This window comes from Homo sapiens, chromosome 18 (genome assembly GCF_000001405.40).
Source record: "Homo sapiens chromosome 18, GRCh38.p14 Primary Assembly".
NCBI lineage: Eukaryota > Metazoa > Chordata > Mammalia > Primates > Hominidae > Homo > Homo sapiens.
The window spans coordinates 40,469,611-40,613,789 of NC_000018.10; the positions used below are offsets into that span (position 1 = coordinate 40,469,611).

Genomic DNA, 144,179 nt, shown 5'->3' on the forward strand with positions numbered 1-144,179 from the left:
TATTTGGTTGCATTTTTTTCTCATTTTGTCAAACATCAAGGACACACACCAGAAGTCATTTCTCTCCATATTTATTAGATTCTTGCTTTGCTGAATAGAGAAAAATAACATTTAGCTCAGATTATTTATACACTATAAAAAACTATAGATTTATTACTTCTATTAATAGTACTAATTACAAGACTTTATGTAGTGTTTCACTGTACACAAATTAATGAAATATTGTATGAAATAGCTATTATTAGACCTATTTTACTGGTGAGGAAACTGAGACCAGATGAGTTTCAGTAATTTGCTCAGAAATTCCCAAGCTAGTAAACAAAGCTGGATTAGAACCCAATTCTGTTGCCTTTATTCCCTGTCCTCTTCCTATTACTTCATGGCCTGTCCTCAATTGGCAAAGCAAGGCCCATTTTTGGCCGTGAAATGAAGATAGCCTATAATTGCTGCCAAGGAGGCATATTGAGTAGGATGAACTGAATCTTTCGGTCGCATCAGGTTCTGCTGTGCATGTACGAATTCTGCCAGAATCAGCTTCTATCATCAAGATGTTCATTTTCTAGAGATGAAATTTAATGGAATGAAATTTCCTATAGCCCATGGTTAGTGGATAGGAAATAAAATAAAAATATTCTGTGTTGGATAACCTCCACCAAAAGATTGAGAAAATTCTCATAGTCACTACAGGAAAACTTCAATTTGGCTGAACTCAATTCTGAAACACAAAATCTTAATTAATGGGAAAAATTAGGGAGAATAGGAGTATGACAGAAAAATAAATGAGCAGTGGTGTGTGTGTTTTGTGTGTGTGTGTGTGTGTGTTTGTGTCTAACTTATATTCTAAACCTTTCTTTAAGTATTTGCCTCTTTCAAAAAGTTTCCCACTGATCTTAGATATATCATATCCTAGTTGGCTAGATCAATTGAACATTATGGAAGCATTTAGGAAAGAGTAGGAAGTACTTAATAATGATTTTCAAGTTTTCTGGCTTGGGACTGTAGGAGAATGGTGGAGGCATTCATTAGCTTTTTTTTTTTTCTTTAATTTAATTGGTATGACAGGTGTTCATAGTGCAATTTTACAGGAAATAGAGGAGGGAAGGCAGTTATAGGAACCATTATAAATGAGCAAAAAGCTCAATTCACACATAGGATTGAAAATGAGAAATTCTGGGATATCTTTCTCGATCTTTCATTTTGCAAACTCAGGCACTCTCTTGTCACACAGTAGGAAAGATGGAGCTGGCACTCTGTCATATTTCCTTTTTTAATTCTTGTGATAAAAATCTCTTCTAGCTTCCTATTTGCCTGTCTTCAGCTGTCCAAGCCTACTCGAACAGGCTTTATACACTTCCCGGCTTCTGTAATTTAATTATGAGATGTTTGGTGGCTGCCATTCCTTTAAAGAACAAATCCTGCAGCATATCCAACTGGTGAATTAAAGCTCATATCATAGGCTGCTGACAACAGCAAACTTAGCAACACAAAGATTCTTAGATCTTCTGGTTACCAACCTTATCAAAAGTCATGCTTGTGTAGGCCTTGACTTCATTATTCCATGAGGGAAAGGAAGAAAAGTCAGATAGATGACATTTTTTTTGTTTCTTTTCTGCCTCCATGAAGTCTTCCTAGATATATTAAGAAGATACTGATACATTTCTGTGTCTCTGGCTTTTCTCCTTGCTATTCCCCTATGTCCCCATTCTAAAAATGTGCTTTCCCTGAATATGTTTTTCATATATAATCCTCATTTATTTGTGTAGTATCAAAACTCATTTGTGCATATGGGTTTATCAGCAGCAAAAATGTAATGCTAAGCTGGGTCTGCCCCTGGGGTCACTTGATGTTTACTTATCTAATGCAAACTAATTTCATTGTTTGTCCAAGAAAAACATGTCTAAAAAGGAAAATCTGTAATTAAAACATTCTCACAGGCATTCCAAAGTTGAATGGGAACTAAGAGCATACAATATATTGGTTTAGATGATCAGAACCATTTCCCCTTTCTATCAAGACAACTAATATAGCACTATGTTTATTTTTCTTTAGGATGTTTCAACTACCCCCAAAACTGCCAAAACCCAAAATTTATCCTGGAGTACAACAAATATTTCCACAATGTCTTCTACATCCTACTATTGTGACTGGTAATATATAAATGTAGCATACTATATATATTAGGTCATGCCCCTTTAATATGCATAATAAATAGAAAATGAGAACTTTAAAAACAAATTTTCTTTTTTGTTATTTTCTTTATTCCGGGTGTCCTGCATTTTTATGTGCCCAGTATGGCAATTCTCTTTATTTATTTTATTTATTTATTTTTTATAGAGATGTGGGTCTCCCTGTGTTGCCCAGTCTGGTCTCGAACACCTGGGCTCAAGGGATTCTCCCACCTCAGCCTCTCAAAGTGTTGGGATTACAGGCATGAACCATCATGCCCAGCTTAACCAAATTTTCAATTCACTGATTCTTTAACACTCAAAGCAACTAAAACATCAATTTATTATTATTATTATTATAAAAGTTCTTATTCCTATTTAAAGAAATACATGTTTCAGGCTGGGCACGGTGGCTTACACCTGTAGTCCCAGCAATCTGGGAGGCCAAAGAGGGCAGATCACCTGAGGTCAGGAGTTCGAGGCCAGCCTGGCCAGCATAGTGAAACCCTGTCTCTACTAAAAATACAAAATTTAGCTGGGTGTAGTGGCCCATGCCTGTAATCCCAGCTTCTAGGGAGGCTGAGGCAGGAGAATTGCTTTAGCCTGGGAGGTGGAGGTTGCAGTGAGGCGAGATCGCGTCACTGCACTCCAGCCTGGGTGACAGAGCAAGATTCTTTCTCAAAAAAACAAACAAAACAAAAACAAAGAAAGAAATACATGGTTTCTCCTGCTCTCCATGCTCCATTCTGTCCACTTGGCTGTAATTTGGAGAACAATACTAAGTAGTGGAGATAGGGGAAGAGAGAAAAGGAACAGAGGGAAGGAGACCCAGAGGAGAGAGAGCTGAAGCCGAAGTCTTTGGAGGATTTTTCAACCTGTGCCACAAAACTGCATTTGAATTTCGATGTCACTTAACCCTCAGAGTCTCAAGAAGGTAGATAACGACCAAAATCTCTATACTATGTGACTAAAACCATAGAAACGATCATTATTGCTACATTCGTGTTGTGAGCGAAGTATAAATAAGCTTAAAAACTAGCAATGCCAGTGTTACAGCTTTTTTACGATTTATCTAGCAAGTTTTCCAGTCTTTATCAGAAACCACCTCCCAATCCCCCTCAAAACAAACAAACAAATAAACAAACAACAACAACAACAGCAAAAAACTAGCAATGCCAGCTGTTCCATGAAGTCTGAAGTATGGTTTTCCTGGGTAAATGTTAAGGAATGCTGGCTCTCATTGTTTGGGATGGATGTTCACATGGGCTTTTTAGAAATCAGCTGACTGCATCATTATATGGATATACAGCTATCTTAATATCTATAAACTATGTTTGGAAAATAAATAAGTTCTTTAGTACTTATCAGAAAACAGATAACTAGAGGGACTCAGAAGACAATCTCTCTTCTGAAAGTAAATAATATTGTAGAAACACCTTCTAAAATCACCAGTTACAAGTAAAATACATTTAAATTTTGGGAGACTACTTTATTTGCTTTCCCAGTTTCTGGGCTATCAATGCTGCACTCATTATATTTAGAGCTCTTTGAGGAATCTTAAGCATGAAACATTCTCCATAAAACTAAATTCTATTCTAGCTCATTCAACCTCAAAGGTCATAGTGTGGCTTCCTTCCCTGTAATCATTGCTGTAGAGTAACACACCTGCTGCGTGGTACTGCAAGGCACAGTCTGGTAGAAAAAAAAAAAACCTGAATAACAATTCTGGGATTCATAAATGCATCCTCATGATGTTACCCTGCCACCAGAGGCACAGACAACAGAGATAACCCAGCTGGTGTGACTTACTTTCCAAGGCCATAACCCTAATGCATCCCAGTGGGGGGAAATGAAAAGAGATTTATTATTAGTTCTGAGCTAATGCTGATCAATGAGCAAAATGCCATGAAGCTGTAAGCCAAGGCAATATATGTTGTCCAAGAAAAAAATAAAGGAAAGGATGAGGGGAAAAAAAGCCTGCAATATGCAAGAGAAATACAGGGGAGAATAAAATCTCTTTTGTTATGAAACCATCCCTCATGACCACGAGTGGCGCTACACCATCTGTTCACGATACTGCGGTTCACAGTGCAAATGCCTGTCATGTACAATAAGCAGTCGAAGCATTAGGAAAAACGGACATTTCCAAGGTAATTTTGCCAATATAAAGCAAGTTTATCAGCAATCTGCAGACCTCTCTTTTACTTCACATTCACAAGCCTTCGATCTATAAGGGCAAACTCCCTATGGAGCCACATCCTGTTGCTGAGGGTGTAAAGGACAGAAATTACAGGCCTGAGGGAAGGGGTGAGACAGACATAGAGTGGCAAAAGAGAGATACAGGGAAAGTGGGTATGACCACTAGAGCCCTGTGGAAATGTATTTAATATATGGCATTCCTATTCACCTTGCTGTGAGATCAGGTTTGCATCTTAATTACCAGCTGGCATTCCCAAAATATTCTTCCACCCATGGGGGAACTGTTGTGGAAGATTTTGAGCAGTGGCAATGCTAATGACAAGAGTAAATGTCTTGGAGAGTACGAAATGTGACTGTCATGTGCAAGTGCATACAGCAGCAAGTTGAATGGCCAGGAGAAAGGTTACAACAAAGTAAAAAGTGAAGTGTTCACGGAAACAAAGAATAGGGCTGTAGGAATGCTGAGTCTGAGAAGATGAAGAAGAACAGGGAGGATGCTAGAAGCAGATCTCGACAAACGGTCTGTTCTTAGTAGAAACCCCGGGTTGCAGGGTAAACAATTTTCCACGAAGCAAGAACCAGGAAATGCACTAGATCAGAGGAAGAAGAGAAGGTATGCAAGGACATGGTCACTAACGGAGACCTTGGTAGCTAATGTGGTTCTGTTCCCTCTCACCTCCCCTTATTTTTCTTTTTCCCTGTTGAGAGGTTGCCCTAAGCAAAATAAGCTAGGAGGCTGACAGCTGATGTCAATTCACAACAGCTGGCCCGATAGCAACTATGGGTACAGGGGACAAAGAGAGAGAAATCACAGAAGGTGATCCCCTACAAAGGCACTCATACGGTGTAGTATGTTAAAACATAAACGTTGCTAGCTAATTCCAGGGTTTACTACACACATCACAAACTTGCCTAGAGGTTAAACTTATGCACTAAGATGAACAGGAGTTTGAATCCTAACTCCATCTCTCGAGAAAACTGTGGCCTTGGGCAAATTACTGAACCTGAAATATCTATACTATAAAGATAACAATAAACACCTTACAGAGATATTTTAAAAATTAAATTAAATGATCTATATAAAATTCTTACCAGAGTATGTTCATTTAGACAAATGTTTTTTCTACTAGGTCCACTGTGGGATAAACACTGCCCTAAGCACCAAGGATTTGAGACTGGACAAGAAAATCCCTGTCTTCACATTCTGATGCGGACATAAAGTTATCAGTACATAAATATTAGCTTTTATTATTATTTAATGTATCATATAAATGAGTATAATTGTTATTTTTATTATTCATTTTTTCCACAGCTATGATGAGAAGCAATGTGCTCAGTTCTATCCAAAGAAATAAAGAGGTGACTCAAACAATAAAGACAACTAAATGTTGATGTAAAAGAAAGGCAGCACAGAGGAAAGGTGGAAGGAAGGAAGGAAGGGAGGGAGGGAGAGAGGGAGGGAGGGGAGGCAGGGAGGGGAGGGGAGGAGAGGGGAGGGGAGGAAATGTGGAACTATTAGAAAAACCTTGGTGAAGAATGTGATTCTGGAGAATGTGATTCTGGAGAATGTGATTCTGGAGACTTTGAGTTCTGGGAAATAGCCTCTTGGAAGGTTGGTGAAATAAAACATGGAACATACTTGGTTGGGAGCTAAAACATGGAAACTAGATATTAGTAGTAGTGAATCTACCCCACATCAGGAATTTCCTAACTGTAGGTGAGCTTGTTAACATCTCAATTCTCTGATCTATCAAAATCAGTATGATTTGCAGTCAGTCCATTAGTTATGTGTTGATCCATTGAAACAATAGATGTAAAATGATGGTCAACATGGAAAAACTTATGTTCTAGGTAAACATAAAGTACCAATAATATTCTGGAATAGTTTTGGGTCATAGAATATTTTAATGGCACAAAATGATTTGGGAAGCTCTGGGGAAACAACTTTATTGTGGTATTATTGTCAGACCACACTGTTCTGTGAAGTGATTCTTTCTTAATCTTGGGGTAAGATTTGAGGCAGGCCCAAATTTCTATGCTCTGAAATAATCATGCATTATTGCATTTATGAGAATTTTTTTAAATACTAAGCAAACATCATAATTATGTCTTTTTTATTGCTTTTGCAAAACTATCTTTTTTTCTTTACATAAACACTATGTAATGCAGCTGGGCTGTTATTTGTATGTCATTAAATTGTATTTTCTATTAAATTATTGTTTGTTTATATCTGTTTTCCAAATTGAGATTGGTCCATTGTTTTTGGTTTGAGGCAAATGTTGTCAAGTTATAGAATCTGCCTTGTTTGCTTTTGAGAATTAATTTAAACCTCTTCATTATTTAATGTGATGAATAGTCTATATACTGTATGTAGTACCTGATTACTGGAAGTTTAGCATAATTTATCAGTAAAATCATTGGAATTTCTTAGAAGTTTTGATTAGAATAGTTCTTTAAAATTTAATTTCTTTCTCAGTCATTTTCATTTTATAATGAGAAATACATATTAATTAGTATATAATCACACATAGCATTTGCTTCATTTATCAGTTGTGCTCACTCCTAATTGCATAAAATTTTAAATAAATTGCTATAGATTATTTTATTTTGTCTTTTAAAAACTAACATTTAGATAAATTTAATTTTATTCCTGTTCTGAACTCTAACTTTTTTTTTTTTGACAGGTTCTTGCTCTGTCATCCAGGCTGGAGTACAGTGTTGCAATCACGGCTCACTGCAGCCTCAACCTCCCCAGGCTCAAGCGATCCTCCCACCTCAGCCTCCTGTAGCTGGAACTATGGCCTGTGCCACCACACTCAGCGAACTTTTGTATTTTTAGTGGAGATGGGGTTTCACAATGTTGCCCAGGTTGGTCTCAAACTCCTGGGCTCAAGCGATTCACCCACCTCTGGCTCCCAAATTGCTGGGATTACAGGTGTGAACCAATGCACCCTAATTATTTATTTTTTTAAAGTAATTTTCATTTTAAAATATATTTTATTTATTAAATAAAATAATCTATAATAATTACTTGTTTTTTATTTTAATAATGAAAATATTTAAAAGCCTTTCCTTCCATGAACAGCTTTGGCTATTGTAAATCTTTTTATATTGATTTAATTTTTATTGTTGTGACTTATAATGTAGAATTTTATCATTGTATTTCTATAACTTTTGTTGTGTATTTATTTTCAGTTTTATTTTTTGTTTGTGTATTTAAATATCGTCATCTGTTTTTAATTTCAAGCATCATGATGATTGTCTTATTTCTGCTTTTTAAACAAATAGGGCCTCACAGCTTGTGAGACAGGTCAGGATTTGGGCAATTGAAATTGGGTGTAGGAATTGAGCCACATTTGCCTGCAGGTTTCATATACTCAAAGATTTAAACAAACATACAGAACTGAAGGTAGATTCAAGATTTAGGTTCAGATAAACTGTCAAATTTTGCTGCTTTTTAATGAGAACATAGCTGTGTTTTCTAAATATCCTTATATATAAGAAAATATACAGCTTAATAAAAATATATCTGCTATTAATGTCCAATTCTATTTCACTAAAGAACTGGCTATTACCTTTAATCAGTATGGCAAAGGAAAGAAAACCTGTTGTTTTCCAGATCTTCCTGATGTCATCTTAACTTGGAATTGGTTACTCAGTTTGTATGGGAGCTGTTTTTGCATTGTTTCAAGAACTGTATTTCTGTGCTTTCCTTTTTAGAAATTTATGTGTGTTTTCAAAGTATTCTCTGCTAAGTAATGGAGCTTTTAAGTTCCACGCTCGTTTTTTTTTTTTTTTTTTTTGAGACAGAGTCTCGCTCTGTTGCCCAGGCTGGAGTACAGTGGCGCGATCTCAGCTCACTGCAAGCTCCGCCTCCCACACTCGTCTTTATTTCCACTTGTCTTCTGAACTTGAAATGGCTCTCCCTATCCTGCCTCCATTAGTAATATTTTTATTACTAAAACTTCTCTTCCAGTTTTTTATTGTTTTTTTCCTTACTGTCCAGAACTATAATGCTCATGGAAGTGTCTTCCAGCTTTATCTTCCAGGTCTCTTGCTTTTTCTCCACGATTTTTATGATTTTCATATTTCTTCACCTATTTGCTTTGCTCTTGATGTGGTTTGGCTGTTTCCACACCCAAATCTCATCTTGAATTGCATTCCTCATAATCCCGGGTGTCATAGGAGGGGCATGGTAGGAAATGATTGGATCATGGAAGCTGTTACCTCCATGCTGTTATCGTGATAGATCTCATGAGATCTTAGGATTTTATAAGGTGCTCTTACCCCTTCACTCAGCACTTCTCTTTTCTGCTGCTTTGTGAAGAAGGTGCATTGCTTCCCTTTCACCTTCCACCATGATTGTAAGTTTCTGAGGCCTCCCAAGGCTTCTTGTTAAACTGTGAGTCAATTAAACCTCTTTCCTTTATAAATTACTTAGTTGGGGGAAGTTCTTTATAGCAGTATGAAACAGACTAATACAGGGATATTTCTACTACTTGTTTTTGCACAGATCTAACTACATCTCAACAGTAATTATCCTCCCCATGCTTCAGCCACTAAATATTTTACGTGGAAAACCAAGTTTTATATTTCTCACAGAATTTTGTGCCTTGCAGAAAGATTTCTTAATTGTTCCATATAATACATATGTTCAAGTCGTTATCTCACCTATTGGTGACTGTTTTACTAGAGACCATATCTTTTGGATATACGTTAGTTCTTTTCTCTTTACACTTGGAAAATTTTTTTTAATCTGTGTTTTATTTATTTATGTATTTTCTTTACTTACCCAGTGTGGCTTAGGTGCAACTTTTGAGCCTGTAGCAAGTTCCTGAGTGGTAAATGGTAAGGTGGGTCTGCCCAAGTGGGTTATATAGTGCAAGAGCAAGACAGTCAACAGCCTATCTTTTCACCCGGTTGATGCCTTCCTCTTTCCTAGTCTTCTCTGCCTAAAGGATGGCAAATGCTGGTATGCTGCCTGCTTCAATGGCAGGAAGGACTCTTCACACATCTTTACCTAACTCACAGCTCCTAAAGAAAGAGGAACATAGATAGCTCAAATAACACTTGCTGAGCAGAAGCAGCCTCTCCTCTCCTTGCTCCACATATCTCCAGAGGCCATCTCTTCAAATTTTGAATGTTCTTCCTGAGCCTCCTTTCTGCAAATATACATAACTACTGAAATAAGCCATTAAGTTAACTAATTAAAAGAGAAAATCCTGATAGATGCTGAAAAGGCAAATAAAAAAATCAATACCATTCTAATAAAATATAGAAAGCTATAGAATTTGAATAAAATAAAATTGCTTAAAAACAATAAAATCAAAAAAACAAAAATTCACAGTAAATATTATCCTAAAGAGTGAAACAGTGATCTATTAAAATCAAGAATAAGATTGGTCTGACTTGTGTACAATGTTATTAAATGTTGACTTGGGGGAGTCTAGTAAATGTAATAAGATAAGGAAATGAAATAATTGATATAAGCATTCAAGAGGAGCATATATTTCTTTATTTTCATAATATATTTGCATTTTAAAAATACTAATATTAAGAGATGAATTTGGGAAGATTGATGAATACAAAATCAATAATTTTCCAATTATATAAATATAGATGAGTACAAATGAAGGGAATGTTTTTGTAGATAATTTGAAAAAATATGTATATTCAAGCTTAGGAAAAAAGATGGAGGGTCTAAACTGTATGATTTTTGATGGGTTAAAAATAAGATCTAAACAAATGGGAACTTAATGTTCTTTAATAAATTAACAAAATATCAAAAGAGTAAATGTTTCCGAACTTAATGCATACATATTTTATTTTATTTTGCAAATGAAAAAATGTTATTGCAATTCCTCAGAATAACCAAGAAGAGTAGAAATAATAGAACATCTGTGGAGGAATGGCCTTATCTGATATCAGAGCACACTGTAAAGCCATTGTGATCTAATCAACATGATATTGTCGTAGGTTTGGTGAATATAATCTTAGGGTTGGCATACTATGGTCATGGTCCACTTCCTGCTTTTTGCCTGTTTTTGTATGGGTTTCACATTTTTCATTGATTGAAAAACAAGTATCAGAAGAGAAATATAGCATGAAAAATAAAAATTGTATGACATTAGTATTTCAGTATTCATCAATAAAGTTTTATTGGAACACATTGTGCTCATTTATTTGTATATATCCTATGGCTCCTTTCATAATACAACATCAGAATTGAGTCTTTGTGATAAAGGCCATCTAGCACATAAAGTTTTTACTATCAGGTCCTTTACAGAAAAATATATGAGAACTGTTGGCTTAACATATAATATTCTACATATAAATATGTACATAAATATGTATATATGATATATTATTATATGAAAAAGGTAGTATAAATTATGCTGGCACAAATGATTAATCCTGAAAACAGAACAAGATGAAAATAATATGAAAATAAAACAGGTTATCCATCTCATGTCATACAGTAAACACAATTTAATGATTGGATGGATAACTGTAAAATGTAAAACAATAAAATTGTTCCAATAAGATCTGATAAAATGAGATGTAAGTAATTTTCTTAAAAAAAAAACTGCAAACCCAGAAACTAACAAAGAAAGCATATATAATATTTAACTGTGAAAATTTAAATATTATTATAAAAAGTTTAAAAGCCTGAATAGATTTCCACTTTAGGGAGATAATTCCAATGTAAGGTTTAGACAAAGTATTAGGATCTATAATATAGCTTCACTCTCAGCTATAGAATAAGAATAACATCAAGTAATATCAAGATAAAATTCATAAAGGAGCAAATCCAAATGGCAAAACAAAACAAAACAAAAGCTCAAACTCAGTGGTAGTTGGGGAAATGCAAATATAAATGTGTTATTACTTTACAACCATCAGACTGGGAAAAATTTCAAAAGAGCAATAACACTTATTGCAGGTGGGGAAAATGGCTTGTGGATATTTAAATTGAAACAGCCTTTTTGGAATGCAATCAGATAAGTATACTAAACATTTGAAAAGAATATGTTCATCAATCCTACCCCTAAGACTGTTAGAAATAATAAAAATACATCAAAAATATGTTTTAAGTTTTTAGTTGCAAAATTGTACACAGAAGAAAAAATAAGTAAAAGAAACAATCATCAATAGGTTCATGACTGGGTAAATTATGATACATATCTACTATGGAATATCACGCAACCATTAAAGAAAACAATGTTTAATATGAATAGTTTGTTTTCAGCATGCAGAATAAGGTGAATAAGGTGAATGGATATATACAGGGTTAATATGAGAAGAAAAGGGAAGGGGAAATAAAATGTTTGAAAAGGAAAACATCAACTGAAAAGATTGCCTGATATAGCTGTAATTACGCTGATGTAATTATGAATATGTGTAGGTATGAATTGAATTCAAGAAATATTATTTGATACAATTTTGTTTCTGTTTAGCTTCACATTTTTAAATGGCCTTTACCTTGTACATTATCAAATGTTTTTGATTCATGTAGGTTAAGTAAATTTATATCTGTGTCATGTGTTTCTTTTGCATTATGAAATTGTCCTTATAATATTTATATTTCTATTTTTGCTTACTCTTTTATTACATTTAATATTTACTTATTTGTTTATCTTCATGTAGCCCCATTACTTAATTTAGTGTTTGTTGTGATTAAATCTTAACTGATGCCTCTCATTTTTGTGAATTAAGTTTTCTTCACTTTCCCACTATAGTGATCACACTTGCCCTCATTTTGCTCTTACATTGAGGATAATTCTCTATGTTTAATACATTTAAGTATAAACAATGTTTGGTAAGCACATAATTATTTTATTTTTATTAGTAGTGACTCTTCCTTCCCCTTTTTTTCCTCCTCCTCATCCTCCTCTTTCTCCTCCTCCTCAATCTTTTCTTCTGGAGACCAAAATCATTATGGACTGTGCTCCATGATCTAGTGATCCATATTCCATGTCTATCCCCTTTTTTTATCTTGTTGTTCGTTTCCTCTTCTTTTTGTTTGTTTCTCTTAAAGCCTATCCTCAGTATCGCTGATTGTATTTGCTGTAATTGTAAGTCTTTCATTTATATCTGCCACTAAAAATTAGCTTCAGATACTATGTTATTCATTTTTCTGCACCACATATTTTTTTGGCCAATTATCGTGTGACAGAAGCAAGGTCTGTCAGTATATTCAAAATATATGTTATATTTTAATCTTGTTTTCTGTTTTATGAAGATTATTTTAATGTTAAATATTCCTTGGACATTTTTAGCATTTTCTTATTCTTATAATTCAAATTCTTGTAGGCCTATGCTGATATAAGTTTTCCTTTTTCATAAACAAAGAGATCTCTGGCCAGGTCCGTGTTGCATTGTAGTCCCTGGCAGTGATCATTTTCAGTCTTGAAAGCCTGTGTAGCAACAGATGCAAGAGAAATCAAAGCTCTGAACCTGGAGGCTAGAAAGGTATGCCAAGCACACTTCTCGGTAAACAGAAGATTTCTATCCAAGGTACCAGTAATATTTACTTTTAGGTAGAAATTATCAGTTTAATTTTTCCAGCTTATCCTGGTATGAGCCTGGATGAGAAAAATCTATTATGAATAAAATGCTGGTTTCTGTTGATAGAGGAGAGTTAAGACCCAAATACAACAAACCGTCTTAATAAAACTGATGCTGCCAGACATGGTGGTGGAGATACTTTTGCCTCTTTCTTCAGTGTAAAATACAGATATGACTAGAGACAAATCATACTGATTGGGCAGTTAAAGTACCTGAGCAGTGCCATTAATTTCTGGGGACCATGTCTTGTTTCGTAGTTACAAAATGGAAGTGAAGAAACAAGTTCCCTCAAGTATCTAGTTCTAAAGCCGAACCCATTAGTAAGACGTTTTTTTGAAAATCCTTAACATAAAACACACTTGTTAATTATTATTCTTAGTAGATGCAGTTGTTGCATAAAATGAGTGTTTTTCAGTGGACACAGCAAAGCCTTGTTGTTTCCAAAGTCGTATTAAACTCTCTTATTTTGTTATTCTCCTTAATTTTCTCCTCTCCTCTGATATCGTCTCCATTCACTTTGCTCTTCCCCTTGCAATTCTCTTCTCATTAGTTGCAATTAAAATGTCTCTTCATAAACAACCACAAGATGGTAGGATTTGAGTAAATTAATGGAGCAATCTGATTGGATTGCCCTACAGTATGGAGAGGAAAAAATGGGAAGAAATTGTTCACATAATTGCCCTATAGTACAGAAAGGAAAAATTTAGGGCCTCCTAAAACATCTAGATAAATGGAAATGAATGGTAGTAGTTAAAGATGGACTTCTAAGGGTGTATTTTTACGTGTTACTCTTTTAAAATTATCTTACTTTTTATTACAAAACTGATGTGAGTTATTTTACTCAATTTGGAGCATAAAGGAGGCATATAGACAATGGAAAAAAAATTCACTTGTTAGCTCACCACCTTAAAATAACCATTGTGGAAATATGCATGTATTATCTAAAATATATTTTCTTTTTCACTCTGTGTGTTTTTAAAAAGAAATTGGGGCCCCAGCAATTTGGGAGGCCAAGGTGAGTGAATCACTTGAGGTCAGGAGTTTGAGTCCAGCCTGGCCAACATGGTGAATCCCTGTATCTACTAAAAATACAAAAATTAGCCTGGCATGATGGCGGACGCCTGTAATCCCAGCTACTTGGTAGGCTGAACCGGGAGAATTGCTTCAACTCAGGAGGCAGAAATTGCAACCAGCTGAGATTGTGCCACTGCACTCCAGCCTGGGTGACTCTCTGTCTCAAAAAATAAAAAATAAAAATAAAAATAAAAGAAAAGAAATTTGGGCCAATCTTAATACACATATGGGTAACCTCTTTTCCCACGCTTAGCAATATACCAAATACTTTTTTATTTAGTTTTACATTCTGAAAAAATACTTTCAGTGCCATAATGTGAATGCAAATTTAAAACCAATCTGCTCTTATCATGTTTTTATGTTCTGTCAATTTTTATTATTAGAAATAACTCTGTGATACATTTTTGTATATAAATATTTTTTTCTAAGTATGGATTATATCCTTAGGTTAAAAATGAACTGTAGTCTTTTAACAACAACTGCCTTCAAGAATTTAGTTTTTCCTTTAAAATAGAATATGTGTGAATGTACCTCAGAGTCCTAATGTACATAAGAGTACTAATTTTCCAAAGTTAAGTCAAACATATTAACTGTTCCTATTTTTTCTATTTTCTTTAAAATTAGATACCTAAAGGAGCATAAATCAACCACTGTTAAAAATTAAGAACTTCTTGATATCTAACTTCATTTTTTGTATAATACATAAGTAATTAATTCTGTGTCTGGTGGGATCCTGCCAATAATTGCATCCAGAATATTCTGGACCAGTTAGACCTTCCTGTGTCCACAGAAAAAGACTCATTTTATGCAACAACTGTATCTAATAAAAATAATAATTAATAAAAGCATTTAATATTATATTAAAGATTTTGAAAATCCTTCTTACCAATGGGTTGGGCTTTAGAATTAGATGTTTTAGGGAACTTGTTCCTTCACTTTCATTTTGTAGGTAGAGAATATATATGGCCATTTTTTTCACCTGGTTTATGGTGCTTACAATATTATGTAATTTATCCATGTTTTCCATTATGAATGTTAAAATACCTTACTCTCATTTTCCTTAGCAAACTTGTACTCAAAAATACTCGTGGATGCAATCTTTTTAACAAGTCTAATGCAAATGGAATATTATATTTTCTGGACTTACAGCAGTGCTCATAATTTTATGAGAAAGAACAAGAAAAAGGATTATATTGTTCATCTTTGCTGTACAAAGAATGCATTTGCTTCCCAAAGCAAGGGCGTGAGACAGCATTAGAAAGAATCTCCAGTTTAATTGATCATTGAAAGTAAATATTTTTATGAGCTAAAGCTTATCTAAGTTTTCCCATGAGAAAGCCATACTAAATGTAACCTCTGACTTCCCTGAAAAGTATGCATTTAGAAAGAGACTGTATGTTTCTAGCCATGGTGTTTAATCCTGATAAAAAATAAATCCATATGTAGCCTAGAATTGACCTATCAAAATTCAATACCCTGGGAGGGTTTGAAATTGGATACTTTGTACAAGTTAAAGAACAGTGAAATTAAGGTGAAAAGCACTAGATTCAACCTAGGATTCCTGGAAGGAAGAAAAAATACAGAGCAGAAAGGAGAAAGTGAAGGAACTGAGGATGAGGGATTGGGTTGAATTGTCATTTGCTTGTACATGAAGTAATATTGCCATTATCTTTTTTACTTCTTCACCTTATTAGGTGTTTCTGCTCCCACCTCCATCCCTACCCCCATATCATGCAGGCTCTGAGATAGAGAATGGGAAGAAGGTAGTTCCTGGACCCAGGATAATCCAAGATGTAACATTTTATCTTTCTGTTATCTTCCAAAGCTATCACTTAATAATAACTTCTGTCCCTCACCACATGATTCATGCATGCCATGGTCAGCATGAATAACTAGAGAACTATCTTGCAGTAATGGTCCAAGTGTCTGGAGCTAATCAGACAGAACTCTACAAAGAGAAGTTTCAGGAAATTTCTCAAGGCATTTCAGTACATTGATGACCAACTACTAAAGAGAATTCACTGAGAGAGAAAACATCAATACTCTTCCATAGACTTTGTAATTTCCCATCAGTTTGTGTCTCTATAGATCACATTCTTTCCAGCACACTTCTGTGCTTACAAATAGACTTATTCTCATGTGTTTATTTAATGACATAAATGGATCCTTAGTAAAAGAGATGAAGAAAAAATTACATATTTCAATGACATAAACTGATCCTAAGTAAAAGAGAGGAAGAAAAAATTACATTTCTTTTTTCTTAAAGTTTCAAAAAACAGTTGTTTTTACAAAATAAAATTGTCAATTGAAAAAATATTTTCTGAACAATTATATTTCAGGCATGAACTAAAAAGTAGGAATATTAATTATCTTTCTACAAGCTCGAATAAAAGCTTTCTGCAAAAATTCAGTATAAAGAACAATTTTCTCAAATAATTTGAACTTGCTTTTAGAGACAGGGTCTTGCTCTGTTACCCAGGCTGGAGTGCAGTGGCTCAATCATGGCTGACTGCAGCCTCAAACTCCTAGGCTCAAGCAATCCTCCTGCCTCAGCCTCCCAAGTAGCTGAGCTGGGCCTACAGGTAGGCCCCACCACATCCAGCTAATTTTTAATTCTTTTGTAGAGACAGGGTAGCACTATGTTAACTAAGGCTGATCTTGAACTCCTGGCCTCAAGTGATTCTCAGGTCTAGGCCTCTCAAAATACTAGGATGATAGACATGAGCCACTGCGCCCTGTCTTGAATCTTTTAATCTTTTGCATACATACTCTCTCTTTATATGAAATAGCATGATAGTAGGGTCCTATCATTTTCTACACTGTAATCATATATTTGAGATAACAGAAATTGGAGTTTCTGCAGAATTTATAGCTTACTATGAGCTGTCAAACAACTAGGTGAAACACTGCATTCAATTTACTGTCCGTCATGTCAAACTTTGGTAAAGTCATATTGGAGGTGAGGGATATTTTTAGCCTCTGTCTTGACCTCCCAGATCTTAAGGTCCCATCAGTGTGATATGAACTTGACTATGTTTTATAAGATGTCAGACAGGGCCTGTAATATTTAACCCCTAGGCCTACCTGCCCAAGTACAAGGCAACATCCTCAACTAAGGCTCAGGACACAAACAAAAAACAACTGGATAATCTGTTTGACATCACCTGTCTTAAAACCTATGCAATATATGTAGTTATCTCCTCCAAGAATATTGGCCTTATGGGGACATGGGGGCAGGACAAACTTCACATTTGGGAGAGCACACTAATCAACAATATTGTGGAAGTCTGAACTGAGGATAGGTAAGAGATCATCCAAGAGAAACTGAAGAATATTTTCTTTGAGTCTCTCTTCAACATATTTATTAACATATGTTTATATGGCCATAGCAAGAGGAAGAAGAATCACGGTGTTGCGTTTATTAATTCTCCAGTAATCTCCAGAATAGCGTAGAAACCCTATTCACCAAAGTATTTGGGAGAGGAGTTGATTGGTTAATCAAAAACTGATTTCTTTAAATATAAAAATATATATTTATTCATTAGTTATTTATCTTTTTTTGAACCCATTAATTTGTACCCATTGAGTCTTATTTCTTTTCAATAAAAAACACATCCAAAATGTATTATCTATATGTTTTAATTTGGGCTTTAAAAGGCTGAATAGCTACATATTTCAACCTTCTTTCTGGCACACTTGATCATATGTGCAGAGAATTATCAGGTGATTGTTTAAGTTATCATCATTCATGTACTGGTGAAAATATCATATACCTATCTTTATCTATCTCTATCTGTTACTAACATAAAGAAGTAATGTAATTTGAATTTTTGTCAGTATCTGAAATCTACAGTATTTAAAAATATACTTAGTGAATCTCCTTGTGTACTTTGTATGTTACTTGAACTTATTTTATATTTATTAATGTAACTGTAAAATCCTTATAATAAATACTGATTTTGAAAAAGATCAGTTTTATGTAAAATGTTAAGAAATTTGAAATAATTAAATATGTTAATCAATTTACATTTCATATACATATTAAGAGGTTGCTTTGATTACATAATTTTAGAACAAAACATAACATCTTCTGAGCCAAAAAATTGACTATTACAAGCTAAAAAGTAATATAAAACAGAATAATCAAAATCAGATTTCATCACAATTCTGATGTTTATAAAATATTTAGCAGATTCAAAATTATGATATTAAACACTATAATCATTAAAAGTATACAAAGTTAAAATTACTTTATTATATTTAGGACATGAGTCTTTAAAAATAACGTCTTTGAAATACTTTGCGTCTTATGGAGGTTGAATGAAAGGTAGAATTTCAGTTGCACTTTCTCAAAATATCAACAAAGAGAAAAACTAAATAATTATAATGAATTATCATTGTAAGTAAATTATCCTTATAAAAATAGGAAAGAAAAAATGTTAAAAATTAGTGTAAAATTATCTACAACAAAAACTCTTACTCCTTCAGCAATATCACTTCAAATTAGGCAGGCACTTATAATTGCCATCGAAATTCAAACTTTAAAAATTTAAGAACTGTAATTTAACTAAAAATTGTAGTAATATACGATTTTGACACAATTCTAAATTTATTTTTTATATCCGATAATTATATTGATATTTGACTTTGATCAAATTTAATTTTAATACTCAAAATTCTATCATTTAACTTTTAACCAAAATATATATTACCTGTATGTTGAAAAATAGGTATCTCAAACACATCATTACAAAAATGAAATTCAATTTCTAAAGAAATATCTCTTATCTTTATTTCCAAAAGATATTTTGGAATTTTTACAAGTCTATTTATGTCTAGCACTCTGGCCAAAACCACCACTATCTTTCCCCTACACATTGAGAAGAAACTTTTAAGTGGGTTCTGCACTTTTCTTCTTGCCTTCTTACAATCTCATCACAAGAATAAGTGATGTTTTTAAATAATATCACATAGTGCCCCTTAAATTCCTGTGATGAATTCCCAGTAATTTTCTTTTTAATCTGCATTTCTTACTTCGGTGTAAAAAAAGCTCCTTGTTCCATCTCTTGCCTACCTGTGAGTATCTGAAAACTTCTCAATTCACTCTTCTACTCACTTGCATCTCACCAAGCTTATTCCTGCCTTAGAAACTTGCTCTATATTCTGCTTTGAATGTTTGACCCATAGATTCTCCTGGCTAGAGAAGGATCAGCTTTAATAGAACCTCTTCTGAAAGGCTCTTCATATCAGTCAAAGGTTCCAAGCCGTTTGTAAGATTCATATTCCTTTGAGACTTGAATGCATGCTAGGAACTCTTTCTGCCCAAATTGCACACATTCATTGACATGGAATTTTCTACACCATTTCAAGGAGTTCATGAAATCTATTAAGTATATATATATATATATATATATATATATATATATATATATATACTTAATAGATTATATATACATATATATATATATAAGCCCTAGGCATTCAAGTACCCCAGTTAAGAACAATGAAGCACTCCAATCCCTGGAACAATACTTTATCATCTCCCTAGAGGTTATCATTGTCTAAAATTACATTTTCATCTGTTTATTTTTTTATCTGTATTGTACCTATTTTTTTCTCTTGAATTTAAGTTTTATGAGAAGAAGGGTGGTCTTTTCTTTTCTTTCTGATTCACTAAATTCCCAGAATCTGCAATAGTACCTAAATTTGAGTAGACATTCAATAAATAGCTGTTAAATAAAGAAATTGATGCATTAATAATTTAATCCTTATCACTTATGAAAATTAGAAGAAAGATTAAACATAACAAAGAGGGCTGGCTTATGTTGATTTTAGTGTATCCCAGGTTCAAGAAGTTTCTGGGCCTCCCTCCAGAAACCCCAGTGGCTTCTGCTCCTGGTACTTGAGAACCAAGCCATGAAACATCAACTGACCAATATGTGTGGTGAAGAAGTTGAAGAGCCAAACACTCCAGGATAGAGTAAAACATACTCATTGTAGTGTAACTGAGACCTGATCTTTTCCTGGGAGCAGATTGATTTGGAGAAAGTGTAGAGTGGCTAGAAGAAAAATAAATCAAAGCCTGTGAGTTAGAAAGATTGGAAGATGCCGCAATGGCTTTGAGGTGAGTTGGAAGTGGTTTATCTTAATGGGTTAAAAGCATAGTATTTTGTATCCCAGAGATGTAAGTTTAATTTCCAACCCTGCCATTTACTAGTTGTGAGATGTTGGGTAATTTTATTCAATCATCAAAATGTACAGAGTTTGGCTGCCTCGCTGATAAAAATGTTTGACCCCTTCACACAGCTTAGATTACTGCAAAGTCTCATGGACACCAAGGTTACAACTTTTTACAACTTTATATGCTTCATTACTCAGCTTGTTCTCATGATTCTATACTCATCCTGCCCAATTTCTTTTCCCACTTTTTTTCCAATTCTTCTCTTCATGACTTTGATCTTAATGATGTATAATTTCCATGTGCTATGTGTTTGTGTAATTTTATTCACATTCACGTTATCTAAATGACCTGCCTATTTGGAATTCTGTTTCTCTATTGAATGTCTAGACTTTTTAAATCTTCCATAACCCTGTAGTCAATTGGGTTGCCAATCCTAGAATTGTTTGTCAAATTTGTGTGGTATCCCTCATCTCACCATGAGGTGAGTACATTGAGATTACCAATCAAGGCAGGCCAACATGGGACAGATTTGCACCCTGAGAGTTTTGTTAAGCACCTTTCTTTGTAAGCATCATTATCATCATTATTCTCCCAGCTTACTGAAAAAATTGTTTTTCCAAATAAGACTCATGTTAGAAATTGGTCTGATTTATTTCTATTAATAATCATGCTCTTCATTATGTCATCATTTTCTCTTTACTGATTATTTTGTTTTGTATAAGAAATAACTTTTCCGTATAAACAGCTCAACAGAACGGAATATTATATAAGACAGGGACAAGCAAAATTTGTAGGCAAAGGGCTGGATAGTAAATATTTTAGACTTTATAGGTCGTATGGTCTTGATTGCAAATACTAAAATCTGCTATTTTAGCATCAAGTAGCCATAGACAATTGATAAATACATGAGTATAGCTATGCTACCATAAACTGTATTTACAAAACTGACAGCCGGCCAGATTTGGCATGTGTGCCATAGTTTGCTCATCCCAATACAGTAACAAATGAAATTTCCCATCATATACTCTTTATATTTTAAAATTGCAGCTTATTATTTAAATTGATAAAATACATAATCCTAATTGTGTAGATAATTGGCATATTTCTAAGGTCACTGATAAAAATCACAAGACTTCTCCTTATAACAGTAATCTTGTTAAATCTCTTCATCAGAATACTTTTGACCTCACATATACGTAGCCTCAAACCATAACTGTACATACATGAAACTGTAAAATTGATCTTTTAATTCCTAAGATTGCTTTAAATGTTTTGAATGAGTATGAGTGAAAATTTATTAGAATAAGGTAACACTTCGTGTAAGAATTATAAAACACAAGGTCATGTATCTTCAAGGTATAGTATAGAGACAAAAATGATATATTCCATTTGCTAATACTTTGTTTTCCTCTGACATTTGAAAAGACACTGAGGATTTACCAGATTTAAAATTAGCCTCAATCTTGTGCAAGTATTTTTTTAATCTTTTCTTTTCACTTCCAAATTTCATTACTTATTTAATGGCTCCTACACTTTTTGTCAATAAACTAGTTTTCAATTTATAGTTTATTATGCTCTTCTTCATATTTCCCCCACCCAAGGAAAATGTCAATGGCTTTCCACCATCTATACCATGTAGTACAAACTTCTTGGCAAAGAAATTAAAGTTGTCCACAATGTATTGTCAATTTACATCTTTAAGATTATTTCTTATATTCCTTTGTACAATTAACTGAAACAATAAACTCTGCTATGCTCTGAATACATCTTGGGCATTCCCTATTTAATTCATGGATTCATAGGGTAGTTTCAGCTTTCAATAGCTTCCAGTTCTCCTTTAATCTAAATCTAGAATTCATGATTTCCATATGGATGTAGATATAGATATATAGATATATGCATTTTCTAGCAAAAAGACAATATTGTTACTGTGTAAACACCTTAGGTCAGAAGGAAGGAAGCAGAACAGTTAGAAATTTTTCCTAGTTTTTTTTTTTTTTTTTCAGCTTAATCTGGTCTATTTGGTGCAGCATAGTGCTCTTCTGTCAGATTCAAAGAGAGCCAGTCAGTCCACATCTTACTTATGGCACTGAGAATGTGACCACGAATGCCTGCGTGCTTCCCATTTTCTAGAGAAATGTTGGCTGTAAATTAAAATAAACAAATGAATTAATGAACAAATAAACATTTGACAGGAAAAGAGTAGTAGGACAGGGATCAGTTTGACTTAAATTAGCAGCTACCTAAAAATTAGAAACGACTTTGAGGTATGATTTAATTACCAATAACTTTCTTCTTTTGGGATATACCATCTGTTTAATCCTGCTAGTTTAAACACCATCTTGCTTCTTTGTGTTAGAAAAGGGTTGTTTTGATTCTAATTTCTTAAGATTCTTACTAGGTTGATGTGCTCTGATTGGTAAATACAGTAAACTCACCCTTTAATTTCTCTCTCCTGTCCCATGATTAGCTTCTGCATATAGAAAACCAGTCACTCTAGTAGCTATCCTCACTTTTTCTTTCTCTTTTTCTTTATTCCGTTTCTTCCTCCAACTTTCTCCTAGACACAGGTGCGTCTTTCCTCTTAGAAAAGCATCTAGAAAAGACAATTCAGAATGGCAAGAGACCAGGGCAGAAGATCACACGGTTTTGAATATGTCCAACCGGAAGACAAAACACTTGGAGAAAACATAGTGTATCCAATAAATGTAAGGGCTGATATGAGAGAGGTAATTATGTTTAGCTCATGTCTTGAAAAAAGTAAAACTAAAACCAACAAAGTAGGAGGAAGATTTAGGTTTACATTATCAGTTTTTGTAAGAACAAAAGTTACCCAACAATAAATTATGCTGCCTACTGAAGAAGGAGGTTTCATATCAGGTAAAACAGTGAATTTGAGTATGCCAGAGATGTAAAAGAGATGAATATAAATATATTGGGGATTAATTCTGGTTATTTAGACTCTGCTGTGTTATTCAATACCACTACCTTGATTTAAACAAACAAACAAACAAACAAAATAAATAAATGTGCAGCACAATAATTATCTACAGAAATTTCTGAGAGTGGTAGTTACAGATTTGTTTGCTCACCCTCTCTTCCATCTATCTCTGAGAGGAAGCGTTGCCCCTGGTCATCAGTGTAGTCAGATGATACAAACTGAACAAATGAAGACATCTCATGATTGTGTCAAAAATGATTGGCCCAAGTAGGACCACGTAGATTCCTTCTCTAGACTATACACAGGCCATGTGAAGAAAAAAGTCCCGTTCCCCTGGTCTGCTAAGTTAGATTATTATGATTTGTAAGTGCCTAGTAGCTATTTTTTTCTCTGTCAAATCCAGAAAAAGCATGTACAGTAGATAAATGTGTGACCACACATAAAAGATGAGCCAAAAGATAAAAATAAGTAAAACCACAAAGATGTTGTCAGATCCCTTTGGATTCTTCCATGCCTCTGATCAGCTTCATCCCTGTGCTTCCCAGTTATACCATCCAATAAACTTTCCCTTAAGGATCTACTGTAACATAAGGATCAAACCTAATTTTATCAAGCTATACATACCAGGCATATTAAACTATCGATAGTTGGCATTTATAACATACTTGGTAGTCTCTTATATCTACAAGGTAACCCTAGAGGACTGGAATAAAGAAAATAAACAACATCTTGCAAATGGCTTTTCTACCCACCCTGTCTAGCACCGATTAATGGCACTGATAAGGGCGCAAGAAATACTTCATTGTGTGGATCAATCATCTGAATCTGATTAGGACTCTAAAGCTTTTCATCTTAGATATTTTTACTGATATTCCCTTAATCGGAAAAGAGAGTGACCTCAAGCCCTAGAAGTCAGGAGCTTACTCTGAGCTGCCACCACTAATACAATATTTCATGAAATTATCTCTTTCTTTTATCATCAAATTTGCATTAAAATATATGATAGCTCATTTTTTATTTCAATATAAATATAATATTTAAAAATTTTAATCTATACTCCAGAAATTGTCCAGTAAAAGGTAATGTACTAAGAAGAAATACTGTGTTTATTATAACATGGATTTGCATCACCTCCAGATATACAGTGTTATAGCCCAAAGAGTACGTGTGACTTTATTTGAGAAAAGCTGGTGGTTGCAACCAGTGGGTAGAACAAAAAGTGATCTTACTCTCCAGTAAGGGTTCTTGGAAGGAAATAAATATTAAGATGTATCTCATATTTCTAGTCATCATATACTTTACTAATCTGGCTAATTTTTTGGTCCTAAATACAAAATATAGTCACAAATCTGTCAGAATGTGTCAGAAAAGTTGCCTTATACATGGAATACATGAGAAATATTCAGGTTCACTGATTAAAGAAACTCTGTCAAGCATCTCTTATAATTTACATGTAATATTTGAAATTAATATGCTGGCTAGGTGCAGTGGCTTATGCCTGTAATCCCAGCACTTTGGGAGGCTGATTGAGTTCAGGAGTTCAAGAACAGCCTGGGCAACATGGCAAAACCCAGTCTATATGAAAAATATTTTAAAAATTAGCCAGGCACAGTGGCACTCACCTGTAGTCCTAGTTCCTTGAGAGGCTGAGGTGGGAAGATCACCTGAGCCCAGGAGGTTGAGGCTGCAATGAGCTGTGATGGCACCACTGCACTCCAGCCTGGGCAACAGAGTGAAACCCTGCCTCAGAATAACAATAACAATAACAATAACAATAACAATAACAATAATAATAATAGTAATAATATGCTGTTGGCTATCTGGAAAACTGTAGTTGTCAGTCTTAATAATAAGGTTTCTTGAGATACTCATTACAAATAATGAATCAGGTGAAAGAAAACAAGAAAAAGGAAAAGGAAGGAAGGAAGGAAGAAAGAAAGAAAAAAGAAAGAAAGAACAAAAGAAAAAGAAAAAGAAGGAAGGAAGGAGAGAAAGGGAAAGCGAAAGAAAGAAAGAGAAAGGAGAGAAAGGGAAAGAAAAGAAAGACAGAAAGAAAGAAAGAGAAAGAAAGAAAGAAGGAAAAAAGGAAGGCAAAAGAGAAGGAAGGAAAAAGGGAAGGAAGGAAGGATGAGGAAAGGAAGAAGGAAGGAAAAAAGGAAGGAAGGAAGGAAGGAAAAAAGGAAGGACAGAAGGAAGGAAGGAAGGAAAAAAGGAAGGAAGGGAAAGAAGCAATTATCCCCAAAACAAAGATTATAACTCGGCAAGTTTATTTTGTTGTCTGCTTGATCTGCTTTGAGAATTCAAATTGCCCTGGGAATTGGAGAGAATAAGCATTAGAAGTGGTTGCTTTTACCAAGTGGTATCTTGGGAGGAGTCAGACTGAAATTTAAAATGTGATAAAAATTATTCACCAAGATGTTAACATTTTAAACAGAGTCTTTTCACATCTCTTATTCCATTGGGATCCACAATGATCCTCTGAGATAGGTAAGACAAGTATCATTATCCCCACTCTATAGATGAGGATATTTATCCCCATGAAAGTTGGGTGAATTGCTCAAGTTAGATAATATTCTAATTATAAAGCTAGAAGTAAATCCTGGAGTCCTCTCTTTCTGAAATGCGTCTGTTCACTTCTTTGATGCTGGCTATTCAGAAAAATAGACACTGTACTTATTGATACTCTGTAACTGAGAGCTGATAGTACATTTAGATATCACACAATAACTAAACTGCTGTTACCAGAGATCTTGGCCATAGAATGGTGTTTTCTGTTAAAAACAACAACAACAAAAAAACATAAGGCATAAGTCATATTTAATAATGGATAAGTAACTATATTTTGCAACACATTGCTCAAATATAATGGAAGAACAAATTCTCAGTTCAACATCTTAGAAGTGATATTTTATTTTGTTTTATTTTATTTTATTTATTGATCTATTTATTGAGATGAAGTCTCACTCTGTTGTCCCGGCTAGAGTGCAGTCGTGCAGTCTTGGCTCACTGCAACCTCTGCCTCTCGGGCTCAAGCAATTCTCCTGCCTCAGCCTACTGAGTAGCTGGGATTACAGGCACCATGCCTGGCTAATTTTTCTATTTATAGTAGAGATGGGGTTTCACCATGTTGGCCTAACTGGTCTCAAACTCCTGACCTCAAGTGATACAACTGCATTAGCCTCCCAATAGAAAGGATCTTTTATTACCCATTTTTCTTTCTTTCTTCTTTTTTTTAACCATTAAAGCCATTAGTATTACCTTCTAACATGCCTTCAGCATATCCTGAATCTAAAATTTCTACCCACTCCATTTACTTTCATCTCTACTTGGACCACTGCAATCACCTCTAAACTCATCTCCCTTCTCTTTTCTTATCTTTCTATGTTCTGTTATCTACACAAAAGATAAAACAATCTTCAACATCTGTGAATTAATTTCCTTGACTCTTTTACTGAATAACTTTCAGTGGCTTCTCGGCATATTTAGAATAAAACCCACATTCTTTGCTGTGACAGACTAGTAATTGGCCTCCACTATCAATCACCTTCCTTTCCCGTCTTTCTTTTACCAATATGGATGCTGAAATTTTAGCTAGACAGTGGCTACATTCCCTAGTTTTCTTCATGGACTAATATAGATACAAATATATAAAACCAAGGAGTTATACTACCCTTATGTAGTATAAGTCTGTTTTCCTTTTTTCTTCTAATGGGATGAAACCCAAACACAGTGGATTAGGATATCACCATGGGCAGGGCCACGTGTTTCAAAGAACCAGATGACCAATGCACCAGGCCCACCCACCAGCCTTTGATTGCTCACCTCAAGGACATAATAGGAAGGAAAAATATATGTTTTCTGTGTCTCAACCATTGTATTTTGGAGTTTCCTACTTACAGTGGTATAGCCTGCAATTACTAATGTCCTGATCAAGATCTGCAGCTATTTACTATCCTTCTTTTGCCTTCTCTGAAATCAGTTTTTTGCAAGCACTCCAAATCAGAAACATTACCTTTTGTCCTCTATGTATATTGAATTTTCTGGATTATTTACAGGCTTCCTATAATTTCCTTATATGACATTTCCACTTGGATAATTCAGTTACTAAACATTGATCTAGGTCAGCATGAAGTAGTCAAGAACAGAACCCTGTATGTGAGTAATATAATTAGGGGTTCTTATCAGCTAATAAGAGTGTGGGCTGTTAACAAAATCTGAGACCAATGCAGTCATAAACAATGGGTCAAGCATGACACAACATAAAAAGGCAAGAACAGGTGCCTCAACACAGAAGACATCCAGGATACCAAGAAAATGGCATAGAAAGTAAGACCAGTGTTTCAGATTGAAACGTGTTCCCTCAAGATTCGTGTGTTGAATACATAACCTCCAATAAGCTTTTACAAGGGTGATTAAGGCTCAATGAAGTGATAAGAATGGGGTTCTAATCCAATAGGATTGGCATTCTTATAGAAATATGAAGAGACAAGAAGAAGAATAAGAGGAGAAAGAGAATTCCTTCTCTTTCTTTGCCTGCTCCCAGAGGTAAAGCAATTTGAGGACAAGTCAAGCTATCCAGAAACCAGGAAGAGAGGCTTCACCAGCAATTAGCCCTATTGGTGTTTGTGCCTTGATGTACATGTTCATTATGTCTTTCTGGAGAATACCAGTTAGTACCTAGCCCAAGCCAATTAATACAACCAGTACTCAGCATTTCTAGAGATACCCCATTTATGTCGTACATTGTCATATATCATCTCACTTAACCTTCTGGACAACTCTGTGAATAAATGCTAATGTTAGTATTCTGATTGAGGAAAATTGAGGCCTAGAGAGCTAGATAATGTATTCAAGATCACTCAGCTAGAAAATGACAGAGTTGGGATAAAAGCTCAGGGCCACATGGCTTAAAGTCCATGTGCCTGGGTAGTATGCAATTGCATCACCCTCGGACTGGCACACCATTAGGAAAAATGTATATTAGCCTTCAGAGATGAGTGGCACCCTTGAAAAGACTCACACTTTTCCAATTGAATTCTAAAATATAATTCCAGGATTTTACTCTCTTCATGCGTTTTATTATAAGTAATGAGCGCACACACATTTACTTAAGGTTGTTAAGATTTCTCCTGTGCCCTTCTGTGGGTTAGTGCCCATGAGGGTAAACACCCCATATCTACTACCCTTCTCAATCCAAGAATTTGTTTTCTGAAGTAATCAACAATCTTTTCCTTTAGCTGTTGTCAAAATAGCAAAGTGACCAAAGTCAGGAAAAGTGAGAAATGGAGAATACGAGTCTCACCCTACTCTTAAGCAAACTATTTTATGCCTATCTGATGTATTAACAATCACAAATAAAGCCCTACAATTTAATAATTTACAAACCGTTAATAGCATTTTTTATTAAATCAGTGAAGCAAGAGGTTGAGTCAAATTGTGATATAAAATTTAAGAACAAACAAATTTCAAATGATGGTTAAATGTTTAATCAAGGGGTTCCAGTGATGTTGTAAATGTCAAAACAAGAGACTTATGCAGCCAAACCTTTAAAACATCAGGGTGTCTTATTATTTTTAATACTTTTCAAAAAAACATGTATTTTTTAATGAACAACTTCTATTACCTAACTTTATGGTTCATAAAGTGTTATAGTTGTCAGAAGATCTACACATTTCTCTTTCTATTCAACTAATAAAAATAAATGAGAAAACTGAAGATATTTTTATTTTTGTGTGGTGTTATCATTGAAACTTTTAAAAACTTTTCCTTTCTCTAACTTCTCTGATAAATGCTTGTATTTGATGCAACACATATGAAATGAATGTTCTCATGGGATAGCATGTGCATTTGTTATATACTGATTTATTTCAGATCAGATCATTTTGCCTGAAAATAACTTAATCTTCTCTTTAGATTCTTCTGTAGATCTAATAAGACAGTTTCTTAACAAATATAATAGCATTTACATTTGTGCTGTCAAATGCTTTCTGAATACTTCTACCTCCTTTCAATGTTTATTCTTACAACAAACTACTGAGTTAGATAAAGCAAATATTATTTTCTTCAATTTATATAGAAAAGCAAACAGTTCAATGACTTGTTTAATAATACCTTAGCAAGTGGTCTATGGCTTTCTCCACCATTACATGCAAGTGTTCAAAAACAGGCTCTTTATTTTTTCATATAACATATTCTTTTTACATTATATATTTTTAAAATTATATAACTACAAGGAAGGACAAGTCTTTAAGGAAAAATAATGAATTCTCCATATTATCTCTCATAACATCAGAGTTCCAGAAATACCTCAACCATCATAGTAGCTCATTTATTGAGTCCTGAATAGATGTTCCGAACAATGTGCTGGGTGACACTTCACTTAAACACATAGTTCCCAAAGTTAGCTTAGGTTGTTGAAGGAGAAGTCTCTAAAGTTGTCACTGTATAAAATAATTTGTTTGGCTCAATAATTTGTACACAAAGACATCTTCAGTTTATAGTTATATACATTAATACAAATTATCTAAGTTTATAAGAGTGTAACTAACACCTTTCATCAGGTAGTACAGGGCTACTATATGTATAACAAAAACAATATCATGAAATCGAAAGGTCATCATTGGCTAGATGTATAGAAGAAAAAATATTCAGATGATGAGAGCATTGAGATAGTCCTTGTTTATTTGTTTTCTATTTCTCTGCTTACTCCTCTTTCAACATCTGAGCCATCTCTGCCATTCACCTCAGTTAGTAAATACTTGTGCCTGTCTCAACCAAGCAGTGCTCTCAGAAAATTCAGGAGGAAACCAGCTCATGTAGCTGAGGTAAATGATTAGTCGATCAAGCATTGTTGTCATGCACAGAAAGTTACTTGGATAGTGCCATAGGGCATTTGATAAAATAGTTCAAACACAAAATGCAGAATTGGAAAAATCTTACCTTTACAATGATTCATTTATTTATATAATTGCTACTCATCCATACTTTAGTATGGATTAGCCTTACTATGTTTATCTTAAAGACATATTTTGTCTTCCTGGACTCTGGGTTAGAATACAAAATATTGCAATACATTTTACTTAATTGTGGCATATTTTATGTTATTATAATTATTATCTTTTTAGTTTGCTTGAACCAAGTACTCATAGTGCTTACCTGCTTGGAGACATTTCTTATACTTTAATTGAATAACTTCAAAATATTTCAGGACATTGTGCATAAAGAAAGATCCATAATACATTGAGATGGTTCAAAAACTTTTCTACTTATCTCAGTTCAGGCACTTGTTCCTGTGAATAGCTGTGTAGAAACAGAAACCCACCTAAGAGGGAGTATCTTCTGTTGAATTTTGGAACATACTGAATATAGTCCACATGATTTTATCTACAAATTGACGTGAAAAATTTAAGAATTTCTGACATTTTCCAGGCCATTCTGGTTCAAACCATAATATGTTCCGAATGTCTTATGTCTCACCAGCCCAGATGACTGTCTTACCTTGACCACTTAGTATGCATACCTCAAAATAAGATTGTGATTATGTTTCCTCTCGCTGGGCATTCTCTTTTCATGGACTCACACATGGCTCGAGTGTTTCATTTTCAATATCACACAAACTCTGAACCCTCATCAAAATTGTGAATTTCCAACAGACTTACTGACATTTGCCTATAATCATCTTTCAAATGAACTGTCATCACAGACTTAATCTCTATTTGGCTTCCCTAATTGTTCCCACCTTGCCTGCCAAGTCTTTCACTACTTGAAAAGTTTTGCCAAGAATTTAAATTTATTCATCAGTGATTTTTTAAAAATCTGTGTAAAGGTATGTTACTCAGTTAAACATGTGGGAGGCTTTATCCAAGCACTTCAGCACGGAAACAAGTTATAAAACCCCAAACATTGGATTCTGAGTCTATTGCCAAACATTCTACCTTCATCTAATTTGGAGGAAGAATTAAATATATGTAGCAGCTACACAATTACAAAAGCAAGCACAGTGATAATCAATTATCCACATGTTTTACTGATCTGTTGCCCAAAGTCCAGATGTTTGGAAATATCTATGACTGGCATGATGTAAACACACTCAAAGACTATTAGTCCAGTCTGCTGAAAGAAGTAATGCCACTCTCAGATAATCTATTTTTCTAATAATGCTTTTATATAATTTCCTACAGAGCTCAGTCCAAAAAAAAAATAAATAAAACCCAGAGATTCAAAAAATACACATTAGGATTATAACTGCTGCTGAAAGATCCTACTAGACATACACTTATCCTACTAGATTCCTTTTGATTTATTGGCCTAGAGAATAACAAAAAAACAATGAGGGAAGTAAAACTTAACAATCAGCATTTGTGTCACTGGAAAATATGATTTTAATATAAAGATTTCTTACATTTGTCTTCAGGCCCAGAATGGCAGTTCCTGTTCTGAATACTTATAGCTAAAATCTGTTCTTTTCTTAGTTATATTTTCCAGGAAATTTTGAACAGACAGGGCAAGAAAAAGTTTACACGTATCTCCTTGGCAGCTTCAAACATTATTCCCATTGTGTCCTTCTTGAATGAAAAATTTAAAGTGCAGAATTAGCACTGGAAGATTGACTGGATTCTAAATGTACTTTCTAATAGTAAATGTAAAACTAGAGGGAACAGAACACCAATAATGAAGAGAAATACAAGGCTAAGTATTGGAAAGTAATTAGCGAGCTCATCACTGACAACCCTTTGATGGCCTGAATTGCTTCCAGAAAGATAAGAGTACAGATCATTGTTTAAAAAACAATTAAGTCCCACACACACATTGGTAGAATTATTTTACATTCATATGCAAATAGAGAGGCTCATATTCTTTGAACATACTAAGTATCAACAGAGAAGCATTATATTTGGCATTGGTTTATTTGGGTGTGTTAAAAGCACCCATGGTAAATATATACACCACAGACCTATGGATTTTATAAGGTCCCTAGGAACTCTGGTTAAACTTTGCAATTTAACTAAGGTCCACTGACAAACAGCATATGTGTAGATTCGACTAGGTTTCTCAAGAGGTATTTCATTATTTGTATGGACATCAGAAACAAAAGAATAATGCCAAACCTGCTATCAGTTTTTTTTCCCCTTTACGTTGATGGCCCTTATTTATATGTCAATAGAATTTATATGTATATGTTTAATTAATAAAAACACAACATTAAAAATAGAAAGTAAAAACACTAATAGTCTGGGATCTATGCAAATTATTACAATAAAGTTGAAAACTCTTACCTTTTTCCGTGTCTAATAGAAAATTACCTATTCATCTTGGTAATCACTTTTCCTTCATAAACTAGTATTAACTCATCATTCTGGTTCCATTCAAGCTCTTTTTTTCAACAAATCAATATATCGAGTCCTCTAAACTCACATCTTTTCCACTTATTTATGCTATTCTTGTGTCTACATTATTATCCACTCTCTTCCTAGCCATATTCATAATGTTTTTCAAGGCCCATGCCAAGCTTCATGGCTTACTGCTCTCACACTCCCTACATACCACATCACCCATGGATCTAACTCCCAACATCCCCTATTCTACTTCTTGGTCAATGTTTGATATTTTCACTGGTTGTATTTTTATTATTTAGTGTTTATTATTTCAACTCATTTTTATTCACTTTGAGTGAATATATGTGTATTTTCTAGTGGGCACATGTATACACAGCAACTTATATATTCATTTAGGCTTTAAATGCTTGGTAGTACAATCAGTGTCGAATGTCTCACTTTTTTAGTCCTTATAATTCCTAACTGAGTGGCCTGTCCAAAATTATCTTTTCAATAAATATTTGGGTATATTTTCATATATTCACAAATTGCTACACTTAAAAATGTATAGCACAGAGCCAGTGACAAATGTATACTTTATTTATAAATATATACTTTTTATTAATCTTAAGAATATCCACTTTAATGTAAACCAAGCTATTACTTCTGAAAGATTTTTATAATCAAGAGATTAGTGGATAATATCTGAATGTAAGAGGCAGTCACAAAAACAAGAAAGAAAAGCCAGGGATAGTTTGCATAAATAATCTTAATTTCCGAACACTAAAAAAAATTTAGAATATGGAAGGAAGCTCAGTGACCTCCTAAATTAGGAGAAGAAACAACTCTAGAAATAGGAAGCTACCTGCCCACTGCCTTGCAGTTTGCTGGAAGCACTAGTACTGGTTCTAGGACCAAAGTCTGCTCAATCAGTTCACTCAATTCAGTTCTGCCCATCAGTACTGTAGACTCCTGACTGTCCACTAGACTCTCAATAACTGCAGCTGTTTCCTTTGATTTGAACAATGAACCAAGAGTAACTTTGCTTCTTGTACATAAAGCCAGAGGCCTAGGTCCTCATTTTGAAATCTTCATACATACTGCAAAATTGGGACTCTTAACAACCCCTCTCCTAGTGTCTCATTGCTGATATCACACATATCTCTACTACCTAATGTGGCTTTTCTTCTTGAGTCCTTTATCTCTATTTTGTTGTTGGTTAGGTTTTCCTTTAATCCCAATTGCTTAAGTTTATAGATTGTACTTTTCTATATTTCTTTCACAGTGTCTAGGAGAGTGTTTGACGTAACAGTATCTAATAAATATTTTGTTTAATCGCTTAATTTTGCATAGCTAATTTTTCTGTCATTACTGCAAATATTCCTACTGCAATGCCCAAACAAGAAAGTTAGTTTCTTGAATCAGGTGCTTTCGAAGCCCTCTATTACATCCTCTTAACACACTTCTAATTTTGGCTGAAGTCAAGGTGTTCACCTATTTTATGGCAGAGAACTACATGAGATACTGAAAAGCAGCTCCTAGTGTATGAAAGATCTTTAGTAGAGACTCAGTGTCTACCAATTGGTATCAAAGACCTTGTGGCAGAATTCTCCATTATAAGCTGTAAACAGTCATACCCACCAGGCCATGATGTTGAGCAGACCTTGTAGCAACCACTGTACGATAAAAATGTGCCTGAAGCACACATGTCAGTCATAAAAGCACTGGGTCCAAAGTTTCTGCTGCACTCTCACCTCTTCCTCAACTCACACTTGCATTCTCTTGGGATTTTCCCTAAAATCAGCTGAAAGAAATGAAAAATTCCAGACCTGGATCAAAAACAGGACAGCTCAGTATGTTGGTATGAAATGAATCACAGTCTCATATAGGGGTGGTCCTAAAAGACAGTTGTGAGAGAAATCCTTATAGTGGGCATTAAAATTGATTAGAAACTCTCTAAGGAGGGAGACATGAATGAAGGGAGTACATGTAGACGCTCCCAGGTGGTGGCACATGGTTTAGCCCATCAGTCAGGGTCCTGGAAGAAGAAAGATTAGAAAGTCAGAGACAAGGAGATCTTGGGAAGAGGCATATGGATGAGCTCATGGAATCCAGCACATTGTGTACCCATCTTTTCCTCTCACTTCAGTGGCCACCAGAAAGCATCACTGTGGAGGAGGCCCTTAACCATCATGTGGATATAATGGCCTGTCTACTGGCTATTGGTTAGCACTATTCTCAGCCACTGCAGTGTTTGCAAGTAGACCCTTAGATGGACTAGCAGTGGTTTCACAGATAGATACTCAAGATGAGCCCATATTTGGGCTTGATTTCACCAAGCTGATACGGCTATCCATATTACTAAATATTGTGTTGTTAGCAACAGAGACATGGTGAGACCTAGTCATGACACCTTATTTTGAGAAGACTAGTACATCGCCTGACAATTGATTCTATCAGTCTCCTCCCACCTTCTAGAGGATATCAATTTAGTCCTACCATAATTTTCTTCTCTTCTGGGTATGATTGCTTTTCCTGTTGGCCATGCCTATGCTGGCACCACTTTTAGAGGGTTTACAGAACAATTCAGAGGACACTGCATACAATTGTCTCTGAATGAGAGATCTACTTTACAGTGTAGGTGGTGTGGTGAGTTCACTTTCCAGGGTCATTATGAGGATTAAAGATAATTACATGTATCACCTAACCTTTAGGAACAACTCATTAATGTTTTGAGTTATGGCAATAAGTACAATGACATAAATTATTTATTGAGCTCTACATTAGGTGCTTTGGAAAATATTTTTTAACTATTAAAAAATAAAGGAAGTTAGTATAGACAATTAGCCTAAGATCATGTAGCCAGCAAATGTAAGAACTGGATGTAAATACAATATTTGATTTCAGAGCCTAATATCTGTGTAATGTACCACATTGCTCCTTCACAATAATACATCATTGAACAGATGCCATCAAAGCTGGACATTTAACAGTTGACTATATGAATATGCATTTAATTGGAAAGCCTTTTAACATGACAAAAATTAATGATTATTTATCTTAGATAAAACAATAGAAATTTTTGCCTGTTGAAAGAGGGACAGATACAAAACTTTTAACAAATCAAAATTTACTATAGTCACCCAATTCACTGTTTGACAGTTTCAAAATCAATAGTAAGGGCAAATCATGTCTATGCAAAAGTTTAAATTAGGTAAATTTGGTGAACGTCATAATTAGAATATCAGAAGATTACATAAAAGTTAACCTGGAAGAAGGGTGTTGGTATTAATTCCCAGGGCCAGACTCCTACCAAACTCAGCCATCTAGGTTTGACCACATATTTAGAAGTTAGGATTGAGATCTGAGTGCACAGGGTGTAACATTATAAATGTATAAGTCTTTGTAAAGTATGGAAGATCCTCTGTCAAGTAGGCAATTAAATATGAAATTAGCTAATATATCAGAATCTGTGAAGAGGAACTATGAACTGTGAGAAGCCAATGAAAATGCTAGAAAAAGACTGCTGGGGCCACTCAATGTAGGAACAAATGCTCCTAAAATGTACCCCTGTTCTGAAGTGCAATATAATCTTCATACATATAGTGATGATGCATACAAGTTATAGATTCCCATTCTCCTTAGCAATGTGTGCAATGTAAGGATGTTTTATTTTAAAGCACACATAAAATATAAGGCTTTATCTTTCTCTCTCTATCTCTATACATATATATATATACGTCTTTAAGTCTTATGCATTTATATATATATATATATATATATATTTAAATAAGCATTAGTGTCTTAGAAATAGAATTTTTCAATGTTCTCCCTACTTACAGGAGACAAAAAGGAGCTACCCTACCTCAAGAGCCCAGTTTTCAAAGCATTTTCCAAAAGACTAAAGTAATCACTAAAAAGGCTCTGAACAAATACTAGTGCCCAGTTCTGATTGTCTTTTTCATGATGTGGTTCAAAGATTTCTTTTTTGTTTTCCCCCCATTAGACTAGGGACTAAGTACGACAATATGACACAGTAGCCAAACCAAAAGATATGTGAAAAAAGCACAATGAATTTATGTGTGGGTAAAAGTCAATATTAAATATAGGTCATGTAGGACTGAGAACTTTTTCTCAGAAACGTGAATTCAAAGCTAAAGTAGTAAAAATGAAAATAAAATAGTGTTACAATGCTTTAAGACTTGAGTTGCTCCCCAATGACCAGATTAGCTTTCCAAGCCCCTTCAGTTGTCTAACCTTTCTTTTATATTTCAGGATACCAATCAATAGAGTTCCCCTCCCTTAACTAAATAAGCCTCACAAGGTGACAAAAAAGTCACTAAATTAATTTTTATTTTGCAGCATAAAAGAGGCATTGCTACCTACAAACAGTATAATTAATTGGGATTAATTTCATGTGCAAATTTTGTCATTGCAGGTGTTGATGGAGTAATACATCAAAGGGACTTCACCTCTGTAAAAATCAATGTTAACATAACCTTGATTACTGTTCTTGTGGATGTCACATATAACACTAATCAGTCATGGTTTGTAGCAAACATCTTAGAGAACAAATATAATTTGCTTTTTTATTGGCATTTTTCACGATGAGAGATAATATGCATTCATGGGACAAGCAATTCTCTCCAAGAATACAATCTCCTAGGGGAATTGGTAGAGACAGTATTGCTGCAGTGGGAATGGTTGAGAGGAAAATGACATGAGTGTGAAAAAAAATAACTATTCACATTGATATGGAAACTACTGATTCTGTTTTGGGAATACAAACTTCCAGGACACTTTTAGAAAAGTCAGAGAGCTTCATTGCTATCAAGTGTAACCTTATGTAGTGCTTAAAGGAAAAAAAATAACCTCACTTTATGGTAACAGACTTCATTTAATTTTTATCTCTACTATTCCTAAATAACACAGATCTTCCATTGTATCAATTAAGGCCACAATGGAATAAATGAAGGATACATCTTCAGTTAGTTTTATCTTGAATTGACATTTAATGATCCACTACACAGAAAAAATTATAACTAGTGATAGTTTTCGTATTTGTAGTTTTGAACATTTCTTCCTTTTGGGTGACCCTCATTTCAGGTTTTGTGTCATTGTCAACATTAAGAGAAGTATCAATGCTAGAACTATTATGCTAGAAAATCAATCAGCATATATTAAAAACCTGTTGTACAAAGAAAATTATTTTACAATTAATAACATTCATAGAGGGAATCTGGTGCATAGAGGTGAGATATGCAAGGCAGTAGATGACTGTGAGCGACTTAATGAGGCTGATATGTATGACTTGAAAGATCTTAAGCTGGATCTTAGAAAAGATTTTGATGATTAGGAGAATTTAAGTGAAGACATAAAGGTGAATGTGCAAACATTTTAGAAAGAGGATAAAGCAGAAACAAAGTCTTAGAGATGAGAATAACAGTGTTCCATACTGTATATCTTCTTTTCCATTTTCTTATCTCTTCCAGACCTTTTTTCTTCCCATATGTTTTCATATAATTGGAAGTTCAGAAGGCCAAGTTTCTAATTTTAGTGATAAGAGTAGTGTTACAATAGAATGTTAGAAAAAAATGCTTTACAGAAAGCAATTGTATTAAATATATTTAACAACAGAAGCTTTAAATGTTTTTCTTTTAGTCGCCCTTAATGAAGACAGAAAAAATCCTAGTGATATTTGCAGCAATTGCCTTTTAAGTCACTTTCCTCCAACCTAAGCCATTTCCCATCTGATCCCATAAATACATCAAATAAACTCCTGCTTCTATATTACCTCAATCTTGATTCAGTGAAGACTGTATTTGGGCTTGGTCTTTTCGGTATTTGAAATGCACCATTCTGATTTGAGTTTATGCTTGATGACTCCCTCTGGTTCTTGTATCCTAGGTTGCATTTAGCACATTCTCCATCCAATGTTTTATTAAATTGCAAGCCCATCCACATGGCTGCTACCTTGTCCAGAACGTCATCACTGGGAGGTGGAGATGCTCAGCAGAGATACCAGGGAGTCTGATAATAATCAGGATAAATTTTGATGGTGAAGGATGAAGAATATTATTTCTTCAAGGTATTTTATCTGTTTGCACTTCTCATATACTTTTTCCTCCCTAGTTTTCCTCTCATCTTTCTTTGGCCTTTGCAGTTGTTCAGGTCACCTACTTTTTTCTCACATTTCTCTTCCATCCTCTACCAATTTTTTCAAACATCTGTTTAAAAAGGAAGGGAATGAGGAAAACACTATAAGTTCTTACCCTTTCACATTTTACTTTATAGGCATGCATGAATAAATCATTTGGAAATGTCCAGAGTCTAGAATGTATGTTATAGTTATAATTTTTAGGTTGTGTGTTTCTAAAAATCATTTTTCTTTTACACATCAATCTGTGGACTATGAAGGAGCAAAAGTGATACTAATTTATATAATATTTTTTAAAGGAATTTTTCTTATTATTCCAAAATCAAGTATTGCCTTAACAGATCATAACCTGAAGGGGCTACACTGTGGCAGAAGAAGCAGCTTCTCACTTTTCCAGTAGTTTACACCAGGTTTGTTCATAATACTCTGAGACCAATTTGCATTTGAGGCTTTGCACAGTGATTAAATTCATGGAGACAGTAAATGGAGTGAAATCAGTCCCTCCATGATTGGGACAATTCTCTTGATGTTCAAATACAAATAAAAGGTTGCCATGAAATTTCTCAGTTATTTGTGACCCAGGAACTCCTTAAAAGCAAGGCACAGTAAGATCAGCAAATATTCTCAGGGCAAAGTAAACACAGATGCCAAGCTTAGCCTTCTGGATTTCTTTATTTCCTGGGACCCTGGACTAAACGTTTCTTATCAGGTGTTAGTTCGTTCCAAATTTTGATAATTTTTGGAAGAAAATAATTTTTTCCAGCTTTTCTCTTCAATTATCTTCAAAAGGGAGATAGAGTTAAGCCAAAATTTAGCAATCATATTAAATGCAAATAGGCCAACTAATTCAGTTAAAGGAAAAACATTTTTCAAAAAATAAAACTAGATGGTTATAAGACACACATTTAAAATATTGAAATGTTGAAAGGATAGAGATGGAAAATATATAACACTGACACCATATAAAAGAAGTCTGATGCAATTATATTAGTATCAGGCAAAATAAACTTTAGGACAAAAACTGCAATAATAATGTCATTTCAAAGGCAGATAATCTAAATTTGTTTGTGTCAAAAATCATAGCCTCAACAAATTAAAATAAAAATTGGTAAAAAAAAGTAAGGTAAATAATTACATCTTCAATCATAGTGAGAGATTTGAGCAAATATTTTAGAGTAACATATATTAAGAACATAAAATATCTTGAAGTAAGAAGGTAGAAGATTAGATGAATATTATTGGTCATATACAGAACACAGATACCCCAAGAATCCTTTTCTAGCACTCATGAAGTATTTACAAAAGATGATTATATACTGGCCATACAATGCTTTTGTTTTGTTTTGTTTTGTTTCGTTTGAAACGGAGTTTCGCTCTTATTGTGCCCAGACTGGAGTGCAATGGCGCAATCTCGGCTGCTGTGACCTCTGCCTCCTGAGTTCAGGCGATTCTCCTGTCTCAGCCTCCTGAGTAGCTGGGATTACAGGCTCCTGCCACTATTCCCGGCTAATTTTTCATATTTTTAGTAGAGACGGGGTTTCACCATGTTGGCCAGGCTGCTCTCAAACTCCTGACCTCAGGTGATAATGGCCACCTCAGCCTCCCAAAGTGCTGGAATTACAGGCGTGAGCCACTGCGCTTGGCCACAATTCTTAATAAATTTCCTGTAACCTATAAAAGGATCCTAAAGCAAATAGCAAAAAGTCATATTAAGAAATATACTTTTAAATGACCCATAGGATAACAGAAGAATCACAGAGAAAATTAGAAAATATCTTCAACTTAATGATAACCGCAAATTCTACATTAGAAAACTTGTGAAAGGTGATCAAAGTAGCACTTAACTGAACATTTATAGCCTTAACTGTGTGTGTGTGGGAGAGAAACCCTAATATATAAAAAGTTAAACATTCAAAAAGTTTGAAAAATGAAGGCAAAATGAATGCAACAAGAAAAAGTGAAGAAAATAGGAAAGAAAATAAATAGGAAAAATACTATTCATGTATCCATCTATATGTAATTATTAACAATGCTGAAAGTTCATTTTTTGAAAACACTGATAAAATTAGTAGCCTTCTTAAAAATCTGATCAAAAAACCAAATAACCAGTATCAGACATGTTAAGAGGAACATGATTATATATCTAACAGATAAAAAAAATTAAAGAAATATTGCTCACAGGAAACTCTTCTGAAAGTATCAGTGAATGGACATAAATTTTTTTAATGTGACATAAGCCAGATCCACAAATAAATAGAAAACTATTAAATTCGTCGATAAATAGAAAATTTATCGTAATCAAAACTATAGGCCTGGAGGGATTCACCAGAAAATTCTATAGAATATTTCAGAGGGAAATAATGTCTGGTTTTCACACAACCTATGAGATAATAGAAAATGAGCGAGAACTCTACAGCTTATTTTACGAGGCTGCAAAAAGCATTGATATCAAATCAGACAAGAGCATTAAAAGAAAGAAACGTGAAGTAAATATTCTCAATAATGTATTAGCAGACTGATTTTAGAAGTAAAATAAAACCAGTACAATAATATACATAATGAACATGTTATGCTTATTCTATGGATGCAAAAATGGTTTAATACTTAAAATTCAATAAATAAAATATATTATATTTAACAAATTAGAGGAGAAAATATCTATTATTCTATTAATAGATATAGAACTGTATTTAACAACATTTGGCATCCAGTTTTTATAAAACCTCTTAATAACCTAGGAGTAGAAGAAAATTTCTTTATCTCCTAAAGGTTGTCAAAGAAAGTAACAGTAAACTTCATGCTAACAACTTCAAGTGGGTTATAGAAATGAACGTACACAGCATAAAACAAAAACAAAATTCAAGTTTCTAGAAGATAATGTAGAAAAAAATTCCTAAACAAGTCATACAAAACACTAAAAATAGTTATTGATATCTTTTCATCAAAGAGAGAGCATCAAGAGAATAAAAGACAAGTTAAAGAGTGAAAGAAAATTCTGCCACTCATATTACCAACAAAGGTATCATATCATACATGAGATAATATATGAGCAGGATACATAAGTATTATGATAAAAATAAATGACAGAAAAAGAAAGAGAATTTTCTATAAACTAATACAAAAAGATAACTAACTCAGTAGAAAAAATGAGAAAGGGAATTTATAAGTTCTTCACACCAAAAATGTATTTATTGAAAGACCAATAAACGCATAAAAAAGTGCTAAACTTTTTTCATAATCAGAAAAATTAATAATCACCAGAGTGACTAATACATAAAGGATTGACATAAATGTTGGCTACTAAAAGTTCGTTTAATAATTATACTAAAATAATAATTTTTGTGTGGTATTTTAGGAATTTAGATTTCGTAACCAGTTTGGAAAACTCTTTGGAGTTTTTAATTAAAACTATACATATATATATAATATATACATAATAAATAATGAGCAGTAAGTATATCACTCTAAAATGCTTGTACATACATAACAGAAGTCATATACAAAATGTTTATAAAAGTATTGATGGAAATAGTCCCCAACTGGGAACAACTCTGTTATCCGTGTTAGTAGAGTGAAAGTGCCGTCATACAATAGAATACTATAAAATGAAAGTGAATGGGCTCTAGTGAGATAAATGAATACAAATGGCTATCAGAAACCAGACAAAACTAATGTAAAGAGTTTAGAGGTACACACAAATGTGCTATAACTGTGAGAGAAAACAAGGAAACTATTAACATAGAAGTCCAAAATAACTTTGTTTCTATTTTTTTATTACACTTTAAGTTCTGGGATACATGCGCAGAACATGCAGGTTTGTCACATAGGTATACACGTGCCATGGTGGTTCCTGCACCCATCAACCCGTCATCTACATAGTAATCTACATATAGGTATTTCTCCTCATGCTCTCCCTCCCCTAGCCTCCCACCCCCAGACAGGTTCCAGTGTGTGATGTTCCCCTCCCTGTGTCCCTGTGTTCTCATTGTTCAACTCCCACTTATGAGTGAGAACATGCAGTGTTTGGTTTTCTCTTCCTGTGTTAGTTTGCTGAGAATGATGGTTTCCAGCTTCATCCATGTCCCTGCAAAGGACATAAACTCATCCTTTTTTATAGCTGCATAGTCTTCCATGGTGTATATGTGCCACATTTTCTTTATCCAATATATCATTGATGGGCATTTGGGTTGGTTCCAAGTTTTTGCTATTGTGTATATTGCTGCAATAAACATACTCGTGAATGTGTCAGTATAGCAGAATGATTTACAATCCTTTGGGTATATACCCAGTAATGGGATTGCTGGATCAAATGGTATTGCTGGTTCTAGATCCTTGAAGAACTGCCACACTGTCTTCTACAATGGTTGAACTAATTTAAACCCCCACCAACAGTGTAAAAGCATTCCCACTTCTCCACATCCCCTCCAGCATCTGTTGTTCCCTGACTTTTTAATGATCACCATTCTAACTGGCATGAGATGGTATCTCATTGTGGTTTTGGTGTGCTTTTCTCTAATAGCCAGTGATGATGAGCTTTTTTTCATACGTTTGTTGGCTGCATAAATGTCTTCTTTTGAGAAGTGCCTGTTTGTATCCTTTGCCCACTTTTTGATGGGGTTGTTAAATTATTTCTTCTAAATTTGTTTAAGTTCCTTGTAGATTCTGAATATTAGCTCTTTGTCAGATGGAGAAATTGCAAAAATTCTCTCCCATTCTGTAGGTTGCCCGTTCACTCTGATGACAGTCTCTTTTACAGTGCAGAAGCTCTTTAGCTAATTAGATCCCATTTGTCAATTTTGGCTTTTGTTGATATTGCTTTCGGTGTTTTAGTCATGAAGTCTTTGCCCATGCCTACGTCCTGAATGGTATTGCCTAGGTTTTCTTCTAGGGTTTTTATGGTTCTAGGTCTTATGTTTAAGTCTTTAGTCCATCCTGAGTTAATTTTTGTATAAGGTGTAAGGAAGGAGTCCAGTTTCAGTTTTCTGCATATGGCTAGACAGTTTTCCCAACACAATTTATTAAATAGGGAATCCTTTCCCCATTGCTTGTTTTTGTCAGGTTTGTAAAAGATCAGATTGTTGTAGATGTGTGTCATTATTTCTGAGGCCTCTGTTCTGTTCCATTAGTCTATATATCTGTTTTGGTACCAGTACCATGCTGTTTTGCTTACTGTAGACTTGAAGAAGTTGAATCCCAGAATAGACCAATAAAAAGTTGTGAAATTGAGGCAGTGATTAATACACTACCAACCAAAAAAGTCCAGGACCAGATGGATTCATAGGCGAATTCCACCAGAGGTACAAAGAGGAGCTTGTACCACTCCTTCTGATACTATTCCAAAAAATAGAAAAAGAGGGCCTCGTCCCTAACTCATTTTATGAAGGCAGCATCATCCTGATACCAAAACCTGGCAGAGACACAACAAAAAAAGAACATTTCAGGCCAATATCCCTGATGAACATTGGTGTGAAAATCCTCAATAAAATATTGGGAAACCAAATCCGGCAGCACATCAAAAAGCTTATCCACCATGATCAAGTCAGCTTCACCCCTGGGATGCAAGGCTGGTTCAACATACACAAATCAATAAATGTAATCCATTACATAAACAGAACAAATGACAAAAACCACACGATTATCTCAATAGATGCAGAAAAGGCCTTCAATAAAATTCAACACCCTTCATGCTAAAAACTTTCAACAAACTAGTTATTGATGAAATGTATCTGAAAATAATAAGAGCTATTTATGACAAATCCACAGCCAATATCATACTGAATGGGGAAAAGCTGGAAGCATCTCCTTTGAAAGCCAGCACAAGGCAAGGATGCCGTCTCTCACCACTCCTATTCAACATAGTATTGGAAGTTCTGGCCAGGGCAATCAGTCAAGAAAAAGAAATAAAGCGTATTCAAATAGGAAGATAAGAAGTCAAATTGTCCCTGTTTGCAGATGACATGATTGTGTATTTAGAAAGCCCCATCATCTTAGCCCCAAATCTCCTTAAGCTGATAAGCAACTTCAGCAAAGTCTCAGGATACAACATCAATGTGCAAAAATCACCAGCATTCCTATACACCAATAATAGACAAAGAGAGCCAAATCATGAGTGAATCCACATTCACAATTGCTACAAAGAGAATAAAAGACCTAGGAATACAACTTACAAGGGACGTGAAGGACCTCTTCAAGGAGAATTACGAACCACTGCTCAAGGAAATAAGGGAAGCCACGAACAAATGGAAAAACATTCCATGCTCATGGATAGGAAGAATCAATATTGTGAAAATGGCTATTGTGCCCAAAGTAATTTATAGATTCAATGCTATGCTCATCAAGCTACCACTGTCTTTCTTCACAGAATTAGAAAGAACTACATTAAATTTCATAAGGAACCAAAAAAGAGCCCTTATAGTCAAGACAATCCTAAGCAAAATGAACAAAACGGGATGGGCATGGTGGCTCACACCTGTAATCCCAGCATTTTGGGAGGCCGTGGCTGGTGGATCACCTGAAGTCAGGAGTTCGAGACCAGCCTGGCCAACACTGAGAAATCCCATCTCTAGCAAAAAATAACAAAAATTATGTGGGCGAGGTGGTGGGCACCTGTAATCCCAGCAACTTGGGAGGCTGAGGCAGGAGAATCCATTGAACCCAGGAGGCGGAAGTTGCAGTGAGCAGAGATCGCACCATTGCACTCCAGCCTGGGCAACAAGAGTGAAGCTCTGTCTAAAAAAAAAAAAGAACAAAGCTGGAGGCATCACACTACCTGAGTCCAAATGAACTTTATTTTTACTTTTAAGATGGGGTTATTGAGATGTGTCTTGTAAGGGCTTTTGGGGTGCTGGCAACTTCGCATTTCTTGAACTACTTAAATGAGTTTTCACTTAATAATAATTTATGTTTTATGCACTTTCAGTGTGTTACATTTCAAAGTGAAAACAGTTTTGTAAAATACCTTTATCTCATATCCTAGCATAGATAACTATGTACATCTGGGGACAAATGACTGTCAGGGAGGCATTCAAATACTTTATGAAAGATTTATGCATTCATCAACTTGGTGACACTTGTATCACTGACTAATAGATACACTTGCTTTCGAACAAGTTTACTTAATTAGACTTTCTACTTCCTGCTTCCATGCTGTAACATTTCAGAGGCATCAATTATTTGTTTCTGCAAAAGTGTTGGTAACAAGGTTGGGAATGAATTTAACTGTTATGTGTACAGAAATTGGAGATTCAGAAATTAAAATGAGAGATTTTGCAGCTGTAATATCAGGTTGCTATTCAACCCCCATTTGCAAATCTGCTTCCTCTGAGGCCTGATTGGGTTATAGCTTATTATTCAAGCTGGCCCTGAGCAAAATATTAATGTAGGGGAGAGCCTTTGGCAGCCTCTGTTTCTGCTCTGTGTCCTCTTGACTCCTTCTAGTTCTGCTGTATTTCCCATGGATTTGAGGCTGCCAGGAGAGAAGGAGATGATGGATTCATTCACAATTTAAGGTGAAAGACCAAAGTGTACCCTTTCCCACAGATGTTTGCATATTAAAAGAAGCCAGAATAGGGCAGTTGTCAGTGCAAAGGAAGGCTCTCTCAGAAGAATTTCTGGCACTTTGATCATCACTGGTCTTATTTGAGTGAGTTTCTATTTCATCTGTGCCTAAAACTAGCCCTTATACATTTAGAGTTAGTAGGGACATCATGAATTACTTAGTCCAGTTACATACTTTATATATGGCAAAACAAGGACAGAGGACCTAATTAATTAGCCAAACATCATGAAACTAGGGTTAGAACACCATTATTTCAGCTTAAATTCTTCTTATTTTTCTGTAGCTTGTGGATTTCTGAATGTGAAAAGGTAGATGTATATTAGGAATAGCAATACTATAATTTTGTGCAGAAATATGAAAAGAGAAATAAGTCAGGATAAATGAGGTAGTAATCTCTGCTTCTGTGCTTTGTGTATTAAAATGCATACTATTCAATGAAGCATTTCCCTAGTTTCTTAGGGCTCTAAAGATTTCTCTCTTCTGTCACTGTTACGACATTTTTTAATCTTTAAAAACTAATTTATATATTTTGTATTGTTTTAATAAAATGTTGTGCGGTATGCTTCCTCCACTTTTATCCGATCATACATTTAAGTCTTTCTAAACATCTAGATTTTAATCCTATTATGGATCCTATATTTTAATTTTTCTACACAGTCTTCTGTCCTAATTGATTAATCACAATGATTTGATCATTTCTTTTACTGTAATATGAGAAGTTATAGAAAGAATCAATGTTCCTACAAATATATAGTAGCCCAAATTATGCTTCAGTAGAAACAACAATAAGAAAAAAACTCTAGGGACAAATATTCTGATGACAAATTTCCATGTATATACACTTATCCTGATCTTTCTCTTTTAAATCCCCACTGTCACCACTTCTTTAGGACCTCACAGATTCCCTCTGAGGAGTTAGCCCAAAGAGGAGGACCATCTTTTAACTGTATCTCATTAAACATATTTGTATTAATATTTGCAAGAATGAAATACATTAAACACCAAGGCAAAAATGCTGGCTTCTATAGTTCCAGGATAAGAAGAAAAAAATCATTAGACTTAAAACTACTAAATCCAAGTGTCTTAGCCTCAAATGAGGCAGAATTGTATTAATAACTTTACTAAATGTTCTAGTTCTATTTAAACCAGGTGGCGTTTGTTAAAAATTAGACTCAACAAGTGTCAGCTATTGATATCTAAGAAGATGCTTTCTTAATATATTTTCTACTCTTTATAGCAAACTTGATTTTATGGATGAAGAAATGTTTTCAAAGAAGTTAAGTAAAACTTGTTGAAATTCAAATAGCGGGTAAGTGGCAGAGCTAGCATTCCATTCCAAGTGATTTTGGCAGCAATATTCACCTTCTTTTCAAACACCATGCATTTTCTCCATTTTTTATTCCTAATCCCAGATGCTAGTCTACCTGTCATTTTTATCATATCTAAATACAAATCCTAAAATCATTTATCCTGATTCAATTCCAGTCTTCTTACTTAATTCGAGGTTCTTATCTAAAAAACATTTCAGTTCCCAACTGATTTTCTTAGTGGTTGACAATGCTGAGGCCCAGTGAACACTATAAAAGTAAAATACATAGTGTGGATAAACCAGTCAAGTATTCTCTGATAACTTGTTCATGACAGTGCCTTTCTCTAAACATAGATATGTTGTGATCTAAAGTGTATAACCACAAAGTAATTTTAAAAAGCAGTAGAATCACAACCAGCTGAGTGTAGACATAATATATGCTTGTTGGTTGTGTGTTTGGATGGTGTAGCTGTCTGTGGTTAAAGACACCTCCTCCACCCTCCCTGCCATACCTACTCCAAGTTTTTAACAGAATGGAGTTGGCTACATAGAGCAAAGATAGATGAACTATTTTTTAAAGCAAATTGGCTCTTAATTCTGGTTCTTTACTGGGTGTGCAACTTCCATGGCTGTGCAACCAGATTTTGTCCTGCTACAGTGAGGAAAAATAAAAGAAAGTAATTCTTGATATACCACTGGCTTATATACTGTGGACAACATTACTCTTTAGAGAGTAGCTGCACTAACAGACTTGATGCTTCAATCAAAGTGAACATTTACAAACATTGAAGCTCTTGAAGCAAACCCAGTATCAGCAGGATCACAGCAAAGAGGGTTAAAAACATTTATTAGCATACATGTTGTATTTGTGAGAGAAAAATCAAAATGAATGTGGACCTTCAAGTGATAAAGTTATAATAAATCTATCGATTGTTTTCTGTACTTAAAAACAATGTTATTCACATCACATTCTTTCTTGTAATGTTCTCTGCTTTAAATATAATTTGTTTTTTTATTAATATTCTCAATATTAACATTCTTCACTCTCTTTTTGGGGGTTAGTATGTATCTTTGTATATCTAAATGAAATGCAGTTAAATATATCAATCTGTTCATCCTCCTCCAGATACAGCCAAGACCTTAGAGTTCTATATTCCCTACCACATCCTTTTCTCTTCCTTGTAATGGGTTTCTTAACATGGATTCTTTACTCGTGGATATAAGAAAATTTTAACAACTCTTTTTCTCCTTCACGAATTGGTTGAAGAATGGACACAGGCTCTAAGCTTGGTCAATGAATCATCAGGGAATATCTATGTGGAGCTTCTGGAAAAAACATTCCTCACTACTTTTTTTTTTCCCAATAAATAGGCACAGAATAGGTTCAGTTATTCCTCTGAGCTAGTTATTCCTGGATACCATTTATGGAACTGCTACAGTTAATATATGACTGAATACTTGCAGTCAAATTCAAGTTGCTCTTGAGGTCAAAGCAATAGCTCAAAGGTCCTTGTTAATATCAGTTAGCCACTGATGTACTAACCTAGTATTGACCTTACTTCTTGATTTATATTGAATAGTCATTTTTATAATAATTTAAACCCCTTCAGTTTTCTGTTTATTGAAACCGAAAGCATTGAAAACATATAAATAATTAGTTTATTCTGCTTCTGTCTCCTTCTTGCTTTCTTGATCTCTCAAGAGCAGGGTCTTTGAACCAAAGAAGAAAAATTAAATGCAAAATTCTGAACTCCAATCTTTATTGGATCTTTGAGGAAGGCCTGTGTATGGTAGCTGTTTCAGTCTCTGCCTGAGAATGTCTTTCTTTCTCATTACTGAATGATAACGCTACTGCATACATAATTATATTTTTGTAATGATTTTCTTTCAGTTATCTGAATATATTATTTTATTTTCTTTTTGCATGCTAGTTGCTGTTAAAAAGGCCTAATGTTGGTCCAATTGTTAGCTGTGAGTGGTTAATTTTCTTATGAAATCGTATTTGCTTACATTTATTATGCTCTCTTTGCCTCTGATGTTTTCAAATTTCATTTTGGTATGTCTAGGTGTAGATTTATTTTTATTTATACTTCTCAAGAAACTAGGATTATTTTAGGTTGAAGAAAAATCCTTGTATTTTTCTTGAATTGTAGATAATCACCTGTCATTATCCTTTTAATCACTTCATTTTCTTCATTTTATCTTTTAATGTTCATTAAATTTAAACTTGACCTTTTCATCCACTGTATTTCTTATGTTCTTCTTTACTTATTTATTCTCTTTGTATTTTAGATGTGCATTCTGGACACTTGCCCAAATCTCTCTTCTAATATATTGTCCTTTGTGTGTGTGTGAGACTGAATCTTGCTCTGTCTCCCAGGCTGGAGTGCAGTGGCATGATCTCTCCTCACTGCAACCTCTGCTTCCCAGGTTCAAGTGATTCTCCTGCCTCAGCCTCCCAAGTAGCTGGGACGACAGGCACATGCCACCATGCCCAGCTAATTTTTGTACTTTTAGTGGAAACAAGGTTTCACCGTTGGGCAGACTGGTCTTGAACTCCTGACCTCACATGATCCACCTGCCACGCCTCCCAAAGTGCTAGGATTACAGACGTGAACCAACACACCCGGCCTTAATGTACTGTCTTTTTTATTGCATGTGTAATCTACTCTTCACTACAACTATCAATGTTTTAGTTAACATTAAAGAAATTAGAAATTAAAAACGGTAGTTTTCAAAAAGTGGCATTTATTTATAAATCTACTCTTCTTACTTTAGATATTTTTCTTAATCTTGCCTTTAATTAAAAAAAGTTTATTGGCTACTCTAATGTACATTGAGCATCTATTTTGCCTTTTATAAAGGATATCTGCTGATATCTTATGGAGGTTGCAAAATTTTACTGCGATATCATTTTCAACAGGTTCTGTGTTTCATGGAGACTCATAAACCTGACCTCAGGAAGCAGTTTAAGGTGCATATTTTTATTTGTTTCTCCAGATACTCACAGATTAATTAAATCTGGGCCAAACATCATTTTAGTTTAGCCACTTAAGCTTCTTGTTACAGGTGAGTAGTATGAGTTCAGACCCCATGTTTTCAGATGAAGCAGTTTTGATTTTCTAAAGGTAAATGCATGATTTTTTTTTCCTAGCCACAGCCCTGGGCATCCAGTTTTCAGCCTACCCATGGCTAGAGGATTCAGTCTTTCAAGAACATGATTTAATAACTATTAATCTGTCTACACACATTTCCTTGGTGATTTCATCCTGTCTAGTGGCTTTAAATATCATCTATACACTAATGATTTCCAAATTTACATCTTTAACCCAGACATTTTCCATTTATTCTGAACTCATATATCCAGCTGTCTACTTAACTGCTACATTTAGTTTTCTAATAGGCATCTCAGCTTTTACATAGCTTATGACAAAGTTTGGATCTTTCTGACAAAAATTGCACTTCCAATAGTCTTCCTGATTTCAGTTAATGACTCTCTGCTTTTATGTCTCAAACAAGTATTTTGGGTCATCTTTGATTTTCTGTAACTCTCACACACATATACAGTGTGTTGGCAAATCCTAATGACTCTGCTTTTAGACTAATATCCAAGATATGACCATTCTGAACACCTTCACTGTTACACGCCTGGTTCCAACCCCCATCATCTCCAACCTGGATTAGTACCATACCAATGTAATTTCACTTCCTGCTTTTACCCCTAACAACCTTAAAAGTATACATATGACCTGGCAGCTCATTAACAATATGATCTAGATTATTTATATTTGCATACTCATTTTGTATTACTCTTTATATTTGCTTTGTTCCAACCCTAATGGTCACTTTACTTTTTCTTGGAAGGCTCCTTACTGCAGATTTTATATTTGTGGTCTCTTCTGCTTGGAGTACTTTTTCCCTGGGAATACCTCTGGATATATTTTGCAAGTCTTGACTCACTTCCATGAAGGCTTAACTCGGTTATTTTTAAATAAGTCTTCTCAAGTGACTCGATATGGATTTGCAGAAATCCCCATATTTCTTATATCTTTTGCTTTTTATTTTTGTCAATATCACCTGTCACAGTCTAATGTATAACACCTTACTTTTAATCTGTCGCCTCTTTCCTCCACAGCTTAGAATACAAGCTTCTCAAGAGCAGAGAGTTTTGCTTTCTTTTCCCACCCTCCTTTCCTTTCTTCCCTCCTTTCTCTCTTTTTTATCTCTTTTTCTTTTTTCTCTTTTTCCTTTCTTCTCTACTACGAGTGCTTAGTACACAATAGACCCTCAACCAATGCTTGTTCAATGGATAAATTTAAAAATAAAACAAAAAGTAAAATAGCAGTACGCAGACCTTTGCATCTCCACCCAGATTTAGGGAACTCACTTTCTGTCCATCCCATGCACCAGCCTAAGCTTTGAATATAAAGACTTCACTTCCTAAATGTATGCTGGGTTTAATTGTCCCAATTAGGTCTTACTCAGGCTCCAATGCCCCTTTGGCATTCCTTTGTCATACTTCATTCAGAATATCTTTGTGTTTAGAGTAGGAGAAGAGAAGTTTCTCATATCAGCTCAGTCCGACACGTTGACACATGGACAAGTCTTAGTGTTTTCTTTATATGAGAGACTATATCTAGAGATTGGAAACTACCTGGATATTAAGTGCCACTTGCACAATTACCTGAATAACCCTCATTTGTCACAGAGATGGTATTTATAAGACAATATAGACCGGGCTTGGTGGCTCACGCCTATAATCCCAGCACTTTGGGAGGCCGAGGCAGGCTGATCATGAGGTCAGAAGTTCAAGACCAGTTTGGCCAACATAGTGAAACCCTGTCTCTATTAAAAATACAAAAAATTAGCCAGGTGTGGTGGTGTACACCTGTAATTCCAGCTACTCAGGAGGCTGAGGCAGGAGAATCGTGTGAACCCAGAGGGCGGAGGTTGCAGTGAGCAGAGATTGTGCCATTGCACTCCAGCCTGGGTGATAGTGCAAGACTCCATCTCAAAAAAAACAAAAAAACAAAACAAAAAACAAACCATGTCATGAGGCAGAAACAATAAGCAAAAAGCAAATCAAATGTGAATCCCTGATAAATGTGTATCAGATTTCTTTAGTTAATCAATTCTGACATCTGTTTTTCACACTAACCACCATTTAGCACTCTCTGACTCACTAAGGAAAGGCTCTAATATTGACTAAATATTAGTCAACAAAAAAGTTAAAAATGCATTAAATAACTAAATTTGTCGATTTGAAAACATCCTAAATTTAGAGGCTAAGTCAGCCATCACCACAACATGAATTCTTTTAACTTAGTTGTACAGCAAATACATTTTATCTCAGAAAATATTCCATTAATTCTATTAAATAATCAACTTATTGCAAAAGTCAAGAATAAGTTAAGATGACTGGATTTGAATTATCTTGATAGATATTATTGGCAAAGAACAGTGTAAATGTAGTCAAGCAGCCAATTTTAATCTGTATTCTAGAGGTTCTCCAAAGGCCTGAAATTCCACACTTAAAAAGTAAACACAAAACAAAGAAAGACTGGGACGAAATTTATTTTTCACTTAATTTATTGTGTATGTTGAGTCCTTTCTCACCTCCTCTCCTTTGGCTTGGTCCAGCAACAGAAATGGCATCCTCCATAGTTACAACTTAGTCATACGTTCCTCTTGTGCTCCGTCTCTATGCCTGACCAAAAATTCCTTGGAAAGTCTTCATTGAAAACTTAGTCCATGTTACTTTCCTTCTTTAAATTCCTAAAGCAATTTCTTGTTTTCAACTTGATATTTACACATGTATTGACTTACATTGTGATTTCTGTTTGTCTTTCTGGTTTAATTTAATGGTGTCAAATATATATATTTTACCTCACCTCCAATTGTGTTTTCAGATTCTTTAGATCAGGGACAGAATATATTTTTCAGTAAACAAATATTCTGATACGCCTACTCTGCGCAAGGAGCATTTTTCTCTTTTTATTTTCTTTTTTAAAAATTCTAAATTTTTTTATTTCCGCAGAGCATCACGTGCAGAAAATACCCACGCAACCAGCTTGAAATCAATTACTTTATGCTCTTGGTATTTTAACTAGTGCTAATTTTCAAAAGCTGGGGTAAAGTCGTTGAAGACTTGGGAGTGGGATTTTGCAAAACGAATGTTTGCATCACGTGTCATACCAAAACAGATATGAATCAGCAGGGGATAAATGAGATTCCAAAATCAGCAGATAACTTCATTTTAGCATTCATTCTGTTTTTGAATTAGCAACATGAACAACATCCAATTTATTTTCTCAACATTGCACAACAGCATCAAACACACATTCCGGCATTCACTGTGTTTGTATCTGTGTTCACATCTGAACCTGGAACTATTCCATACCTTATTGCATTTCTTCTGAATACATTCAGCTTGGGGATTTCATGGTGATCAAAGAGCTCTCAGAACATAAGTTGCAATATGTTGCTTTTAGCAATTCAACATATTCATTCATTGAAAATTCCATCTTTTTGCATTTATTTTCCCACCAACATGTGCATATACATCAACACATTTGCATAAAGTATTCAAAGAATAAGCATATAGGAATGCTTTTTCTCCCAAGAATTTTGTGAAGTTTCCAATAGTCCAAAGTTGCCATGTTTCCCTGTTGGTCAAATTCCCTTTTCAGTGTTAATAAGGTATTGTGAAGTGTGGGATGTTTTAGGGAACTCTTTGTGATTGAATTATTTCATTTCAAACCAAAGTAGGCTTTTTTTTGTTTGTGAAGAGTTACTGGGTACCAAGAGCTGAATTTGTTTTCCAGTGAAAACTTATCTTCCTCATCCTGTGACTACAACAATGAGATAGAGAGATGACCCCTTTATGCCCAAAGAGTTCAAAATTTTTAACACCAAGTTTTTAAGTTCAGCTCTCTGATGGATGTGAATAAAGCCACATTTAAGTTAGCAAAATGCAGGTACAGAAACAAAATGCTGGTAATGTCTATTTTTTTTCTCTCTGACCCACACAGGTATCTCATCCTCAACTTCACTGTTTTCTACAAATTTGTCTAAGCAATAAACTAGGTGTTTCTGTTATTGTTGTGGTTGTTTTGCTTTTTTTTTTTTCTCCAATGTCCTTAATTTGGAACTCTGCTCTTTTCTTCTTCATCCAAGGCCAAAACTTCTTCCGAGCCTTTTGTCAATTCTCACTTCAGTCCCACTGATTTTTTGATTGTTATCTCTTATCTATGTCTCCAGTTCAAGGCCACTGGCAGCTTTGCAGAGGGGTTATAGATTTTTATTTACTCTCTGGCATTTCTCTTTCTGACTCACGTTGCTGGTGAGAAGCCATGAAAAATTCTTTAAAAATTTGACTGTTTGATTTCCCTGAAAGCTCGGGGAATGTGGCATCTTCTCCATTCGTTCATTCTGTCCTTCATAAATCACTTCAACAAAAAATCACTGCTGATTTTTATGAGCACCACACTGGGCATAAGGAATATACATTTCTGTATTTAGGCCTTATTGTAAAATTAAAAATAGTGCGATTTAGTTGAGGTGAGCAGAAATATAATCAAATCATAATTCAGTGTAGTAAGTCCCTAATAGAAGCAACTCTAGAAATATGGAAAAGGGAACAACTTACTGTACCTGGGGTAAATGAGTAGATATCACCAGGGTTGTTGTATGGAATCTATGTCTAACAGGGTAAGTTTGATTTTACCAGGTGTTGTAGAGGGCAAAATTATTATTAGAGTATCCTCAAGGAGACATGAAAGTACCTACCACTTCAGTATAGTAGAGTGAGAGTAAAAACATGATTATTAATCTACAAAAATGATGACTATGGAAGCCAATCTTATGTATTTTCACAACACACTAATTGACTGAGATAGAACAAAATCAGACTGTGCTTGGCAGAGCATTTGTTAAAACATACCAACATTCATCATCTCTCCTTTTGAACTGAAGTTGTGATAGGTATTGCAAAACTGACAACATTTTTATTCACTTTGTTTATCTTACTTTGGTGAAAGAACTCATGATACTGTGGGAATCTTTTGGTGAATGGAAGTTCTCACGAGTGAATGAAAAGTCATATTGAATAAATACTGTTGAATAAAAAATGTAAAATCTACTCTGGGAAAATATGGCCTTATTGACATTTTTTTCCTCACATAAATGATAACTCCCTTCATGTAAGATTTCACTTCCCAAACAAAAATGACATGACTTTTGTTTTGTGGCCATGAAATTTTGTAATCAAGCAGTCATTACAGTCACTTGTGAAATAAAATTTATTGAGTTATTAAAAGAAAATTTAAAATTTACATTTATTCCTGTCTTTGTAATTTGCTTTTGGAAAAAAAAAAAACACTTTCAATCTGATAAAAGAAATCTATGAAAAACACAAAATGTTTTGTCACTAAGATCAGAGACAAGACCAGGCTGTCCACTGTCACCAGTTGAATTCCACATTGTATTGGGGATTCTAAACAGTAGAATCAGAAAAAGAAAACAAGTAGAAGTCATCTAAACTGGAAAGTAAAACTATCTTTAATCTTACATGATATAATTATCATTTAAGGTAGATTAAAGTAATTGTCATTTAAGGTAGAAAATCCTTTGAGGACAAGCAAACTACCATTCCTAGATCAAGTGTGGTCAGTTTCCTATTTATTGTATGATGTTTAAGCTAAAAAGCTGAGAAGAAGAAGAAAAAGAAGGAGAAGGAGAAGGAGTAGGAAAAGAAAAGAAGATAGAGATCTTATGTTGCCTACAAAGCCTGAAATAATTATTGTCTACAACCTTGACAGAAAAAGTTTGCCTACTTCTGGATTACACAAAAAAGCTACTAAAACCCACAAGTGAACTTAGAAAAAACTGTAGTCATTTCACTCCTAGATACTTTCACAAATGAATAATTATGGATATATTCCTATAAAATTGCTCATATCCTAATTTTCCTAGCAATTTTATTTATAATTACCTAAAATTGGAAACAATCCAAATGTGCATCAATATGTAAATAGTTAAGTAAATTATGGCATATCAATACAATGGAATGCTACTTAGCAATAAAAAATAATAATAAACTTGTGATACACAAACTGACATGAATGAATCACACAATAAGTATACTGAGCAAAATGTGTCAATCAAAAAAGAGCATATATTCTATGGATTTAATAAACATAAAATTATGGAATTTGAAATTTAAACTACAACAGTGGAAAGAGCAGTGGTTGCTTGGGGATAAGGAGCATCCAGATGTGAGAGGCTAGAGAAAAAGGAGAATTAGGAAACCTTTGGAGGTGGTGGATAGTTTCATTATCTTGATTGAGGCAATGGTTTCACAGATGCATACTATGTCAAAGGGCATTAAGTTGTATACTTTACACATGTGTAGTTTATTATATATCAATTTCATTTTAATAAAACTGTAAACAAAATGAGTGGAATAAAGTTAAGGCAGAGCTTACAGGGAAATTTATAGCCTTATATGTATACGTCAGAAAGGGCCACTTTTACAATCAATATTCTATTCTTCCACTTTAAGAAATTAAAAAACAAAATACAACAGTAAATCCAAAAAGAAACAAGAAAATAATAAAGTCATAAAATAGAAAACAAAAAAGTAGTAGGCAAATTATCAAGGCCAAATTGCTTATGTAAAAAGATTAATTAAATTGAAGAACCTCTAGTTACAATGATAAAAAACACAGAAAAAGATAAAGGGTAGTACCAATAACAAGCATGAAAAAAGAGGCATCAGTGTAGGTTCTAGAGCCATTACAAATATAAAAAGGGGTTATATGTACAAACCGTATGTCAACAAACTTAAGAACTGCTATGAAATTTTTTAAAATATTGGTATACAATTTTTTTTTTTTTTGAGATGGAGTCTCACTCTGTCACCTAGGCTGGAGTGCAGTGGAGCAATCTCAGCTCACTGCAACCTCCACCTCCCAGGTTCAAGCGATTCTCCTGCCTCAGCCTCTCAAGCAGATGGGATTACAGGCGCCCACCACCATGCTTGGCTAATTTTTGTATTATTAGCAGAGACAGGGTTTCACCATGTTGGCCAGGCTGGTCTCAAAGGCCTGACCTCAAGTGATCCACCCGCCTCAGCTTCCCAAAGTGCTGGGATTACAGGTGTGAGCCACTGCGTCCGGGCAGTATCGAAATAGAAAATATGAATAATGTTATATCTATTTAATAAATTAGATCCATAATTTAAAATCTCCCTCAAAGGAACACCAACCAGTAAGTTCTCATTGATGAATTCTACAAGCATTTAAGCATTTCAGGAAAAATATGAATTTTCACAAATATTCTCAAAATTAAAAGAAGAAAGCATATTTTATCTCATTTTACTTGATCAGTACAATCCTAATACAAAACCTGAATGCAATCTTAAGTAAAGAAAACTACACATGCCAATTCCTCTTATTTTTGTGTCTTATTGAAATAAAACTTGTCTCCTTACAATTTCAGCAGAATTATATATTTTAGAGGCATTATAATACACATAACAGAAGCTTTTATATGCACATGTGTTTATATACATGTGTATGTACAATACATAATCACACATACATTTTTTTCTTTTCTTTTTCTGGACATTTGTCTTACACTACAAAAACAAAGTAACTCTATATAAGTTACATATATTTACCTATAGTGTTCAACCTAGCTATTTTGAAACCAAAAACCACAAACAATTTTTGTTTAGCAATTAAGCTTCTTTAGTGTTTCCCCAAATCGATTCTATCATATATCTTTATTTTAATTATTCCAAATCCATAAACTCAGTATTAAAATATTACACTCTAAATTAAAATACGCAAAAATACATTACAGAGGTCTTTTCTTCATGTCTTCAAAATTATCAATTTTTTTGACCTCAATTTTTTTTTCTGTAATTAAAATGTTATTAGAATAATTATTCCAGCTGAAATACACAGGTGTATTGGAAGATTTTTAAATGACCATTTGAAGAAAGACCTATTTTATTTATTGTCATTTGACAACCATTAAGCACAATTTCCTCTTGTTCAGGGCAAACTGTGGCCCAGTGAACAACAAGTCTGAAATGATTATGGCATTTACACATGCTTATCTGGACAGATATAATTGTTCAAATACACCTGCTGTATTTGGACATCTATTCAGAATCTTAAAAAAAAAAAAGGTGGAAAATCCTATTTAGTGCAAATCCTTCTGAGAGTCTGTAGCCCTGGGATAAAATGGTACTGTTGGAATGAGCAGTCTCCTTCAAGATATTCTTTAGGGAGAAAATCTGGGGCTGGTGTTTTCTTTGAGTGAGATTTTGGAATGCAAAAAATATGGAAACATCTGGAAAAGTTTTCTAGAATCCATCATTGTCTCAGTCATGGGTGTAGAGAACTAGCCATGACACTCCACCTTAGAATGCTATCCTGTTCTGGTTCTCTTTGAACACCTGCAAACAGTCCCACCTGCCTTTCTACATGTTATGATCAGAACATCCCTCTCTTCAATGTGATGACCTCTGTCAGCTGAAAATTTGAAAATTTGTGTGTGACACACCATATACAGCATTGGAAACATTATTATCTTTTATGTTCCTCTCATTTTTTTTTTCTTTTTTCAAAAATAAACCAAAATTTTTATAATTTGAGATTGCATCATGTCTCCCATGTTAGGATTCACTTTTTGTCTTAGTCCATTCTCACACTGCTAATAATGACATATGCCAGACTGTGTAATTTATAAGTGAAAGAAGTTTAATTGACTCACATTTCAGCATGGCTGGAGAGGCCTCAGAAAACTTACAGTCATGGTGGAAGGGGAAGCAAACATGTCCTTCTTCACACAGTAGCAGGAAAGAGAATAATGAGTGTCCAGCGAAAGGTGAAGCCCCGTATTAAACCATTAGATCTTGTGAGAACTAACTCACTATCATGAGAACAGGTTGGGGGAATCACCCCCATGATTCAATTATGTCTAACTGTTCCCTCCTATGACGCATGGGGATTATGGGAATTGCAATTCAAGTTGAGATTTGGGATGGGACAAAGCCAGACCATATCACTTTTTAATGTTCAAAGAGAGAGACTATTAAGAAAGTCAAAATCTAACAAATGGAGTTTAAGAGATTACAGGTGGGTTCCTGGGAAAGATTTCTCCCCTAATTAAAAAAAGAATCAGTGAAGAGAAGTATATCTTTATGATGATTCTGGATCTGGTTATGTGAGAATAAGTAATCTTAGACTTTCCAACTATCTTAGAATCATGGGTGGTGGGCAGAAGAGCTAGCCTGCCAACCTTAAAATGATGGAGCAGAGAGATAGAAACTCTGTAATGATATTGTTGAACTGCTGATTTGATCAATCAATCCCTAATTCCAGACTTCTTAATAGGAATAATGCTAATGCTTTCTTATTTTAAGGCACTCAAATTTTAAAGCTAACTGAAACTAAAAGCTCTTTTTCATGTCAACAGAACATGGCTGCACTGGCAATGGTTCAACTTCATTAATTCAACCAGGCAGTGATGGTTCAATGTTTTGAGTCATCTCTCCACATAGCAACAGTCAGCAAGCTTTTTCTGTAAATGACGAGGTAGTAACTATTTTGGGCCACAAGGTGTCTGTCACAACTATTCAACTCTGTCCTTAAAGTATTAATATGAAAGCAGCTATGGAAAAGGCATAAATAAATGAGTGTGCCTGTGTTCTAATAAAACTTTATTTAAATCTCACAGCAGGCTGGGTCAGAGTTTGCTAATCTCTTCTCTATAACACCTGCACTGGGATAGAAATAGAGGCATTCAATGTTTTCCCTAAAAGGAATGTTATCATGGGAATTTCAGAAAATATATCAGCATCATTCTGTATTGGCTTACAAGGTAAGCCAACCGTGATGCATGCTCTGGAGTTAAAAAGGGTCATTGTACCTGGACACACACAAAGATCAAATGTGTACTATGACAAGCAGAAAAAAAGCAGGGTGGTTGTGGGACAGGGTGTTGTCTACCATAAAGGGTAAGGGATAAGATTTTCTTCATGGGGACAGGCATGAAGGATACATAGGGAAGAGTGTAAATATTCAAAAACAGCAAAAAGGTATACAAAAGAAAACAGTGAATACTGAAGTCAAATGTCAGCTTTCTTAATAAAAAACCTGCTATAAGAACAAATGCTGAGACTTTCAAATTTCTATCACCTTTCTTAGAAGACTTCCACATCACAAATACTTTTTACTGTTACATGTGAATAGCATGACAAGTAATTGAACAGCACAGGCTTCAAATATTATTTACCTTATTTTTTAGTGCTTTTATCTCATCTCTCCATCTAATGGAGAGGTAGCTTTTAAGAAAGATGGGCAGACTATAGATGTGATATGAGAAGTCCTTCTGAAAGATTCTCATGCACCTGATTAGTTCTTCCCAAACTTTTTGCCTCAATGATTGCAGTAATCCTGGAAGAGTAACAATAATTTAAAAGGTATATCCAATAAAAAAATTTATTAATTATTCAGATCAGAGTCAATGTATGGTTCCTTTTTAAATATGAAACACTTTTTACACTACACTTTTATACATTTGCCCATGTATAATAAAAATGATAATAATCATTCATAGATTCAACACAGTATCAACAAGCTGATATTAGGGCCTGCCACAGAATGCTGCTAAGGTTACATAGAACTCTATTAGGAGTTCTTACCTAAAGGAGACTCTGGTAGAGGCAAAGCAAGAAAACACGAATTAAAACACAAGTTCTCTAAAACATTAAGTTTATGCGAGCATGAGTGAATTAGGAGATTAATCAGAAGAGAGCCTCCCATTTTTTAACATGTGTGAGGTGAGTGAAGCATGATATTCTTCCTTGCATTTCCAGAGCAAGACAAGTCTTCTGCTGATGGAAAAAAAAATTGCTCACTCAGTAGTTTCTTTGTTTTCCTCTTTGTAGCACTCCTGGCACCACACTCCAGAATGGATAAATTAAAATGGTTTCTGCCTAATCCCCTCAGAGAGGTTTGATTGTGCATAGACTATAGTATTTTAGTTGAGCAGGCTTAAAACATTATGCCTTTGAAAGCCTAATAGTTGTGTTGGTGTAATCAATTCTAATATGTAACATTTGGGATGTATGTGCAACTCTCCCAGGCCTCGTTTTTGCAATAAGAGAGGGAAGGCGATGAGTCATTGCTGGTCTATATAGGAACATGAAGAAGAGCTGCTTACCAATCAGAAAAAAGCACACTCTATTTCACAGCAGGAAATGCTTCCACCCACCCCTGCCTGGAGAGAGAAAAGGACAGAAAATTCAATAAGCCTGGAATTTAGGAAATTCAGTGATGAGCACAAAAAAAGTGATGAAGATAAATTTCGTCAATCTTTTTGCAGCAAGACAGGTGGGGTCCACCCAGGTAGTCTGGTACCAGTGGTCCGCAGGAGTCTTGGAGGTAGAACAGCTAACTGGACACTGGACAAGCCTAACAACCTGTCTCTGCTTGGAAAGCTTGTAGGCCAGGGTCAGAAAAATAAGGGTTTGTTGCCATAAGACCTCTCCAAGAACGTGAGATCTAATAGCTTCTGTGCTTGCATTTTCCTTCTGCAAAACACAAACCATTGTGCAAGAACACCTAAAATATTTTGCTCCTTGAAGGTCCAAAATTTTATATGCAACAAAGCTTTTTGATTTTACAAACATTTTCTTCATTTTAAAATTAAACATCATAGTTTGAGATAATTGTAGGATCGCATTCAGATGTAAGAAATAATACAGAGACATCCTGTATACCCTTACCCAGATTCTACCATGATAGCATCCTACGTAATCATAATACAGATCAATATCACAACTGGAAAACTGACGTTGATGCATCCCTTCAAACTTGTTTAGATTCTACCAGTTTTATATGCAATCCTCTATGTATGTGTCTATGTGTTAGCACTATGCAGTTTGATTGCCTGTGTGTATCTATCACCACAGTCAAAATACTAAACAATTCCCTTATAGCAAGGATCACTCCTGTTGCCTTTTATAGTCATACCACCATCCTCCTTCCTCTCTTCTGACTACTGTTAACTGCTCTACATCACTACAATGTTGTTATTTCAAGAATATTATCGAAATGAAATCATATGGTATATTTGTCTTTTGGAACTATCTTTTTTCATTCATCATAATTATCTTGGGATTCATCCAAGTTATGTGTGTATCAAAATATGTTACTTTATATTGCTTCATGGTGTTCCATCTGAGGATGTATCAGTTTGTCTAATCATTCACTCAGTGAAAGACATTTGAATAGTTTTCAGTTTTTACACTGTTGGGAATAAAGCTGCTTTAAATATCCATGTAAAGGCTTTTTTTCTTTTCTTTTCTTTTTCTTTTTCATTTTTTTCTTTTGGAATGCATACTTCCATTCCTCTGTAATAGGTAGCTAAGAGTTCAATTGTTTGGCTAGATGATTATTGCATATTTAGTTCTATAAGACATTGTCAAACTTCTCTCCAGAGTGGCTTGTCCATTTTACATTTGCATCAGCAATATATGAATGATTGAGAAACTGGAATGATCTAGTTTATTCACATCCTCCCTAGTATTTGCTATTACTACTGTTTTTTTTTTTTTTACCTCTTTTTGATAGGCAGGTAGTGATATCTCATTGTGGTTTTAATTTCATTTCCCTAATGGATAATAATATTAATATTTTGTTATGTGATCCTTTGCCATCTGCAGATCCTGTTTAGTATAATATCCTATCTTTTGTCCATTTTCTAATTCAATTTTTTGTTACTTTGAGCTTTGAGTATGTTTTACATATTCTAGACACTAGACTTTTGCTGGATATGAGTTTTGAAAATATTTTCTCTTAATCTATAGTTTGGTTTTTCTTTCTCTTAACAGGTTTTACTATGGAGAAAATTTTTAGAATTTTGATGAGTTTAAATTTATCATTTTTTTTTATTTTATGGATCATGATTTTTAGGTCTAAGAAAAGTTTGCCTAGCCCTAGATTCTGAAGACTGTCTCACATTTTACTTTGAAAGTTTTATAGTTTCATGTTTACATTTAAGTCAGTGTTTCCTCCACTAAATTACTTTTGCATCTTTTTTTTAAAAGTTGTGTGCATTTGTGTGAATTTGTTCCTGGGTTCTCTATTCTGTTCCATATATCTCTGTGTCTATTCCTCCATGCTGTTTTTATTACTGTAGCTCTAGAGTAAACCTGGATATTGAGAGGTGATTCCTCCTACTCTATATACTTAAGATTTTTTTCCCTAAGGCCATTTCATTTCCATGTAAATAATAGAATTAATTTGTCTATGTTTACGAAAAATGACTAAGATTTTGACAGAAAGTGCTTTAAACTTCTAGGTTAAATTGGAGGATATTGATGTGTTTTCCACATGAGTCTTTCAAACCATAACATTAGTATTTCTCTCCATTTATTTAAATATATTTTGATTCCATTTCATCAGCATTCAGTTCAGTGCATATTTTGTTAAGTTTATAACTAATTTCATTTTCTTTGGCATGATAGACTTTTCATGTGTATTATGCCCATTTGTCTTGCATGTAACTGCTTCTGGATTTTCTCCCCAACATTGATTCCATCTTCTGTGTATTTCCTTACACTAGTAATTTAACATGAAAAGCTCTCTCTTCCTCTGTCATGATGGCTTCAAATTTTTTCATGAAGGCATTCCAAACAAAATGGGCCTTTATGAGGAGTTCATGTCCTTTGTAGGGACATGGATGAAGCTGGAAACCATCATTCTGAGCAAACTATCGCAAGGACAGAAAACCAAACACCGCATGTTCTCATTCACAGGTGGGAATTGAACAATGAGAACACGTGGACACAGGATGGGGAACATCACACACCAGGGCCTGTGGTGGGGTGGAGGAAGTGGGGAGAGATAGCATTAGGAGATATACCTAATGTAAATGACGAGTTAATGGGTGCAGCACACCAACATGGCATATGTATACATATGTAACAAACCTGCACATTGTGCACATGTACCGTAGAACTTAAAGTATAATTAAAAAATAAATAAATAAATAAAAAGAAAAAAAAGAAAAAGGTGGGCCTTTATTAAAAAAATAGAGAACTGTGTGATTTTCTAAATTATAATTAAAATTCTGGTTCTGCCACTTTGTGCATTCCAAGCAAGTCAGTTCACTTATCTGAATGTTAATTTGATCACATGGGAAAAACATTATTTAAAACTTGTTTACTGATGTGTGTGTATGTCTAAATTTAAAATCATATTCATAGCACTAATTAGAGAAACAGACACATATAGTAGGGGTTCAATAAACAGCATTAATAGCTCCCCAATCTTGATTGTCAATGGCATTTATTGCAGTGTTTATGGATTTGGGCACAAATATTTTATTCAGGTTTTTGTGTGTATTGTATAATTTATTTTTGACATATTTCATGTTGATGTTGTAATTTTTGCTGTGTGTGTGTGTGTGTGTGTGTGTATTGTTTTTATGGAGAATTCGTAAGCTCTACAGAGAAGAGAGACAATGTTATTTTTTACATCTATTGTGGAATATGCTCATCTGATATGTAGCATTGGGAAATGCTATATTCTCTGACCTTTAGATTTTTTCATCCATAAAAAAGAGAAAAAGAGACAATAATACTTAATAAGATTATTGAGAAGTTATAATGAGACCATATGTGAAAGTGGATGTGTAATTTACATATACAGCTGTGAGTCACTTAAGGGCTAGGATACATTCTGAGAAATGTGTCATAAGGAAATTTCATCATTGTGTGAACATCATAAAGTGAACTTACACAAACCACAATAGTACAACTTACTACACACCTGAGCTGTATGTTATAGCCTATTGCTCCCAGTTTTTAAACCTGTACAGCATGCTACTGTACTGAATAGTGTGAGTCATTGTAATGGTATTTGTGTATCTAAACATCTCTTACTATAAATACAGTAAAAATATAGTACTATAGTCTTATATATGAGATCGTGTGTGTGTGTGTGTGCGTGTGTGTGTATGCACATTGTACATGTGGTCCATCATAGATCAAAACATAGTTATGTAGCACATGGCTGTGTTTAATTTTAATAACATTAGAAATTGGATTGCTTTGAGGACCCTGTAAGGCAGCTTTAGGTACATCCTATTTCACATGTAAATAGATAATATTGAGGTATAGATATATTTTTATATATATAGATATATATAGATGATTTACAGAGTAAAATTTTTCAGTAACACAATACTATTTAATAGTCTCTCCCTTAGAATTCTGGAGCTGAAATGAACTGTACAGACAAACAAACTCATTTTGTTTCACATACAGAAAAGAAATATCTCCAAGACAATATAAATAACTTCTCCAAGGTCACTTAGCTGAATGGAGGCAGAGCCAGAAAAAACTCAGGTATCCTGATCTCCAGCCATAAACTGTTTCCTCTAAACCATTTTTCCTCATTTGTGCCCTGCTCTCCCCGGCAGCCTGGCTCAAATTGCTTCCTTACTCATTCATATTTGCTGCCTCCAAACTCATCATACTCTCCCTTCCAGCTCTGAGTCCATATGGCCATGCTCATCTGGGAGGAGGATGTCTGAAATTGCCGCCATCACGCCATCCCCTTCCAACCATGTGAGTAGGCCAGAAAATGACTTTTGGGCACTATTAACCTGAGTTGGCTGGGATTCAGGGACACTGAGGTGAAACACCCTCCATTGTGTTTTTAAGGCCTGGAGCCAGTCTCTGGCCTTCTGCAAACCGTGATTCCTCTGGGAACTTAAAACGCAGTTTCTGTATATTTTTCAGATGACCCCATTGTAAACAGGAGCACAGGGCAGAAAAAAAAAAAAGATCCTATTTACCAGGAGTTACAAAAGAAATATATTCTGAGTGCCCAACGTGGGTGAAAAACTTTGTAAATAAACAAATATAACCTAAATCCTTAGGTCCAGTGAAACATGAAGGTCTCACTCACATATGAAGGATATGCTGTTTACCACTTACTTCTCTTTGCAATCTCTAGGGCAAGACTACTGTGAGCTGAAATACCCAGGGAACACTTTCCAAAAGAAGTAAGAACTGAGATATGTTAGAACAATTCTATGGTATTATGTTTTGTTTTGTTCTGTTGTGATGGCAAATTTCAGAGCCAAATTACCACACTCATAAAAGTGGTATGATTTGCAGTTTCCAAAATTTCCCTTTGCCAAAATATGTTTATTCATATCCTGCCATATTCATGCCATATTCATCATAGTCATGCCACCTAAAATTTCCACAAACATTTCTTCTCTCAATTAAAATAATCAGAGGACTTGCAAAACACACTTATCTAATATATTTTTTCAGGTAATTCTCACTGACAGAAAATTCCATAGACAATGACTCAAAGGAGAGGGTAGTTTTGATAAGGAGATGTAGAGAAGGATCACATATTCATGGTGCTACTTTGGGAGAACTGTTATAGATGAGGTTCTATGGTCAAGGGACAGAGTCATGGGCAGTGGAGGAGGGCGCATGAAGTTCCAGGGTGCCTGACAGGAATAGAGAAAGATAAAGGCAGAGTTAAGGGTAAAAAGGACATCAAAGACACACTTTTTGCATTTTGAAATTCTGCCTAAATCTGCAGAAGAGACCTTCCTCCTGGCCATGGCTCAGCTGGAGCGCAGCTGTTCACAGCAAGCCTGGCATTCATTGGGCTAGTTAAGGACCAAGGCCACCTAGACCAAAGACTGCTAGAGGGCACTGAAAAATAACCTTCTTTCCCCAGAACAGGAGTCAAAGGGCTTGGGACAGATGAGTAGAAAATGTGGCTAACTTCCTGTTCTCTCTGGCCTCAGCTAATGCCTAGGGAAATGAAATTTGTTTGCCCTTTTAACATTTACCTGACTATTTAACTACAAATAGTAATGCTAGCCCTAAAATGATCCTTCATGCTTTAGAGAATCGGCCATTAATGTGTCCAATTGACCTTCTGCAGTAGTGAATTGTCTCCATTGACTACATTTTCCATGTACAAATCTTTAGTAATAAATTTACTGATTCCAGAAGTCAATAAACTGAATGGCTTTTGTGTCCCTAACAGGTATGAATAAATTAGATCTCTAGGCAAATGAACTCAGTGGAAGTTTGTACATTTTCTTTTTGTAAAAGATGGATCTTTGGGGGCTTTCTTTTCTGCTTTCCCGAGTCAGCAGAGGATTGCTCTTATGGCTCATCAACATGCATGTGCACTCCCCATATAAGAAAAGACTTGGTTTAGTCTTGCTTATTCATCACAAAGTCTATGCCTACATATGGCCAACAAATTGAGCATTTTGTGCATGATCCAGATTTGCAGCTGCCTTATGGCTCAGCTGATTGACTCATCAATGCTACAGACTAAATTGGCCACTAAGATACCTTTAAGTCACACACAAAATGTGTATTTATTTCTTTTTTCCATTAGGGTTTATACAGGTAGAATGCATGGTGGTCATTTTTATATAAAACCCAGGTGGTAGTAGGCACTATGCAAAGAGGACCTGGATAAAATATTATTACTATTGACTACATAATCAAGATATATGAAGGAAATCCCCTAAGGTTTCCTTAATGATTCAAAGGGGATAAAATATGAATACCTTTAAGTTATGGTCCTAGCCTTGTTGCTAATGAGGATGTTTGGCTGTACAGAATCATTTAGAATCTTTGCTTTGGATGAATTGGGTTACTTATTAACTCTTTAAAATGCTTTACATTTTGCTGTGCAGTTTTTCAAAAGTTTCTTCTTTTCAGTAATGACTACCATTCACTACTCACTCATATTTTCTAATGCATTTCTTCTTTTGGTCATTCAGCAAGCATTTTTGTAAGCTCACTGTGCTGAATGCTGAGAATAAAATGGTAAATGTATTTGACCCTTCCCAAAATAAAATTTTAGTCTCCTAGGAGAGATAGAACTAATTGTGATAGAGACAGAGAGGGAGAGAGAGAGAGAGAGACTTTGAAAATGACTGCAATAGAATATAAGTAATATGTCTGGGTACAATGGCTCATGCCTGTAATCCAATCACTTTGGGTGACCAAGGTGAGGGACAACTTGAGGCCAGGAGTTTGAGGCCAACCTGGACAACATAGCAAGACTTTATCTCTACAAAAAATAAAAATACAAAATTAGCTGGACATGGTGGCAAATGCCTGTACAGCCCTAGCTACTTGGGATAATTGCTTGAGCCCAGGATTTCAAGGTAAACACAGCTATGGAAGCTCCACTGCACTCCAGCCTAGGTGATGGAATAAAATCCCACTGCTGCTGCTGCTGCTGCAAAAAGGAAGAAGTAATAAAAATAAGGTATGTGAAAAATACCTTATAAAATAAATAAAAAATAAAATAAAATAAATAAAAATACCTCAATAATTACAACAAAATTCTCCAAACTCTACTCCCCACCCCAAAATAAATGAGACTTTAGAATGGAGGGGAATACTTGGGCTTCAACTCAAACATGTTTTCAAGCCAAGTAGGAGGAAATGATAAATTCAAGTAGTATAAATGGCACAAACATCAGCTCAGAGTCATGAAACAGTATGACATATTTGGAAAATTGATAACAGGTGTCATTGGAACACAAACATTGTGAGGAAGCGTGTAAGAAAACTAGGAAATGAGAATGGAGAGACGTACAGTAGGAAGTGATAGGGACCAAACCCTGGGGGTGCCTAAGAGCTTAGGCTATGTTCTCCAGTGAGGAGAGGGAGTAATGTGCATGATTATATTTACACTCTAGAGAGATCATTCAATTAGATGTGAGTAGACACTGTAGTTAAGAAAGCTGATTGAAAGATTACCCCATAGATGTATAAAGAGACTCACATTAGAATAGTGGTAGGCAGAATGCAAAGAACAGCTAGGTAGATGTCAGAGATATGTATGTTCAAAGTAAGAATTAATAAATAATTGGATCTAGAGATAAGAAGAGGAAAGAAACAGTTGAAGGTGATTTGAAAATATCTGGCCTATGTGACTAGGGGCAAGTTAATTCCATTAATTGGCAAGGCAAATATCAGAGCAACATTGTCAGAGTTGGGGCAGAGAAGAGCACAGAAAAGAAGTACAATTTATGGTTCCTTTAGTATATCCAGGTGAAAATAGCCACTTGATCACTGGAAACACCAATTTGGAGCTCAAGAAACATGCTCAGGGTAGACTTATACTTTAGAGAAAATTATACTGGAGGACATAATAATAAAAACTATGCAGTTATATGAAAGCCTCCACATATTAAGAATATATGATCAAGGTAGCCTCAGACAGAGAGGCAGTTGCAAAATTTCTGTGGATTTCACAGTTAAGTAAACACCAAATGGATATCAAATGTCTGTTTCATTTTGTTCTCCAGAGCAGTTTATTCTGCATATTGCTTTATATTTTTAATTTTTACATACTTTCCTTAAGGCTGGCTATTCCCATTAACAAATAGCATTGGCATGATGATCTGTTAAAACATGGCTTTTGTTTCAGAAAAGCATGATATGGAACCAAGCATATTATCAAATGAAGAAAAAAATTAAAAGATGAGGAATATGCTCCATGTCATTGAGAATTCTTAATGTTTTTAATCAAATCTAACTCCATTTCCATAGAGCAACGTGAGTTGTCTTGACTACTTTATGCTGAGTTATTCACAGAATATTTCTCAGAAAAGGTGAGATGTGAAACCCATTTAAAAAATGGGCTGGATGAACAGATAGAGAAAGAGCTTGATAGTCACTTAAGAGAATGAATATAAATTATCAAGTTTTTGCATCAGGCAGAGAAGAACTTAACAAAAAGAACCTAGGGTTAATGAATCTTGGATTCATTAACAGAAAACACAATGTCCAGCCTCCTGTTCATGGACAAAGTCTTATAAGAAATTACTGTAGTTTCTTATTCCATACGTTTGTCTCTGGCTAAAGCTTCAACTGCTTCTATGAAACTAACATCTTTAGTGTCATCCAGGATTGCTTTATTGCTACACGCAGGGGACATTTATGCTGGATCACTCTTTAGCTTTTCCCGTTGTGAAATATTCTTCATTGTCAATTCTTTCTTTCATTAATTTTTGCTATGTCTTATTCTTCTATTGGTCTTTTAAACCTGTTAGACACTTGTTCTCAGGCTTCTTTTTTTTAATTCTTATTCTTAAAATCTTTTTTACCACAAAATAAAAAATAAATACAGGTGCAAAATTTCCTTGTAACTAACACCTAAGTCAAGAAACAGTTTTCCCAGCCACTCCAGAAAGCCTATCCCTGTGCTAATTAGACTCTTCTCTTCCACTAAGAGAAGCCACTATTTTGACTTATAGAATAAGTGCCTATGGTACATCCTTAAACCCTATGGTTTTTCCCTTTATTTAAATGTCTTTAAGTCTGAATGTTCCACAGACTCTCTGTGACCCCACCTTCATTTGTGGCAGAATCTGCCTTATTCAAGGAAAGAAATATTTCTTGAGCCCCTATTGTGTGCTGTCTTGTAATTGACTCTTCATTTTATAGGTCAGGTAAGAGGTAAGGAGAAGTTTGACTTCCTATCTTCCTAACTAGTATAAGGGCAGGGAGGGGATGAGGAGATAGCAAAAGAATATTCACTCCCCAAACTCAGTGTTCTTTCCACATACTCCTCAAATTTCCAGCCAAATGATTAATCTCATGGACAAAGCTTCTAGGAGAGGAAATGGAAATTCCAGAGAGGGGCAAAAGGAGCCACCTGGAATATGTGCTACAGGCTACTGTGCTTAACCACTCCCAGGAATGTGGAGACGTGCATGTCCATGAAACTGAATACAGTAACAGCACACAGTGAGTGCGCCATTACTCTGTTCCCCATGCAAACATGATGGAAATCAGGTGTGTTTTTGGAAACCCTTATTACCTCTCCTGTAATGGTGGAAATAGCAAGACTAGAGACACCAAAAGATTAGCTTAAGGTCACCCTGTAGGTGCTGGCAGAGAAAGAAACAGAAACTTGTCTCTCCCAGTGCCTCACGGAGGTGACCTCAGGAATCTGAGTTTACAATAACGCAGGAACTTAAGGAGCTAATGGTTCCTTGAGCCAGAGGAAACAGACTCAAACTGAATTCTGGGAGAATTTCTTCTGGTGAGTGATGGCCAGTCCAAGAGAGATCTTCCCTGGAGGTCTAGTCCCTACAGATTCCGAGCCAGATTAAAAGCAGGTCTAGAAAACTTACAGCCCAGGACAGCAAATTATTATTGGAGATTTCCATGTAGATGAAGTGCCCATCACTCAGAAGCACATCAACACCACACAGACTGAAGGGACTGGCATTTGCTTTCCATTGTTTTCTGTTTTTCAAAGTACTAGGGGCATGAGGGGCGGCTTGAAAGGGAACTGTCAGGAAGTGAGCACTGGCCAAGCCTGGTGAGAAGCAACACTGAAGAAGACTTCAGCCTCCCTGTATGCATCCTTTATCTCCTAACAAATTTGACTTATCATTATCTACTTCATAAATGAGAAAATGGGCAGGGCACAGTGGCTCATGCTTATAATCCCAGCACTTTGGAGGCCAAGGTGGGCAGATCACTTGAGGCCAGGAGTTCGAGACCAGCCTGGCCAACAGGCAAACCCTCATCTCTACTAAAAATACAAAAATTAGCCCAGGGTGGTGGCGGACGCCTGTAATTCCAGCTTCTTGGGAGGCTGAAGCAGGAGAATCACTTGAAGCCAGGAGGCAGAGGTAGTAGTGAGTGAAGATCATGCCATCGCACTCCAGCCTGGGCTGCAAGAGTGAAACTCTGCCTCAAAATAAATAAAATAAAATAAAATAAAATAAAATAAAATAAAATAAAATAAAATAGAAAATAAGACTAGGTAGCATGGTTCATCCAAACTTCCCCAGCGAGTAAATATCATAGGCTGGGAGTTACTCAGGCAATTTGTTTCTTTTATAAAGCCTGGAAGTTTAACCACAACACTTACTACGGCTTTCCCTTTGATATTTCTGTTGTGCCTGGGACAGTGCTTTTAACTTAATATGTGCTCAATAAATGATTAAAAGAGTGTAAAATAAATTATTGAATTATTCTCTATTCTGGGAGGCAAAAATTGAGTCAAGGAGAAGAATATTAGCAATATGATTATCTGAGAAACGCCAAACACCACCCAGATGAAAATCTAACATATTGTTTTGGTGTAAAACCATTCACACTCCTTACCCAAAAGCGCCAATCAGATGGCACTTTTGAACTCATAGGAGCAAATTTTTTTTTTTTTGCAAAGGGTGTATACAAATTAAAAAAGATTGAGCCACCACTAGCATTTTTTTATTCAAAAATGATAGATTAGACAGATGATAGATAGATAGATAGATAGATAGATAGATAGATAGATAGATAGACAGATAGGCAGGCAAACATGGTTCCTGCATTTTATCATATTTGTAAAATTCTATGTTGCCTTATAATTCGGAAATTTGAATATGATTCTTTGTTCTATCTCATAATTGTGCTACTGTAGATTTAGATAATATATCCCTAACATATGTGTGATGTTAAGGAATGCTAGTGTAGTTGGAAGTAGGAATAGTGTGTTATATTATAGCTTTATTTGTCATTATGAATAGAATTATGTCAAAATGCTCAAAAAGTGCTTTCCATTTTTCTTTTTCACATAGATTTAAAATAATGATTTTCACACTATAAATACACAAATATAACTTTGCTTTACATTTTAATGAATGCATACCTTAATTCATAATTTCAATGCTCATTCAATGTAACAACTTTATTAAGCTTTCAACTGATTTTTTTCTCTCTCTTTCTGAAAGCTGGAGGAAAAGAGCTCATCACTCATTCCATTTCTATAATTATGTCAGAGGAAATCAGTCAAAACAACAAAAATATGGAGAGATGTTTGTATAAGGATAAACTAACAAGTAAAATTATCTAGAAGCATTACGTGAATTCTTAAAGGTGATATAATTTATACCTATAGGATCATGAAGGGAAATAGAGTAGGAATTTGGAGATATCACAAAAGACACTCCAATCTTGCTGTTTACGTCATAAAAGACACTCTCAGGTTTCTAAATAAAACTGTGTTCCCTGATGTCCTCATGAGAGAGAGGGCCCTGTACTTACTACATGCAGAAACAAGGACAATGCCTTAGTCATTAATCCTAATCCAAAGGATGTTGTATTAACTCATATTCTGATACTCATTGCTCCATTGAAATTGGAAGAATCCATGAGAGTTGATCTCTGGAAATGAGTGTTCTATAGATATAAGAAAATGTATGTTATAGATGACTTCATTAAGAAATTACTAACATTAACCACTAATGTTATTATTATTTTCTCCATAACAATAAATCATATAAAATGCGTTTCTTTTGAGTTTTTACACAGGAGAAATTCAGAGGAGGGGAAAACAAGGAATACGTCTGGCCCCTGAATTGTGTTGACCATTCCCCTCCTTTCAATACTAATTTCCCCAAACTAATAAGTTCCCAGCTGCTGCCACAACAAAATATTCCGAGAAGAGACCTCCATATGCTGTTGCAAAGCTGCTCACACTCATCTGCTGTGGGAAGTTTGTAGACCTGAAGTAGCAGCTGCCATACACTTGTTCTCCATTGTAGCTCAACACTGGCTGCGCACAGAAAGGCTGATGCGGCTTGAGAGCAACCAAGTAGGTGAGGGAAAAGTAGTTACTTGGGGATTCCCAGGGAAATTCAACTGCTACTGAGCCTCTGTCAGTAGAAGCTGGGACATAAAACTGCTTCTCCAGAAACATGGATGTTGTTTTTGTCTGAAAGAATAACTCCTTGAGTGAGCCTCCTTCATCTCATTTCGTGATATATGACATGAAATATATGTTATACATTATGTTTTACGTATATGTTATACATATAATATGATGTCTTTTATGTATATGTTATACATATAACATGATGTCCAGTACTTGACAGACTTTTTTTTATTGTGGGAAAAAGCAAATACAAGAAATAAATTATTTTATTTTTAGGGCTAAAGCAATAAATCTCATAAGAAAAGCAACAGCAGATTACTATGGAGCATGCAGATTGAGTTCCGTATGGTAAAGTCCAGTTGGGTAGTCTGTGGACTCTGATATTGGCCATAAAGGAGAAAATAATAGTTACTATCTTAGCAATTTATTGTCATAATGTATTTGCTTATAGATTCATCCTATTTTGCTATAATTTATCCTATTTGACAGAAATAAGGCTGTGTGTTCTCTGAATTCTGTTAAGCACTCCCCCAATATACAACAAGACCTGATGTCCCCACTAGCCTTATATTTGGCAGGTCACCTTTGCCATTGGACTGAGTTATAGCCAAGGAAATGTGGTTGGTTCTGATTTATCTTACTTCCAGGACTGGCACCTAAAAAAGTCACTCACATAATAATGCATATTGTCTTTTTATGTTCATTTGGTCACCAGATACTGGTAAATCATTGTTGGACTCCAAGACCTTTGTAGAATGTTGGCAGTTTCTGTCCCTGAATAGATTATTGGAGGAGAATCATATTAAAGGAATCACCTGAGCAGAAACACCCACATCGGACTGTAACATAATTGAGGAATAATTATTTTTTGTAATGACTTAGATTTGAGTGTTTCATTATAGCAACTAACCTAACTGAATAATACATCCATCTTACCCCAAAAAAGAATTTAATTTTACCGAAGTTAAAATTATTAATTTTAGGTTACACAAATAGTAGGCATCTTTTCTGGAATGCCAATTTAAATAAATCTGAACATGCACACACACACACACACACAGTGTAGACTTCTATCTATTTACTTATGATTTGATTCAGGTAGGAGCCAATTTTCTAAAATGCTCCTTTCTCCCAAGTCATATAATCTCAGAACTCACAATGGTGGCTTACCCTTGGAATAGAGGCCAGGACAATGTCTGCAAAAACAAACAAATCAAGCAATTGTGACAATATCATTGCAGTGTCATTTGATGGGTCAAAAAATTACTCACAGAAAATGGACCACAAAAGCATTACTTGGGACTTTGTTGCTGAAAAAATGAATGCCTGAAGGCAAGCACATTAGGTAAAGAAAAGACTTGTTGTCTGATTTTTTTCCTCCCATGTGATGTCATCATGGTAAAACAGTATCACAAAATAAAGGCCCTACAAGGATACCTTTATCTTTCAAATTCTATGACTACAGAACACTGCATTTTTAAACTTCTAGAGGCAAATTTGTTTGTTACTAATTCTTAACCAATTCTAACTTAGAAACAACATAATCTATAATTGGGATTTTAAAAGAAGAAAAAGAGAAAATATGACCAATATGAAAGCAAGCAATCCAAAGAGCAGTGCAAGAAAATAAAAATGTGAAATCTCTAACAGGGCTGTTCGTGGGCCTTGTCACTTATTATAGTAATATCATGTTAAAATCCTATTAGTGGTTAAACAAAATATCCAGAAGTAAAATAATCAAATCAGCCTTTTATATGTACAGAATTATTAGCAAATTGATTTGAAATGTGGAAGTCAGTGCTAGAAATTGGGGTTTGCAATTTGAAATCTTTCCGCAAAAATGTCTAAATTAACAATGGTTGTTTACCACAGTGGAGGTTATTCTGCTTGCTACCTAAATAAAACCAAAAAATATGTGAAACAGCTAAAACAGAATGGAAATGACTGCAGAATAAGTAAATGAATCCTTATTTTCATAAAAAAATAATAATTTCAAAAGATAATTAGTTAGCAACCTCAAACCTCAACAAGCAATATTTGGATATGGATGAGGGACGATTTGCATTATGGTGAAAATAAGGAAACTCTTGATTATGTCCAAGCAAAATTAATGTAGATTCCCCTAGCATGTGTATTCATGTTATAACAGTACAGAATCCCAAGTCCATGATGCTAAAGCTGTACATCTGAAACTGATCAGATAACAAGAGCGTGATAGAGAGAAAGGAAGAGAAAGAGACCAAAAAAAAAAAATCCCATAATGATTGTGTTTCAAGAGAATGTAAGAGCCGGGCACAGTGGCTCACGCCTATAATCCCAGCACTTTGGGAGCCGAGGTGGGTGGATCACCTGAGGTTGGGAGTTTGAGACCATCCTGACCAACATGGAGAAAACCTGTCTCTATTACAAATTGAAAAATTAGCCGGGCCTGGTGGTGTATGACTGTAATCCCAGCTACTCGGGAGGCTGAGGCAGGAGAATCATTTGAACCCAGGAGGCGGAGGTTGCAGTAAGCCGAGATTGTGCCATTGCACTCCAGCCTGGGCAACAACAGCGAAATTCAGTCTCAAAAAAGAAAAAAAAAAAAAAAAGAATGTAAGAGAAATATAAACAGAGTAAGAAGAAAAGTTCCTAGCTAATGGGTGCAGCTCACTAAGAAGAGGCATGAGTTGTTATATATGTATTTATTTTAGATACTAAATGTATTTAAAACTTGTAGTAACCTAGGTTATTGAGACTTTAAGAGAAAACATATTTTTTTCTACCTTCTGCTTTAAATCCAGAATTCACTGAAGCCATTGAATTTCTTTTAAATTTCCACTTTAAAAAAAACACTCTTATTTTTAAATCATAGCTTTTGTTCCAAAGAACAAATCAGAGAAACAATGTTTTATTTCAGGTTGAACTTGGAGACTATGTATATTTGTCTCCCAGCTTTGAAAACCTGGTGCTGAGAACCAACACACAAAACTATGGCAGGTTCAAATTGCCTGTGAGATTCCTGTCTTCAAATATATTCATCCGATGATTCCCATTTTATCTTTTTTAAATAAAGGTTTTTTGAATCATAAAAAATAAATATGCCATGAGTTTGGAGATTGCTTTCCTCTTTTTCCTGTTGACTGGTTCATGCTGCGTTAGTGGGATAATTCTTTATCCAAAGCGCTGGCACTCTGGTGCCATCAAGCAGTGATGATTTTTGCCTTATTGCATTTAGCAGCACTTCAGCATTATGGCTGCATGCTTCCTCAGGGAACAGGAGGGGGCTGGAAAAAAATAGAAAGAAGCAAAATAAAGACAGAAAGAAATAATCATCGGAGAACATCCTCAGGGAGTACAGAAAAGCAAAAGCCAAAGAAAGTAACAGCTTACAGTGTCATGAAAATTGTGTGAACCTGTAACAGGGGGAAATATGTGTTTGATAGAATTTAAATTATTTAAGACCCTAGAAAGAGATTTTATTCATCTTCTGCTTTCAGAGAAGAAGCATCTGCAAATGATTTTATTTACCTCTTTCCCTTATTTTTTTCCTATCTTTAAATCTTACTTTCAATCTTTAATGCTAGATTGAAATAAGTAAGGTTATTATTCTGCATTGTTGAATTACTTTTTTATTTATTTGTTTTGCTGTGCTACACCTAGTTATAACTGTTGTGATGATATATTATAAGTAGATATCACAAAGTCAACCAAAGTGTAGACAATCTTCCTGTTTTAAATTAACTTCATTTTTGCAGTGTCAAATAGCATTAGATTGTGGCTTTTTGGTATTGGTACCACTGTTTTTGGTGGGACATCATTGTATATGAATAAAACTTTTGAAGGTTGGGCATCATTTATATTCCTTTAGAAGACCAGAAAAAGAGTTGCCTCAACTTCTCCAATTTTTGAAAATAGAAAATTATCTAAAAGGAGAGTGAATGAAGTAGGTAATGTTTTAAAAATTTAAAATATGAGGAAGCACAGAGAGCACACCATGTATTAGTAAGAAAAAATTAGTACCAGCACCAGTAGGAAACAAGCGGTTGTTTTGATGTCAAATATTGTATATATTTTTTCTTTTTATAGCTATTTTGGTCTGAGGTGGTCATTTGTCTATGACTCAGAAGATACTGAAGCCATCTGACTTCTTTGGAGCTGTATTTATCTTAGTGAAGGTTAATGACGTGGTTTCATGGAGCATAGGGAAACAAATCTTAATCTTCAAAATGGGTTCGCTTTTTATAGAGACACAGAATCACAACATGTACAGTAAAACATAAAGAAACTCTAACATCATCTCCTATTTTCCTATGACTCTCAAAAAAACAAAGTGGAGGTTTTCTTCTCAAAGAGTAGAGTTAAGGGTGACATTTTCTCAGCTGTCTAATTATATTGACAACAAAGTAGGGTTGTGAAATCAATTATAATAGGCTGCATGTCCTCAAAGAAACTGAGTCTTTCCTTGTCTGCTGTGGAAGGTCTTTGTAAGTGCTGAGTGGTATGGAACAAATGGACATCTTCTTCTCTTACGCTGTCATAAAGACAAGGATATTAAGCTTTCCTTTGTTGGAAGGTGTTGCATGAAATTCATGCCCTTGTTAAGGTAGCCAGCTATTTAAGGTATTTGCTTCTTAGAAACAAGAACTTCAGAGTGAGCCATGGTGAAAGTTTAGCAAAAGGCCAATATTACTCACCTGGCAGATATAGCACTGGCACCTAAAGTTTAGATGGAGTGGCATCCACTGGCTTTCCAGTAAAGACATTCAGACTATCAGACTATAATTAATTTAAGGACACTTCAGTCAGCAACAAAGTGATATCTTTTTAGGGAGTAAGAGACTCATTGAAAATGGTCATCCAAAAGCGTAATAGGCAGTAGAGAATAAATTAATACTTAATAAGGAACTTAAGTTTCCTAAGTAGACACAGTGATTTTTTAAATAAATTTTAGGGTGCTACATGAACTACAAGTTAGAGTCTTTTTTTTTTTTTTTTTTTTTTTTTTTTTTTTTTGAGACAAGTCTCGCTCTATCGCTCAGGTTGGAGTGCAGTGGTGTGATCCCGGCTCACTGTAAGCTCTGCCTCCCAGGTTCACGCCATTCTCCTGCCTCAGCCTCCCCAGTAGCTGGGACTACAGGAGCCCGCCACCACGCCCAGCTAATTTTTTTTTTTTGTATTTTTTTAGTAGAGACAGGTTTTCACCATGTTAGCCAGGATGGTCTAGATCTCCTGACCTCGTGATCCGCTGGCCTTGGCCTCCCAAAGTGCTGGGATTACTGGAGTGAGCCACCACACCTGGCCTCAAGTTAGAGTCTGAAAAAACATTATACATTAAGTTTTTACATAGTATTTATCTACTGACTATATCCTGTTAGTTTAATAGAAAAGTATTCTCATTTTATAGGAAAGGAAATTGAGACTCCAAGTACTTGTAAGATTTGATAAAGATACCACATAATAATATGCTAAGTCAGAATTCTACGTGGCATTCTAACACACAGCATCAGACTTGAAAACACTGACCCATATTCAACTCCATGAGGTATATCCCATATCAGGGAAGCTGGGTGTCTAGTGGGGAGATTTTAGGCTATGGAGAAAGGGAGATCTATCTTCCAATGCCAGCTTTTCCATCTTCCAGCTGAGAGACCTTGGTAGGATACTTAATCTCACTTGGTTACTGGTCTGCTCATCTATAAAATGGGGTAAATTGGATGCTTATTAGAGGGTTGATGGGAGGATTAGGTGAAATTGTTGCCTTTTTTTTTTTTTTTCTTTTTGAGATGGAGTATCACTCTGTTGCCCAGGCTGGAGTGCAATGGTGCGATTTCCGCTCACTGCAACCTGTGCCTCCGGGGTTCAAGCAATTCTCCTGTCTCAGTCCCTCGTGTAGCTGGGACTAGAGGCACATTCCACCACACAGGCTAATTTTTATATTTTTAGTAGAGATGGGGTTTCACCATATTGATCAGGCTGGTCTTGAACTCTTGACCTCAGGTTATCCACCCACCTTGGCCTCCCAAAGTGCTGGTATTAGAGGTGTGATCCACCACACCTGGCTGGTTGTCATTTTTAATCTATTTTCATTCCACCACTTCCCAGGATTGGAACATAGAGCAACCACTAACTTCACTTGTTCCCATTATCAGTGTCTTGAGAGAAGGATAATATTCTCTGCTTGTGAGACATGGATGCCCAGAGAGGGTAAAGAATGTGGCAATTCTTCTTAATAGAGATCTTACGCCAACTGAGAATTACAATAATAGCTATAATTTATTATTGTGAAAGTGTGTTTCATGCTCTGTAGAAAAATGTAGAGTTGGGAAGCCAACAGATATATCTTGCTATCCTGACTTCAGAGTCCATAGCACTGTCCTCTAGGTTGTATCACCTGATTGCAAATAACACAGAGATAAAAATGATATAGTTCACTTCAGCTACATTTTTCCCTGTCCAGAAGATCCAAGAACTACTTTTAAGATATGACACATTACATTCATGTTACATTGACCACTAAAATGAACACTATGCTCTAACATCAAAGTTTGGGAATATTGTTTTAGAAATAGTATTATAGGAGACATCCAATGAATTGTGTTACTCAGGGGAGAAGAAACAATAGCTGTGTTTTATTTAGCTACCCTGCATCATTCTTGAACCATAGACTCCTGATTAATAGCTCAGTGGGATTCCAGACGGCATACAATATGACCCACTCAGCTTCATAAATTGGAAGATTGAGGCACACAGGATAATAAAACAGTAAATGCCACCTATAATATGTATTGCTAATCAACCTTACACATATTTTAACTTATCAAATATTTTTAAGATTTTTAATAGTGGCTATCCAAATCCCAGAATATTTAAAGTACTCTTTACAGTTCTTGCCCACACCTGGTGATATGGTTTGGCTGTGTCCTCACCCAAATTTAGTCTTGAATTGTAGCTGCATCATCCTCACATGTCATGTCGTGGGAGAGACTAGGTGGAGATAATTGAATTATGAGGGTGATTTCTCCCATCCTGTTCTTGTGATATTGAGTTAGCTCTCATGAAATCTGATGATTTCATAAGGGGCTTCCTCCTCCAGTGGGCACTCATTCTTCTCCTTTTTGCTGCCATGTGAAGACGATGTGTTTACTTCCCCTTCTGCCATGATTGTAAGTTTCCTGAGGCCTCCCCGGTTATGCTGAACTGTGAGACAATTAAATCTCTTTTCTTTATAAATTACCCAGTCTTGGGTATGTCCTTACAGCAGCATGAGAACAGACTAATACAGCTAGAGATTCTGAAAAGTTTTTATGATTGATTAAAATAGAGTCATATTACTCACCATGTAAGGTGGGTTTAAAAGAAAGGTGGTATTTTTTTCCTCGTAGCTCGTCATAGTTTTCTATGGTTACTATAACAAATAGCCTCAGTTTTAGAGTGTTAACACATCGTACATTTGTTATCTTACTGTGCTCAGGGTCCAAAGTCTGACATAAATCTTCTTGGGCTAAAATCAAGGTATTGGCAGGTCTGTATTCCTTCTGGAAACCTTAGGGCAGAATCCATTTATTTACCTTTTCCAGGCTCTATAGCATGCCTGCAATTCTTGGCTAGCAAGCCCCTTCCATCTTCAATGCTAGGGATGGCTCGTTGAGTCTTCCTCACATCTCAACCCTGTGACACCCTGCCTCCATGTCTCAATTCTAAGAACCTTTGGAATAACACTGGGCCCACCTGGATAATCCAGGATTATCCATCCCTCTCAAGGACACGTGATTAGCAAATGTAATTCTATCTGTAACCTTCATTCCCCTTTGCCATGTAATGTAACATATTCATAGGTTATGGGACTTAGGATATGTAAATTTTGGAGAGACCATTATCCTGCCTACCGTATAGACCCTGCCAAGAGGATTCAGAAAACAAGAAGAAAAACCTCTATGCTCTTCAGAAACAACTCATGCAGGAAACTAGAAGCTTGTGTGAATGAATTAGCAGAATTATCACAGTCATGCTCAGAATGACACAAAACTTAAGAATGGCCATAGGATGATCTTATAGTCAATGACACTGATATCCTGCAAAAGAATCTCATCACTTCTAATTATTGCAAATTGTGAGAAATGGGATAGGGGAATGGTAAGGGAGAGCAATTATTCTCATCCAGAGTTTGCCTAAAACACTGTCTCTAGAAGACCAGAATTTTTGATTCCTGGGCCCAACCCCTCAATTCATAACATATGAGCACACTAACCACTGGAACTGAGCTTCCAGCTCTCTTTGACCAGAACTGGATAGGTAAGAAGGTATATACTTTAAATATGAAACATAACAGTTAATTTGGACTAATCTGATCAAGGTGACTGAAGGTAGATATATAGGCAATGATGCTAATAATGGTACCTATGATACATTAGGAAATCAATGAACGTGTATAAATAAATGAATGAGCAAGATACATTATCTTGTATATATACAAATAATGTTACTAACATAGCAACAAATGTTTGGAGTTAAAATAGCTGAAACCTGTAAGATACATTTGTGGCTATAATTAGGAACTGAACATGAAGATGTCAAACACATTCACCAAAATAGAATAACCGCCCAAAACTAACTCAAGGATAAGATTAAAATTTGTTCAATTGTTAATGCAGTTCTAATGAAATACACAGAAATCCTGGGGTTTGACAAATAATGTTCTCCAAAGATACCTATGTCCTAATTTCTGAAACCTGTAAATATGTTATATTATATAGAAAAAGGACTTCACAGATGTAATTAAATTTATGGATCTCAAGGTGAGGGGATTATCCTGAATTATCCAAGTAAATTCAATCCAATTACATTATCTCTTAAAAGCAGATAATTTTGCCTGTTGATATCAGAGAAATGTGATGGAAGAAGAGGCAGGAGAGATTTCAAGTGTGAGAAAAACTTGACCCATAATTGCTGTCTTCAAAGATGGGCAGAGGCCACCACAAGTCAGAGAATGCAGAGGCTTCTAGAAGCTGGGGATAGTCTCATGCTGGTCGCTAGCAAGGGCATGGGACCTCAGTCTTAAAATTGCCAAGAACTGAATTTTGCCAAGAACCTGAATAAGCAGGACACAAATTTGTCCCTAGAGCATTCAGAATGGATCATAAGATTGCAAACACCTTAATGTTAGCCTGGTGTTAGCTGCACTGGACTTCTGACATACAGAAGTGTGAGATAAGTTTGTCTTGTTTTAACTCTGTGGTTGGTAACTCTTCTCACCCTAAAATTAAACAAGTTTTCAAGGTCTCTTCAGCATTAGCTTTTTCATTCAGGAGAGTCTGGGTTAAAAAAGAGCTTTCAAAGCAGGAAATGACTCACTCTGAAAGACCTACCTTGTCTCTATCATTTTATTCAGGCAGAATCAGATGATATTAAATATACACTTGAAGGTGAAAAGATTTCACAAGTGGGTGGTTTCTCCCTCCATGGTGTGAGCCTGGAAGGGTTGCCTGACACATCTCCCTGTTTAAACTTAGGAAATCCTTTCAGATGAATAGCTGAGCCTCCTTTCCTTCTCCTTCTTACCTCCCTCCTTGAATCACTGACCCAGAGTTACCAGTTCAGGGACACTTGAAGTAGAAGCCTGGAATTAATTGCACCAATTTTCTGGGTCTAAGTGATGTCTATCTTGTTGACCCAGGGTTGTAAAGTGAATAGTTACCTGCCAGGATGCGAGAGGTGCTTTGCAGATTCATCTTGGAGGACATTGCGTTACAAAGAAATCTAACAGAGGAAATCTCAACTTTAAATGAGGTTTTGATTTAATCAAGATTTTTTTTTCATTGTTTTTATTCCAATCAGAACTTCTATGTTATGGAATTGAAGATAAAGAATATAATGAAAGCTAAGTTACTCATTGTGGAGCTACCTTGGTCCAGAAATGATATTGGATATCTTGTTACTAAGGATCTTAAATAACTGACTCCAAGCACATTACTTACACTACAATGTACTGGTTTGCAGATGATGCTAAATTGGGAAGAAAGGTCAACCCCGAAAAAAAAACAATCCTCAGGTAGGAGAAGAATAAGCTCACTTAAATACTTGGGCTAATAGATAGAAAATTCAATGCAGATAAATGCAGAATAATGAATCTTGTAGAATGTAATAAAAGAACTTAATATCTGCCTAATAGGAAGGTACTACAGCATATTGACCTGGAGAGATATATGAGTTATTTTAACAGAAACCTATATTAAAGATTATTCAGCTCCATTATTATTGAAAAAATGCAGTATGTTTTGTTAGACCTTACCTAAAGCAGCACATTCAATCTAATCACTACACATACTCCAAGAAGCATATTTAGAATGAGCCTTAAAGGGGCGATTTGTAGAACAAACTAAATGAAAGCACTTATCAGAGACATAAGTTTGGAAGCAATTATAGGGAAAAACTGACCGCTTACTCTTTGGTAAGTCAGACGCATTAGGTAAGGTTGGAACAAAGGGGTGTCAGGACTCAGATAGCAAGTGTATTGCATTTTGAGGACAGAGGTGAGCTGCTCATTAAATCTACCTCTTGTTCTTCAGGATCCACTTTTATCAATGGTCTGACAATTCCATCAACTTCTTCAGCAATTACAAATCCTGTATAACAAATACAACACAGACACTTCTCTCTGACAGTCTGGCTTGTTTGGGGCCAATTTACATTACTGAGGCTCTGGAGTCCAGGCTTTAGATACAACCAATCTCAAATGAGACCATTGGGTGATTAGATTTCTTACAGAGCTTTTGTCTTACTGGTGCCCTGCTGAGATTAAATTCATCTGTGGGTTTCTAGGAAAGTTTAACATTAGAGAGGGCAGGCTGATAAGTACTAATCAAGATCAAAGGTAAGTGATAGGTCAAGACAGAAACAAGAATATGGAGTGATTTGAAAGCACCTAAAGACAGGCACGGTTCTCCTACAAACATAATAATAAACTTTTGTAATCAAAGGAAAAGACAAATTGCTAATTACAAAACTGCCGTTGCAAAGAGATGAAGCTCTCCGCTGCTTACTAGAATCAATTGAAGCACACTCTCAAATACATGTCAGAACACTAATATCTCCACATAACTGTTGTCATGGTATATTTCACTCTTTAGGAAGTCCCTGAGGAATAGTGATTAAACTATTATTACTGATGCAAACTAGGATAATATTTGAGTCTAGACTCTGGAATTGAATATGACCTGTTTTCTAAACCTGGATTTTGTAGCTGTAGGACAGGGCTTCTGAATCACAATACTATTGAAATTTTGGACTGGATGATGCTTTGTTAGGCTATCCTGTGCATTGTAGGATGTTTAGTATCATCCATAACCTCTGTCCACTAGACACCAGTACCAGCCCCCTCTCCTGGCATCCAGTTGTGACAACCAAAAATTTCTCAAGACATTACCATATGTCTTCTGGGGGACAACATTGCCCTTGGTTCTGAATCACTTTTCTAGGAACATGTTACGTATCATCTTAAATCTCAATGTCCTCCTCCATAAAATAGGAATAATAACATTGCCAACAACCAAGTTGTGGTCAGACTTCTAAATGTCTTAGAACTCAAAAGCAGCCTTGTGACTCTCCCAGTAGAAAAACAGAGGGGTAGTTGACTTGTCCACAGACTCACCAATTTTCAGTGTTGGACTTGGAACTCTAACCCAAGTAAGTGAAGAAAACAAAGAAAGGGAAAGATGAATTCTGGGATGTAAACAGAAAACCATTCTGATTACAAGCCCTCTGGCACTCTAAGTGTGTCTACCCAGTAAACCATAACCTACCATTAAGGAATGACTGTGGACTGTTTAGTCTGAGAATTCCATCTCTTCATGCAAATGTAAGAATTATCTTGGTTTACTTGCTATTTTATTCAGATAGCTGAATATTTGTCTAATTTTCACGTGTTTTGTTTTACATATGCAAAGGACAATTTTGAGTAGAGTTAGAAGCCACAAACTAATGGGCCAAGTTGAAAAATATATTTGTGTTGTACAGTATGACACACTCTACAAATAGTTAAACAAAAAAATAAAACACAGAAAAGGAAAGACTATTTTGTGTTTCACAAGCTTGCAAAATTGTGTATTTTCTTCTCTTTTTAGATTTTTTGGGAAAAACTTGTCACTCACCGTGAAACTATGTATTCTACCATGAGGTTTCTCTAATTTAAACAGCCTATCTTTTACCAAACATTAAAGAAGCCATAAAGCAGGAACTTTGGAACTTCAAATGAAGCTGTCAGAGATTCTTCCTGCCATCAGATGACTTGCAGCTGTGTGACTCATTTGTATCTTTATAAGAATTCAGAAAAAAAAAAAAGATTATTAGTATTTCAATTCCTGTCAACTGCTGAAGCTAACTAGGCCTGAAGATGTGCCTGGCTTCACTGTGCTGGCACTGAGATAAATGCAAAAATATAGGCAGCAATGTCGCAAGGACTTGCAAGAGGAAGGTGGGTGAAATGAAACATCATCGGTATTGAACGTCCTTATAATAAAAAAATACTAAGTGCATACAAGAATTGTCATGCTCAGCTTTGCTGCATACAGCATGTGGACAGACTGGCTATTGGCAGATCAGACCTGCTTCCCGTGAAGAAAGACCCGGGAAGATGAGACAGCACAACTTAGTACAGCAATAACATAGGTGTGTATTCTCATATCAGGTTCCTACATCCCTCCCCAATCTACCAGTCTAGCCCTGAGTCTCACTAAAGTCATGCCATTCTGAAGACAGAATTCTCAGATGTTTACACACTATTTATACTAAATGCCATTTCCTTAGTGGCTCCTTCGGCTGAGAATGGTCTTGCCCCCACCCGCCCTGCCTCTGTTACAAATTTCTTTTGAACCCTTCATAAGCAGATCATCTACACCACTGAGGAAGGAATCCTGGTTAATTTCAAAAGAGCACTTGCTCTTTCCTCTGTTCAAGGAGCTATAGCTGAAAAACAGTGCTGAATAGAACAATCACTTCCACAGAATAGGTTTCCAATTTTGTCATTTGATTAACTGAAAAATATATAAATCTTCAATATAGGAAGAGCCCATTTTTTTCCATACTAAGATTTAACATCTCTGAAGACCTATAAAAAGAACACAATTTACATGATTTCCTTTCAAAAAGATTATTGATTTCTCTTTATCTGGTCTTATTGTTGTTGAACAAATGCTGTCCTACCCCTTATCGCTTGATCCCAAACTTTTAGTTTCATTATATGAACTAATACAATATTCCTCGTACTCATGGGGCAGTTTTATTTTTAAATATTTTTAAAACTAGAAAAAATAATCTAGAATCATATAATCATATTAGAAAAATTCTTATAAACGTATACAAATTTTAAAATTTTTAGATACAGTTTCATTCTATATATTTATTTATTTGTTGAGATAGGGTCTCGCTCTGTTACCCAGGCTAGAGTGCAATAGTACGATCATGGCTCACTGAAGTCTCAACTTCCTGGGCTCAAGCAATCCTCCTGCCTGAGTAGCTGGGACTACAGGAATGCACCACGAAATCCGGCTATTAAAAAAAAAAAAAAGTAGAGACAGGGCCTTACTATGTTGCCCAGGCTGGTCTCGAACTCCTGGACTCAAGCAATCCTCCTGCCTGAGAAGCTGGGACTAACGCATGCACCACCATATTCGACTATTAAAAAAAACAAAACAAAACTGTACAGACAGGGACTTACTATGTTGCCCAGACTGGTCTCGATCTCCTGGGCTCCGGCAATCCTCCTACCTAGGCTTCCCAGAATGCTGGGATTACAAGCATGAACTATTGCACCTGGCAATAGTTTTAGGTATTTGTGTAATGGGAATAGTTACCAGGTAAACCAGATATATTTAACTTTTTTCTTTAAACGCTAAAATTATTTATAGTAACTAACAATAACTTAGTTATGTCAGTGGTTGGGAATAGAATTGACTAGAACATAATTTCTTCATCCCCAACCCCTTTTGAAACTCTATAAAGATTTCAAGTTGGGTAGTATTAGAAAAAAAAAGTTTGTGTGTAAATAATTCTTATTTTTAAGAAAGACTCTTGGTTTACAGTGCTTTCTTTTTTTTTTTTTTTTTTTTTTTTTTGAGATGGAACCTCACTTTGTTGCCCAGGCTGGAGTGCAGTGGTGCGATTTCAGCTCACTGCAACCTCCACCCCCAGGGTTCTAGCAATTCTCCTACCTCAGCCTCCTAAGTAGCTGGGATTACAGGTGCTCACCACCATGTCTGGCTAATTTTTATTGTATTTGCAGTAGAGACCGGGTTTCACCATGTTGGCCAGGCTGGTCTTAAACTCTTGACCTCAGGTGATCCACCTGCCTCAGCCTCCCAAAGTGCGGGGATTACAGGTGTCAGCCACTGTGCCTGGCTGGTTTACAGTGCATTCTTTGTGTTTGATTCATTTGTTTGAGGGTAATGTCAGCCCTTCTCTGTTCAGTCATATATACATACAATTGTAAATGGAGATACATGGGATGAGATGCATATTGAATTTTTAGTACTTTATAGGATATAGAATAGAAAACAATCATAATAATTATTATTTTCACAGAGGGAAACTGAGGGTCTTATAATTTAAATGATTCACTTAAGGTAAAATCACTCAATAATGGCAATGGCTCTAGTTTCAATTTTACAGCGACTCCAAATTCCCACATACTGTAAACACTTGGTATGCTTACTAGTGCTGAGGTCTTCCAACAGCCCCATTTCACCATGCTGAACACTCACTCTCAGTGGGCATTACCCTGAGAAAAGTTTCCTTCTGAGATAATGCTCACAGTTGCTTTATTCCTCAATATGATAACTGCAGTGCCAGATACTAGTCAAGTGCTCTGGGCCCAGCCTGACAATTCCCTCAGTAACACTCTTTAATTTATCTAAGAGGTGGGATCTGGTTTAGCCAGAGTGGTCCGCACCAAGTCTGCCTTTAATTAAATGGTCTATGGACTCAAGCTGCCATTACTGACTGAAGATGGAGGCAGGCCAGAAGCCAGAAAATGCAGATGAGTGTAGGACCTGGAAAAGACAAAGAATGAGATTCTACCCTGGAGCCTCTAGAACAGATCACATCCCTGCTGACATCCCGATTTCAAACCAGTGAGACCTGTGTCAGACCTCTCACTTACAAAACTGTAAGGTAATAAATTTGCATTGTTTCACACTGTGAAGTTCCGGTAATTTGTGACAGAAGCAATAGAAAACTTAAACAGTAACATTATAGGCTGAGCAGTGGTCTTGTCTGTGAAACATCTTTTATGGCCTACGCTCTTTTTGTTCACCTAAAGGCTAGCTAATTTCCCACAATAGGGCACTCTACACTGCCCTCTCCATTTGCCATAGAACCATCTCTCATGACAGCTGAGGGAAAGTCTAGGTGTCAGAGGCCATATTCAGAAAGCTAGACTGCCTGCCTTGTTGCCTAGCCAACAACTCTGGTATCCTCAGCTGCTAATATTCTGCCACTAAATCTACTTTAAAAAACATAAAAAGAAAAATAGCGGCACACTAAGGAAAATAAATGTTTAGATGAATTCATGTGCTTTCCACTAGAGAGGATAATAATAAATCTGCTGGGCAGTACAAATTGCCCTCCAAGTTTAGAGTCACCTCATCATTCTCAGGGAGATCAGTGGAATTAATGGTTAAACATGTTAATACAATAATGGAATGTCCTTAACCATTTCTAGAGGAGGAAGAAGAGGGGTGTACCGGATGCTTATTTTATGGCAATTTATGTCAGTGTAAAAGTTATAAAGATTGCCAGAAAGTAAAGGAGCATGATGTAGAATCACTGGAGAAACTGTAAAATCAATATCTCTAGGGTTTTCAACACTGTACTTGGCAGGTCCTTTCAAATCCATTGCCTGCATGATATTTTATGTGTGTAACTGGCAACAGTGATGGCAGATGATGTTCAACTCATGGAGTTGGCACCAAATCAATCATCAAAAACGAAAATGCATATGTCTCTCTGCATTTTCTATCTGCTTTCTCAGATGCCGCGTCAGATTAGATACTAAACCCAAAAGAAACTTATCCACAGCAAAGGCTGATATGAAGGGCTCTAAAAGTATGTAAATAGATGGAAAAATGCAACTAGCACCATACATTTTCCTTGGTTAGAAAACAGCAATTTATTCAAATAGCTGGAAAATGGGTTTTAGCTTTGAGACACTATTCTAATCCCATTATATTGTCACATATGAAATAGTTAAATCCTTTTGGTAAAAATGTGAGAAAATGGAAATTCATATGGTTATGAATATAAATTGAAAAATTATGTGTAAATATTGGTAACTCTAACTTAATTTCAATTGAGCATAATCCAACCCACTGTAGGCAACTAAGCAACTAAGCACAGGCTTCCTAGAGTTTCTACATGTCCCTATGGCTTCCCAATAAACCCTTGAAGACTACCATTTTGATGCTGCAAATTGACATTATTGGTGATAACTGGCTTGTATGTAACTCCCTAACTCATCCAGTAGTTGTATAAACCTCTAATTACATACATTAAAATAATAGTAATTGCTTTTGCCTTACATAGTATGTCATATGGAAAGTTGTTTTCCAGAAAACAGAATCTCAGAAATAAAAATCTGGAATAGGGGCTTTGTTCAGATTAGATTTGAAGTCAGATCAGATTTGAAATCAGAAATGGATATTTGCCTATGTAAAATGTCACCATGATGGTCAATTGCAATGACGAAATAATTTTCATTACCACATGTAGGTGTCTGAAGCCAAGCATCTCTAGAAGGCAAGGCAATGGCAGCAAAGTTACTGATGGCATAGAACACTTTTGTGGAAATGTGACCACATCTGAGTCCAAGGACTGTAGAGCAGATTGTCTTAAAAAGCTTAGAGAAAGAACATGACATATGCATGGATTTAAAATGATAGGGCCAAGGCTTGGTCAGAAGAACAGAGAGTTTTCTTTCTTTGATTTGAAAGGATCTCTTCTTAAAGCCTTAAGGTTGACATTTCTGAATATCACAACCAATATTTGGTCTTGCTGATGGCTAAGTTACAAGATATGTTGAAGTCAAAGATATATCAGATGTCTTACATCAAAAGTACAGTACTAATCAAGAAAGGTTGGGATTCTGATAATCGGAATGGGGCACTTGGATAGAGTCCAATGAGTTTGAGTACTTAGAAAGCCAAAATGCTATGGGGCTACATATAATACCTTACCAGCAAAGTAGCTCTTCTTTCCCTATCTGTAATAGTCAGCCTCTCCCTGCCTGAAGACTTGTGTTATATAGGGCTGAGGAAATTGCCTTGCAGTGGTGTTTCCATTATTCTCAAGACCCACCAGATCTATTGTACTGCTATGTTGATTTATCTCCCTGCAGAACCCAGTAGATATGCCTTTTGCTTCCCAAGAATCTCTTGTAATCAACACTGTGATGCAGAAAATTAGTATCATTGGCAACAGCTTCCCCGATGTTCAATCTCCCTACTCTTCCAATGTTTGTACAAACCTCTCATTCTCTGTATTAAAATATACACAAAGTCTGACCCAGAAAGAAACATCTTTTCAGCCGGGCTCAGTGGGTCACACCTGTAATCCCAGCACTTTGGGAGACCGAGGCGGGTACATGAGGTCAAGAGATTGAGACCATCCTGGCCAACATGGTGAAATCTCTTCTCTACTAAAAATACAAAAATTAGCCTGGCATGGTGGCGTGCACCTGTAGTCCTAGCTACTCAGGAGGCTGATGCAGAAGAATTGCCTGAACACGGGAGGCAGAGCTTGCAGTGAGCTGAGATTGCACCACTGCACTCCAGCCTGGGCGACAGAACGAAAATCTGTCCAAAAAAAAAAAAAAAACCACCATCAAAGTTATATATATAAAAGATATATTATATAAATATATAATATATAAAATATTAAAATGTATATGTAAATATATATAAATGTGTGTTTGTGGAAGTGTATAAAATCACAAGAATAAATCTGTCTATATAGGTAGACAGAAACTTCCTGAATACTTGTGGGGATTGATCCTGAAGGTGTACAACTAAGAATAATAAAACTCTCAGATAGATTAGGATGAATGTGTCAATATGGGTGCACTTATCAAGGATTCAGGATTCAGTGATTTGGCCTAAGCAGTGTGAGGTTTTCAAACATTTTCTTGGTTGGTTTTCTAAAATTTAACTCATAATCTCTAACAACAATTATAGTTAGAATGTTAGTATTTCCTTTTCATTTTATGATATGAGGAATGAGGAACATAAACCCTCAGGAAGGGAATGTTTGATTGAATTTGTTGCACGTGGCTTGCTTATTCATTCCCAAATACATATTTGGGAAAGACAAAGAATACATGCCCTTCACCAAAGCATTGAGAAACATTGTTGAGGAGAGCACAAGCACCTCCAAATACACTCCAAATAGCTCTGCAGAGGCTGGCCTCTGAAAGCCAGGGAAGTTAGTAAGAGATGTCACTATTAAATGGATTTCCTGATTTCTTGAACCCAGAAGTTTAGAGTTTGACGGGAGCTCTGAAATGCTGGAAGCAACGTGTGTCTTGCCACTGTAATGGGAAGTACAACTGTAACAGAGCTCAAAAGGACTTAATCACAGAAATATTTTGATGGGACTAATTGACTGCGGTGTTTCTAATACTGAAATACACCTCTAGGCCAGTGAATAGTCGTATTTCTACAATAGGCTCACCATCCTTTATTCAAACTCAGTCCCGAGTTTGTTCGCAAAGCCAGAAACATTTAAATAAGCAGATGTCATAATTACCTTGAGAAAAATGACCCCACAGTGCTGCCACAGCTACAAAATTATTCCTTATCTTTTCTGAAATGGATTTGTAGTCATTGAGTAGGATGACGGCACTGAAGAAAAGGAAATTTTCAAAGTTTCCAGAGATTACTGGGTACTGAATTTGAATTAAAGATAGTTTCTGGGGACACAAAAATGCACCGTGATATACCAGTTAGATAAAAGCAATGGAGGTCAAGAGAGAATTAATCTTTTCAATTTGCTTTTCTTTAAACATATGGTAGAAATGTATTTCTCTACACTCTTGAAGGTAGGCATAGCATGTGGTCTGCTTTAGCCAAGGATATGTAAGTTGTAGTAATGTGTGTCCCTTCTGGGTAGGCAACTTCAAGAGACAGTGTATTATCAGCTATGTTTCTTCCCATGCCATAGTGACATGCAACAATCCAGATGATGTTTCCTGTATTAGCCTTAGTCCCAAAGCAAGGGATCATGAAGCAGGCCTCCCACTTACTAGAGATGGAGATGTATCATGGTGAACACACAAAGTTTTCTTACTTTAAGTCACTAAGCTTTTTTGTTAATGTAGGATAACTAGCTCTGTTGTATGAGCTATGAGACTATGAGATATGATTTAATCACTAAAAAAAGAACAATAGATATGCATACTAAGACAGCTCTCCAAGGGAAATTAAGTTAAAAAGTAAACAAAAATCTATATGAACAAATGGATCCTTTTACTGTTAAAGCAAGTGAACATACAAAAAAAAAAAAAACACAAAGTACAATAACACAAAGACTTTTTTGCAACATTTATTTATATAAAATATGTAACTGCATACTAAAAAGGTCCAGAAGCTCGTGCAACTAATTTATAATACTGACTACCACTATGGAGAAGAGTGAAGCTTCAGGGGATAGGAACAGGTGGATGCAGTGTGAAAAAGATTTTTGCTTTTCATTCTGTATATTTATGTAGTGATTGTTTGATAATAGAAAAATATACTTTACATGACTTTTAAAATTAAAAAAAGTACAAACAGAAAGATAAGATTGGCGGAGAGGATTTTTGGCATTCATGAAAAACATGAATAAAACCAAGAAAAGCAAAAGAATAACCAGTTGTAAAAGTGCATTTTTTTCTCCTTTGGTCTCTTACATGGGGCAGGTTATTAAAGATGAGGTAAATCATAGATGGTCATACGACCCAAGCATTCATATAAAAATAGAGGGGTAGTAATAGAAAAGTTCCAATTGCTATAGTTTCTTTGAACAAACTTGGTGTCAATTTTTTTATTCCATGCTACAGCAACATGCTCCTCACAAGAGAGCTTGGCTCTATTCTGGTCTGTTTCTTTCTCTGTATTTCATACAACAAGGTGTGTTTCTATTCTCACTTGGAAAAGTCTAACTCCCTTGTTATCAGTGAAAGATTGTGTTTGGCTACATGGAACAGAAACACAATTACAGTGTCTTAACCAAAGAGGAGTTATATTTTATTACCACAATGGGAACGCTGGAGGTGAGCAGTGTAAGCCTAGTACAGTCGCTTGAGTAGATCGTCAAGAAAGCAGCTACTTCCAGCTTCCTTCTCTGCTGTCTGAAGCATGTAGCTTTTGTATGAGTATTTGTATCTGAGTAGTTTCCCACCTAAGTGGTTTGCTTTACTTCTAGAATCACAAAGCTTTTTAAGCAAGAACAACACAGCCATAAAAAGCAAATAGAATTTTTTACTAGAATTTTTTTTAATTTATGGAAATATCCAGTATATTTTCCATTTCCATCTCTTTAGTTATATTTATGTCAAATGTTCTCCACCCCATCATTACAAGGAAGGAAATTGTAGTTCCTGTAAATAATGCTGAAAATGATGAGGTCTGTGGTCTGTTATAAAGAAAAGAGAGAATTAGCATTGGGTAGCAACCTAGCAGTTGAGCTTTGGTGCAACTTCAGAGATAAAGCCTTCCCAACTTATTGCAGTATCTATTGATTGTATTCTCTTGATAAATCCTGAACCAATTACTATTTGTAGCTCACATTTTGTAAATTATTGGATATCAGAAGGCTTTGCTACTTGAATTTATTTACTGCTTTTTAAAAATCTTCTAGAGAACAGGGATCACACCTGTTACCTTCGTGTCTAAATAAGTGGATAGTTCTCAGCACAGGAAAGTGAATAAATACATTTGTTTACATGATCTGATGGATGTCTAAGGCAGAATAAGTATTTGAGGAAATTTTCCAAATGATAAAATCCAAGCTTACTGGGTAAGTTAGATTTAGAGATGTTAAACAGCATTTTTATGTTGTGTATACTATTAAAATATATCAGATTGTTTTATGAATGACTCCCTTTCTGACACTCTCTGATGACCTCCAGAGACTAAAATTGTAAGCATGAGTAGCAAAAATGGGGGAAAATGCATTCTATGATGACAATTTAATCCCATATGTCTAGTCACTGAATGATACATGGAACTAGAGAGTACATTGGCTAAGAAATACTTAGAAGAATTCAGAATAAATGTTCGTGAAACGTATACTCAAGTAAGGAAATAGCATATTAAGATAAAAAGACATGATAATAGAATTATAGACAACACACTTCCCCCCCGATCTTCCCCTCCCAAAAGCTTTGTTACTTAGAGGGATACAAAAACTACAATATAGACTCATCTCCTATGTGTCAGCTAATTACCTGTGGTTTCAACCTTCTCTTGGGAGTCTGGGAAGTGAAATTTGATGGTATATACATTTTTCTGCTCCATAAAGTTCTTCAGAAACATTCAGGCTATACCTCAATAACAAAAAAAGTAAGGCTCCTGAGCAAGTCACGCTGGCCACAACATGTAACTCCTTTGTTTTAGAATCCTTTAGAAGAATTGTTTACACAAAGATTTAAACTCTCTCTCTCTCAGTAGACTTCCCATTTCTGCTCTCTATTCCTTTTATTTTGATAAAGTTTTTGGTGATGGCAGCTTAAATGTGACAAAGGAGGAAGCGGGGGAGGAGGTCAATTTTCCCTCCTTTTCTTGATTATTCATTTTCTATCCCAGATAAAACTAAATGTGTCAGTCTGAGCTAGTACCAATGCTGGGGTAGGAAAACAAGACATAGACTTGAAGTCCTTAGGTAAGTGGACTATATCAGAAAAGTACTACTTTCCTGATTGCTACATTATGTAAGGAACACTTGGTTTATGAGAGACTTCGATTACCCAAATGATCATGCTTCATTGAGAGCAGTGGTTTCCAAATGATTTTTTTATTGTTATGGAAAAATTCAAATAAATAAAATGTTGTATAGCAACTCCATATTTAAAACTGGAAAAGCAGATCTCCTCTACTTGGAGTAGAGAAAATCAAAGTCCACCTGCTGCCAGCTCTTCTCAAGAACAGCTTCCTTTACTCTGGCAGACAATGAGTAAGGTATAATTTGCCAAGTATAATTCTGGTTTATGCCTGTGGGCCTAGTGAATTTATAAACAGTGACTGATATCACTTTCAAAAATGACCTAGTATAGACAATAAATTATATGCTTATACTACCTATGAGATATCTTAAGGAAAACTTGTTACTTAAGGAGCCATCTAGAACAGCACTAAGTCAAAGCATTGAAATAGCTATGATTTAACTGATACATATAAAGAAATAACTTTAGCTTTATTTTAGCATTTTATATTCTTGTTGCAGGGAGATCTGGTGAGTCAAGTCATAACATGGTATAATGTTTGCCAACTGCTTTAAACATGTGAATGTCAAGTATTTGGAATTTGTAATGAGTGAAATATTAGACATAAAGATCGGTGTCCTTGGGTACAATAGTGCCTCTTCTGATCATAACTTTTGTGAAATTGGGGAGTACTTTGCAAACCTGACCTCAATCTCCTGTCCTGTAAGATGATGGGGTAGTACGTAAAAATATTCTCCATCTCTAATCTTTTATTTAACGAGACTAGTCATATTCTTACTTAAGAAATCCATTCTCTTCCACTTGTTGGCACAATAAGCTTCCACCTGTGTAGGTGGATTTCAGGAATAGCTTGTAGCACTTGGCAGCTCTACTCACAGTAACTTATTTTCACAGATAAGGAGCAAAGAATTGATAGGAGAGAACAGTCCCCCATGAAGTTTTCTTCAATAATAATTAACTTGGGTGTTGAATGTTGCCAATGGGATTACTTTGAGAACAGAGCTATTTTTGCCAAACACTTATTTCACTTGGATAGACTCTGAAAATCCATGTACTATTGAATATAGTTAACGTTTCTCTAAATGTTTCTGAAATGTACAGATGGTGTACTCCAATGAAGGTACATTACTCTGGAAAATACTGCCCCCAAATAACCACTTTTCTTAGGCAATGGCACAATATAAGCACATTAGAAAAACAAATATGAGAATAGCTTTACATAAATCTAATCTGGTTTCCAACATGAAGGGCCATTACATTTATAACTGTAGTTTCTCTTTCAATAAAATCCCAGCCCATGAGATTTAAAACTGGAGGTATACTTCCAAGGATAGTCCCTTAGTCAAAAGTTAACCCTAAATATTTATGTATATTGAAGAATCTATAAATCTAATCCCAAAATTGAGAAAAGAATTGAATCCCCAGGTCTTTGAAGCATATCAAGTGCCTGATATCTGGATGTCATTTTATAAACATGGATCTAAAATTAGAGCAGACATCCTCAAGAAATAATTTTCAGGGACACCATTGAAAGGATGTGGTGAGGTGTGTGGGAATATTTTCAACTAGTAGTGCGCTTTACAATCCAATGAATGCTATTAAAATCATTTTGCTTGGAGGTTGAGAATATCTTCTGTAGTAGTTTGAAGAGGTCATTATAAGACCTTCTGAAAATTGTGCAGAACAATTACTAGAGGAAAGTAGGAATAAAACTACTTTTAACTGCAGCAAAATATCACAGTTTGCACACATATTTATGGTTACTCAGATTTTCAGTCCCAGGACATAAGAATGAAAAAAATCTTGGAGAGAGAAGTAGACAATTCCTTCTAAATATTTTTTATTATATTCCACTTTTATTTATTTGTGCTTTTATGTGGTCACCACCTATTCGAAACATAGCATTGGCTTACATGTGTTAGATATGCAGGAGAAGGTGATGGTAGGAACTCTCAACCAGTCAGAATAGGCAAAATTAGGCTGTAGTCACTAAAATTTTCACATCTTAAAGTTTTACAGCAACACATTTTTACTCTTGCTTGTCTACAGGTCTATTGTGGTTTGACTAGAATCTGCTCTACCTCTCCTCACTCTGACACCCCATCTACCAAACAGCCACTACTTCAAAAGACGTCCAATAGAAAGAGTGTTCTGGAGGGTTTTAAACTACTACTTAAATGCTCTGGCTTAGAAGGAACAAACATCACAGCTGTTCAAAGCCCACTGGCTAGCCACATGGCCTTACCCAACTACACACTATCCAGAAAGTATCTTTTAAACATATAATCGGATGAGAGAGAACAGAAAATATTTGATACACAGCATTAATTTTTTTCCGGAAGTTTATTCTTCTGGCCACACAATATTCAAATTACACTCCCTCTTCAGACAAATATATATTTACCAGCTCCTCAAGGGGGACAATCCTAAAGGTCTTGTCCAGGCCATCAAGATCAAAATCCAAGGTCTTAAGGAATGTGGCTTAATATATCAGAAGCTTATAGGTGAGTATTTAATCATATTCACCTGAAATGCTTTTTGATTAGGAAACCTATGTATCTGAAAGACATGTTAACAGTCTCATTAGTGTACAAACGTTAATGAAACAGGAATAAACTAATCACAGAAACATTGTCATTCAGAAGGGAAAAGCATAAGACTGCCTCTGGTTTGCAGCAATTCCAAAATCCTCTTGGCAGATATAGTGAGGGCTTTGCTCCATGAGTGGGAAATATTTGATTAGGCCCTGAATCAGCTTGATCGGACGATTACCCAGGCCACTATTCTACATGGCTCTGGGCTCCACTCTGGGAGGATCTTCCTTTTTCTTTATCCACTCACGCAGCGGAAATGGGTTTGACAATGTTGCCTTTCTAGAGGTTTCAGTTGCTTTCTCAGGCTGTGTTTTGCCCAAAGATAGTGGGCAGCCCAAGAGTTGCTTTAAATCACAAACAGTTGATGTGATTTTTAGTTCAGGATAGTAGTTGTTTGGAAGCGCAACTCTCTGAGAAACTTAGTTATTCTCTCATCTATTTAGCTACAGCAAACTTCATGTGACAAAAGCCACACCCATAACTTTTTTCCTCTAGATAGACAGATAGATGATAGATAGATAGATAGATAGATAGATAGATAGATAGATAGATAGATAGATATAGATTCTCTTTCTCTGCATTCTCATCTATATTTCTGTCTTTCTCTTAATTATGGGTAACTCTTAGCCTGCCAGGCTACCATGGAAAGACAACCTTTATTCCTCTTTTCTCCTGGCTATGTTGTTCACTTCAAATATTATCCCAGGAAAGGAACTGCTCCAGTCCAAGAAAGACTTCTATCACAATTAATTAACAGAACTTGTCTCATAGCCTTTGCACCCACAGTGGAGGGGAGACAGAAAATACATCCTCTGAGGTGCCTGAAAAGTAGAAAGCCAGAAATAGTTGATGAATAGAATTCCTTCCTTAACTGCTTGTTAAGAGAAAACTCATAATAATATCCGTGAGACGTAAATAGTAGGTTACCATTGGAGGCAGTGGGAAGACCACTTTGTCCTGGAGGTCAGCGTAAGGCATTCCATTCTTATCCCAGCTCTTCTATGTTTGACCTTGGGTAAATCATGTCACTGTTCCAAAAATGTGTTTTCTTACAAAGAGGTTATTTATTTGTCCTAGAGAACAACCAAGAAACACATTGATTTTAATAGTCTCTGTTTCCATCAAACAGATCCAGCTTAGTGACTCAGGAAAATACCGAGGAGGAAAAGTCTCTTGATCAGTCCTTGGAATCTATTGAGGTAAAGTTGCATTCTCTAGCTCTAGGTCTTTTTTTTCACAGTCTCTTAGGAGCTTCCCTTATTATTCTTTTCATACCAGCCTTTTGCTTTTTACATGGGGTTGCTATAGATATAGGATGCAGCCATGCTCTGGGTCCCTGGAAGGGACTTCCATTCTTTTAAAGAGAAAATGCTTTCGTTAATAGGGCAGGCTTGGATCCCAGTAGCTCCTGTGTACAGATATTAAGAGGAGCGTCTCTGCCAATGAACTTAGGCAGAACAATAAAGCATCTTTACAGCCCAGACTCACCAGAGCCACTACTGATTCACTGGCATATGCTCTCTCAATAGTAAAAGGCTGCCAGGATTTACTCGCTCAGCTTTTCTCTCTCCTAGGCCGTCATTATTCAGTGTAAAACTCCTTTAACCTGGTGGAGTTGTTGCTCTTGCTAATACTGTGTTAGCAAATTATTGATCCCAATGATGAGAACAGGAATCGTTTCTCCTGTAGCAGGATGTGCAATTGGATCTACATTCTGCCCCGGTAATTTTCTCTATAGATCTTCCAGGAGGACTAGACAAATGGGCCATTAAAAAGGGGTAGGGGCGGGGTGGGGGGAGCTGCCTGAGGTTGATGATGCATTTGAGCTGAATCCAAACTTTATAAGTGTTTTTCAGCTTCTATTTGAAAACTTATAAACATTGCTCTTTGGCACTTTATGGTTTTGTTTTGTTTTTGGTAGTTTTATTTGGCTTGTTTTTAACTTTCTCTGATGACCAAGAAGGAATTTTTAGCTTGTGAGCTGTTTCTTTCCAATTGATCAAGACAATTAACAATTCAGAGAGGTCTTCATAAAGCAAAACAAGGTCATTGATCTCTTCAGTAAAAAGAAAAAGAAGGTAACACTGGTAATGAGAGTTGTTAAATTTCAGCCATGCTGACCTTGTTGGTTGGAATTTACAAATAGGAAATCTTCATTAAGATGATTACCTCTCTGTCTTTCACCTCCCCATTTTCATTTCAGGTCACTTTACTGGGTGGTTACTAATCCAATTATATGTGACTAGATTTTACAACACCTTCTGTGGGCCTAGCCCTATAGTAGATTCTGAAGAAGATCTTAAAAACAAAAAAAGAAAAAAAAAATGAGCTTGATGTTCTACCCTGAGGCTTTCAGAATGATCTTTAAAATTATTTGTTGAAAAGGAAATAAAGTTAATAATAGAAACAGACTTGAAAAAAAAAACACCCCTGAATTAGAGTGACTGAATTTTTTCTTCGTCCCCCTAGAACAAAATCAAGAAGTGAAAGCAGAATGCATTGTTCATTATGTTGGTCAGAAAGTGAACTTTGGATGCAAAACACTGTGTGATTAAACTGAGACTTTAAAAGAGCTCTCTAAATGAATTGTGTGGTGCTCATTCTGTGCAGAAGTATTGGAAGAATGTTGATATCTCAGATGGCACATTATTTTCTATTTTCTTTCTGAGATGTACTGAAGGATAACAGAAGCTAATTGTTTATTTGTTTAATATGGATTGCTGATTTGAAAATGTTTTTTACAGTAAGAAAGTAAATTTATATCTCCAAGGTCTCAATTGAATTTCATATCAGGAAGAAGTGCTTAGCAAACTATTGACCTTACACTGCTCATTAGTTAGAAAAACAATTAAGGCTGAAAACTTCACTTTATGTTATACAGTAGCATATGACAGATATGTAAGATATTTTATGTAAGTGATCTCCCATGCCAGATTATAAATTCCAAAGAGACAGTTACTGTTCTTAAATAAAATCTAAGTGCTCACTTATTAGGCAATAGCATACAAAACTTGATATCTCAATTTTAGCACTTGTTAGAGTTAGGAGGATAAATGTCCATCTCCTCTTAAGATGATAAACCCTTTGAACCTGGAAACTTGACTTTTCCTGTCGGTATTCTACCACAGCAGTGATTGCCATGGCTGATCCAGTGCTTGCTTTTGGTGGGATGGGACTTTTCACTGATATTTGTTATAATTCAGGTTCCACATAATACTCAGTTGACATCATTGGATCATTTGGCTTTATTTTTTAATCTCTCTCACTCTGGACACTAAATGGAAAACTAGAACTGAGAAGGAAAGGGTAATGGGAAGCTTAGAGAAAAACAAGAGAAAGATGGGAAAGAACCCACATTTCTGTATTTTAAAATAATGTCATAATATCATTTAATATTTGTATTATTATTGTATTAATAACTAGGATTTGCAGAGTGCCTCCTTTGGATCCAGCTCAATAGTAGATCCTGAAAGTTATACAAATAAAATCAAGTGCAATTGTCCACCCTGAGGAATTAATGATAGCTTTCAATTTGAACTGGACCCACAAAAAGAATAATTTTATCTGGATCTTGATAGAAAAGTTAAAAAGTTATTATTTAGAATTGACAACATATATGTAAATAGAGGTGAAAATGAGATTGGCCTTGTTACCTACTTTAATAAAATGCCCCAAATGCATCCCAATATCCATCAGCAGTTTCTGTATTAGCTATAGCATATTCCTATCATTTCTTATGTTTCATATTTAAATATTCTAATCAGTGAAATGACATTTTTCCTATATTCCAAAAAATATAATGCTTGTATTCTTTTGGCTTGAAACTACAATTTTTAGAAAATTATAAAACCTGAAACACCTAAAAGTAGTCTTTCATGAATGTCAGTAAAAATGCAAAAAGTGGTTTGAATGTGATGTCTTTGCTACTGAAAAGACCATTAATATACAAATCAAAGTAACATATACTTTATGAATAATAAATAAGCATTCATGGGGCACCAAATTCGATCTTAAAAATAAAGCCATGGATGCAAATAGCGTAATTGAAATTCTTACAAACTATTTATGTGCATTAATGAAAAGGAACGAATACTCCTTCTGCCCTATCCCTCCCATCCTTTTAAGTGGAGGCAATGAATATATCAATTGTGAGGCTTAACAACTGGGGTTTAGTAAAACATGCTTGATTAATTTTTACTGAGATTTCCAAAATAAAATGAGAAAGAAATCACCCCATTCATTATATCAGAGAAGGGAAAAGGATCTTGATATTTGACTGCATCCAACTGATCAAATGGCATTCTAGCTAACCTCAGAAATGGGTTTCTGGCAAAGAATGAATTTTCTTTTTGAAGATGAGATGCATTCAAGTATCTTAGAAATTGCTGCAGCCCAGCGTCTTTACAATAGTAGAAAAAAATAAATGAAGAATACCACAGCAGCAGTCAAAAGAGCAACAAGAACGAGAACAGCCTGTAGGAGATGTCAAGGCACAGAACCCCACATTTTGAAAAATAAGAAGTTGCAGAGGGAAAAATATCTACAGAATATTCTTTCAGGTTAATTTTACCTGCATGTAGTCATGTATTCTAAATAGAATGAAATATTTAAATTATTTTTGTTTTATATCAGGTTTATATCTACTATATGATACTAAACCAGGCAATATACTTTTCAATGGTTTTCATTCATCTTTGATTTTTCTGCGGTTTATATTACTATTTCAGTATAGTTATTTCTATACAATATTAGAACTCAGTTTCAAAACTCATAATTGCAAGACGGCATTCTGGTAATATATATATAGCTAACTGTTTAGCTATATAAAGCAGAAAGAAAGGAAACATAAAGGGTCCAAGTTTCAATAGGCTCCCTGTCTTCAATTATAAGAATAATTTTTAAAGCTTCTAAAAAAGGAACACACTGATTTTTTCCTTTCCTTTAATAATTCTCAAATGGAGATATTTGTATATATTCTGAACTCTATCAAATGCTAGAAATGATGGGCAAAGTCCAGAGATATCAATGTTGAAATTACGGCAACTGTCCTCAAAGAGGTTTCAAAAAAGCTAAATTGGAAGAAAAGGAAAGCACCTAGTATGCACAATGAAAGCAAACAATACAATAGAGTATAACAACAAGGGTTAATTGTTTTACATAGATTATAGATGTTTTATGATGTTCAGGGTAGTTGAAATTACTATGGAATAGAAAATGTTTAGATGAGCAATAGAGGTCAAAAAGAGAGTATTATGTGTGAGGTAGGAATCAGTAGGACTTGTTTTTATGACCCTACTCATCAAAATAGGATGTAGCAAAAACATCAGCCCAAACCAGCTAGGAATATAAATTATAATACATTTGCATAAGACACTCCCACCAGCACCATGCTAGTTTACCAATGATGACACAGCAATTACACGGAAGATACTTTATATGGTTTTGGGAACTCCTCGCCCCTTTTTTAGAAAGTTCATGAATAACCCACTCCTATTTGGCATATAATTAAGAGTGAGCATAAATACAGCTAAGCAGCAATCCATAAATGCTACTCTGGGCCAGTATGCCTATGGGATGATCGTCTTGCTCTCTCTATGGAGCAACTATTTTGCTGCACACTGTTGCTCTAATATACTTGCTTTCTTTCACTGTCAGCTCACTCTTGAATTCTTTCCTGAGTGAAGCCAAAAACCCTCCTGAGCTGAGCCCAATTTGGGGGTTCCCCTGCATTATTTACAAGTCTACTTAGAATTCCTCTTAATCCATTAGTGTGGAAACTTAAGTGAAAAATATCTTGAAGGGGAAAATTGAGGAATATTTCTTCTGATTTAATTCTATGTATTTTAATATTAACGGAGAATGACAGAGGACCCAATTTTAGATTATTTTATACCTGTTTTTATATCTCAAATGCCACTTGTTTTAATTTGTTCTTCATACTCTTGATCAAAGATTGTATCACGACTAGGAACTCATAGACTGCACCTGATCATTAGTAGCTTCTGAGCCCTTAACTTAGATTGACTTTCACATGAAACAGAGTTGGAGACAGAAATTTTCATATAAAAGGTTTATTGAAGAGTACTCTCTGGGGACTTTTCCATGATGCAAGTGATAGAGGCAAGATTAGGCAGAAGGTGAAATTTAAGAGTGATCCGTTTGCAACAGAGGCTCGGCCAATCCCACAAAAGCTCTGTAGTCACTTCAGAAATGTCCAAACTTGGGGAAAAAAAGTGCCAGATGGTTGAATCCCACATTCACCAGTCAATGGGGTGAGAGCTTTCCCAAGAACAGAATACAAACTTTTCATTCTAATGGAGAAAAATTTCCATAGAAAATCTGTATTAGTCTGTTATCACACTGCTGTAAAGAACTACCTGAGATTGGGAAATTTTTGAAGAAAAGAAGTTTAATTGACTCACAGTTCTGCAGGCTGTACAGGAAGCATAGCTGGGAAGCCTCGGGAAACTTAGAATCATAGCAGAAGGGTGAAAAGGAAGCAAGCATGTCTTTACATGGCAGCAGGAGAGACAGAGCAAAGGGGGAAGTGCTACACACTTTTAAACCATCAGATCTCATGAGAACTCACTCCCTACCACAAGGCAGCTAGGGGGAAATCCATCCCAATGGTACAATCACCTCCCACTAAGCCTCTTCTCCAACCCTGAAGATAATAATTCAGCAAGAGATTTGGATGGGGACATAGAACCAAACCATATCAGGATGCAAATTGGAACAATCAGCTGCTAATGGTTCTGGCAACTGGGGAATAAGTGCTTCAATGCTGAAGAGAAAATCTGGGTAACATACTACAGCATCTACTACAGGCCAAAACTCACGTGAACCACTTAGTTAAGGACAGTGTGTTTGAAGGAGGGACTGTATTCTGATAATTATGAATGCCGTCTAGAAATGTGAAACTCTAGGACTCCAATGCTGATATCATAAAACATGTGCCTTTGATCAAGTGTAATCTTTCTTTTAGGATACTTTCAGTATTAAAGAAACTAAATAAAACAAAAAAATCAGGGAAAGGGCAACACCTGGTACATTGTAAGCTCTCAAAATGTTGGGTATTGTTAATATCAACAGGGTGGATTCAAATAATGTAATATCTGTCTAGAAAAGTTTGAATTAAGAAGATACAGAGTTCTGCATTTTTAATACAAATTAGATGATCAGTGACTAAAAGTTGATTAGCTACTTTATATAGTAAATTCAACTAGTGTTAAAAATAGGACTGGGTTTTTAGAGGAGAGTGAAAAAGAAAATGAAGAAAGCTGAAAATATAGTTGAAAGGTGGATACATTCCTAAAATCTACATTAAGAATGTAGAATAATTTGGATAATGTATAGATGGCACTTCCCAGGTGGGAACTTTTGAGAGACAAAAGGCATGTCTGTGTTGTTCACTGTCATCCTGCCTACCAGGACTTTGGAACTACAAATGAGACATAGTAGATGTTTACAAATACTTATTGAAACAAATGACTAAATTAATTAATTAACGACTAATACATATATAGTATTTGTGGACTTGGCTGGTATCCAAGGTGAAAATTTGTGAATTTCTATAAAACCACATTTGCAAATAAATACAAATAAAGAATTAAATTTTTGTACAATAGATAATATACCATCATTAATCAAATATATTTATTGAGTATCTACTATATGATTTCTACTGAGTAAACCAAAAAAGTATAAGACATGATCAAATAGCAAATGCTGACAGCTAAATCTGAGATGCTTTTTCTTTTAAAAAAGCAAAAAGATGTCTTTGTTTATTTCCTGAAAGAGAGCAAAATGTTTCTCTCAACATTGCCCTCTTTCTGTATATTAAGACTTAGCATAAGCGGGATGTGATATTACTGGAATCAGTGGTTTCAAACATATTTAAATATCAAATGACAGTAAATTGGTGAAACCATGAAAAATGACAAAGAAAACTTAACACCCAGCCACATGTTAATTTAAAAACAAGATCTGCAGTGTTTAAAATGGAGATTTAACGTGGGCTTACATGTAGGCTCCTTTAACTTAAACAAGTCATTAATATGGAAATATTAATTAATTTAAATGGAGGGTGTCTGTTTTGATCCAAAAGATAAAAAATTGTCAGCCTGCTTTAGTGGAATATACCATCACCCACAACAAGAGGAAGAAAACAAGGAGAAATACGACACTGGTTAGAGACAATAGATCTGTGAAAACAGCCAGCCAGTAATTCCAACTACCAGCTCAAACAAGAAGACAAATGGAGGTTGTAGCTTTTACCATTAAGAAACCAGTTAGAGTTCCATTTTGTGCCAGGACAGTTCTGCCAAAAAGAACTTTCAGTTCCAACTTGCTCTGTCGGTCCTCTCCACAGAAACAGTTTTGGCTTGTATATGCAAACAAAGTGACAATGAAAGTTACATTCCAATGACCTTGCCTTTGAGATGATGGCGACACATCCTAGAAGAATTAGAAAGTTACATTGAGGGCTGTAATGCTATTATAACCTGTTGTGAGCCAATCCAATCTGGGTGAGATATTTCCTATGCTGTGCTCTCACAGTGATGCATACAGCTAATTGTAAAGCCACCTGCTTCCCTGAGTTACATCATTCACAGTTAATTTATATTCAGGTGGCATGCACAACGTTTTCTCTTAATTTCTGCATAACAGTTCATTTTCTTTGGTTAGAATCAGCATTTCTCTCAAAGCATTTTGTAAAAGCACAGCTGTCATACATAACCTGTATAAAAGCCCCAGAACCCGTAACAGATCTATTAAAGGGAGTATAAATAATAACAGAGAAGAAAAACTTCCCAGCGAAGAAGGATATTAAAAAAAAAAATCTAGATTCCTGGTTTGAACACAAGGCTGTCTCTTTAAAGCAGAAACACCACCAGTTCATTATGCATTCTTTCAATGTCCTAGTTGTGAAGGGGAGGTGGGTAGTGGGGAACACAGCCTTAAATTCTTCAGAGCTCTCCTGGTTGGTTTATCTACTGTGATTTACTGTTGTGATTGTTGAGCAGCTGACCACTGATTTTAACACTAGGGTATAGAGGAGACAGATTGACATAGGTTTCATTAAAATTCAAGAAACTCAACTCCACAGAGAGCATGACTAACTTCCTTATACATGACAGGAATCCCCACAGATGGTACTTCACCCTTGCTAAAGGAATTAAGTCTACCAAAAGAATCCCTGTCTATAAGCAGCCAATTCCCCAAATCTACAGGCTCATCTGCACAGATATTCTTTATACTGTCATTCTTAAGTACCTTAGGGTAGCTCTGAAAGACAGGGGGCCGAGAGGGAGCAGCCGCTGCTGCCTTGACTACCCCTCAAGCATGCTGGTGGCGTGGGGATGATGGGATTATAAAGTAAACATAATAAAACGCAGGACCAGGGCATCCGGTGGACACAGTCTATTTGCTGACTCCTTTTTGCTTGGGAAGAGCTGAGATGAAATTCTTATTATAATTACACAGAATCCCTGCATCAAATTGGCAGTTATTAAACTATTAGGCAAATGCACAAATGAGTATTGTATATGGTTCCTGGTCCAATTAACTTCCTTTCTTCTTCTTTCTCTCTGCTCTCTGGCATTATGCTCTTACATTCCACATTTCATCTTCAAATATTTAAGTCGTCAAGGAAAAAATAAACTAGCCATCACACATTCATTATATTGTGTCAAATAGGACATGAAGGAGACAGCTTTCTTTTTTCCTGTCCTCTGCTCTTGTCAATCAAAAGCACAGTAATTAAAAGAGGATGGGGGATGTTTTCAAATTAAGAACAAAGGAGGAGGCATTTAATAGGAGGAAGAGAAGAGTAATTAAAATAAATAAATAAAGGCTCTAGCTGTGTCTATTGTCCCCAGTGAGCTGTTCTGAACTGTGATTTCACCGGCTCACAGCCTCCCCTTCACCCCCTACTCATCCTCCTCGAGTTTCTCCTGAGAAAATACTACAGACAGCGTGTGTTATCTACACTCCTTAACACATTCTTGGAGTTTAATATAATGTTAAATACTTGAATACATTGAGGATGTAGACTAAATTTTTCTCATTTTCCAGATTAGACAGGATTAGGATAAACTGAAGACACAAACATTTAGCATCCATAGAATCATCAACATAGAGTCATTACATAATCGTCATTTGGATTTTCCTTAAATTAGAAATGTTTTCCCTCACCTATATAATGCATAACACAATGCTTCATTCCACCAGCTGTGGCTGAGTCATTCTTTCTTCATGACAAATCAGGTAATAATGGCAGATAGGCAATGGGATTTATAACTTTTTGGCCAACTTTGAATCTTGATCACCATATCTATAGGACAATAAGTTTTTAATTAATTGGTGTATCCTATAAAAGCTCTTGTGGTGAAAATAAATTGAAACATTCTTCCTGGGTCTTCAGATTCCTGGAAAACAGGCAATGTATCCTTCTGTCCCAGAAAAATGAGATGTGAGTGTTATGCACTGAGGAAATCCTGGTTTATGGGATTATATTAGAGCCTCTACTATTCAGTTATATTTATAGTTATGTTCATATACACACACCAATATAGATAATAATTTCATTGTTCTAATTTCAACATTACATTTTAGCTTTTTTGCTGTGTGTGTGTGATTGTGTGTGTGTAGTTTCATATTATGCATATAATGATGTGTTATTAAAGTTAAAAGTCATTAGATTACATAATTTTTAATAAAATAATTTGCATCCTACAAGTTTGAAGTCATCAGTTACACATACACACACACACACACACACACACACACACACACTCTCTCTCTCTCTCTCTTTTCAGCTTGAAAACCCAGAAGTGCAGCTATTATATTTTCTCTTTAAAAGAAATTATAAACAAAAGTGTTCTGTCTTATTTCCATTTATTTGAGGGTATGGAATCAAGTGATAAGAAGCCCTGGAAAAGAGAAAACTTATATTTAAAAATATTCTACAATATGATGTTTGCTTAATTAAAATAAAAATGTATTTTTGGACATAAAATAAGTTGTAGAAATGCTTATGAGAATTAAACAACAGAAATTCATGCCATTTTTGCCCGAGCACTTCAAATTCATGTAAGAATCAAGGCAAAATGTTTTTATACTATAGCATAATATAAAACTAAGTAAAAATGCATATAGGACAGTATTTTATAGAACAGTGGACTAAACTTAAAACCATTGCTAATAGAACTTTTCATTCATATGACACTATAATAAAGCCAATTAGGAGATTGGAGTTGGGGCCCAATTTTGAATTGGCTTTCTCTGCTGTAGTTATGGTACTTTCATGCCTATTTATCTGGGTAGTTATTTCCCCTGACAACCGTAAATGAGTTTTTTACATAATTTTATGAGAGCCATGTTATAACAATGAATTAGTAACTCCAAGATTCCAAGTGAATATTTTGCAGCTTTATTACAAGGCTTTGTGTCCGAATTCTGACTAGCGAGGGCCTCTGGAATGAATGGTAATTACATAGATGCACCTGCTAACCTGTTCTCTTTGAGCTTAGCACTAATTTTAAATTTCCCTCACTACTGAAAGCAGACCGAGTTTAAAATCAGCAAAAATCATGGTGAAATTTTGGTTCTTTTCGCATCAAGCACAAAATTTCTGGAGGAAAAAAAAAAAAGGTGATCACATAAGGATACCTGTGATGAAAGTGGTCATCTCCCTAGCTCATGGTATATTTAGAAACAAGTAGAACCTGACTTTGAGATATTCTTGAAAAACAAAAAAGGAAAAGAAAAAGATCAAGAGAGAAAGAGAAAGATAGAATCATCTTGAGTGGCTTCATTCCTTCAATATTAAGTATATGTCTGGAGCTGGAGAGCCTGGGAGTTGTCCACCGCTGAAGTAAGTATGTCAGGTACCCACTGTAAATTGTCCTCTGCATAAAACCTAAAGTCATTTTTCACAAAGGAACAGGGTGTGGCTGGATACATGTCATATCCAAGGGGCTTGGCTATACTTGTGAGTGAAACATTTGAGGTAGGACTAGAGCTGATTCTGTGCTTTTAGAAAAAATATCACTTGTTTATTGCACCAGGCAGATGTTCATTCTCCAGCGAGGGAAACAAAAGCTAAATAAAGAAGTTAACAAATTATAGTTCATATATTCTCATTATTTGTGGCTGTTATATTCCATAAGTTGTTGTGAAAACTGAATTAGCAAATTCTAAACCATATGTGAACTTCTCATCATAACATTTTCATCAGCCAATCAATACAACACCAAATTTGGGTGTGTTTCTGTTTAAGGACACTTTATATCATACATATTGTCCATTCACTAAGATTGAACTCAGATCCAACAGCACTGCAACTCATGCCTGAACAAAGCTTATCTTCCTCTCTTTGTTAGGCACATTACAGCCTTCCTGCACTTAGGAACTTTAGACAGCATTCAGCACCACACTTGAGGACCATTTTAAACAGCAAAATCAACAAGAAAAAGCAGAAAAAATTCCAAAAAAAGGTGGCACTAAATAGAATATCAAAAGGACACTTGTTTGGAGTATGAAATCTGAAATAAGAAGGCAGAGCTTTCCTTGTTACCCTGAAGCAGGCACATGTGCACTGGCTGACTCAAGTTTTCACAGATCTATGCATGTCACAAATGACTACAAAAGTGTACAAGTATTGATTTGGGGGTTACAAATATATTTTATTGGGTAGGCAGCTTTGTGAATACAGAATCCACAAATATGAAATCCACTAATGATGAGGATGAACTATATTCCTCCAATCTTGCCCCCACTATAGTAACTATCTAGATCCTGTGCAAGCATGCCACTCCATAATTAGCAAAAACACCAAAGCCACCTTCTTGGAGCCTCTGTCTCAGTTACTTGACCCCCACACAGCCCCACATCCCATTTTCATTTTTTTGGTGTTTACACTTCTTGGGACAAGAAATGCTTTTCTGGCCTTTGACTAGGCAGTAACACAAACAGCTTTTACAATAGCAGCTTTGTTTGGGCCCCTCTGTCAACCAGGGAAAGTGAATACAATGGAAACCTGGGGTATTCCAGAAAATTATCTTCTCTCTTAGCACTGCCATTTGTAGCTACATGGGGTTCAGGTGTGGTTCTGATATAATGAAATCTAGGACTAGCTGTCAATGGTAGAGACTTTGGAAGCACAAGGAACCCAGCAGCTAATTCTAACATGGGAAATGTAAATAGACACAATTTTGGATACGGAAGTAGACAAAGGTAGGAAGAATGAGAAAGCTGCTAACTTTTAGGGCCGCTTCATTGTATCTATAACTTAAAATTAAGTGAATATGATTAACAATGGAATTCTTATAGTCACATTTCCTATGAGTACTTTTCAAATTTTAACTCATCCATGAAATCAAATGCATATTGGGAAAATTTTATGATCTTACACAGTTAGACCTTATTGGGAAGTTTCTAGATTCACAAAAGGCCCCCAAAAAAGAATTATGTATGAACTTTATTTCTACATCAGGTCTTTAACGGAAGTGCCTTGTGGATGATGCGTTTGTGTGTGTGTGTGTGTGTGTGTGTGTGTGAATACATACATACGTTTATATGTGAATACCAATTTTCCTAATGTGTAATGTCCTCTTCAAAAGGAAATTGGGTACTTTATGATTATTCCATTTCCCACCCTAGCCTGCTCAGGTGCCTTTCAGGTATTCACAAATAACTAACTTTTCAGAGGCCTTCTACCATCTGCTATAGTTTAGCAACTCTTATGTATTCCAAAACATGAAGATTCATCTCAACTAGCTGATACAATTAAGTAATTCAATCCCATTTAATAATATAGTAACAAACAGAATTATCAGAGTTCCTAATGTAGGTTAACATTGATGATATTGTTACTGGTTGGAGAGAGTGTCATACCAGAAGTTCCCACTGGGAGTTACAAAGTAACCACAAAGCAAACATTTAGACAGGGGTATCTTCAAATACTATAAAGATTTCTAACTTAAGGCAACAATCTTCAGACCAATAGGTAATATACGAACACTTATTGTAAGTATATTTCCTATAATATAATGACTACAACTTTATAAGAAAGATCAGGCCAGGTGCAGTGGCTCACACCTGTAATCCCAGTACTTTGGGAAGCTGAGGCAGTAGAATTACTTGAGGCCAGGAGTTTGAGACCAGTCTGAGTAACAGTGAGACCACATCTCTACAAAGAACTTTTAAAATATTAGCCAGGCGTGGTGGTACACAGTTGTGGTCATAGCTACTCAGGAGTCTGAGGTGGAAGCATCGCTTGAGCCTGAGCAGTTGAGGCCGTAGTGACCTGTGATTATGCCACTGCACTCCAGCCTGGGTGACAGGGCAAGATCCTGTTTCAACAACAAAACAAACACACACACAAAATTAAATCTTTTGGAGCTTGAGCATGATCTCCCTATAACTTGATAACAAAACAAAATAGTGGCTACTGGGCTTCTTTTTCTCTTTCCTTTCAATAATTTGCTTCCAAAGGTAGAGCAAATGCCAAGAGTAAAATCTCCAGTCACTATATTTAAAATTGATTGGCCTCTTTTTGGACCCTCTTCAAAATAATAATAAACATTGACTTGCTGTATTAATTTGTCCTAAAATAAAAGAAAATGCATAGAAACATCTTCTGCTTGTTTTTACTTGATAACAATGTCCACAGGATGTAGGATGAGGTCACAGAAATTGAGAGGAAGTAGTGACAGAGACAAAGGAAAGGAAAGGTAACTGCTGCGTGTGGGTTCATTTGCTATGAAGTATAACTGAAAGCATAGAAAAAGATGCAAGGGTATGAAGGCTTTGGTATTAAGTGTTGAAATTTCAGGGCATTCCACTACTAATCTTACCAAAGTACCACAAACCAAAAGATTTCAGTGAAAACTGCTCTTCTCAGTATGAATCTTTATATAAGTTAGATACAAGCAATAGCCAGTTGAAATGGGAAAGGTTCCCTTGTCCCCCTTGAAAGGTGTGCGGCAGGGGGAATGACTCACTTCTTCAGTGCCCTGCTGCTGCTGCTTACCCCTCTAGGGGAGCATACAGATGGGCAGGGTGTGGGGTTCCGACCCCACGGCAGCACCTAGGGGTGAATGTTTACAGCTCCTGAAGCCCCAGTGGGCGTATGCTGCTGTGTGCTTTTTTAGTTTTGCCATCTACAGATGGCTTGTGTTAACCAGCTCAATTAGACCCTCTACCTGTTGCAAGGGCAGAGGGCTTTCTGTATCTCGGGTTCTTGCCTTGGTGTACCGGAAGAATCAGAGCACGCCTGGGCTTGGAGAATGAGTGCAAGGTTTTATTGAGTGGAAGTAGCTCTCTGCAGATGGGGAAAGCCAGAAGGGGATGGAGTGGGAAGACTTTCCCCTGGATTTGGGTGATTCAGTGGTCTGGGCTGTCTTTTGACCGCCCCTGCCAAACTCCACATCGTTCCGCTGGTCGATGGCCTGCCAGTGTCACAGTGCCTATCAGTGTGCTCTCGAGGTCTTCTTGACGTCCAGCCGCTTGTGTGTTCCTCTGTCGATGTGTTTCTCTGGATGTCCAGCCGCTTGTGTCTGCCTGCTAGGGCCTCAGGGTTTTTATAGGCGCAGGACGGTGACGTGGCAGGCCAGGGTGGTCTTGGGAAATGCAATATTTGGGCACCAAGGTAGGAGTGCCTGTCCTCACCTAGGTCCATGGGCACAGGCCTGAAGGTGAAGCCCTAGCCAGGGACCACGCCCTTCCCTTCCCAGCACCTCCCTGCCCCTACTTCGGTAGCACAGTGATGCAAGGTATTAGTAAAAAAGAAATGCAAACTGGCAGACTAACAGAACAGAGGCTGGGTTTTCTTTTAGTAAAACAGTTTTGTTTGAATATGCTTTACTTGGGATTTTTAAATTTGTTATTCACTGTACTATTATTAATACTTCATTCCTAACCACCATTACCCTTTACATTGACTGGCTTTGTTTGTCTAAACACTGGAAGCATTTGTACTTACAAACTATGGATTGAGACTAACAGGCAGGCAGATATGGTGTCAAATAATCTACAAAAGTGTACAGCAAAGTAGAATAGACTTTCCCTTCTGGTGTCCATCTTCTGCCATTATGTTAAGAATTGTAGGTGAGATTTTTGATAAATCTTAAGCATTTAAGGAAGAATAAATGTACATATTTTACAAGTAACATAACTCATTATCATGACTCCTGAGGCACTGGTGCAAAAGAAAAAGAGAAGAACAAAACCTTACAGTTATCAATTCTTAAGACCAAAGTTTAATTAAGAAAGAGGAAACATATCATGTGGAGAAACTCAAGGACAAAAGAGTTCCTATGATCCAGAATGACTTTTAAGGGGGTGTGTTTTCGGTTGCTTTGCATTCTTGCTGTTTTATTTTCAGTAGTGGTTGGGTTGGGGGCATATTATAGTATTTTGGATGGATGAGTTTTGCAAAGTGCCAGGCAATAAAACATCTGTTATAAAACATGTGTAATAGCTTTGGGGTATGGACCGAAACCAGTCAGTATTATTTTGAAGTGAGAGAATGAATGGCCAAATAAATAAGCACAACCTGCTATTTATTATTATGATGATGATTATTGTTATTTTAAAGGATCATTTAATCCAAATAATTTAGTTTTCCTATAAATTGCACATTTTACAAATATACTACCATAATGATATTTAACATATTCTTATAATATTCTATGTGACAGAAAAAGTCTGTACATTATACTCTAATCCTCTTTGTATTTCACTGGTTGGACATATTCTTGGAAATAGTGTAAAGATTATCATAAATTTATTTTTGATTTAAAACATTTTGTTTAAAAAATAGCCATTGAACATAGACTGTAGATAGCAAATTGAGCTAAGCACTTTAGTAAAATTAAAAAATATATATATTATCAACATCTCCAAAAGTTTAAATTATATTGAACAAAAACCATGGTTAAATAAAAGTGAAGGGGTTCAAAAGACTTTCAGATTTAAGAAAAGCTTACTTAGGTAAAGGGGAACAAGTATAGCATATGAAACACTAGGAATATATAATAAATATGAAGAAAGCAGAAGCTAGCATACTATGAGCATAGCGCATAGCAAAAACACGGTGTCCTTTGAGCTAAGCTATGTTATGCAGCACTGAGGTAAATATATACGACTTACGAAAATGTATTTCTTACTCTGCCAATGTGCACCAAGGAACTAGGTAACTCTCAAAGGCAGATGTCTTCTATATGGTGGGCTCTCATTCTAGATTATTTCAATCTTGTAGTATCTTCATATCAACATGTCTTTCCAGATTAAGGGAAAAATAAGCATAGATAATGTCAAACTACCTCTGAAATACTTTTTATCCAGGAATGATACACATCACTTACATTAATATTCGTTGACCAAAGCGAATCACATGATTATTACTGAAGTGAAGGAGGGAGTCTGGGTGCAGTGGTTCACGCCTGTAATCCCAGCACTTTGGGAGGCCGAGGCCGGTGGATCACTTGAGGTCAGGAGTTTGAACCAGCTTGGCCAACATGGTGAAAACTCATCTCTACTAAAAATACAAAAAATTAGCTGGGCATGGTGGTGCACGCCTGTAATTCCAGCTACTCTGGAGGCTGTGGCACAAGAATCGCTTGAACCCAGGAGTCAGAGGCTGCAGTGAGCCAAGATCGTGCTGCTGCACTCCAGCCTGGGTGACATAGAGCAACTCCATCTCAAATAAAACAAAATTTAAAAAGTCAAGGAGAGACATTCCTGGAAGAAGAAGAAATCTAGAACTTTGCTAATGACTAGTCATGTTTACCACATCACTGGATTAAGGATCAGTAAATTTTATTCTAACATTATCCAATGCACTAGTTCAAAATCAATATTCAATTACATAATGTTTTCATGATGTGATTGATTATCATTTATGTAAATTATGACATGCATAATACATTTATACATATACATAATATGTGTGTCTTTTCAATGATAATCAATTACATAATGTCTAAGCAATTTATACACATCGCCTCAATTAACACTAAATATAGCATCAGCTTTGCTTGTTAACAACGTACTAAAATACAAATGCAGTAAAACTTCTTCAAATGAACCCAAAAGGTTCTGGAAAAGAATGTTTTTATAGCTATCATTTTAACTGTGTTCCTGAAACCACTTCAAAATAAAAGAAATCAATTATTGGAGACCAAAACAGAAAATGATTACTTGCTACTAGAGGGCAGCAAGTGCTGGTGAACTCACTGGGGCAATTGTCAACCAAAAAATTATACTAGTTTTTCAGAATATATCTAGAACATTTCACTCAATTTGAAAATAATCTTTTTAAAGCATGTTCCTAGATAAGGCCATAGAGAAAGTATCAAGAATCCCACCCGAATCCCAAAAAAATGCAATGACAAAATTTAAAACTATCATTCATTTGGATATTTAAAAGCATATTTCTAACTTATTCAATAAAATATGACATGAAAACTCTTATGGCCTAAAAATGAGAGTTTTAACAGGACATGAATAATAAACAAAATCATATATATTTTAAAAACAGAAAAATCAGAACTACAAAAAAGGTAATAGTCATTGTAATTATTAAATAAAGATATGTACATACAGTGTATGTAATATGAGGGCAAGACACTATTAAAAATGACAAAGTTGACTTGAAACAGAATCAATTGCAGCTTTTATTTAGAATTTATCATTGAAATTAGAAACTAATGGTTTCTAATGGTTAAATACATTAGACATAGCTAAAGAGGCAATTGGGAAATTGGATGATACATCTGAAGGAATTGTCAGCAGTATGCTAGTAATACTTCCCTTCCAAAAAATTAGCTCGGATTTGTAACACGTGACAAACTTAAATATTCTGGCCATAACCATTTTCAAATTAATGATTGTTTAAAAAGTGGCTCACAAAATTTCTGAATATTTAAAAATTGGCTCTTGAAAGTTGTTATAGATCAATTACAGTATGTCTGAATACAGTATAGAGAATCAATAAAAATGATATAAAAGTGAAGAGGAAGGACAAAGTGATAAAGTCTAAAATGTATTTAATAAAGTTTACAGGAGAAAGATGTGAAGATACGATTTTCGAAGAGAATATAAATAAGGGTTCTTCATAGTTAATAAAGGATGCATGGTTTTAAATTCAAGAAGGTAAATGAATCCCAAGCAGAATCAATTTTTAAAAAATTGGTGAACCTACAGAATCTAAAAGGCAAATAAAATATCCTAGAACCAGCCGGAGATTACCTACAAAATAGTATTAATTATATTTACAGCTAATTTCTCAAAAACAACACAGCAAGCCAGATGATAGTGAATAATGCTTATAAGAGAATGACCAGATATGGGACCATCCCCACTCACATGAATCAATGCAGAGATTGTGCTGTGGAGCCCTGTAACCTATCCCTGCCCTTTTTTATTACGCGAACAACAATAGAAAGTGGGAGCTCTCTCCTTTCATCTAAAGAGTGAGGGCAAATTATGGAGAGGAGAGATGTAGAAAAGGGAATTTCTTAAATCTGTGAATCAAGTCCTAGGCAAAGTCTTAAGTAATATATATGCAAAACTGACCATAAGCAGCGTGATGAATGCTTTGAGAAATGCACTACAAAGTGGACTATGACCAAAGATTCAGCTTGGTCTCAGTGCAGTACACAAGTGAGACAAACTAGAATAATTTTTCAAGAAATTCTCAAAAATAATAAAATAAAGATAATTACATGCTTTGATATTTTAAGACACTTCTAATATGATACTTATATGATAAGGTATATAGTCATTGCACTTTATATAATAAAAAGAATAAAAATTTTTTTATTTTGAATATTAATATGGTTAGGATATAACTTAAACATGTAAAATAGAACAGCAGAATATGTCCTAAGAATGCAGAACAAAAGCAGATGAAAATTAAAAGTAGATAAATGAAATGAAAAACAATTAATAGCAAAAATGAACAAAGCCAAAAGTTTGTTATTAAAATATGTAATAAAATTTAAAGATTTTATTGACAATATTGATTCAGAAAATCGTGAGAGGGAATGAATAAACAACTTTGAGACTGAACAAAGTCTATAATTAATATACATAGATATTAAACAGATAATAAGAGAAGAAAACATTTATGTCAACAAATTTGATTAGGTAAAGTTGACATTCTTAAATAAAATAATAAAAACTCTTTACAAATAAATGAAAAATTGAAAGAAAAAAACACTGATGGACTATCATGAAACACAACTGTAATAATTTGTGTATCAAAATAAATACATAGCAATCAGTTAAAATGTGTTGAATAATTTTAAAAATGAATCTATCAGTCTATAGCAATACATAAAAATAATGAAAGATTTTTCTTACAGGGGACTATGAATGAATATAGATGAAAAATGGAGCTGAAGTTTGCCCTTATGTGTTTTCTGCCCTCTGTTTAATACATATTGCAGCTCTGTTTCTCCGTGGCCTTTGTCATTTCCTTATCCATCTCATCCCCACACTCACATATACACATAGAGACACATTGAATTTATTCTCTCTTATTCCAGTTTCTCAATGCATGAGTGATTTCCTAAATCATCACTGTCTGAATTTCCAAAGATGAGGTCCCAATTTCTGTTAATCTTAGGAAACTCATTCATCAGGATGATTTCAATATCATGTCATCTTTCCTGCTCCTTAATTAAAATGTAGTGCCCTATGGTTATTTGTAAGTTTCAAAGTTGCGGTTCACTTATGTTGCTGTGAACACCATTTTAGCTCATCATAAGGTATTTTAGGCTGATAACTGCTCTACCAGTTATGTACTCCAGGACAATAATTTGTCTGAGCTTGAAAGGAAGCTGACTGGATCCCTTAGAAAGCTCAGCTGGCCCATATTGATTTCACTTGCCAGAGAGCCTTGCTCCCAACTCTGTCCTGTGTTCCTACACTGTGGACAGGTTTAGCAACAGACCAGTCTTTTTCTGGTCATCACTGTTACTCTAGGCAAAATGTTACCTTTTGGCAATAAATCTCACATATTCCAGGAAATATTTTTCCGTGCTAAATATCCCAAATTCTTAATTATTTTATCCATTACATGTAAGATGTAACTTCCAGACTCTGGATCATCCTAGTTATCTTTTTCATATTTGCTCCAAGAAGTAGACAGAAAGTAAATAGTGGGACAAGCATCCTCTAATTCCACTTGTTTATGACTTGTCACTTCCATTAATATGTAAAATATATGAAGACAGGCACCCATATTAGGCACATGTGAATGAATATTGTCTGTTATTAGTGTTGTTCCTGAGACATTTTTTTTAGGCTAATTACCTGAATTCTTTCCCAAACTCTTTTAATTATGAAATTAAATTTATTTTGTGTCTCCAACTCTCAAATACCTAACAATTAGTGATTTCTTAAATTAATCTCTATCAGAGTTTTTGAAAGAATGGGTATGTAATATTCACGTACTATGGTCTTAATCTGAATTCCAAGACTCCAAGTGTTTCTTAGACAATGCAGCCTAGACTGGGACAATGACTTGCATATACAGTGTGTGAAATGAAGCCTAAATTTTTCAGCTGGCTTATTGTTCCACAAAAATGTCAGCAACATGAAGGAAATCTTAGAATATTGTGCTATTAATGCCCATCTTTTTTTCTAAATAGATATTCCTGGTCAACTAACTGTGTTAATATGTCATGATCACTACATGATCAGTACCTTTTTTATGTTTGCCTTTTTAATGTGTTTGCTGGAGCCGGAGTTAAAGATATAAACTCTCTTGTCAACAAAACTTTCTGTGGTAACTTTTCTGCATAATATATTTTTTAGTTTACAACCTCTGTAGGTGCTAGTTATATCAATTACTTGAACTCTTCCCCCGCTCCCCTCCATTCTTCAGTACTACAAATATTGTCTACATCCTCATGGATCCATTGAAACCACACAGTACTTATGATTTTTTGAGGGCAAGGACAACTTATATCTCCTGAATCTAACACAGTGGCTATCTCAACACAACAGCTGTGTTAGTAGTAAAGGAACTGCAAGGGAAGAAGAGTAAAGAGAGGAGGGAAGAAAAGGAAAGGGGAAAATAATGGAGAAAATATTGACTAGCAGAGAAGGATCTGAATGCACGTTTTATTCATTAGACCGAGGCATTCTCTATAGACCCGTAGGTCCAATTTTATAGCTTTTCTTTATGATCATCACACTTCATGACAAAAACAATTGAGTGATATCTCTCCTAATTCTCACTGTGGCAGAGCTTCCTTATTTTAGGGAGAGAAACGGTTTACAAGCCTTTGCTATTCATTATACTGGAGAGACATTACAAAGGCGAAATGTAGAGAAAATGGGTTTGGGCTGGAACTCTCTCTTCTCTGGCTGCCAGCAGTGAAGAAGGAAAACAGTATTGTAAATGTGATTTTATTGTCCTGTGACTATTAAGTGGGTAGCACATTTGGTCCTAGCACTTACCCAGATTGTTAGTAAATGAAAAAGAGAATCATTCAAGATTGGGAGGAAATCCAATCGGTCTTATCATTATGAAAGCACATTACTTTTGTGCTATGATTCCATCAGGTTCTAAATATTGATTTTGCTAGAATGCAATCAAATAAGTAGTTAAAAAAAAACAGGGTTTGGTTTTCATATTTATGGAATAAAGTCTTATACTGAAAAATGTACACATTGTCTAATGTGCATTTTTTGTGTATTCTTCCTTTATGATTCCACAGACCTTTATGTTTCCATAATCACTCTTCTATGTTTCCACAGAAGAGGAAGAGGCATTCAATATGTCATATACAAACATGGAGTTTCCCAAAGAGACCTTGAGATTTGAGATCAATCTCAAAGTTTGTGTGATGCCATTTCCTATGCAATATGCATTTCATTACCTTCACTTTCAAATTTTTGTTTCTTACTTTCAATAAACCTATGTAAAAATCACCTCTTCCAGCAAGCCTTCTGAAAGAGTATCCTATGCAAGTGTGCTCACTGACCTTCATTATAGATGCTTTTAAGAAGGGATTGTAGGCCGGGCGCGGTGGCTCATGCCTGTAATCCCAGCACTTTGGGAGGCCGAGGCGGGCGGATCACGAGGTCGGGAGATCGAGACCATCCTGGCTAACACGGTGAAACCCCGCCTCTACTAAAAAAAAAAAAAAAAAAAAAAAAAAAAAAAAAAAAAAAAAAAAAAAATTAGCCGGGCATGGTGGCAGACGCCTGTAGTCCCAGCTACTCGGGAGGCTGAGGCAGGAGAATGGCGTGAACCCAGGAGGCGGAGCTTGCAGTCAGCCAAGATTGTGCCACTGCACTCCAGCCTGGGCGAAAGAGCGAGACTCCGTTTAAAAAAAAAAAGAAGAAGGGATTGTATAGCTTATGTCTAACTTATACACTTGTTCAGGAGAGATGTCTGTTCTGCATCCACATTACTCAGAACAGGGCCACATATGTAGTAGATTTTCAAATCTCTTTAGGAGTTTGTCTTGGGAAAAGGATTTATGATTCCTGGAGAGGGGACTATATGATGATCAGGTGTTGGTGATCCAGAGAAAGTTGAGCTCCAAGTTCTGAAATCATTTCTCAAAGTCACCTTCAGAAATTTGTATCAGTGTGTGTGTATGTATGTATGTGTATGTGTTTGTGCATGTGTGTGTATGTGTGCGTGTGTATGTGAGTGTGAGAGAGAGAGAGAAAAAGAGAGTTGCCTTTTTTGTTAATTAAGTTTAATGGGCTATGCCTGAAGTAGTTCAATGGGTCTCAGTGAGTGAGGCTTAATGTAATACTTATCATAATTTTTTTTTGTGAAGCATAAAGTCCTATAAAGAGGTAAGATAGAATAGAGACACGAATGATAGTAGTCACAAGAAGAAAAAAATTATTAAAAAGGGAAATAAGAAAGAACCTGAGAAGACACGTTTAAAATGATCAGTGAAAAAAATCTAGAAAATAGCAAAAGTGACTATTACATTTATAGACAAATAGCTTTTAAATTTTTTGAAACGGAACACATAAAAATTTAAAGAATTGAATGTAAAATGCCATGTATCATTTCTACACAAGAAGCCAAATTATATTGAGTCCCTTTCAAATCATTGTACGCAGCGGAATGTGCAGCACAAAGCACAATCTGTTCTTCAGTGAATTATTAGAAACTCCTTAATAGAATCTCATTCAAAATGGGCTAAATCTGTTTCAACAACTTTAATCCTGAGACCAGGGCAAGATTCATGCGCATAGGTGATCTGGCTTCCTTATTCCTCATGGAATGAGTCTATAAATTCTCTATCAAAAACTAACCAATATTATCATAGCAAAAGAGGTTTCTAAAGTTCAAAGTTCAAAACACTTTTCTGAAGTTTTCTGTATTCTGGAATATAATAATTAGTAAAATAAGAATTTATATTATAGTTCCATTTCTATGGACGCCTATCCAGTTCAAAGTAGGGAATGTAAACACAAGCGCTCTTGTGTTTATGTAGTTCACATACAATGACTAAGATAAAGTTATATAGTAATCACTCCGAGTAGCTTTCATAAAATGTAAAACATTGGCTGGGCATGGTAGCTCATGCCCGTCATCCCAGCACTTTGGGAGGCTGAAGCAGGAGAATCACTTGAGCCAAGGAGTTCACGACCCTGTCTTGATAAGAAAAAAAAAAAAAAAAGATTTAAAGCATTGATAGAGTGATACAGAAAGTAATAGTAAATCCCTAAATCCCTTCTGCATAGACGTAGGTCACCCTTCCCTCTGCTTAACAACATTATTGTATATAAATGTGTAACATACATATACTACATAAGTAATTATAGATTTATATATAATATGGAAAGATTTTAAAAACTGAGATGTATAGTTTACATAATGTACAATTATATATTATATATAATAGTATATACCCATAAAAAGTATACATAGATGCATTTTGTCATGATGAATATGGATGAACCTATATTATTTGTATTCGGTAAACTCTATAATGTTCAAATAACTGCAATTATTTTTTTCTTGTAATAAATACACTGTCAATAATAAAATATATTATCAATATCAAAATTATTTTTATTGTCATGATAAAATTTTAGACTAAAAGAGTTCTTGCATATATTCTTACATGTATTGTTAGTTTATATATACATGTGTATATGTGTCTGTGTGTGTGTATCTATAGAGTAGACCCAACTGCACTCAAGATTTTGTAACAAGAGTAAGCATTTTAGATTAACACATTCCTCCAAGAGAAAATAGTTCTGGTCCGAGCACTGTTAGTGTCCGTGGTTGATTAGAATCAAATGCTCTTTCTACAAAAATGTTCTAATTAGGGGGCAGTATATGACTGGTATCAATCTCTTGTTCATAGAACAGTATGTTTCTTGACTTCCTGGCAATCAAATTCTCCTATTTTTTTTTTTTTTTGCTACATTTCTGCCAATATATTCTTTGGTATTCATCATCTTCTAATGAAACTTTAAACACTGAATTTTTAAACACCAGAATCTATGTATCTTTGTCTTATTCCTTACTCTCTCCTCAGGTGCTTTCGGCCACAGCCTCAATGGCCACATGTATGCCAAGCCTCTCCGATACTTTGCACCAGCCTAGATTACTCCACACAGTTTAAAACCTGTGTATTGCCAAATGTCTGCGTAATATCTTTACTAATTTTGAACCTGGGTTGCTCTAGTTATACAAGTTAAAATCATAGGAATGAGTCTTGGCATTTTCTTTTCCTTCATATCGTGCAATGGACTTAATGTTATGTCCCTTTCAAATTCATAAGTTGAAACCTAACCCCAAATGTGATGGGATTGAAAAGAGGGGCTTCTGACAGATGATTAGGTCATGAGAATAGAAATCTTCTAATCGGGGTTGGTATCCTTATAAAAGAGACCCCAGAGAGCCAACTTGCCCCTTTCACCGTGTGAGAACACAGTAAGAAAGTGCCATCTATGGACAAGAAATCAGGCCTTTTCCAGAAACTGAATCTGTGGGCGTCTTATCTTGGACTTCCCAAGTTCCAAAACTGTGAGAAATAATTTTTGTTGTTATAAGCTATCTGGTTTATGGCATTTTGTCTTAGAGGCCCAAATAGACTAACAGATGTGCCATATTTCGTTTATTCCAATTCATGTCACTTTATTACCTAAAACATTTATATAAATACCCACATCTTTTCATCTCTACTGCTGCACTGGGTTAAATTAGTATGTCTCCTAATAACCAGTTTGGACCATAATCCCAAAAGACACAATCCTGAATGCCATAATCCCTGATGTTGAAATTCCAAAAGAGTGAAATCTCAAAAATATAATTCTGGAAAAATATTTTTAATTATTTAAAAAATATTTACTTACATTTTTTAAGAGAAGATTTATTTGAGAAAAATATAAAACATGGCAGAACACTTCATAGGCCACTTTACACGATAAAATAAGCAATGATAACATAAATATTTTTGTATGCATTAACATTCAGTTATACTAACAGCAGTCTCACAGGTATAACAGTTATGAGCAGATGAACTGTGTTAATAAAGAAATCAAAAATGAAATGTCTAAACACATATCACTATGGTTGGTAATTATGTACACCAGTTTTGTAACTGCAGTCATCCAAAATATCAAGATGAACAACCTGTTTTTTGACAAGATTGATCAAAAACCATGTTGGGTCACCACCATATTTTCAGTCACTCTACAAGATGAGATCTTGAGAAATTTTGTCTTTCACAAACGCAGATGTACATAAAGAACATCTCTCCACTTATTGAGAGGGTTTAAACACGTTTACGTACTTGAACAATGCTTATACACAAAGACAATTTTGTGACAATGCACTTTCATGGAGACAAATTTGCAAAATATATATAAAATAAATTTGAACTCTTTGAAAGTCCTTATACATTTTATATCTCCAGTATTGGAAATGATGTGAAGGTAAAATACATAACATAGCCAACTGTAAAAAATAACACTGACAATTTAAAATAGTAGGGAAAAACACAAAAAAAGTAAACCCTAAAAATTAAAAACAAAATAGTCATATATGAAAATGTATTGTAGGACAGATTATGGGCAATTGTGAAGAGGTAGTCCATAAGAGCTGACCAAACTTCACCTTCATTAACTATATTTTGTAGTCTTGCATTGTGATAACTAGCTGCTTTTTTCTTCTTGTAGGGCATGACTTTCATCAGAAAATATATTCACATTCATTTTCTAGTTGACACTGCTCTTTTTGGAATTCTTCTATGGTTTGATATACACTGATATGAGCATTCCTTATCAAATTTTCCCATCTTCTATGCCATGGCTCGATGTTGCCTTGGCTATGCAGAAATCCACTCCATATTCACTCGTATACAGAGCACATATCTGGCAGAAACAATACTGGGAATCTAAGAGCAACTATCTAACATCATTTTTTAACTATCTTCTTATAGTATTGTGCACAAAATTATTTTTGAATCAGTCAGCAACTTCTCTGGCTTCTTTGGGCAGATATTCCCCACCTCATCCAGCCAAACTTCAGCTTTCAAGGTTACAACAATTGGGATTTTAAGCATTTGGGATTGTAATTTTCAGGACTTTAGACTTTAGGGATATTGATCATTGAGGATTTCAACATTCATTATCGGGGAACCTGCCCCGATAGTCACGTAGGTTCTTTTCTATTTTCCTTAAGCATTGGCCAGTTTGAGAAATAAAGGGACAGAGTACAAAAGAGAGAAATTTTAAAGCTGCGCGTCCGGGGGAGACATCACATATCAGTAGGTTCCATGATGCCCCACAAGCTGCAAAACCAGCAAGTTTTTATTAGGGACTTTCAAAAGGGGAAGGAGTGTATGAATAGGGTGTGGGTCACAAAGATCACGTACTTCAGAAGGTAATATAATATCACAAGGCAAATGGAGGCAGGGTGAGATCACAGGACCACAGGACCGGGGTGAAATTAAAATTGCTAATGAAGTTTCGGGCACCATTGTAATTGATAACATCTTATCAGGAGACAGGGTTTGAGAGCAACCGTTCTGGCCAAAATTTATTAGGCTGGAATTTCCTCATCCTAATAAGCCTGGGAGTGCTATGGGAGACTGGGGTTTATTTCATCCCTACAGTTTCAACCATAGAAGATGGCCACACCCAAGGGGGCCATTTATAGACCCACCCTCAGGGGTGCATTCTGTTTCTCATAGATGTTCCTTGCTGAGAAAAAGAATTCAGTGATATTTCTCCCATTTGCTTTTGAAAGAAGAGAAATATGGCTCTGTTCCTCCTGGCTCACCAGCCGTCAGAGTTTAAGGTTATCTCTCTTATTCCCTGAACAATTGCTGTTATCCTGTTCTTTTTTCAAGGTGCCCAGATTGCATATTGTTCAAACATACATGCTCTACAATTTGTGCAGTTAACATAATTATCACAGGGTCCTGAGGTGACATACATCCTCCTCAGATGACAGGATTAAGAGATTAAAGTAAAGACAGGCATAGGAAATCACAAGGGTATTGATTGGGGAAGTGATAAGTGTCCATGCAATCTTCACAATTTATGTTTAGAGATTGCAGTAAAGACAGGCATAAGAAATTATAAAAGTATTAATTTGGGGAACTAATAAAAGTCCATGCAATCTTCACAATCCACGTTCTTCTGCCATGGTTTCAGCCGGTCCCTCCGTTTGGGATCCCTGACTTCCTGCAACAATTCATGACTATGGTGCCTTGGATTGTGTCTTTCAGGATTGTGATCAGCACCACCTAATATCTACTCTTGGCCTTGAATGTTGACTCTCTACATTACATACTACATTATCTTAAAATAAGAACAAACCCCATGCTGCTCCCCTGATTAAAACTTTAAAGGATATTTCCATTGTTCTTAAAAAACAGATCAAAATATTTAACCACCCTGACTATTTGACCAACCTCACCATGAACCTCTTCCATTACTCTCCATCCTGTAACAACACTGGCTTTCTTTTTGGTTTTAAAGTCATTTTATGTTCTCTCTTGTTTCAGGACCTTTGCTTACTCTGTTTCTCTTCATGGACTGACTCTTTCACTCTCTGCTCACTTACAAAGTTAACTCCAACTGACCTTTTATGGTTCAGCAAATTTCTCAAGGAAACCTCTAGAAACAATAGGAAGGCCCTTTGTTTATAGTACCCTTTACTTGGCTCCTTTGTACACTTATTACAACTTAAGCAATTGTACAATTTGTGTTCTTCTATGCTGGTACGTAAGCTTAAAGGAATAGTTCTGTCTTGTTCACTGGTTTAGTCTGAAGAATTTTTCTATCACTCTTTTCCACAAAGCATGAAAGTGAAGGAGAGCAACAAATATTTGTTGAGTTAATAATTTAAAGAAATAAATTTAAAAAGTTTGTTTAGAATATTTATAGAAAATGGCAGTCCATTTGTTGTCTAAGATGCTTTAAAGGAATTATCACCAACAGGAAGAATAAACTGGATGACATTTTACAATCATCCCTTAACTCACTCTTTTGTTTTAAGATTTAACTGTCTAAGATCTTGAAAATTCCTAAGAACAACTCTCTGAAGAATAAGTCCAAAGCTGGTTGCCCTTTCTTGTATTTGTTTCTGTTCATGTAAATCTCAACAGTCATCCTATTTTTCAGGTTAAACCAGGAAACTTAACATTTAGGAGATAAAGGTTAAGTTTCCTGATATATATATATGCAATGCTTTTCCAACTTGTAAAGTTTGTCTCAGGGATGTCTGGGGCAGCAGCAGAGGGCCATGTATGCAACAGAGCATCTAGTGGAATAGTAACTAAAGTTATCAAATATCACCCAAAAACTTTATTAACTTCGGTATATTTTTCAGAAAGCCTCCAGGAGCAGGCAGATGTCATTCTCCTATTTGCACTATTCCACTGCAGAGAACTAAAGTTTAAACTATCAGCTACCTGTCATTTCTGGAATTGCTGCAGATAAAAACTCTTTGATGATTTCAGTTTTCTGCTGCTTGCTTGCAGGCTTACAGAGAATAATTGCTACCATAAGAAACACTACTGAAATTGACAATAAAAACAGAATTTGGCTGGAAGTACATTGTAATTCTGTTCTATATTGGTGAGTTGCACTGCTGGGATGAGTGTTTGTTTAAAACCAAAACACCAAACAAAGCCCCAACTTTAATGAAAATGTTGTAGAGAGAATCATCGTTGAGATATTTATGGCTACTAGGATAGAAATTGTTTACTTGAAAGATAAAATTAGCTGCTTCTTAGAGTGAATTATTTGGGGAGTATAAACTGCTGCCAATATACTTGGACATGTCTGTAATGGTACAGAAAAGACAAAGAGTATGAAGTGTGAGTGAGGCATTTTGTGAAAAAAAAAATAGAGACCAAAGCAAGACAGTGTTTGTGTAGAAAAAAATTATAAGGGAAGTAGATATGAGAAATAAGAGAAAGTAAGTTGACAAAACATATGAAAAGAGTAGGAATAAAGGAAAGAGAATAAAGAATGGATAAAAATATGTATGCAAGATTAAAATAGCTAAGTCCAGTTGTCACTATTTATTATATTTCCTTCCTACACTTTTGCTTATGTTCTTTTTCTGCTGGGATTGAAAAATATATATGTATAATTATATGTGATGATAATTTAATAATTATTTCATATACACATGTCATAAATGTACTATTACCACCTGGGTAACTTTTGCACACAAGAAGCCATTATTGATGGACACTGATTTGTACTAATGAACAATTGAGGGCAAGAGGGAAGAGAACCATCTATTTTGGAGAATTTCAGAATATGGTTTTGATCCCATAATGGCCAGTTGAAATTGTGTAATCTTGTTAGATAGACATGAATCATAGCTGAAATTAGTGTACCTTATAAAAGTTCCATATAAAGTTTTAGTCCCTTCCTTGGCACTTAATTACCTACAAGTTCATCACTACTCCAATCTATAAGAACACATATTCTATAGCAAACAAATTGTTGAGTGAGAAGTAGCAAAAACAAACCTAAAGATAAAAAATTTGATTTTATCTGAATTTCTGGGCTCTTTATCTTCACCTTGTTAATATTAGGTATTTGTGATACACAGAACCTGCTTATAAGCAGTAGCATTAATTTTTTAAAGGTTCTGTGCTATTAGGGTAAGTTGGTATCAAAGGTTTTGATACTGGCCTTTCCAAAGGGGCTCAATAAATCAGATAAACACCAAAGTTACTGTTACACTATTAACTAAGGTAAAGCTGAATGTAAAATATTCTAAGGCAAGAAGAAAAACAGATTATCACAAAGTAACCCTGATTTAACAAGGAAGTAGAAAATAAAGGGATATAAAATGATTTATTCATAAGAACAAATAAGTAAGAAACATTAGCAAATATTGATTTTAGAATCTATACTCTCTTAGTTTGACTAGGGCATCCCATAGAGCACCCCAAGTTATACTGAAGTCCCACAAAGACCTTTTCAGTTACCTCTTAATGATCTTGTTCTGTTATATCCGTCTGAGCTCCAAATGCAATCACTGTGTATTGAATATGCTGTATACAAGATGCTTCAATGAGAGCTTTCAAATATATTATACATGTAATCTTTCTAACAACCCAATGGATAATTATTAGTCCCATTTTACAGAGGAAGTAAATTTGAAGGTAAAATAAAATAATTGGGTCAAGAATAATACCTATGTTGTGGTGGTATAGTGACTTCTGAAATGGATGAATGATAAGCACAGCAAATCCACTCCCATAAAGCAATAATAAAACTAGAAATAGATTGTCAAAACAACTTTTGGACACTGGACATTAAAAAGGGGTATACATTAAATTGGGAAGCATTTGTTTAAGCAAAAAGTTTAAGGCTTAGTGAGAATATAGAAGGTATTCTATGTTTTAGCCTGGGATTACTATCATACCCACTCCAGGTTCAAGACATTGAAATAGAATATAGGACAAGAACCACATAATCATCTCAATAGATGTGGAAAAAAAGATTCGATAAAATTTAACATCTATTGATGATAAAAACTCTCAACAAACCAGAAATAAAAGAAAATGCCCTCAACCTGATAAAAGACCTCTACAAAACAGTTGAAATTATACTTAATGGTGAAAGACTAGATATTTTCCCACTAAACTTGTTAAGGATGTCAGTCTCACCACTTCTATTCAACATGATATTAGATGTTTGAGCCATTGCAGTCAAGAAATATAATACAAACCAGTCAGGATGCAAGAGGTAAAACTGTCTGTATTCACAGATGACATAACTTTATATTGAGAAAATCCTAAGGAAACCACATAAAACCAAAGAAAGAAAAAAAAATGAGTTCAGTAAGGATGCAAAATATAAGATCAATACAAAAAAATCAATTGTTTTACATATACTAGCAATGAGCAATCCAAAACTGAAATTAAAAATAATTTCATTGAAAAGAGGACCACAAAATTAAACAACTAGTATTAAATTCAAGAAAAAAATGGTGAAGCTTTTACACTGAAAACTACAAAATATTGCTAGAGAAATTATATAAGACCTGAATAAAGGGAATGCCATTTTACATTCATGGATTAAAAGACTCAATATAGATGGCAATTTTTCCCCAAACTGGTCAATAAATTCCATGTTACCCCTATCCAAATACTTGCAGGCCCCTCCCCTCTCCTCCCCTCCCCTCCCTTCTGCCCTTCCTCCCTCCTTCCCTTCTTTTTTTTCTTTCTTTCTCCTTCTTTCTTTCTTTTTCTCTTCTTATTTATTTTATTTTATTTTATTTTATTTTATTTTATTTTATTTATTTTATTTTATTTTATTTTATTTTTATTTTTTGAGACGGAGTCTTGCTCTGTCGCCCAGGCTGGAGTACAGTAGCGCGATCTCGGCTCACTGCAAGCTCCGCCTCCTGGGTTCACGCCATTCTCCTGCCTCAGCCTCTCGAGTAGCTGTGACTATAGGTGCCCGCCACCATGCCCGGCTAATTTGTTTTTATTTTTTTTAGTAGAGATGGCGTTTCACCATGTTGGCCAGGATGGTCTAGATTTCCTGACCTCTTGATCCCCCACCTCAGCCTCCCAAAATGCTGGGATTACAGGCGTAAGCCACTGCGCCTGCCTGCCTTTCTTTCTTTTTCTTTCTTTCTTTTTCTTTCTTTTTCTTTCTTTTTCTTTCTTTTTCTTTCTTTTTCTTTCTTTCTTTCTTTCTTTCTTTCTTTCTTTCTTTCTTTCTTTCTTTCTTTCTTTTCTTTCTTTTTCTTTCTTTTTCTTTCCTTTCTTTCTTTCTCTTTTCTTTTCTTTCTTCCTTTTTCTTTTTTTATTTTTCTTACAGAAATTGGCAAGCTGACCTAAATTTATGTGGAAATAAAAAGAATCTAGAATGGCCAAAACAATTTTGAAAAAAAAATTGGATAACTGATAATTTACAATTTTAAAATACATTATAAAACTACAGTAACCAACACAATGTGTTATAGGCATAAACTAGGCGCACAGATTAACAAAACAGAATCAAGAGTTCAGAAATAAACATGTATTATGGTAAATTGATTTCTGATAGTGTCAAAGTAATTCCAAGAGAAAACTATAATTTTTCACAACATATGCAATATATGAACATGTTATGCTAATATGAACATATTGTGCTAAATGAAAGAATCTGGCTACAAAATAACATATATTGTATGCATCAATTTGTATGAAATGTCCAGAATAGGCAAATCCATATGGACAAGAAATAAATTATCAGTAGTCTAAACCTAGAAGTGGAAAAGAGGTCTGACTTCAAGAATGGAGTAAGAGATATTTTTAATCTGATGGCAACTTTCTAAAACTAAGTGGTCGTGATGTTTGCATAATTTGGTAAGCTTATTAAAAATCATTGAATTGTACACATAATATGAGCAAATTTCATTATAGGTAAGACTTACACAAAGCTGTTTTTCGAAAAAACATTGGCTACCATTTATTAGCCACCTCTTTGTTTCATGAAAAAGCCTATGTGCTTCAACATTTTTAAATTTAATTTTCAAATCTTCAGAAATGTTTTGTTTTTTTTTCAGATGGGGAAACTGAAACTCATAAGGTTAAATAGCATGCTCTAGCTTTCTAGGCTAGCAAAGCCTAACAAACTAATAATGCTTTCTAAGGCTATAGTATAGTGGGTAAACAAGGCAAATATTTATTGAAATGTATTAAGTAGATGATGATTTAGGGGATGATAATTTCATTACTCTGTATATTTCCTTTAAATATGTAATTTTTCTACTACATTGACAGAATTTGATTATCATTATATATATTAACATATATACTGAACCTTGGACATACAAATATTTTCTGAAGGCCTGAATCAGAGGATTGGTGTATAGATATTGAGAATGGCCCATTTCTTGTATTCAATTATAAGCACTTCTAAATTTCTGAAAAGCATTTAAATTTCTTTTTTGTTTGTTTGTTCCATAACTTGACTTATTACTATCTTTTAATAACATTGAGGTACTCCTGAGTAAATTTTGGTTGTTGGTCTTAAACTAGTTTAAACTAGAGGATGAATTGATCATCCAGGGTAGTTCCGTTTAATCACAGAGCAGCTTAACAATTGAAAAAATATATAGAAAACCTGAAGATGCACACACACAAACACACACACACATAACTTAGTCCTTTCCTACATCTGTATTGATTTCTTCTATAGGCCTCGTTTCATAATGTGCCCTGGAAATTAAAGTATCTGTTTAGTTCCAATAAGACTTAAGAATCTATTTGTATTCTTAGGTGGTAATTTATGTAATATTAATGGATACTTTTGAAAAGTAGCTAATTAACAGCTGACTTTAATTTTCTCTTTTAAAAAAAAGACACTGAGCATAATAAAAAAATAGAAAATGAAGGTATGACAAAGGAAGGAGGAAGGAAGGAAGGAAGGAACGGCAAGGGAAGAAGGGAGGGAGGGAGGAAGGAAGGAAAACAAAAAACAAAAATCACAAACTCTTTTCTCCTCTCTTAATAGTGGTGTTGATTTAATTAGCAGAAAGACAGCCTCCATCATGAACATTTGGTGAACTGTGTGGTACATAGTGTATGTGATTACCTTATGCCCATAAAAACAGCTAAATAATTTAAATGCAATTCAATGAAAATGTATTTTCAGTGGGAAGTTCAGGAGTTGGGTGATAGATTAAAAACTTCCTGAAACACAAGTATTTTATAAAATACTGCCATAAATATTCAGAATAAATTATATTTTGTTTCCCTCTTACGTAGCTAGATTTCTTCATTTTTTGCTGTTTTCCAAACAGCACTGAATAAATATATACTGAATTATTTTGATGCTTCGGGAATGAAAATGTAAGAATTCAGCATTATCATTACAGTTAAAACACACAAAGTTGCCTTTGCTGTGTGACCACCTTTCAAAGGTCTGATTCTACCTCGTACCAGTCCCTACCCACATGGGACAACCTTTTACTCACCTACAAAAGATTAATGGCTTTGTTTTCCTCTAGCCCACAATCAGACTTTTCAGCCCCTTCTAGAACTGATTTTTCATTTTATGCAAAGTATGTTGGTGGGCTTACATCATTCCCTAGTGGAAAGGGATTTGTGTCTGAAACAAGTACTGAAACCATCTTCACTAATTGGCCCCTCTGATGGCCGGCAAAGCAAAGAGACCAAGAGCTAAATGGGCCATAAAAATTTAGCTACAACCTCATCTAGAAGCTATCCCTTTAGGTCAGGTTAGCCGGTCTGATGATGTGGGGAAACATACTCCCTCTGCTCTAACAGAGTCTGTTTTGTGAGTAAATAAAGCACTGCTACTTATCTTAAGTAACGCCTAATAATACACCCACCTAATTTATTATACTATATTTTATCATCTTGTACCTTAAATTAATTCAAAATACATAATCTATTTAGATTAGCTTTAAACAAAATGGGGTCCCTGGATCACCTACATCAGTTTCACCTTGAATGGCTGTTTAACATAAAGATTTCTGGACCCCACCTCAGAATCAGATTTTGTAAAGCTTCAAAAACTTGATGGAGATTTAAACCGGATGGGATCTTCAAAACTTTTCTCTTTAGGCTATGCACCATCACTCGCGACTGTAATGCCAACACTTTGAGAGGCTAAATGCAGGAGGATTGCTTGAGGCCAGGAGTTAAGAGAAGCTTGGACAACATCGGGAGACCCTGTCTCTGCAAAAAATAAATAAAATAAAAAATAAAACTCTTTTCTATAGAGAGTAGCATCATCGTGTGCTCTTTAAGCACCTAAATTGTATAACCAAATGCCACCAACCAAAAGTTTGGAATTGAAAATCTATATCACAAGGAGTTGTCCCTGGAATATCTCAATGGTTTACTCCTTTGATTTTGGTCTCAATCAAAGAGATTCTCGAAGGGAATTCTATGATTGTTTTAACTTTGCTAATGGCCCATAACACCAGATTATTGATTTGAGAATGCTTTAGTTTCTTGAAAAGTATCACTTAGGTCCAAAAGATGTGGATTCTAGTCTTGGGTTTGCTACATATAATCCCTGAGGCCGTGCACACCAAAGTTACTATTCTGTGCCTCCCTCTCCTTATCTGTTAAGTTTAACTTTGATAATCCTTGCCTAACTTATACACAAGCAGAAAATTCGATTAGTTACTACCTCTTATTCTCATGGGAATGATATTTCCCACTGTTTCTAAAAAGATGTAACATAAGAATGCTATAAAATAGTTATGTCACAGTCTATACAAATATAAGATAAAATTATTATTTTCTCCTCCCCCTTTGTTCTGTTCTGTATAGACTGATGAACCTACTCCTAAACATCAGTGGTTTTTATTTTTTTTTGTGTTTTTTTTTTTTGAGACGGAGTCTTGCTGTGTCACCCAGGCTGGAGTGCAGTGGCGCCATCTTGGCTCAGTACAAGCTCCACCTCCCGGGTTCACGCCATTCTCCTGCCTCAGCCTCCCGAGTAGCTGGGACTACAGGTGCCCGCCATCACGCCCGGCTAATTTTTTGTATTTTTTTAGTAGAGACGGCGTTTCACTGTGTTAGCCAGGATCGTCTCGATCTCCTGAACTCGTGATCAGTTTTAAAGAAACTGCTGGATTTATTAGTATTATTATTACCCGTTATTTTAAATTCTTTCTTGACTCTTTTCCTTAGAAGCGGAGGAGCTGCTGGTCTCTGGAGATACTCACTTGTTAGTTTGAGGAAACAAAGTTCTGATAACTAGAAATTCCGGGTGGAAGAGAAGAAATTGAACTACCACAATATAATCACGTCTGCCTTCAAACAAAACATTTGTCCAGGGAAAAGGATACAAATATCTTCTTTACCTTAAAAAATTTTAATTAGCCCATACAATACTACCATTTAGAAAAATTGCAAAATAGTCACAATGTGTGAATACTAGACCACAGGAAAATTCAGCAAGGAGAAAAATAATAATAGTAGGTTAAGGCATTTGGTTATAGAAAACAAACCCTTTTCACATGTCTCAAACAATTATTTAAAATAATTGGACTAAATTTCTAGTGACATTTAAATTGTGAAGTCTTTCAGGACAATTAATATATTCTGTGTCCTGTAGAATAAAAAAAGAACATTTGACATTGGTTAGGAATTAAGCCTGAAAATAATTATCTCACTATAGTTTAACCATAATAGTTTTATTCATCTCTTTTTTAAGGAATTTCCCAGATATGTTATGTGGATTTTAAAAAATCGATTCAAATGTGTTATAGTCTCTTTCTGTTTTTAACAACTTTAAATTTAAGTTCAATGGAAGAGGGATTAATACAATTAGATGGTTATTCAGTCATGCTGAAAGACCAATACCCTCCATCCAAGTGAATTCCCCTTAAGCCAAATCAGAACATCTCATAAGTAATCAGGGATATTCAAATGATTTTATGAGAATGGCTCATGACAGATCTACCTATCCACTTTGGGGTGCCTTTGGTGTAAAATTCATGATCCTTAACACAAATCTTTTTCTGAAAATGGTAAACACACTGCTCAATCAGGCCATGAATTGGCATCTCCACACATAAACAACACCTAATAATTTAATGTATGAAAATGAATTGAATTCTTTAAACTCAGATGTGGGAACACAGAGCCATTCACACTTCCAAGAGTATTTGTTTTGGGGTTTATGGAAGGAAAGGAGAGTAGCCCTTTTCTTCCTTGAAAGGGTCAAGAAGATTTTTTTTTTTTTATTCGCTCACAGAAACAGAGAGGATAGGTTAGTAAAATGTTTCTGAATAAAAAGGAAAAGACATTGGTGGAAACAGTCACTCACTACTAACCTTTTAATCAGGGACCCAAATGCTCAAAGTTATACTGACTAAAAGGAACATCAACCGCTGTGTAAAATCCATCAAATTTGAACTCATTTTTATGCTTCCAAGTTTGTGTCAACTTTTTATATGTTAACTAAATTAAAATAGTGTTTAAAAACAAAAACAAATAATAAAAATATTAATGGGGACATTCAATGTAGAAAAGTATAATAGGATCTCTTTAGAGTAAATGTGATATTTCTCCTTTTTAATCTCTTTACTAAAGGACAAATACTCATTTTCTTAACTTTTTATTCACTTCATTAGAGTAATCTTAAAAATAAGAATTACAGAACTCAACATGTTCATTTAATGCATTAAACCCAAATAAGTAGATCATCATTGGAGACAAAACAGGCAGCAAATGGGTTTGTAATGTGGTTAGAGTAGGCTGATTTTTTTATGAGGCAATGAGCTTGGCTTCAGCTGCCCACATTTTCAATGGGTTTCTTAAGCACAAAGGTGGCTGTCAGGATTGGACAGCCATAAGCAATTTGTTACTAAGCCAAAAGAGGAATTTGGCTACTGAGTTCTGCCATTATTGCTATTGCAGTTGATCTTACAAGTACATGCCAAAATGGCCACCCTCTCTGGATACTGCTGACAAAAAAACAAAAAAAACGAAAAACAAAACAAAAAAAAAACTGTAGAACTGTAGCTCACCAATCCTTGTTACCTTGCTAAATCTCTTTCTATATATTGTGTCAGGTTTCTAGCTTAAGAAAAAGCAGTGTTATTTTGGAAATGGATAAAACATGAGCTCACGAGGCAGTATATACAGCTATCAATGTAGTAGCTTTACTATTATAAAGCTCTGGAGGGAAGAACTAATTTAGACTAACTATAACTATAATCTACTCTGGACAGTTTTTAATTGCCAACTCCAGTGGGAAAGTGACAACATCAAAACAAAAACAAACGAACAAAAAACTCCCAAAAAACAAAAGAACACCACCAATCTGAAATGGACGTAAGTTTGGGTATTAGTAAGAAAATTTCTACCTAGAAACTGATGAGTGTATGATGGTGCTGACATCTGCAGTCATTAGAATATGGATTAGCTCTCCTGCTCTCTTTCTGTCAGCCTGAGTGATCACAGAGATGTTTGCTTCTCAGTTAAGTAAACAAGCTAATTACCATACTAAGAGTCTGATTCTCTAAAAGGACAATTGAAAAATCCATTCCAGAATTAGAGAGAGAGATTTGTAATGCAATATCGTTTTCAGTCCTTTCAGGATTTGGGAGTAGCGTGTTACATTCTTTCTTGACAGATATATACTCTGCACTCCCATCCACACCTCCCAGGACTCCATGTGTTTCCAACTACGCTACTATAAAGAAATGAACAATACGATAACAGATTCCTTGCTCTCCACCACTTTCTTCTTGCTTTATACAATTCTCTTTCAAGAAAGTTTACTCCAATAGTCAATCACTTGCCAGTTATTCTTTGGTTTCTCTTCACACAGTTAGGGGCAAACTTTACTAATTGTGCATGGAAACAAGAAATTGCAGTCATGCTCTTGAAAAAAAATTCCATCAAATATTTTAAAGAAATATGTACAAATCATTCTGTTGATCTTAATTGATTAATGACAAAAGCAAATAAAAAGCAGGCACAGTGTAGTCTATTAAAAAGAGCAGATATGTCACAGAACAATAAGTGTGCACCACTCACAATTTTCACTCACTTTCCACAAAGGGAAAATGCTTGCAACATCCTCAGGAGATTATGCAACCATCTTTTACTAAATCAATGAAAGGCAACATTGTAGCCTAATTCTCCTGCGTATTTTACCTCTGGTTGAACCAAATTGAGTCCCATTTAGCTACCTGTTATGCTGCTGTTCATAAATTGCTGTTCCTTCTCCACCTCCTCAATTTTCTCCTGTGTGTTCAGTTAATTGCTTGGGAATGCCGTTATTAAAATCCAAATTAGAGCTTGCCCACTAAGCCAACACCCTCCCAATTCTCAAAACACCAGGGCTAACTGTTGCCATCCTTGAATTTTGCTTCAGAGATCCATTTCCAGGTTAGCTCCAAAGCAATTCTGACACTGAAATAACTGGGGATGGAGATGAGGCGGTGTCAGAGATCAAAACAAGTGTCATTTGGCCCAAAATAACTTTGGATTCTCTTCATGAAACAATTATTTAATTGACTAAAATAGATTGACCAACTGATTTTAGATGTCTCCTGAGGTTTGCACTGTTTGTCTTAGTCTGTGGAAGTTGTTAAAGAAGACAATTTGTGTCTGATGGACTAAAATCTAACAGGACAGGAACCATCACATATTGAAAATGTAAACCATTAAAGAAGACAACAAGTACTTTCCATACATTAGGCTGTACCAGTCTATGTTTGATTGCTTTAACAAAATAAGCTGTGGCAGGAACTTGATTGGATTAAAACCTCTGGTAAACAACCAGCTAAATCTGAGACCTTGGACATAACACTTCCTCATCACCAAATTCTGGGAAATGAACTGAATTAGCTTTAAGATATCTATTTTCAATTCCTTTATTATTTTAATTGTGCAAGTTCAGAAAATCAATGTATGTCAGACCAGGTGTTGAGGCGGAGAGAACACTTAAGTTTGGTCCATCTGAGACAGAGTGGAAACAAGAGAGACTGGTATCCACCTACATTAATATACTTTTCTATGCATATCGGCTAACAAACAGACCTTGCACCACTTTCCCCACTGGTGCCAAACCTGCTAAGACCTTGCAAGCTATTTGAAAAAGTTAAGATAGCAACATTCTGGTATAAATCTTACGCAAAGCAGTTGACTCTACCACTCTTATGCGCACAAGACCAGGAAAGGGCCAACTGTAACCATTGCCTTATTACAATACTTAAGGCTCCACCCAAGAAGAAGCTTATCCACTATTTTCTGATCATGCAATAGGTGTGTTAACATGATTTCTTATTGTGCCTGCACATCCAGCACTCCCACCACACATGTAATGATGCTCACTTACCTCAGGCATTATTCCTGTCACCCTCTTCAAAACACTGCAATGCACTCTTCTTGGGGAGGCAGCCAGACAACACTTACTGCTTTACTGTCTCTCTTGTGCCTAACCTTTTCAATCATAAGTCTTACTAAAGCCTTTTCTGGGAAACTTGCTTGGTCTCATGTCAATTTCTATTGCAAAGGAGCCTAAGAACCTGTGATTAGTAACATGTCTGCATAGAACTCTACAAGTCAAATTTGAAGTGCTAACCTTCCTAGGTATATCTGATATAGCTGGGGTACAAATATACTACCACTTAGATAGTATAGAATTCCTCTTTTAACAACTTTCTTCTTATGAATATTTTCACAACATTGTTTCAGATCTGTTCAGATCATTAAATCAGTCATAGGTACCGTTTAGCTGTCTCTCAAGTATATCCTGGATACCCTAGTCTAAGTTGCCCAGAATACGGTATGGTAAATTAGTTTTTACATCTCTGAAGTTCTGTTTGCAACATTGCTATCATATCACATTATGTGGACATTCCAGGGAGAGAGTTCAAAAGAACTTCTAGGAGAGATTTCATGTTACTTGGGAGGTAGTGATTGTCCTAAAATGGGACTGAATTTTAGAATTAGCACTAATCCTAATTATGTATGCAATTTTATCCAAAAGAAACCAACATAAAATATTGAAGAGAGTAAGGGATTGAATTCGAACCTCCCACCCTCTTGCTGTAACTAACTAGCTGATTGACATTAGGTAAAATCTTCTTTCTACTGGCCTTAGGGCACTTTTTTAAAAAGAACAAGAATCTGGACAAAAAGGCAACTGATTCACTTATTCACTTTTAGATTCTGATTCCAATCGAACTTCATTATCCCATTAGTTGACCATCTTGATTTCTCACCTATCCAATGGTGAATTACTTGTTGTTCTTTTTAAACAAGGTTTTAATGAGGGCCTCTTGTGAAAGTGCTTTGAACAAAATCGAGTGTTTGAACAGATAAATGGTACATTAATAAACATACGTCACCAAGAGGGTTTCTGAACAGAAATTAACGAACCAAAAGTCAACATTATATAATTTTCATCTTGTTGCAACTTTCATGGCAAACACATTTTATTCTTTATTTTCTCTGACTTTTCTTCGTATAATTCTGACTTTATAATTAAAATCCCAACTATTGTATGGGGAATAAATTGTTTTTTAAAGTAGTTTTTTGTTGTTGTTTTGTATTGTTTTCAGTGACAGCATTATGCCTCTCTGGGGCTATATACACTGGTTCTAGCACAAATATAGCCTAGCTAAGGCCATTCTGAAGTATCTTTGATGATAATGAATGCTTATAGCCACTGTGAAGGTCCAGGTGGTACCTCACAAACAAACTACACTCTGGTATACACCATCTTTGAACTTCACAATTCCCTGTGCCCAACAGGTGATTTTAAAATAAAGGGTTAAATGAATAATTTTTGCAAAACTGTATTTTGCTTTTGGAGAATTGTGGAAATAATCCAAATCAAGAAGTAGCTCTGGTTTATCTTTGAATCATAGAAATTTAAACCTAGAAGGGAATTTCATGAAATTTGTATTATTAACCTATTTCTAAGATAAGGACATTGAGACTTAAACAAATAAATGTCACCAGGTTTATCTTTTGCTTGTCTTCTTTCCAAACCATACACATGTACAACATGATATTTCTTAGAAAGTTTATGGCAACCCTCCTTGTTCCCATAAACTGAAATGAACAAATCCCAATATGAAATTGACTAAAGTTGGTACCAGAGTCTTTTTTTAAAATGTACTTTTCACTTTTTCTTGTTCCTCTGCTTTGGGCCCCTATTGAGTTCCTCGTGCACATTCATAAGACAATGTTATTTTATAAACATGCCAGGCAATGAATCTGTCAACTACTTCTACCCTTTTGTTGTTTTTTTAAAGACGTTTTGTTAATCCAGAAAAAGGAATTGCCCACAACAAATGTTGAACTATGGTCCTCAATATGATTGTATATTAGAATCATCTGGGTAGCAGTTAAACTCTCAATGCTTAGTCTACACCCCAGACCAATTAAACGCAGGAGGAGTGAGGGTACTCAGGCAAACCAAACTTTAGAAAGCATCACAGATTATTGTAAAGTGCAAACAAAATTGAGAGTCACTGCATTAGAGTCCAGTGTATTATAAAAAAGGGGGGCAATTCTTCCAGCTCTTGACTAACAACACAGACAGTTTTGTGTGCCCTGAACCCTACACATGCTAATAAATACAACTTTCACTCATGAAACAATTTAAGCTAATAGATTGGGATTAGGCTGCACATTCTTCTACCTATAGAATCTATAAATATTTTAATGGAAATTCTTTTCAAAATGATAAAGCAAGTTTTAACAAAATAACAAAAAAGTTATTTTGACCCAAGTCTGGAAACTAATGCTGATTAAACACAGGGGATTTGATTCCACTCAAACAAGATAGCTCTCAAGTCTGCCTTCAAATCCCATATTCTTTCCTGCTAATTTACCTCCCATGAGTATAACTGTGGGCCATTTTGACTCCCAAAGACACCCCTCAGAATTTTAATTGATCCATTTGTAACCTAAATATCATCTGGGAACAGAGTTTGCTCTTGTTTATCAATATGCACAAGCCAAATGGTACATTTTTGTTTGTTTTTCGTTCAGACCCTGCTGCTTCAGCATATGTTTCATAAGGAAATGGTGCCCACATAGTCACATAGGTAAACAGAAATCCTTGGGTATCAGCTGCACATGAAACCATCCACTTTAAGGCATTCCTTTCTTGGACCATGAATCCCAAACAATGAACAGGTTTGGGTTTATCAGCATGTAGCCTTGCCAAAGGGCCTGCAAGAATAACCAAATGGACACCAGCAGACGATTTAGGAACACCTGCCTGATGCTTCTGTTCTTGGTTGCTTGCCCAAGTCAACCATGTTAAAGGGGAGAGTGTGAGCTACAATTAGACCTCAAGATTTGACATGGTTGTTGAATTGTAATGGAAAGCCATATGCCTACCAATTTAAAGAGAAAATCATGTTGTGTTGAAATATATAGTGGCACTTTTGTCTTAATTTCTACAGAACTAGTAAACCAAATTTACCCTCACATGCTCTATTTCTTTGAGGATCATGAATGGCTTTTACGATCTGCTCCTTAAATAAGATACCTGCATCTCTGTTAAAGCAAAAATCCATAATATATTCCTTAAAATAGCTTCTTACACTTTTTTTTTTTTTTTTTTTTTTTTTTTTTTTTTTTTTTTTTTTTGAGACGGAGTCTTGCTCTGTCGCCCAGGCTGGAGTGCAGTGGCGCAATCTCGGCTCACTGCAAGCTCCGCCTCCCAGGTTCACGCCATTCTCCTGCCTCAGCCTCACGAGTAGCTAGGACTACAGGCGCCTGCCACCACGCCCAGCTAATTTTTTGTATTTTTAGTAAAGACAGGGTTTCACCTTGTTAGCCAGGATGGTCTCGATTTCCTGACCTCGTGATCGGCCTGCCTCAGCCTCCCAAAGTGCTGGGATTACAGGCGTGAGCCACCGCGCCCGGCCGCTACTTATACTAAATTATACTTGAAATCTTATGTTTGAAGAATTGTCTGAGGCATTTGAACCAAGGCAATTCCATCTTGAGTGAGGGCTAGGAAAATTGAAGCTGGGACTTACTGGGCTGCATTCCCAGAAAGTCAGCATTCCTAGCCTCTAGGTGTTTATGGTTAAGGGAACAGATTGATAACACTTACTAAACAGACCCAGACTTAAGAGGAGTGTCCTGATATCCCAATATCTTGAGAACAGAAGCATTCTTAATTTTGCTTTAAAGATAATATAGATCCTTGCAAAACATAGTGAATAAGAAAATTAAGCCAATATCACAAACCCTTGTAGCAGAGCACATCTCCCCATGATTTTTTTTTAATCCCATTTATAAACAAGTATTGTACCTAGGGTGGACGAATTCCTAGTCTTACTTTTGGGAACGCCCTATTCTGTCTACAGAATAGCTGTTCTTTTACTACTTTACTTTCTTAATAAACTTGTTTTTGCTTTTCACTGTAGACTCTTCCTGAATTATTTCTTGTGTGAGATCCAAGAACCCT

General features: G+C 35.4%; 1 non-coding gene across 1 annotated transcript; it reads left to right on the forward strand.

Annotated features, from left to right (window-relative positions):
• The first annotated feature begins 3,210 nt into the window (after positions 1-3,210).
• On the forward strand, positions 3,211-3,274 carry LOC124904364 (U7 small nuclear RNA). Its single transcript, XR_007066478.1, has one exon. It is a non-coding gene; the product is annotated as a U7 small nuclear RNA (small nuclear RNA).
• Positions 3,275-144,179: the final 140,905 nt, after the last annotated feature.